Raw genomic sequence first — 121,896 nt, 5'->3', positions numbered from 1 at the left:
GCCTGGCGTTTCTATTTCTTTGTTTCAATTTCACTTGTATTGCTAAATAAATGTTTTCAGTATGTTCCTAAAGAAAATGAAAGGGAAATTGAAGTTTATGCAATTTTATCATTATTATTATAAGTAGTAGCAGTTAAAGAACACAGGTAGTGGTTCTGCTTTGACTGCATTACTGTTGCATATTTATTTGACTCAGTTTCTTCTCCCTATTCTGAAAAGCCAAGTAATGTTATTAAAGTTATCTTCCAACTCAAAGACTTTAACAGCCAGCAAAGGTGGATCACTCACCAACTGACGGCAGCATCTAGAGGAAACCAAGCAAGTGCTAAACATATTTACTAGGGGAATCAGCTAGGAATGGTATTCCAAAGACCTATCATTAATGAAAACCATATGAAACAAGAGACTGAAAACCTATTAGATCATTAATAAAAATCTAAAAAGCTGCAAACCTCAGAGCAGACACAGATGTCAAAGGAAACACCAGCCTGCCAAGGCATTAATCATCTTATTTAATGGCCAATACCTGGCTGTGTGGGCAGCCATGCCAAAAGCAGCAGCTGGGTAATGTGGGTATTACTTCTCATTACTGGTCATTGCTTCACATTGGCCAGGTGTGCAGCTATGCAAGCTTAGCAGGTCCTCAGCTTCACACACGCCCATGAGCCTCTAGTGCACCATGGCTTCAGATGGGAGAAAAATGGGGACAGCGTGTGAATGTGCTGGAAAACACAGAAATGTTATCAACTCACCTCTTGTCTATTGATAAACCTTGCAGCTCGGTGCCTCTTTGAACCTGTAAATAAAGCTGGAAGATCATCTCCACCTGAAAATGAGCTTCAGTGCAGCAGACAAAGAGGGTGGAGCTGCAGCTCAGGGACACACCATCACTCTGCACCACATCACCTGCAAATGCCTATAAATCAGAGCTGAGCTTCCATCTCAGCCACATCTCAACATCCCTCAGAAACAACTGGCACAGAGTTCAAGAACTGGCTATAGAAAGGAGAGCTGCTCTGGGTCGCCCCAAACCAGTGCAAAACCCATTGGGCAGTGACTCAACGTTCACCCAGCTTCAGATCAGGGAGGATGAGGAGGACAGCTTTATGAGAACAGTCTGTTCTGAACAACCGAGTCAACTCTGGGTGTTTCTAACAGTGAGGGGAAGGCTCATTCTCTCCCCATCCATGCTCAAGGTTTTCAGAACAGCTGTTACAAATAAAGCTGGCCTGTCTCCTCGCAGCCGTAGCTTTCTAAACTGTCAGCTGAGGGAGGCTGATAAAAATGGATTAAATACTGCAAAGGTCTTCTTGCTGCCCCTCAGAAGGTGTTTCTGCTGAGTCAGTCTAAAAGCTTCCTCTGAGCATTTCTGACTTGTTTGAAATCACTCATTTTTCTGTCTCATCTGGCGCTCTTGATTAAACACAAGCAAAGGCTGCAGATGTTCAGCGTCAAGGTTAGGGCATTCCCCTTAGCTGCAATGGGTGAATCCTTAAGTCTATTGCAAACACATTCAATCAGGAGCTTATAATTTCTGTGACACGCTATTAAAATAACTTAATTCCTTCTTATTTTCATCTCTATTCTATGTCCATTATTTTCACAATTCAGTAAAAAATTAGAAATGAAAACAATAGATGAAAGCCATCACAAGCCATCCATGATAAAGCAATTGCCTTTATTTGGTGTGGGGACAAATAGATTTTATGCTGTCCAGGTTCAGATTTGGAAAGATGCAGCTTCATTTTAGGAATATAGAGGTCAAGACAGATCCTGGAGTACATTAAAAAAAAGTGTGGCCAGCAGGTCAAGGGAGGTGATCCTTCCCCTTCTACTCTGCTCTGTTTAGACGAGATCTGGAGTACTGTGTCCAGTACTGAGCATCTCTGTTCCAAAAAGACAGGGAACTTCTAGAGAGAGTCCAGCAGAGGGCCACAAAGATGATTTAGGGCCTGGAGTGTCTCCCTTGTGAGGAAAAGCCAAGAGCCCTGGGACTGCTCAGCCTGGAGAAAACTTAGGGGGGATTTATCAACATTTGTAAATAGCTAAAGGGTGGGTGTCAACAGGATGGGGCCAGGCTCTTTTTGGTGGTGCCCAGAGACAAAGGGAAACAGGCAAAAACTGCAACACAGGAAATTCCATCAGAACATGAGAAAAAACTTCTTTGAGGGTGACAGAGTGCTGGAACGGGTTGCCTGGACAGGTTGTAGAGTCTCCTTCTCTGGAGCTATTCAAGACCTGCCAGGGCCTACTATAGGGAACCTACCTTAGCAGGGAGGTTGGACTCAGTGATCTCCAGAGGTCCCTTCCAACTCCCGTGATTCTGTGACATTCTTCTAAGAAATCAGTACCAGGACTCAGAATAGAAACACAGACATTTTGGAAGCCCACAAGATTAGTCAATACCGAACAATGTTCTTGAGATCAGCAGGGTGAGTCACAAACAAAGGATGGATTATCTCTGGGATCCATGTTTAAATGGGACCTTCCAATCCCAACAGTAGCGCTCCAAGTAGCACTATATGTACCCTCATGGCTCTTTGCTGTGTATTCAGTATTTCCCCTTCCCTCCTGAAGACTTATTCTCCCCATAACGCTTCTTAGCACATCATCTTATTGATAATCTGCCCATGTTTTGATTGGTAATTCCCAATGTTATAACTTCTTACCGTGCTTCTGAAAACTAAGCCTGTCCAAGTCTAACAGGAATTAGGCCCATAGCATGAAAATATTTAGTCTTCCTTGAAGGACCGATAATTCAATGGAAGGATCGCTGGTGAACCTTCCCCACTGAGAAGAGTCTGCATATTTTTCACTGTTCATGGGATTTTATTTAGCCGATATATCAAAATACATACACTTCCCCTAGTGCAACTTAAGGCCATCACCTCTCATCCTGTAACTGTTCCTGTTATCTTTTGCTGCACTGAGCTGAGTCTTACACTATAAGCGCCAGACTTCAGAGGTTGAATCTCACTCATGTGAGACCCACCAGTTGTGATGTGAGCACAAAGGAGGCAAAATATGCTCCTAAGGAGGTGGAGGATGAGAAGAAGATGATCAAGAAAAATAAGTTAAAAGATCCTAGAGGCAGATAACCAGGGGAAAACATCTCACATGCTGGAATGAAAGATCCAGTTTGTCCTCTGCTGACAATACCTTGCCCTTTCTCTTCCCTATTTTTCTCTTTTGTTTTCTTCTCCTCACCCCCCTTCTCTGTGGCTCCTTGTCATTTCCCAGCATGTTATCTCTGCCTTAGGAACACCGTATCCTCGAGGCAAAAACTTTATCTCCTTACGTAAGTGTAAAACACTGTGTGCTGCTTTGGCACTGGGCTGATGCGAGAATGCCAGAGCTGCAGAACACTTTTAAGATGCCGAAATTTGAGTCTGAAAATTCCTACCAAGACAGCATCTGTGAGAGTATCAGTAACAAAACACTGAGAGACGTGGCCAATGGCATAAAGTGGGGAACACAGGTAGAGCAGGGTGGGAGCCCCGCTCTGCTGCATGCTGAGGTATGAAGCCAAAGAGGAATCGCCTCCAGTGCTCAGGTGTGTTGATGCATCCCAGCAGCCAAACATCCGCATATCCTGGAGTGGTGGATAAGTCGAGGTCTTAATTAAAAGAAACTAGGTGGTTAATTATTTTTTCAGTTTGGGAATGTGTGTCTGCCAGTGATTCCCAGCCGCTGCCCCGTGGGTGGGCTGTGAGACTGCTTCTGCAGGGCAGCTCTGCTCTGCATACAGAGCTGTGGATCTTTCCAGTATAGGGCTGATCTCCTGACATCCCAGAGTCACTGAAACCAACACCAGACCAGGGTGCTTTTGATGGAGGGAGCAGCTCTGCTCTCCGCAGGGCTCCTTCCCAGCCTGTGGCCCCCAGTTCCAACAATCACCCCCACGCCTTCCCAAGGTCCAGTCACCAGCAAAGGTATAGGGCTGTGTCAACCTCTCCCAGTATCAGCGCTGGTGGCAGGGACCTTTATTTCATTGCTCTGCTCATTAACTTCACATACAGTGTTTGCAGTGGAACGATTGCAAGTCTGGACTTCTTCCATAGCTCATGTGAAGTATGTTGAGCAACACACGTTCAAATGTGAGCATGGTCTTAACACAGTCACACAAGCAAAGTTTGAATGTGATCTCATTAGTCATCATGCATACCAAGTGACATACTCAGTATTGTCACACACAAAATAAACCTCTACAAATGATGCTCCGGGCTTTAAACCTTTTCAACATAAGTTTTTTTCCCCAGTTAAGAGTCTTTGAGGAAACTGTTAATGCAGTATGCCAGAAGGCATCCAATTGAACTGGATGGACATTGGATTTTGGGGACTGCATCTCTTCAGAGGTTTTTTGGTTATTCTTCAAATAGGTCAGTCCAAAAGAAGAGCTTTTGCAAAGATGCAGTGCAGTCATCTTCTTTAGGTGACATATAAAAATACATGTTGCCTGATACATCCCAAAAGAAAGCTTCCCACTTTGCAGAAGTGTCTTCATGAACTGGAGGCACTTTTTACCTCTTGTAGGAGTGGCTTAACAGCACCAGAACTAAGGACTTCAGCTCCAGAGATGTGCAGGCAGATCTTTTCTCCTACCTTCTCAGATTCCGTGGTACTCTTCATTGCAGTGGAACACCGTGGCATAATTATTTTCATATAGCTGTCTTGGATGAGAATTGATTTCGTAACTACCCTGGAAGTTGATGTGGTTTGATGATTGACACCTCAAGCTGGAGCCTTGACCCCTTGTTGCAATGCTGTTTTAATTAATTAGAATAGCTAATCTCAGGAAGCTGATTTCTTCACCCCCTGTTGCAGCAGTGTTTTTATCCATTCACGCTGGGGAAGCTCTTGCGTTAGGTACCACTGGAGCCTTCTCTTCTCCAAGCTGAACAGCCCCAGCTCTCTCTGCCTGTCTTTGCAGGAGCAGTGATCCATCCCTGGGGTCATTTTTGTGGCTCTCCTCTGGACACGCTCCAACAGCTCCATGTCTCTCCTGTACTGAGGACGCCCCATCTGGACGCAGTACTCCAGGTGAGGCCACACCAACGCAGAGCAGAGGGGCAGGATCACCTCCCTCACCCTGCTGGCCATGCTTCTTTTGATGCAGCCCAGGATACCATTGGCTTTCTGGGCTGTGAGGGCACATTTCTGGCTCACACCCCATCCTCCAGTACCCCCAGGTTATTTTCAGCAGGGCTGTGCTCTATCATTTCGTGCTTGAGGTTGTACTGATTGGAGGGTTGCTGCAACCCAGATCTTAATCAGCAGTAGCAGGTTGCAGGGAAGTTCTTCAGAAAGTGGTTTTCTGCTTGTTGTTTTAAAATTTAGTTGTCTTCAATTATTTTCAATTCAGCACATGTTGATATTGCCTTTATCTTATGGTGTAACACAAGGTATAAAAAACATTTCAGTTTTTGCACTGGGAAAGACCACTAGGAAACAATTTAACCAAATTACTTCTTAAAGCTGCAAATGTTTCTCTGTTCACAGAGTCCCTGGCAGGAGGGGTAGTTTTGCTTTCTTTTATTTTCAGCCTCCGACCCATTTTTGTCCCAGTTTCCTGAAAGAGGCAGCCTACCATTTTCTGCATCCTTACTTATGTTCTGAAGCAAATTAGCTGATCTCCAGTGTGCGAGACGCACACCAGCTCCCCTTGGGTTTCCTGGGCTGGGTTTGCTCTGTGTTGGTGTCCGTCTGCTAAGGAAGCAGGGAGTGTGAGGTGGGACGCAGGGCTGTGCCTGGAGCTGAGGGTACACTCATGGTTTGTTAATTAAACCTGCACCCAGAGCAGAAGGCAGAGCTCTTCATTTGATAAGACACTTATTGTTCTGCTCTTCTGCAAGGCAGGCGTTTCAGGGCGCTGTCTTATGGCTTTGAACACACGGGTTATATTTTCCTGGTAATTTTAAATATTCATCTAATGTCTATTGCTGCACCTTCTTTGCTGCTTTACGTAGAATGGCAGAAGCAGTGTGAAAGAGATTAAACACTGGCACAAAAGCACAGTGGTTTCAGAGCAATCATCAGAAATATAACCTTAGGTTACATCAGATGGAACAAAAAAAACCCCACACAGGGTGTGTGTGGGGGAAATCCTGTTCCACTGGGTCGCAAACCAAACGGCCCTGAACTAAAAATAATCTTTCTATTGTTCCACACAATGTGAGTGCAAAATAATGCGCTAAGTCCGATATCACTAAAAGTCCTGATTTTGTTTCTCTGCATAGATTTGGATCTGCATAGATTTAATGTATTTGGGATCACGCTGGGGACGGGATCCAGTCCGTAAATTCAGCAGGTGTAAATGTGTTCTCCTTGCACAAAGCTCCAGTTTTCATAAAGAAAACATTACCCCGACAAAATTAATTTCTCCTTAATGAGTCCATTAGGTGAAGCAAAATAAATCATGAAAATTCCTTCTTTTTCCTTTCTTTTTATCCTTCTTTTTTTGTTGTTGTTGTTCTTTTCAGAATGGCTGAACAGTGTGATAAAGAGGCCTGACTAATTCAGTGTCCTGAGGGCTTCCAGGGGGAAGAATAGGGAAGGGTGAGGTGGGGCCCCTCAGCTCTACAGACTGTAAACAGAGCTGGATAAAGGCAGGATTTAACATGAAGCTCAGGCTAGAATAATACTTCTCCACTAAAAGGAAGCTGAACTCGGTAGAATTGCTGGTGATGAAAGGAAGGGAGTTGCTGTTGTTACCGAAGGACAGTGGAAAAGCAACAGATATTTCAGGTTTGGAAGAAGACCTTCACAGAGCTATTTGGTGATCAAGGGTCAGTGGTCAGATTTGGTATTTATCTTGCACTCAGCAGCCCATTAGGAAGGATGCAATGAGGTTCTGGAGTCCCAGGTGGGTATTTAGGGCTGAGGAGCAGTCAGCATGAAGACCCCTGGGATATACTGTCAGCAGCATATTTTTAACGTCTCAGTCATTGATGGAAAGGAAGAGGGATCTTTGCCTAGCAGATGAAATATCATTTAAGTAGGAAATGTTGTGCTAGTCTGGTAAAAGTATACAGCAGTCAGATTGGCAAAACGTTAAAAGAAAGTGCTATGTTTTTTTTCCAGCTCAGAGCCTGCTCTCATTTCTATGGGGAAAAAATTCAGGAATATGATCCTGCCTCAGTTGAGATACACCATCAGAGCAAGTATAGGTATAGAGTATAGGCTGTGTCTTCCCTAATTCTCTGTTGCACTCCAAATTTTCCCTCTGGACTTTTCCCAGCCCCAGGTTGTTCTGGCTCATGGCAGTCTGTGGGAGGGAGATGGTGCATTTCCTTCATGCTGACACCTCCTCATCTCTCTGTGTGCATCAAGATTGCAGAAGCATCTTGATGTAAAGAGACACTAATAGGAGGCAGGATGTCTCTTACAGTCTGTGTTTGTGTGAAAAATGGCATAAAATCCTCCTCTTTCCTGCCTTGTGAATTGGCACTGTCATTTTTGTTGCTGATGATGGGAGTCTTGCTAAAAGTAGCTTTACTTGGGAGCTCATTGGTAAAGTCTTTACAAAATGGTGACTATTTTGTTATGATAACTGCAAAATCAACCAGGTTTTGTTGAGTTTGGAAAGGAAGATTGTGCTTCCCTCAGTTGTCTCTTTACTCATCCTATAACAGTTTTCTTCAAGTCCTATGTCATGCAGTAGGTTTTTACATTGGCAAGTCCTACCAACCCCAACATTCCATATTGCACAAAGACACAATCTATTTGGATTATCACACAATTCGCAGGACAGATACATATGCTCAGAAGGTAAGAATAGTGTAAGCTTGAGATCTTCCATATTTAAATCAATTTTTAACAGCAAAATTCCCCTGGTTTTACATTTTTTGTTTCTTATCGTATATGAGAACCTGATTCCCTCCCTATTAGAGGCATGATGCATGCAAGCACCTCCAGATGCTTTGCCAGTGTGTGGGTGGGTGCCTATAGAGCACTTTGATGCACTGTTCAGATCAGAACTTCCTGAGACTTGTGAAAAATAGCTCTGAAATCTGCAACCTGCACCAGGGAGAGGAGTGCTGTACATTGAACTCCTGTTAATTACAGAGAATTAAAATAAACCTTCTCCTGTCTTGATTGCCTTTGTGAGACAGGCTTACGCTATTTGAAAACCAACTTTGATCCTAGACAAATCTTAGGATAAATCACAAATATATCTGCTTTGGAATAAATCTATGAGATTTGTACTAGATGTTATTTAGTTGTGTCTTCCAGTATATCATACATATTAAAATAATTTTATGTGCATATATGTTTACACAAACACACACACTCACATATATTCCATATATGTGAGTCTTCTATGTTCCAGTGAATTGGCAGCTTGCAGTGTTGGTCAACACCAGAGAGAAAAAGCTTTACAGTTTATGGAGCATCTTTCAAGAGAAACCTGTTGGAGATTGCTCTTTATTTGATATTTCTTTATTAAAATAATGTATCATACCTGTTGACAGAGAAGTCAAGGGAAGAATGAGGAACATGAGGCTGAGTAAAAGCTTGGCACACTCACACCGTGGTTCTTGCTACTGTATGAAAATGGCCTGAGGCATTACTTTGTCCTTCTAAATCCATGTAAACTGCAGATACTTTCATTAAAAGTAGCCTGTTGTATGAGTGGCTTTTATTTGTTAAACATAAGCAGGGTCTTAACTGTTGCTTTCAGATTTGCTAATTGGAAAGGGGATGAATATTTGTAAGTTTCCCTCCTCTACAGTCTTAGGAATGATAAATGCAAATCTTACAGAGACGGTGCCTGAATTACAAGATGGGCTTTCTGTCTTGGCAGATAAGTCTATTTTTGTAGACCAAGAGCTGTTACATTCATCACTTGCGAGTTTGGAATAAAATGTGCCCAGGAAGGCTCTTATACCCACTTACAGAGTCCAGCAGTCTTGTAGCTTAGATCTTTGGTAACAAGTGAAGCTGTAAAGAAATGTGACAGAGGCAAACAAGGGTCAGGCAGCTATAATTTCACCAAAAAATACACTGTACCTAATTCTCTCCTGTCTCTCTCCCCCCACTAGGGGTCATATTGTAAACGATCGCATTTAAGCCTTCCCAGGCTTAAAAGATTATAATGCGATTAGAGTAGTGTGGAGAGCAAGAGGAGCCCCGAGTGCTGACTGGAGTCCTCCCTGTGAGCTCCAGGAGCAATGAGAGCCTGCAAGGTCATGGGAGAGCAATGGGAACAGCAGAGGCTTTCTTCAAAGGGCTGTTTAGTTTTTCAGACAGATGAACCAGCTGAAATGTTTCACATGTTCTGGGATGTTTAGAGAAAGAATATGTTTGTGAGGGGATGGTGCTTTTTCTCTATAAACCATTTCTGGCAATCCCTTGTGGGTCTTGGTGTGCACTGATGAAGGCAGGGCATGGCTAAACAGCTATAAGAGGGGAAATAATAGTATTAACCCAATGAGATAAAATAACACGATGTTTTGTACTCACACCATGCTTTTCCTCTAGAGGTTTCAAATCCCAATGCATCTACACTTATATATGTTTCTACTAATTATGTTATTATAACTGCTGCATAAAAGCCGACCATACTTGGAAATGTCTTGATAATCTAATTATCTGTGTTAAAACTATCAGCGTAATAGCATGATAGAGAAACCTATGAAGTTAAACTTATTAGAGTAATTTAGAAGCTAAAATGTTTGGAACCGAGTCACACAGCTGAATAAATACAGATATTTGCACACTGTCTGCAATAAGTCAGTATCTTAAAGTACTCTCAGATGCTCCACTGAAATAGAAGATCAGGGCAAGTATACAGCAAATTTTGATCAAAAAATATACAGATGTTCTGGGACCACTTTCTCTATCACTTGTATTATAGAAAACAACAGTTAAATATCTACGTGATGATGTCTAAAGGCTTAAAGCACTGAGATCTTGATGTGCTCTCCAGCAGAGCTCATATGCTCACATTTATTCATGGAAGTTGGCCTGTTGGCACCAGTGGGACTGGCTGCCTGTGCAGAATTGAATGTACTTTAACCCTAAGCCCACACAGGTCTATGTGCTTTGCTGGTCTGGGATGAGGAAGCTCAGAGGACCAAGTTACAGCTGAAGCATCAGAAGTCCAGAAGGCTGCTTTGTGCAATGGGCTAAAAGTCATCTGTTCATGCTGGTCCTTCTTAGCAATTATATGTGCTAAATGTGCTCTTCCCACTTCCAGGAATAAGCCCTAATCCTGCTGAGTGCTGTTGCCGTCAGGGAATAAGCAGCAGCAGCAGCAGCATTAAGCTATGTGAAAGCAGGGTTTATGTCAACACTGGTTCCTTGCCCACCAGAGCCTCAGGAAAAGCCTCTGCTATTCTAAAAGCTGGAGTTGTAAAACGCTTTGGGAGTGCTCTGGAACAAAAGATGTCGGAAATAATTGCCATAATTTATAATACAGGTATGCCTAGCACCAATTTCTACAGCAGCTTTGAATTACCTACATGCAGGAGATTTGCTTTCTTTTCCTTGCTGTCCTCTTTCTCCCATTTACTGCTCCAGGTTCCAGCTGGTCCCTCAAGGCCTTAAGTCACTCTTGCAGCCAGGGAACCATGCCCAGGGCCTCTGTGCTGCTGCACTACCTCCTGCAGGTGGGATGTCAGGCCATTATGCTGAAGATCAGGAGACACTGATATCAGTTTTCTTACACATTTTTTGATGGCTTCTTATTTCCATCATGGTTTAGTTTTTATGGCAAAGCCATGTCAAAAAGTGAATCACTGGGTTGTGAAGCCTGGGTTGAAAAGGACCACAATGATCATCTGGTTTCAACCCCCCCACCATATGTAGGACTACAGTAGTGCAACCAATTAATAACTAGGTGGAAATTGAATGTTCAAACCTTTTAGATTCTCTCTCTAACTTTTTGGGAGTGAGGGGTTATGACTTAAAGTAGTTAATACTGTTTTTTTTGTTAATTCCCAAAAGCATCTGATTTTCATTAACATCTCACTAACTGATCATGCTTAATGACTGGGTTGACTGGTTTATAAGGCCACAAAATACCCCACCTTCAGTAGCAGTAGTGCAGGACTCTGATGATTCAGAAAGTGGTCTTATGTTGCCCTTACATTAGTCGCTTCCTTTGCTGGAGTCCTTTCTTTTGCAGAATATAGGGTTGGCGTGTGAAGGGCATTAGTACTATTTTTTACTCTCCTGCCTTCAGAAGGCCAAATTCCAACCTGATGTATGACAGCATCCTGATGTATGACAATTTTCTGTTGTTCATGATGGGCAAATCAGTCCAGATGAGTGAGGAATTAAGTCCAGAGAAATGCTGTGTTGGTATGACATGCAATTGGAAGGGCTGAGAAGGTGCAAATAGCAACTTGGCTGGATTCTGTCCCTAGGAGATCATTTCTCCTTTGCTTGATTGTTCTCCAGCAATAAAAGTAGCTGCAGGCTTGGGATGATGAGAACATGGAAAGGCTGTAAAAGGATTGGGAGCGTCAGCCTGAAACTGCATTTGCCAGCTGTCAATGTGACATCACATTTTGGGTTACTGTTGGTTTGCTTTTTTAAAACAAAGGAATGTGGGATATTGCAGAAGTAAAATCATGTCCTGTGACCTCTGGGACATTCCCAGAGCTGTCAGAGGAGTGAGGTGTGAGGGCTCTCTTTGTGCTTTTTCATTGTTTCCTTCTGATTTTTTTCTTCTGCTGTCTGAGATGCTTTGTTTAAAGTGCTCACACTGGTCATATACGGGTTTTTTCCCTCGAGGCGATGTTTCATTAGGCACTCTCCTCTTTAAAGCTTGCTCACATCTGCAGTCCAGCACACCAGTGTTTTGGGGAGTGACATCCGAACATTCCACTGAATGCTTTCCAAACTGCTGCCTCATCTTGGAATAAATAAAAGAAAATATTGCCCCCTCTAGCAAATTCCTTCTTGGTTACATTTACTCACAAGGAAGGTTTCCCGTATGTTCTGACGAGCAGCAAATGCAGAGAATTTCAGACCCAGGGAGAGCAAATGCTGGGGATGGAAGGAACTTGTTAGAAGTTGCTTAGACAGAATTTTTCTCTCCTGTACAGTGAAGGATTTTCAGCTTCACACTATGCATGGCCTAGAGAAAGAAGTACCCCCTTGGCTATATGTAAATCTTGGGGCTTGTTTCTGTGTTTCCCTTTGCCTCTCTGCCTCTCACTGCCCAGCTCTGGGTGCTCCTGTTGTGCTGTGAGACCTCTGCCCTGTGCACCCGGTGTGTGGGTGCAGTAGTCTTTTCTGTATACTCTAATGGTTATTTCCAAAAGATTCCTTCATATGCTCTTTGCCTGTATGAAACTCTCATTCATCTGAAGGTCTTGGCTGAGAAGTGAAGAATCAGATCCTAATTGGCTTTGAGATGCTAAATGCAAGCACAGATACACATAGATGGGCATCCATACACAAAACTTAGTTTGTGTGGAGCAAGCCAGAACAAGGAAATTCAATTTTAAAGCCAAACATTACAGTCTATATAATACTTGTCTTATTTGATCATCTATTTTCCAGCATATACTTTTAACTCCTTTTTTCATCCACTAGCTTTCTTTTATTGTGCTCTTTCTCTGAGTAATTCATTTGGCAATTACGGCCATAGCTGAATTACTGTCGGAGTGAGCAGAAGCTTTTTCATTGAAGTCAGTGGGAGCTGGAGCTGGCTTCACTTGATGTGGCTGGAACTGTAACTCCCTTCTTACATGCTCGACAGAGATTTGTTGGAGTTTACATCTCTGAATAGTATCAGCATGGGCTGTTTTAAATAGCTAATGTGTGTAGTGTCTTCATCCAGCTTTCTTTAATAAATCCACTGTGATAAGCAGCATAAATTAATGCGTGGCTTAAATTACATAACTTCTAGACTTCACAACATCACATGCAGATAAAAGCACGATTAGTTGGTTTTGATAATGTGTATGTAACAGTGTGATTATCTTTTAGTTTAGGCCTTATTTTCTGTTTTTGATGGTCTTTTATTATTATTTTTTTAAACATGCTTTTTCTGTATAGAAAACATGAAGAGAACACAGAGAGTAAATCATCCAAGGACAGTCCTTCAAGATGCTGCTGGAGTGCCAGCTTGACTTTCTTCCCAGCAGATGGTATATGGCAGGGACAGGGTAGTTCTGGTTGGGTTGCTTACTTTCTGTTCGAGAGGGTTGTACTAATATTGATGCTCTCCTAGGTCTGCTCTGTAAGCCACAAAAAATCAGGATCCTCTTTCCTCAGTGGCTTGTTTGCATGAGGCTGGCAGAGGTAAGGGTGAAGCTCAGGTTGGGTTTGGTTTTGGGTGGGTGCCCAGAACTGCTGTGAGCTCAGAGCAGCGGGCACCCTGTGTGACACCCTTGAGAACAGTGCACTTTCTTTATATTTTTACTTAGATGGTGACACAGAAGCAGTGAAGTGGGTCCAGTTTTGTTTGATGTACACGTGCTGCTGTGCAAAATGTAATTAGAGCTTCTGGGCAGCAAGACCAACTGCAATGGGGCTGTATGAGGGCTATCATAGATTCGTGTCCTCTCTCTTACAGTTGTACATAGCAGCTGCTGGTACATGAGCTCAGGAACAGGTCAAGCATAGAGCAATCACCCCACGTCCTGCTCCACACCCAGCAGAGAGTAGTTCAGGGACATACTGAGCCAGAGGCAACAATATAAGCCCTGTGTTTCAAACAAAAATCCAAAACACATGTTAGCAATCATCTCAGATTATTAAATTTTCAAAACAAATTCAAAACTAGGTTTGGATCTCATAACTGAAGCGTTACGTCTCTCCTCACTGTACGGTCCCACTGAGAAGCTGGAGCTGAGCAGCCTCCATCCAGGCAGCTCCCAGCCCAGTGGGGTAGCTGAACTGTGCTCCCACCTGGAGCCCAAATGGGGCACCTGGAAGCTCCAGTGGATGGTGGCAGTCAGGATTTCAGTCCTTTTATGATGAGCAACCTTCTTCTTAACTTCTAAAATCTCTTGGAGAGGCCAGAGTAGATTCTGAGTGCTGGAATGATTTGGCATGAGCAGTATGTGTATTAGGTAGCCTTTTCTCTTGACCTTTTGATCAGGGTTAAGTGCAGTATCTATTTATACCCCTGCTGTTGGGGTACCTTACACTGCTCTTGCAGGAATGGTGGCTGCCAAGCTGAGTAGACCCAGAATGATTGAATGCAGAAAATCATAACTGCTGTCTTCTTGTTTCTCTGCCCAACAGTAACTGAGGTTATGCAGCAGATGCACCAGTTGGTCCACCAGAAAGTTTTATAAATAACACTGCTTTAAAATAAAAATTAAACAAACAAACAGCCAAGCATTCCCTTCCCTGAGTGCAATGTTAAGCCTGTGAAGCTGCTGGGAAGCTCCAGGCCCCATGTAACTCCTGAGTTTGGGCTCAAGGGGGAGGTGACAGTGGCAGACCTTTCAGCAGCAGGTCCCTGCTTGGCGTTTGGCACACATCAGCTTCAGTGTGCCCTGGGTTTGGCGTGCAGAGCTGAGCTGAGCTTTCTTTTTCAGCAGAGCATTGCCACATCTCTCAGAGAGAAGGACATGCAGGAGCACACTCAGCAGCTTGCTCCTCCAAACATTTAAGCAGGACTGGAAGACATTCTGCCTCCTTTACAGCCTTCTTTCTCCTAAGAAGCAGGAGTTTTTTCCCTTTGAATCATCAGCCTTGATACCGATGCAGAGGGGAGTGTCGTGAACGTGTATTCCCTGAACTTAGATGAGGTAATGGTTGGCATCAAGGCCTGCACTGCCAGCAAAATGAGCTCTTTGACAGTCAGACAAGGCCTGTTCGTTCCTGCCAGCTTGTGAACTAAAAAAATGCCATTCATAACCTGAATATGAGCTGGGGTCATTTTATCAAAGCCAGATCAGTACATTTAATGAGTCTCTTTGTTCGGTGGCAGGGCCATGCAGGGTTGGGCTTTGCCCAGTTCCCCATCATGCTGGGAAGTGCTGGTGGGAGCGGTGGCCTCACTCTCAGGACACTCAGGCTTAGCAGTGGCTGTAGTTCCAAGCATGTGTGCCATGAGGGCTGCAATTCAAAGCAGGGAGGGAGGAGAAGAGGGAGGGGTAGGGATAGTTAACAGGTACACTGTGATGTGGGAGTGCATAAAAGACTGATAAATCAAGCTGGTTTCAAAACAACACGTTACTAGCTTGGTATTCATGCATGAAGCACATTGCTAATTCTTAATCACTGTCCCATTTGGAGTACTGTGCTCAGTCTGGACTCCCCACTGCCATGCAGGCAAGGACATTTGTGGGTCCAGAAAAGTCCATCAGCGTATATAGACACCTGATGGGGGAGTAAAGAAAATAGAGGCAGGCTCTACTTGTTGGTGCTCAGTGAGATGAGAAGTGGAAGTCACAGAGGGAAGGATAAGAAATAATTCCATGTAAAAGTAGAAAAAATATATATATATTTATGGTGAGAGTGGTCAGGAAGCAGAATAACTGCCCAGAGAGGCTGTGGAGCCTCCATCCTTGAAGGTGTTCAAAATCCATCTGGACGTAGATTCAAGCAACCTGCCTACCTGACCTGGCTATGAGTAGTAATGTGGGACCAGAGGATCACCACAGGCCTCTTCCATCCTCAGTGGCTCTCTAATTACCATTCTACATTCAGTCACTGTCTCCACATACTCAAACAATTAGTCCTTGCCAATCTTACCTTTAGTTGGCCAACTGGTTAACACTGCAGCCCATAGAGGTCAAGGTGCCCAGACTGGTGGGCTCTTCCAATAGGGAACGAGGCCCTGAAATGGCAGCTTATTTCTTCCTCTTTTTGCCCTGTCCATCACTGGAGTTTTTCATCCGTGCATGTGAAGGAGGGAACAAGGGGTGAAGCTCTTGTAGTTCTGGCATAGTTCACTTTATTTCCAGGCCTAGGAGTTGTTCTGGTTTTGCCAGACATCTTTTCATCTTGCTCTGCAGGGCTGTCCTGATTCCAGCAGACATTGCCAAGACATCCCACTTGCCTGCCTTGCCTCCTGCACTCATACCTTGCAGGCTTTAGTGCTTGCATGTATTTCCCAGTACCGCCTTGGTGCCACTCTACCACCAGCCTCCCTCTGCCCCTTTGGTGACATATTACTTATGTGTTTGTGCTTAGCTGTCTCTCAAAACACATACACACTATGGCTGGCAATGCTGTTATAAAATGTGTCACTTGCACAGTGCTGCTGGCAGGGCTGTTTTAGCATTCTGCTGTCTGATTCCCAGGCAAGTAAACACTTAAGAAGCACTGTGTGCTTCTGCTACCAAGAGCAGCAGGTTTGTGCTTTGGTGACAGCCTGCACAGCTGCTGGTCTGTCAGGGCAGTTTCTGAGAATCCATATCTGCCTTATAAATTCAGAACGTCCATCTCATTAGCATGGGTTAGCCTTTTTACCTATGACATCAACAAATCCTTCTTGTTTGTCAAAGCATGTTTTCCCTGGGACCTACAGAAAGATTCTGTCTCATGACTCCCTTCCTTCCTCCTGTCCTGGGGTTAAACTGAATTTGAATTCCTTGGTTTCATGGGAATAGTCCTTTGGATTAAAAGAAGTCTTCAGTCTGAGATTTACTTTGTACTTTTGAATCTTATGAATTATATCAGAGCAAGGTGCCAATGAGGTATATTAGTGAAAAGGCAGAGGTGCACAGCACAGGCCGCAGAGGGGGTGTCATCATCCCCCCTTCTGTTGCTGGGGCTGGAGATAGGGAGTACAGTCTGGTATTGCTTTCAACCACTGCTACTTGGTACTCCACAACTTGACCCCAAAGCTCATGCAACCTGGAAAGAAGAAGCTTTTTGGTGGTACTATCAAATAGCACAGCTTCATTTGCCTACAATGCCAGAATTTTGTTGGGAAGTTAATAAGATAATACTTGTTTCTGTCCCTTTTGAAGGAGGAAGGAAATACTGTCTATGTATAGGAGGTGGATTTTGAACTGAAAAGCTCAAGCGATGTTTATAATCATGTTTATAAATTTGGCAGCAAACTGGACAGAGCAACATTTTGGAAGCAGTTGTCTTCTATCATCCCCAGCATGCTTTTGGTTTTGGCTGTGCTTCAACAAGAAGTTTTTCCATCCAGCCTGGGACTGGTTTGTTTTGTTTTGTTTTAATATTTGTTTTTATTTTAAGAGACCTGATCAGCTAAGAGTTATTATTATGCCTTGTGTTCTCAAAGTCTTTCTCCCTGTAAGGGTAAGACTTAAGATTGTTAAGAAGTGACCCATTAGAAAACAATCAAATGGTCCTTTCAGCATCTTAAGCTGATTTATCTGCTTTTTTGCACCTAATTCCGTACAGGCAATAAATAAATAAATCGACTGCTCTGTTTTCCTTTCCTGTCTGAGGATCATTTGCCAGTGCTTTGTGGAGAGGCAGCTGAGGGCCTGAGGCCAAATTTGCAAAGCAGCAGATGCCCGCAGATACGGAAACCTAAAAGTTATTCAAGTTTTCTGCCCATCCCCCATGAAATAATCAGAATCAAAGCAAGATAGGTATTATCTATTTAGATAGCTGTGCTCAGAGACGCATGCTAGAGAGTTCTGGACGTCTGTGCCATGACCGTGCCTTTCTGGCTTACATCCAAGAAAAGAAAAATAGAAAAGGAAGCTGAAGTCAAGAATGCAGACATTACAGCTCTCTATAGGAAAGAAAACACCAACAAGAGTATTAACAAATGCTCAAATATTTCACTGATATTGTTCTTTCCATATATGTAATTGGCCCGAGGATGGTGCATTGCAGTGGGTGGAAGAGGAGGTGGGCTGAGAAGCAGTCCTTAATGTATAACTGAGCTATTAGAATGTATAACTGAGCCTGCAGTCTCTGCTAGTATTTCTGGATATACCTGAATCTTCTCCTTGAAACTAAAAGAAAATGTCTGACAAGCCGTGCCACTATCAGTTGGTAAATCTTGTGTTATTAATGCACAGGCTGAAAGGGTGTCTGTTGCTATGCGTGTTTTTCTGCCCTTCTTTAACTTTATGCCTGTCTTGAAGAGTACTATCACTTATTGTCAATTAGCAGTTGGTGTATTCTTCTTTAAAAATACCTTTTAAATTAATGCATACATGTACACCCAACCATGTGCATACATGTACAACCATGTATATACATGTACACCCAACCATCCTGTCAGAAGGCAGGGAAGGTGATACACTCCTTCCAGTGTTTGTAGCTCACATGAGCCTGGGAAGTAGCATGGACTTTTATGGAAGTCATGCATGTCTCAATAGATGATCCTTCAGTGATTGACCTGGACACTGTCTGGAAAGCTCCTACAGAACAGTGGGGAAACTGGGCAGGAGATGAGAAGCATGAGATGAGAAAGAGAAGGTGAGGCAGCAGTGTTGGTGACTGGGAAAGACCTGCTGCCTTCAGGGCCATCCTCAGCCCGGCTGCAATGTCCAGCCCAGCCCCAAAGCAAACTTCCCTCATACCTGCCTTAAGACGTCCCCACCCAACACAAGCCTTCATGACATCCCAGGTAGCTTGAACATAGTTGTTTAAGTGAGGTGATTTGCAGACAGTAACACCTTTGTAACTTGAGGAGTGAGAGGAAAGCACCAGGCTTCCTGTTTTACTGCTTGCTAGAAATCCAAGGAGACAGCACACTTTGGCTGCAGTGGGGTGAGTGTGCAGAGCTCTTTGCAAACAGCTGTCTTAAGCCAAGGTGCACCTCTTACCCAGAGAGGTGCTCTACTTGAATACATTCAGCACACGCTCCAAGATGTAATCAGCCTTCCTGAATAAAACCAACCAAACACGTAGCCAGTGAATCAGCTGTCCCAGGACTCCTCTTATAAAATCTCTGATGTTTTCAGGATTTGCCAAAGGGGAAAGAAATCATTAATCTCTATCCATCTGGATTCAAAAGCAAAACGCAGCATAAGAAGAAAATTGAAGTGAAGGAAGCAAGGGGTGGAGCTGGACTGATGCTTCTGAGTCTTTCGTATTCCCTGAGTAACATTTGGTTTTCCAAGAGGGAAACTGAAGGGGAGCATCTTCTTCATTAGGATGATGTGACCAGGGAAGATCTGTCTTCTCTCCTTCATCTAGATTTCTCTTCTCTTTCTCTTCTTTCTCCCTGCTCTGCCATAAAAGAAGGGTGAGCACAGTGACCTCTGGGCTTTTGCAACATGGTATTCCCTAACATCAATTTGATTTTGCATTGCTGACAGGAGCAGATGGCTTTAATCATGGAAGAAAAATGCTTTCTCAGGCAAATGTATTCCAAGTTTACTGTACAACTGGGCTGTGTTTTATCTCTGTTGAAAGGTCATCTAGAGGTATATTTAACAATCTGCAAAGGTAATTCCCAAAAGCCAGTGAAGATAAAATGAGGCCAATTTTATACCAGCAGAAAGCTTATTGAGAGAAAAATGGCTCAGAGTGCAGCAAAGGAAGGCTGTAGAAAATGTTAGCTCATTTGGGACAGGAAGTACAAAAGAACAGTGTTAAATGGATTTGGGACCATTTGGCTGTGATGTCCTTGCTGCTCAATGCAATGAAACGTGGAGGAGACTCCCCAAAGTGTCCTTAATTGGTTTTCATTCATTTATCACTGAATATGTTGCTCCGGACTCTCACGGCTATGTGGTATGATTTCTCTTCCCTATACACCCACTGTGGTCTCTCCTGATCCTTGAAACAATTTTGCTCCTTGAACTGATGCTCCCATTTCAAGGGAAAAACATTCAGGTAACTCACTGCCCACAGTCCTTCTAATGGTCATTAGGACAAGCCAAAGAGTCAACTGAGTGCTGCCAGGTCACTGTCTCTCTTGCACATCCAATGAGATGCTCTAGCTTTGTATGGAGCTTAATGAATAATCTTAGCAGTACTGTTCAGATTCCTTAGGACAGCATTGTTCCTGTTGGCACATTTATGATGAGCCAGAAGGAGTTTGATTTGCATGCATTCACCAAATGCAGGTATCTGCAGCTGTGCAAGCTCATCCTTCAGAGATGTACATCAAATACTGAAATAAATGGTGACAGGTATCAAGTTGCTCATCACTCTTATTCGTAAGTCTCACTATACAATTACAGCGCTCTCACCTTGCTATTCTTCTGCTCTCTAGGGAAAACAGAAAAGATGGTTGTGAAAGGCAGTTTCAATACTATAATCCCTTCTAAAAAATATACAGGGGTGGATGGATGACATGCCAGAGTAATCCAATCATCTCAAACCTAATTTGTTCTGCAGTTTCTTTAAATACCTTAATTCCCTGACATTTTCGCTTGTATTTTGCACTTGCATATGCTTTGTTTAACTTACATGCTTGGTGAAGCACATTGTTTCAATTAAGCCTCAGCAAGACTTGGAAACAAGAACAGAAGAAGGCCCAAGGGACTTGATATCTCCAAAGCATGGCAGTGATGCAGTCAGTGCTTCCTTCACAAAATCCTTAAGACATTCCTAATAATTCACCCAAGAACTGTGAATGATCAGTTTTGCACATCTCATGAATTTTGATTTCAGAGCAATGTGTAACCTAAAAAGTGTTCATAAATGCATTTTTGATGGAGTATGCTGAGCGTTCCTCCTTTAGCTGTATGCATTACTTCTTCCAGAGGCTCCACAATGCTGTTTTTCTGTGACAAACACCTTCTCCTGCTCCTGTTAGAGTTATTAAGCAACACTACATTCAATCTAGTGGGAGTCATTTTTGCAAAGTACTCTCAGATGTGAAAGGGAAGAAAATGTCTCAGAGCTCAATATAGACATTCACAGCTTTTCCAATGGCTTTGGACTATCCTTTTAAGTAGGCGGCCATGGTAAAACACATCTAAGAATCACAGAGTAGCCAGAAAGAAAAACAGACTTGAGCCTGTAGGCCCAAAGCATGCGGTGCTTGAACTGACAGTAGACTTAAGTCACTTTCTGAAATCATTTCTATCATTTGATGTTTGGAAGATTTGATCATTTTGTTATTGAAGTATTCTAAGAGAAACTTAATTCGTGAATGAAATTTTTTTAAATGTCATTTTAATATTTACTGAAGTGTGTACTTATAATTGTCAGAGTGTTTATAGCATGGGTGTCCAACCTTTTGGCTTGCAGCATCTAACACAGTTGATCCAAAAGCAATGCCACAGGACGGGCTGGGGACAGCTGAGCTGATGCCACTTAGCAGCTCACTGCCTAAAGTCTACCCACCTTAATGTTTGTGTGTTAGTGCAGGAGAAATACAGGCAATTTATGCATGAAGAAACCAAATGGCTTTTATGTTGAAGGAAAGTGTTTTCAAGCAAGAAAATGCACGGCTTCACCAGAGGAACAAGAATAGCAAGTTCAAGGACTGAGAAGATGCGTTAATGAGTGTGTAGATAATGAGAGAACTTCTAACTCCGAAGCCAATGGAAAACATTCATTGACCTAATTGGAGCCAGGATGTTGCCCAAGGTCTTCGTTTAGCATTGAGGATAACTTGTGTCATCAGGGGAAAAAAAAAATGCCAGAAACTTACAATATTGGTAGATTTCAGAATTCTGCTTTTTATTTTATTTTATTTTATTTTATTTTATTTTATTTTATTTTATTATTTTATTTTATTATTATTATTATTTTTTTTTTATTCTCTCTGAAACTACTGTAACTGTTACAGTATTTCAAGTATTTCTAATAAAAGAATCAAAACTTTTGCCCCAAGGCCAGTGCTCATGGGCAATTTTACTTCATTAGTTTGTATATGGATAAGAGCAAGTGCTCTTTTGCTAAAAGAATTTCATTTTCAAGCTTCTTAGGAGGTACGGTAAATGTTTCTTAAAACATACTTGACCCTATTAATGTTTAGGAATATGTCTGACTTTCTTCTCTTAATGGAATAAAAGAACAGCCAAGCCCTGTAATGCTGACGAGATGACTGTGATTCTGATGACAAGAAGCAGCAAATTATCTTGCCGTGTTTTTCACTGGCACCGTTCTTACTGACAGCAGAGGTATTGGCAGAGCTCTATTTTTCTTCTGGCTCCGTTGTTTCACAGATGGGAAAGCACTGCTGTAATAAAGGGCTTGGTAGTGTATATCAGAACATTATTCTGACCTCATTGCAGCCTTTCAGTACCTGAAGGGAACCTACACCCAGGAGGGGAGTAAACTCTTTGAAAGGGCTGACAATAGCAGGACAAGGGACTTGTCCTTGGATCAATGCCCCGTCCTTGGAGGTGTTCAAGGCCAGGTTGGACGGGGCCCTGGGCAACCTGATCTAGTGTATGTTTGGTGGCCCTGCCAGGCAGGGGTGTTGGAACTACATGATCCTTGAGGTCCCTTCCAACCTGGGTCATTCTGTGATTCTGTGATTATTTAATAGTATATTCTAACTTGGACAGTGGCACAGCAAAGAAAACAAAACTAGATATCATTGATCATAACCTTTCCTAAATACTTGCAAAGGTGTATTCTGGGTAAATTTGGTGGGAACAAACTGTTCTTGCAATCCGTCTGCTGTATCAGTATGATTGCTGCAAGCAATAGGATGTTGGGTTAGTGTGGCTGCAGCATTTCTGTGCTGCATCCTCCCGCAGTGCTGCTTCAGGGGCTCTCAGGGCTGGCCTAGAGTTTGAAGAAAGTGTGTTGAGAGTCTGGTTCCTCAGTGAGAGGGCCAAACTTTAAACAAAACAAAGCACAAAGCACTCTCAGCAGCTGCTGCTGACTTCCATTCTTTCACTTCCTCGTCCTCAAGGGCTGTGAAACCATCGCTCAATGTAACAAATGGCCTTTGCAGATGGCCAGTGCCTTTGAAAAGCAGACCTTAAGAGTCCCTTACAAAATTCCCTTTCCTTTCATCACTGCATGCTTAGGCTGCTGCTGGTTTTTATGATTTTAGACGTCTCTTGCCTTCTCTCCTGTAAGCATTGTCATCCTGCTCAAATCATCAGCCTGCTGTGGTGCTTCTGGCTCTGGGAGCATTAGACAGATGAGGTCGATACTCTCCTTTTTGTAGACTCTGTCTGATCTTAAGTCCTCAAACAAAAGATTCAGCATCTCCCTAACAAGGTCTAGCATTGACTGTACTGTAGTTGGATGTTTTTATATCCTCCAGATAACTTCTCTCCTAGAGATGGAAACACAGAGCAGCCTCTTTTGTCCTTCATTAACTTAGTGTAGCATAATTGCCAGTAGGACTACAATGGTGCCCAGGTTCACAGGCCAGAACCAGCTGGCTCCCTTTGCCTGCTCTATGAGTGATTTATCTGTTGCTTGAGTGGCACAAGCTGCACTAAGAGCCAGGTGCTCTCCCTGCACCTGCAGGTGGCCCAGCAACAAGCAATCCAGCTTCTGGTGCAGCCACAGCGTGGGAAGTGGGTGGTGTGTGGCAGGGAGAACATCTACAATTTGCTTAGGAGCATACAATTAACTGTTATGGGAGTAGCTGCAAAGGATGAATTATGCTGCTTTGAGTTTCAACTTTCCGTTAAACTCAGTCTGCTCTATTTTTGTAGTGATACTCTTTCTTGTGGGAAGCCTTTTGAAGATGGGAGGTTGGCTATATCCCTAATGATGAGTCCACAAGATGGTATCTAAAGCACGAAGCTGTGGTTGATGTGATGAACTTCTGACCTACAAAGTTGTGTTTACTCACAGTCAGGCTGCAGACACAGATTCTAAAGCTTTGCTTCACACTCAAACCATGGCGTAACACAGTCAGGGTTAAGTGGGACAACTGCTGTGCCATAATGGTCTGTAATTGATAAATGTAGTTATCTATAATTATCGAGGTTCCGCCCACCACCCAATCTGCATATCAGAAGCACAGCTGACACATCTGCATGAGCTGAGTATCAGGTAGACATGTTAATTCCTTGGCAGAAAACAATTTATTTGCTATGCTAATAACAAAAGCCTGCTGTATAATACCAAAATAACCCTTTGTGAGGAGAAAGGGCTTTTTAAGTTCCAGTTTACAAAGATCAGATATGGGAAGTCTTGTACTTCTGTGATAGCACTGACTTGGACTCAGGGTTCTTTTCAAGGTAGACAGAACTTTCCAGCTTGTGCCACCCCTGATGTTCTGCTCTGCAGATGTTCCTATCTGTGACGGAAGCGTCCCTCCCCTGCTGAAGGTCACTGCAGTGCCATCGGGCTCCAAAATAAACTCCCTGTGTCTCCTCAGGGAAATGTCACTGTAACAGTAACTGACCCTTGGATTGTCCCGTTAAAAAAAACTACCAGAAACTTCATAAATTTAGGTCAAACTTTGATTTCTGCACACGTGTGTTGTTGTCCTTTGGAAGTGGTTCTGAGCACTGGAAGCCACAGAGACATGAAGGGTTTCATCAGGCACTTCTGAGTGCATCAGCTGCTGCTTCTCTGCTCCTTCTGGAACTCTCCCAGAGTCCCAAACTGCAAAACAATTTAGAGAGGCAATGCTAAAAACCCAACAAACCACAAGGTAACGCTTCCTCCTGTGAGCAGACAGCATTCAGATTCACAGGCACCTCTTCCTCCTTCCAGCGCTCAGAGAGGGGCACGCCTGGGCTCAAAGGACATGCCCCATTTGCAGAAGGAGCCAGCGCTCATTTCTTGACATGTGAAACCACTGAGGTATCTGAACTTGCAAGTACCAGCCTAGATTGGGGAAAACGCTGTAGGTTATTTTCAGACATTTTTATTTCTCCTCAGCTGTATGAAGGCTGATTTAAATGAACTACAGCTCTTCTGGGTTAGCAAACTTTGAATCCTCAAATGAACATGGGAACTTTTTTCAGTTATTGATATTAAGAAAGCCTGAGAGTACAAGAAACCCAGAACCAGTCTTGTGTTAATAAAAGTTTTACATCACGCTGTCATATTTTAGCTGCTTTTCTAGCCCTGACTTTCTGAACCATCTGTTACAAGTTAAAAGGTTTGGAATGTATCTGTAGTAACAGATAATTCATATTGTTAACAGCAATCAACTAAAACGAAAACTAGAGATGACTGGGACATTACTTTAGAGATCCAAAAGTGATGTTGTTTAATTCAATGAAGTAAAATCCAGTAACCACAAAACCCTTTGCGATACATTCTTCTCTCTTTTCCGAGAAATCACTGAATGTTTGGATTTGTCTGTTTTCTTCTAGCAGAATCCATCTGAGAGAAGAAGGGCAGTAACATTTGGTAGTACTCATTTCAGGATATCCAGGGTTTCACTCTGTAAGTCACGAACAGGAAAGATTTTCTCCCACCTAATATATTTTAGGTGATTTTTTTCCCCCTCATGTTTACGCTTCGCTTTTGCTCCAATACCCTCTTATAATCTCTAAGGAAGCAAAAAGCCAATCCATGCTCTCAGCCCAGGTATATTCACATCCACAGGACAGGAGACTTCCTTGTTGCTCCTATCAAGTGCCTTTGTGGTATTGGGGACATCACTTCATCTCCCTGTTCCTCAGTTTCCCCAGCCCCAAACAGCACAGGGTTTTCATTATAAAGCGGTATGAACCATGCCCACAGAGGCTACCAGCCTGGGTAGTGAGGAACACCATGATCTTAACACTCCTTCCCTCTCAGCATAAATGGAGGGAAGGAGTTAAGTGATGTGCTTGTAAGGGAACTGGAATCCTTTTGCAGCTGCTTATCAGTAGCGGGTGAGTCTAGGGCCTTGTACTCTTACTGTTGTAAGACGTGGACGATTTGCTCCCACAGTGCCAAGGTCTTTTTGCTATTTGGGAAGAAAAGTTCCTTCTGTTTCTCCTGATATTTTGCTCTGGCTGTCATGACTGCAAGCTGAGCTGAGCCCTTCAGAATCGTTACTACATTTAGCCTCATAGATCTTCTCTGAACTAGAAAAAGAGAAGAGTTAAGGCTCAAAGAGAAGGAAGTGTCTTCCCTGAGGTCATCTGGGCTGCCTGTGGCATGGAGGAACTGGTATCTTTCACAGGGAGTGGAACTGAAGTTATTAACCTGTCCTCTCTTCTCCATTTCATAGGAAACAATGCAGTCATTCTCTGAATGCAATTGCTTTTCATTTTGTTTCGTTCGTGGTTGTCGTTTTTTGTTCTTTGTTTTATTGTGAGGGGAGGAGATAGTAGAGTGATTTTCTTTCCCCCACTCAATAGTTCCACATCAACCTATCCAGCTGTGGAAAGCTGCTTTGCGATGTTAAATGACATTCACATCATTCTTCTCAGTACCTTTGTTGTCTGCAGAGTATATCGAGCGGTGAAGCTCATGGGAAATGCATCAGTTCTCATTCCGAGTCTGGCTGACAAAGATATGAACAGTTAATTAAGATTGCTTTCATCTCATGAAAGTAGCCCTGAAGATCTGAGCCTGAAAGGAGAGACGCCAGCAAAACTAGCTGTGTTTCCAGCTGTGGAAGATCTCCATTCAAGAACTTGCCCTCACAAACCACAGCACTTTAATTTGGAAGTGAGATCTAGGTGCTTCCAAGCACCTAACACAAGAAAGAAGCTCTTCCGACCCACTCTAGTCCTTTGAATTCCTCTCCCACACATGAAGAGACCCACAGTTCCTCTGCTCCACATGAACAATGGAAGCAGCTCAGTTGTGAATGCTGCAGGAACAGTTGGCTTAGGCTTCCCAACATGCCATCTGTGAGAAAACAGATTTTTTAGATGACTGAATCCAACAAAATGCAGATTCTTTTGATATTTATTTACATACTTGCATGTATATTGATTAAAATCAGTCCGGTTTTGTTACATTAAATCGGTCTGTTGATAATTAAGCATCTGTGCACAGGGAACATTAGGAGCACTAAGGAAACAAACAATAGTTTATAACAGGATCATTAGAGCAGCTTTAGCAGCACTTACAACATGTTTATTCAAAAATGAAATATGCCCTAAGGAAGAAAAACACCAATTATGGAACATGGGAGATTTAAAATAAAAAAGGTCGGTTTTAAAGCCTTCAAGTAAATCATTTCAAACATCTCAGCAACAGTTCATGTTTAAAAATAGACTAAGTAGCTCAAACAATCAAACGTGTTAATTGTAGGATCTGGAATGTATCAACAGAACTAGTCACCCTTGTTACCTTCCCATTGTTCAGAGCGAACAACCAGTATTAATAGTGATAATAACATACGTCTTGGTGTATATACATGCAGCAAATATTTATGTTCTATGAGTGTCTCCAAACAGTTGTATACAGCCAAGAAGGAAATACTTGCAGCTGCAGCAAGGTTAAAATAAACGGTGCATGTATGTATGTGTATCAACAGAGCAGGTCTGCAAACCCATGGCTGTGCTCGGGTCGGGGGGAGGTTACGGTGCCCCTCTCTATGGGAACACAAGCACTTCTTATCTCACACACATACAAAGGCAGCACTTGGGATTTATATACATTACTTGTAATTAACACATGCATTTGGTAGCACCTGCAGTTTTCAATGGGACTAGCAGCGTTGTCACCACTCAGCAACTGGGACTCATAAAAAATTAAAGCACGTGTGAACTCAAGCTCACCTCTTCTGTTCACACTATGCATCTACTCACCATGTAATGCACGATTATTAGTAACTCAATTGTAGAAAGTTTGTAAACGTTTGTTCATTGTGTCGGGTGTAAAAAGTTTGTAAATGTTTGTTCATTGTGTCGGGTGTAAAAAGTTTGTAAATGTTTTTGGGGGACGTTGCTGGGTTTTCTCTAAAAGAACAGCCAAAGGGTTTAAGTGAATTGGTCTTGTGAGTTGGTTTTGTGACAATACTAGCTGAATTTCAGTGGAATCTGAGGGATTTGGGTGCTCTGAGGTCCACTGAAGTGACTTGACAGGCTGAAGGAGTTGGGTTTGTTCAGCCTAGAGAAGAGAAGGTTGTGGGGTGACCTCATTGCAGCCTTTCAATACCTGAAGGGAACTTACTCCCAGGAGGGGAGTAAACTCTTCGAAAGGGCTGATAATAGCAGGACACGGGGAAATGGTTTTAAGTTGAAAGAGGGAAGATTTAGGTTGGATGTTAGGGGGAAGTTCTTCACTAGGAGAGTGGTGAGGCCCTGGAACAGGCTGGTTGTGGATGCCCCGTCCTTGGAGGTGTTCAAGACCAGGTTGGACGGGGCCCTGGGCAACCTGATCTAGTAAAGGTGTATGTTTGGTGGCCCTGCCAGGCAGGGGGGTTGGAACTACATGATCCTTGAGGTCCCTTCCAACCCGGGTCATTCTGTGATTCTGTGACTTCGCTTTCCCTTATGACAAAGGACCGTCGGCACATAAGTTTTTCTTCGTCATGTTTTATGGCACAGCCCCACACAACGCTACACCCCCCGCCATTCCGGGCTCCCTCAGCGCTGAGGTGAAGCCGGGCGGCTCCTCCCCAACATGGCGGACACGGGCCGGCCCCCACCGCGCCTCGCCTCAGGTGATCCCCACCCCGCCGCCGCGCAGGTGAACGGCCGGGCGTCGCACTCAGGGCGCTCCCATTGGTCCGCAGAGCTGTCAATCCGCTGTTACCGCGGCAACGCGTAGGCCCACCCGCGGACACGGCCCTCCCCTCCCAAGCTGTCGACACGCGATTGGTCGGAGCTGCGGTGACGTCAGAGCGGGGGTTTGACGGCCCTCAGCCGAGGGGAAGCGCTGTGTGAGAGCGAGCGGCGGGGCCGGTGCGGGGCGGGCGGCGGAGCGGAGCTGCTGCCACCATGACGTTCAAACGGAGCCGCGATCGTTTCTACAGCACTCGCTGTTGTGGCTGCTGCCATGTGCGGACCGGCACCATCATTTTAGGGACCTGGTACATGGTGAGTAGCTGGAGCAGGGGGGCGGCAGAGGGGGGCGGTGGCGGAGGTTCCGGTTGTGCGTATCGCGCATGCGTGGGGCTCCAACCGGGGGGGACGTGGCTGTTAAAGGGGGGTTGTTACCATTGTGCTTTACGGAGCGCTTCTGCACTGCGAAGCTGAAGCGTTAAAGGTTGTTTTGAACTAAAAACCCTTTCTTCGAAAGGGCTGACAATAGCAGGACACGGGGAAATGGTTTTAAGTTGAAAGAGGGAAGATTTAGGTTGGATGTTAGGGGGAAGTTCTTTACTAGGAGAGTGGTTAGGCCCTGGAACAGGCTGCCCAGGGAGGTTGTGGATGCCCCGTCCTTGGAGGTGTTCAAGACCAGGTTGGACGGGGCCCTGGGCAACCTGATCTAGTAAATGTGTATGTTTGGTGGCCCTGCCAGGCAGGGGGGTTGGAACTACATGATCCTTGAGGTCCCTTCCAACCCGGGTCATTCTGTGATTCTGTGAAAATAGGGAAGAGAAAAGTACGTGAGATCAGCATTTCTGAGTTAAAGCGCGGAGCAAACAAGTTCCCTTTTAGTCAGTTTCTTTCTTCATCTTTCCTTCCTCTTACCCCCGTGGGCAGGAAAAATGTGAGGGTGATGTAAACAGGTTGCGTCACAGCTCTTCTGTTCTCCCGGAGCTGTAAGCAAACTGTGTGCTCCTTTACCTTCCTCCTGATGGTCAACATGGGAAACAGTGAGCTCTTATGCTGTGGCACGAGCAGAAACTGATTGTACAGCAGGAGGAATAGATGGGGATTGAATCACAGAATGACCCGGGTTGGAAGGGATCTCAAGGATCATGTAGTTCCAACCCCCCTGCCTAGCAGGGCCACCAAACATCCACATTTACTAGATCATGTTGCCCAGGAGACCCCATAGAGACCCCATAGAGACCCCATAGATCAGGTTGCCCAGGGCCCTGTCCAACCTGGTCTTGAACACCTCCAAGGACGGGGCATCCACAGCCTTCCTGGGCAGCCTGTTCCAGGGCCTAACCACTCTCCTAGTGAAGAAAGTTCAGTGAGTTCTCTTATGAGTATTAAGAGATGCCTGTTCCTTTGCCCCTCATGGATGCTTGTGGATGCGAGGCCTCTTCCTCTTCTCTATAGGTATAGATAGTGCTTAAAGACTTGGGAAAGCCTATGGCATGGTGACAGGCAAAGTGTGCTGTGTGACTGCAATGGTTTTGGCTATTAGAGGAAAAAGTAGAGTTGAATCCTGGATAGCTGGGTGTCACTGAGGGGCTTGATTGCTGTGTTTTGTTATAAACCTTCCAAGTCTTTTGTAAATGTTTCTTTTGGTTTCCTCTGAGATGCCAGCTGAGAAAAGGTGATAAGTCTGTCTGCCACCTGTTAGCTGCCTGAGCTGCAATAGGGTCTTAATGTGAGTTCTTAGGTGGCTTTTGATAAATGTTTCTAAATCACAGAATCACAGAATTGTAGGGGTTGGAAGGGACCTCTAGAGATCATCGAGTCCAACCCCCCTGCCAAAGCAGGCTCCCTACACCACGTCACACAGGTAGGCGTCCAGGCGGGTCTTAAATATCTCCAGAGAAGGAGACTCCACCACCTCCCTGGGCAGCCTGTTCCAGTGCTCCGTCACCCTCACTGTAAATCAATTGAATGATTTGCTTATAAGTTACGGTGGGACAGATGGGGGTAACGTAACGTTCTGTATCTTGGGAGGCAGGTAGCACTGTGTGTGTGTGGGGGGGGGGATGGGGGTTAAATGTGTAGCCCAGCCATAGGTTGGTGCTGATGAGGCCTTGGGCAGCCTGTATTTACTGGATATGCAGCTCTTGTGCTGTGAACTCCTGGAGGAATTTGATAGCAGCCATAAAATGGAGCCCTGTAGCAGCCTCCTCCAGATGTTTTGGTAAGATAAGAGTTTTGGCCTCTTAATACATATGCATTGTTCTTATGTAATGCTTTAGGCTTTTTTTTTGTCTTGTGCTTTATACAAATATTTAAAAATCTCATAGAAAATGAACTCCTCATTAAAACAGTCCTGTATTATTGTCCTTAAGGTGTACTTGTGTCAGTCTACGGAGAGCAGCATTATCTGCTGGCATGTCTGCTCTTGTTGCCATCTCACCCCCCCCCCTCCCCCGCTCTAAGCACGCTGCAGTCTGTGTGCTGCTGCTTCTGATAAGCAGATGAGCTGCTCTTGTGAAGAACTGAGTTCAGACCGTTTCTTAATGGACCATGAGCCAGCAGTGTACCCTTGTAGCCAAAAAAGCCAATGGCATCCTGGGGTGTATTAAAAAGAGCGTGTCCAGCAGGTTGAAGGAGGTGATCCTCCCCCTCTACTCTGCCCTGGTGAGGCCTCATTGGAATATTGTGTCCAGTTCTGGGCTTCCCAGTACAAAAGACAGGGATCGCTTGGAAAGAGTCCAGCGGAGGGCCACTAAGACAGTGAAGGGCCTGGAGCATCTCCCCTATGAGGAGAGACTTAGGGAACTGGGTCTGTTTAGCCTTGAGAAAAGAAGGCTGAGAGGGGACTTGATCCAGGTTTATAAATACCTGAGGTGTGGGAGCCATAGTGGTGAGTCTGGTCTCTTTTCAGTAGTGCGTGGGGATAGGACTAGGGGTAATGGGATGAAAGTACAGCATAGGAAGTTCCGCACGAATGTGTGGAAGAACTTCTTTACGGTGAGGGTGACGGAGCACTGGAACAGGCTGCCCAGGGAGGTGGTGGAGTCTCCTTCTCTGGAGATATTCAAGACCCACCTGGACGCCTACCTTCTCAGGCCTGGTGTAGCTTGATTAATTCTATAGCGTTCGCTGCTGTCCTGTGTAGGAAGGAAAGGAAACCCCCCTATTCCCAGCTTTATAATTACAAACATGTGGCTTTGAAGTGCTTTTTTTTTTTTTTTTTTTCTTCCTGTAAACTTTCTTATTAGGCACAGTGCTTTCCAGAGACCGGAAACATGAACACTGCATTGGCAAAGGCAGATCAGAGTTCAATAAACAGCCTGAAAGTAATAGCATTGTTTGGGAGGGAGCGGCTGCTTCGTTCTGGCAGCACATTTCAGCGGTGGAATCAAAATGATGGGAGCGCTGCTGCTCAACAGGAGCATCTCTGGAGGTGGTTCTTCACCGAGCACAACTTCCAAAAGCAAAGGATTATAATAGTGCTGGGAGCTCTGGAATACACTGTTCAGAATATACTTTTCTCAGTAGATGGTGGGGGGTGGGGGGGGAAGCGTGACTAAAACACACAGAAAACCCACAAAGAAAAGCACTGCCAAGAAACTACCTCATTTTGTTTCTTCAAGGATGTGTCAGAGCACTGGGAAAGTAAAAGAAAGCTGGGGAAGTTTAGTTGTGCAAGGCAGCTTCCCTTTATTCCCCAGCTCATGTAAGCACATTCCAAGTAAGAATTGTTTCTATGTCTTTTAAGCGCTCAAAGTGCTCGGGGAGAAACCTACGTTTCAATTTTAGGCCTCCAGAGATGCAAAGCAGCACATCATTAGCCGTTAGATACGTGCAGTGGAGATAAGAGCTCGGTAATTAAAAGGCCAATGCTCTTTACAGTTCAGTCCCTTGAGTTCTGCTCGTATGGGGAGCTGATGTTTAAGATCATGTGGTTCCAGCCCCCTGCTATAGGCAGGGACACCTCCCTCTACACCAGGCTGCTCACAGCCCCATCCAGCCTGGCCTTGAATGCTTCCAAGGAGGGGGCATCCACAGTGGGCAGCCTGTTCAGTGTCTCACCACCCTCACAGTAAAGAATTTCTTCCTGATACCTATTCTAAATCTTCCCCCTTCCAGTTTAAAGCCATTTCTTCTCATCCTGTTGCTACCTGCCTTGATCTGAGGGGTGCACCATCCATTGCCAGCTGGTTGCTGGGTTATTCCTTCATATTTTAAGATTACACAGAATCACACAGAATGACCCGGGTTGGAAGGGACCTCAAGGATCATGTAGTTCCAACCCCCCTGCCTGGCAGGGCCACCAAACATACACCTTTACTAGATCAGGTTGCCCAGGGCCCTGTCCCACCTGGTCTTGAACACCTCCAAGGACGGGGCATCCACAGCCTCCCTGGGCAGCCTGTTCCAGGGCCCAACCACTGGAACCATTATATACAGGTTTGTGTGGTTTTTTTTTTTGACTCCTCCATGCAGAATGTTTGTGAAAGTCGCATTTTATTTGTGGTTGGTAGGTTCTGTTAAAACTTGGAAGATGCCTTGCAATCCTTGTTGTTGTTTTGAATCGACTGTTGAGCTGAAACGAGCCTTGTGGTTTTGCTGTTATCAGGCTTGTGTGGAACAGGAATGGCTGCAGCTTAAACACAGGCGCTGCCTTGAAAGGATTCCTAATTTGGAGTTGTTTGTAACTTAATATAAATCCATATGTTGTACATGACACGTTGCTCAGTGCCATGATACGATTCACACAGTGGAGCTGTGGAAGCCCTGCCGTATTAATTGGCAGAAGGGTTTGGTTTGTACTCTGATCCAGGCTGGAGGGGGAGGATCAAACCAACACTATTCACATGGCAAATTAGGGGCATTCAAAGGCCAACCCATTTTCCTTGCGCTCCATTTCTGGCTGAGCTTTGATACTCTGAGCTGCGTTTCTTAACTGGTGATGTCACTGAGGATTATTTATACTGAATTAAGGCCGTGGGTAGAAAGGAAACTGAAACAGTGGCAGTTGTAGGACTGTATGAGTGCAACAGAAAGGCATTAAAGCTTATGATTTCAGAGGTGGAACTGGCAGCTAAAATTCTTCTGTACTCTTAAAGCAAGTGCTGCTCAGCCCTTATCTGCAGACAGATAAACCTATCGCAGCAGTTAAACCCAGCAGTGGAGTAATACTGTCTTTTAGTCGGAACTTAATCACTATTGAGTTAAAATGGTGACGGCGTATAAACAGTAAGCGAATGGGCCACGATTGAACAAGTCTCGTGGTGTTCATTATGAAGTAGAAAATAATATTTCGGCAACCAGATATCCAGACTGACATGGGCTTATAATGATGAGTACAGCCAAAGAAGTTGATATGAGTAGCTGGAATTCCTAATAAGCTCGTCTAATACACAATGCCATGTGAGTACAAGGATCCCGCTGCTGCTGGGGATGGCGCTGAATGCTGATTGGAAAATAGCTGCGCCTTGGAAATAATACTGTGAAGGTTTCTAGTAGGAGACCTTTTTCTTTGGCCTATCTCTTCATGTAGTAGTGACCGAAACTACGCTGTGTAAATCCTAAGCAGCCTATAAATGCTGTGAAGGCAATTTTCCAGTGCTTTAATCTACTTTTGGGTCTTACTGAAAGCATTTCTGGTATGCACCAAAACAGGGAAGCAGAAGCAGCCTTTCACAGTAAGGAGTAAGCACGAACCAAATGCTGGATGCTTAATGGATTTTGGAGTTCAGCCTCAATGCAAGATTTCTTCAGCCTTCACTATTTGTTTGCTTAGCCTGTGTGATAAGACTTGAGGAGGTTTTAATAAATGTTCTGGGTAGGAGAGGGCCAATTCTCCGTATAAATTGGTAGCATGGAGGGGTGGGGAGGGCAGGAAACAAGCTGCAGCTGAGGATGTGAGCTGTAGCATTAATGTTCCCCTTTGCACATCCATTTGTACCTCGTGTACCCTAGCACCATTTGGAAGAGTAGGATTCAGTACCTTCTTTGTGTATTAAATTACCTCTGCCTTTCAAGTTGTTTGAGGAAGCGAAAACTCTTCCAAATGTGCCTCCTTGTGTTCCTCAATGTACCCATTCCTTCTTGCCTCTTTTAACTATTTCCAGTTCAAAATATGCATTGATCATCTAGTATCTGTTTGTGTCATCTGAATGACTACAAGCCCTTCCATCTCCTTCATGTGCAAAGTTACTTAGTTTTGAGTTCATTAAAACTAGTAATTGTCCAGTGTATTTATGGGGAGGAGAGAGGGGGGGGAGGTAGGGCTTTAACTAAATTAGAATGTAGGTTGACAGTAAGTTGTTCTGTTTTCCCCTCCCTGCCCTTTTACAATAGGCAAAGCAAAGAGGTTGCATCTAACTGAAGTGAAAGACTTTACTGGTACTGTTAAAATGATCAGAGCTGTTCCAGTGTAAGTAACTTCCAGGTAACTGTGATCTTTTTCAGGTGGTGAACTTGCTGATGGGCATCTTGTTGACTGTAGAAGTGACTCATCCAAACGTAGTGCCAACTGTTAATATCCAGTATGAAGTCATTGGAAATTACTACGCTTCTGAGAGAATGGCTGGTAGGTGCATAACTCTTCCATGCAAAAAAAAAATGCAGTCATAGTGTGTTTGCCTTACAATGGTGTATCATGTAGGTATGCAGCCTTTAAATACTATTTCCTTGGATTTTTGAGTCTTTTAGGTTATTAGTAATTCAGATCTTACATCAGTGTAAAAAGTTTAATGGAATGTTACTTTTCATAGAATCATAGAATCACCAAGGTTGGAAAAGACCTAAAAGATCATCCAGTCCAACCGTTCACCTATTACTAATAGCTCCCACTAAACCATGTCCCTCAATACAACATACAGTACTTCATATTATGTATTCATATTTTCACAGATCACAGAATCACAGAATGACCCGGGTTGGAAGGGACCTCAAGGATCATGTAGTTCCAACCCCCCTGCCTGGCAGGGCCACCAAACATACACATTTACTAGATCATGTTGCCCAGGGCCCCGTCCAACCTGGTCTTGAACACCTCCAAGGACGGGGCATCCACAACCTCCCTGGGCAGCCTGTTCCAGGGCCTAACCACTCTCCTAGTAAAGAACTTCCCCCTAACATCCAACCTAAATCTTCCCTCTTTCAACTTAAAACCATTTCCCCGTGTCCTGCTATTGTCAGCCCTTTCGAAGAGTTTACTCCCCTCCTGGGAGTAAGTTCCCTTCAGGTATTGAAAGGCTGCAGTGAGGTCATATTTTACTTCATATTACTCCTCAGCATGTTGAACAGCAGGGTTTTTAAGGGTGTCTTGGCCTCAGTGCATGCGGAATGTCAGTGCTTTGCTTTCTCTATGAACGTTTGTTGTCCTTGTTGGGTCAGGAAAACAGAAATAGATTTTATTTTTAGGCAGCTCTTAGAGTTTGTGTTGGTCCTCTTGAACGTAAGCTCTTGCTCTGCAGTCTACAGGCTTGTAAGTCTACTGAGAGAAAAGCATAGTGCATTTCTAAGTAGGAGGATTAGAATATGAAGTACTATAGGGAAATCTTTGGTTACTCTTAACATTTGATGTGCAGAATACACAGAACAAAAAGCATAGTGAGCAAAATTAAACCTACTTTCTGGCTTGTTGTTACAGATAAACTGTATGATGATTACAAGCAGAATTAGTTTCAAGCTCATGTCTCCAGTGACAGAGTTTCTTAGCTCCAGTATGATGTGTAATCTTGTGTACGTGCTTATTTAAATTATTATATGTTTTAAGTGTGCAGAAATATGTTGTGTGGCACTTCTAATGTGTCAGATCGTCTGTTACACTGAAATTTAGCAAGGTCTGGCATGGAGTGGAGATGAGTAGTGCAGCACAAGTCTGGATTTGGAGAGTTCCAGTTTAGTCTTTAATTGTTCATGACCTGACTGCTCACCTGTAGCTGAAACTCGTGTTTATTAGTAGTTAAATGAGAGCAGGAACAAGGACCAAACAAGGTTTTGTGGCTACAAAGGGGCTTCATCCACTTGTGCAATCAAAATTATATTGTGTGGATTCTAGTCTAAGGATTTGTCACTATGTGTGCAACACTTGTTTATTATTCACAATTCCTGACAGAAACAATGCGTATCAAACACAGGAGGGCCCTTTCAGCGCCATCTGTGTATGTAGTTATTATTTTTTAATGAATTAGGTATGCAAATGTGGTGTAATCTTCAAATCAGCTGCAGATCATTTCTTTTCAAGCATGTGAACCACAAGAGTTTGGTTTCAGCTTTGATAAAAAAGGAACTTAAAACATCTATAGGCTCAAGCTGGTTTCTCTGTGTTTAAAAATACAAACCCTGCTTGCTGTAGGAATCTAATCTAACTCGTGGAAAGCAGATGCGCTTCTGTCATCACTAACCGCGTTGCTCAGGGGGAATCTTTATCATTCAGCTTCCATGGGTGTCCTGGATTCTGCTACCATTTGGCGTCTGTTCAGCTGCTTTTTCTCCTAAATAATAGGATACTTTCCACACAGCGATTTCCTGTTTTCCTTACTGGTACTCAGGCAGCAGTGCTGTTCCTGCTGCCAATGGCCAAATTATATAACCCAAGCAATTTCAAGTAGAAAGGTTGGTGTTGTGCTGACTAAACTTGAAGTCTTTCCAGTAGTAAAATCAATCACCCACATACTTTGGGCACTTACATATTGCAAATAAGCATTGTTACGCTGTGTTACAATTATACGATGTTAGGTTTCTAGTTGGTATGTCTGAGCTTTGCGCAGGCTTTTGATTAAGGCAGAGCCTTTTCTTTTCCAGTTGCCAGCTGGTTTCCTGAGCCAGACCTTTTCCCTTTAGTAGAGAACTGAGTTACTCAAATGTACAGCTTCCAGTTGGTGTAGATAAAACAATTGAGAGAGAAATCATGGTTACATATGGGTGTCGTGTACCAGTCAGTGTGGTAACATGAAGTAATGATTGACTCTAAATTGTTTTTTCTTTTAATGCAGAAAACGCCTGTGTTCTATTTGCTATCTCCCTCCTCATGTTCACAATCAGTGCGATGATGGTGTATGGTGCAATTGCTGTAAGTATACTTGTAGTCTACGTTTTAAAGTTGCTATTTGAATTTTTAACTGAGTATCTTATGGGTTGTTTTTCTCTTTTCCAGCACCGTGTAGGCTGGCTGATCCCATTTTTCTGTTACCAGCTCTTTGACTTTGTGGTCAGTTGTCTGGTTGCAATCAGTTCTCTAACCTATTTGCCAAGAATCAAGGATTACTTGGATCAGTTGGTAAGTGTTTGTCCAGTTCACGTTAGTATTTTTCATCTTAAGCTGAACTTTGGTTTGATAAGTGCTAGAAGAGCTAGAGAAGGCTCTGGGGAGGACCTGATAGCTACCTTCCATTATCTGAAGGGGGGCTGTAAGAAAGAAGGGGACAGACTTTATAGCGGGGTCTGTTGTGGTAGGACAAAGGGCAGTGATTTCAAACTAAAGGGAGATTGAGAAGTTGTTTTCTTCCAGTCAGGGTAGTGAAGCAGTGGCACAGGTTGCCTGGAGATGTAATGGATGCCCCATGCCTGGAGACACCCAAGGTCAGGCTGGACGGGGCTGTGAGCACTGATGGACCTGTAGGTGTCCCTGTTCATTGCAGGGCGGTTGTACTAGATGGCCTTGAGAGTTCCCTTCCAGCTTAGATATTCTATGATCTTGTTGCTGCTTGAGTAACTTAGACTGCAGCAGCCATAGGGAATGACAAAGTGGTTGTGAGCATGAGATCTTAGCAGAAGTGGAAAGACTAAAGGTGTAATTGCTCCCTAAATGGATTGCTAGGGGGAGAAGCATCTGTAAAGGGAGATGTTGGTTTAAGCTGCTTGTGCTTAATTTGCTCTGGGCACAAAGATTTTGCAAGCTGAATAATGTGGTTCTGTGGTAAATTTGCTGCTGCAGAATAAAAATGTCAGTCCTTATTTGGTTGGGGTGAGAGGGAAGAGCAAGAGTTGATACAGGGCAAGGCTGACGGCTGCAGAGTCTATGACGTCATAGGATGGGACCTGAGGTTCTGAGGGTTCTTTCTTAACATCCTGTTCTCATTTTGCAGCGAGACTTTGAGGAAACAGCAGCAGAGTGTTCATTCATGCTGCTTATGTTTAACTGTGAAAAGATGCAGTGGGTAGGAATTACCAGCCATTGATTTGGATCACAAGCTGTTCCTGGCTGGTGTTCAGATCTCTGCAAGCAGATGTTTAAAAAGTCTTATCAAAACAAGAGTGAGCATTGGAGAGAAGCCTTGTTAGTGTGGTCAGGGGAGAAGAGACTGAAATTTGTAGGAGCTCCTTGGTGTGTTTTGGCTCCTCTTCTGAAGTTTGGGGTTAACTCTTCTTGCTTTCTGCTTTGCACACATAACATAACTGGTTGGATTGTTAAGAGGTTATTAGTACTAAGTCAGTAAGGGCCTCTCAAGTGAAGGACCTGTACGAATGCTGTGCTGCAGTTGCTCAAAAGGAAGTTTTGTGGATATCTGTACTAGTAGAAGATAAGAGGAAATGACTTGGAGAAACGACATTGCTTCCTTTCAGGTAGGAGAGAGTAAATTTCTCATTGCTTGTGAGAGGGTACATTAGGCAAGACTCTGAACTTAGTGTGAAGTGTGGGTGTCTGATGTTTGTAAATGTGCTGTTTGTGCTCATCTCCATTTCTCTCTACCCTCCCTATTTTTTTTTTAACTAGCCGGATTTCCCTTACAAAGATGATCTTCTTTCATTGGATTCCAGCTGTCTTCTGTTTATCGTTCTGGTGTTCTTTGCTTTATTTATCATTTTAAAGGTAAGTTACAATTCTGAGCTCAAGGCCATTTCATGAGCTGCACTGTCCACGTACTATCAGTGTATACAGATATATTGTATTAACCTTGAGTGCAGTTACTGACCTGTTCAGTTACAACACGACTTCAATCATACATGATGTGTACTGTTGTCTCCCATTAATTTGTGTGCTGCCTGCAGTGGGGCCTATTGCACCTTTCCTTGGTGCCTCAGGCTGTGTGTTCATGCCCTCTTCTGCACATGTAGTTAGACAGATAATAACGTGAATTTGGGTAGGTGGGATTGTGCTGTTGGCCCATCTTCCTGCAAGCAAGTTTGGACTGAGATCCACAGAAGGGTAAGCCAGTTAGGGATCAGTTTGACTGGCAGTCCTGAGGCACACAGATGAGTTGGTCAGATTGTGAATTCCTTTGCTAAGATCTGTGGGGTTCATCCTGTCCTGAGTCATTGTGCCAGCAAGGCTGAACAGGACTAAACCTGTTTATAAGCAGCATCCCTCGTGTGTATCTATATGGTGATTGACATTGAGATATGCTAGTTTTGTCATATAAAAGATATTTAGCATCTAGTTTTTTAATCAACTAATCTATATGAGGTCTTTAAAAAGAGAAATCTCTTTCAGGCGTATCTAATCAACTGTGTATGGAACTGCTATAAATACATCAGCAACAGAAATTTGCCAGAGATAGCAGTGTACCCTGCTTTTGAAGCACCTCCACAGGTAAAGCCTCTTTTCTGTGTGACGGGAATCAGGTATTAACTTAAGAGTAGAAAAGCACTACATCCATGTTTGCGTGCCTTGTCCAGATTTCTGAACATGGGCTGGGAGGATTAACAGCTGCTTTCACTTGAATAAGGTAGATTGGCGTTGTGTCCTCACAGTGCGTAAACAGGAGGGTTTTACAGGGAGAAATCTGATGGGTTTTCTTGTAATTGAGGGGAACTTTTTGATTGCACTTACCAAAGCTTTCCCTGCTGCTTGCAAAACCAAGAGGCAGTGGGGTGGAACGAACGGCCCAGAGTCAGGTTCAGTGCAGCAGTAAACTGCTCATGCACTGTCTTTCACTTTGTCATTAGCTCATTGGAAGCATCACTAGGTTCTGCAACAGAGAAATAAATTGCAATGCGGTGTGTATAGATATTTTCACTGTGGGCTTTTTGTTCCCTCAGCCCTGTGCATTAATCTCTTCCAAATGTCTTCCCTTCAGTATGTTCTGCCAACTTATGAAATGGCAGTGAAGATGCCTGAGAAGGAGCCTCCACCTCCCTACATCCCTGCCTGAAGCGACCTGTACACCTGTACCAGCTCCTTGGGGGTTTTGTCTTTCAATCTTGCAAAACTGCTTAAGTAATAGAAGTATTCAGGACTTTAGGAGCAAACCGTTTTAAAACCGTTTGATAGAAAATTTACTAAGCAAAAACTCATCTGGGAGTGATTTTGTTTGCTTTCATTTTTGTTCTCCTTAATGCTTTTTAAACATTTTATTGCCTTAGGGCCTTGTACTGCAGCAACTTCTGCGCGTGACTAACCAGTGGCTTTTCTTAACACCAGCTGAGCCCATCTGTGATTCAGGTTAGCTACAAACACGAGTGTCTGCAGGACTGCGCCCTTAATTTATATTAATTTTTTTGGTAAAGTAGATGGTAAAGACAATCTGTGCTGCAGCGAGGTGTCAGTTTGCCTTTATTCAGTTCTTGGAGGGGGAGGGGTTTGAATGTGGTATATACGTGAGGTTTGGTTTTTTTTTACTTTGCACTTTTCTCATATGTTACCTTACTGTGGGGTTTTTTGTTTATCCGATGTCCTGAAATGTAGTATTTTCAGGAAGAAGGTGAGGTTGGCACAGGACTTTGTATTACAAATGTGCTGTCAATGCAAGGGAATAAATAGAAATGTAGATGATGGTTGCATGCTCCTAATCTTCTACGTATTTTCATCTTTGTGATAAATGATACTTAAATAAATCTTTTATGAAATGTTTACCAGTAGCCTGGATTGCTCTGCCTCTCTTTTTTTTCCTTAAATTCTGAAGTATTTTGGTGCCATGCAGGTAGGGTTCACTGAGCTCTGTCTGTTTGGGGCTGACTTAGAACGCTGTTGATCAGTGGTTGATCCACGCTCTTCATCAGAAGTCCTCTGTATGGGAAGCATGGATTCCCTTCAGTATATAAGCTTGTGTTGAACTACTCGGTTGCCTTCTGTTTGTCTGCTTGCTACTTATATAAGCTGAGTTAAGGGAATTGTACTTGAAGCTTCCAGACATTTGGGCAAATGTGATGCCTGATAAGGTCAGATGTTAAGAGCAGGACAGACACCCAGTGGGATTAAAGCAGTACTTGCACTGGAAGGTGTCCAAAGCTGTTGGGTGTGTGCCATACATTCAATACTGTTCTCCTTTTAAACAGAAGGAATGGCAATCTTCCTATTCTTCCTCCTTTGTGATAACAGATTAAATACATTGTTCTGATTTAATACCTCTGAAGAGAAAATGGCTTCCTACCATGGCAGACAAAAGGGATCTGTGATTAAAGTAGGGAAAAGGATTCTTACCGCTGGGGCTTGCAGGCTGGTGGTTATTCCCATCAGCTTCAATAAATACTGCTTCCTGTTGCTTCGCTGTTTAAAAATGCCCTTGGTCGTTCCCACATATCACCACTAGGCTGCTTAATTTCTACCTAAAATGCCATCCACGAGAGCAGCTTGCACTGCAGTAGTGCATGGATGGATGAATGCCCTGTGCTGCTCTTGTGCACCCTGCCTCTCCAGTTACCCTGTGCACATCCATGTCCTTAAGTGCACTCAGTTTTGAGCTCTTGAGAGCTGTGTGGGTTGAACTCCAGGAAGGGGGATTCTTTAGGAGCAAAGGCCATTAAAATAAGAGTGGCCTCCAAAATGAGGAGAGCTGAAAGAATTAGTCCCTGAAGTTTGAAGAGACCTTCAAGACCATCAGGTCCAACCATCAGCCTGACCTTAGTGCCACGTCCACATCTCTTAAATACCTCCAGGTGCGCAGACTCCATTCAGCAACCTGTTCCAATGTGTAACCACCCCATCCACAGGGAAACTGTAAAGGATGTGTGAAACCAAAGTGGTCTTTAATCACATGGATTCATGGAGGGGCTGAGATTTGCAGCTCTCTTAATGGTGGTGGTGTGGCTCCTGTGCTGCTGCCTGTAGGCTTTGCAGATGTCCCTATGGCCTCTTCCAATGTCAAATGGTAAGTGGATGAAGGGACTAATTAATGCCAAAGGCTGTTGCTGGTGAGGTGTTCAGCCAAAGCTTGTGCCGCCCGCCCCAAAACTGGCTACCGGACACTGCAGCCGTGGTTAGAACTGAAAACAAAGGCGGCTCTGTGTGCCTCGCAGATCGCCCGTGAGCCTTTCCTCGTACTCTTCGCAAACCCTGCCTTGGAGACGCTCGTTTGGGGCTGGAAGCGCAAAGTTAGCGGAGCTGTACGAATCATTTCAGCGAGAACGACGAGCTCAGCGCCCCATCCCGTCCGCTCCGAGCGCCGAGCCGTCTCACCCCGCAGCCCTTCCCTCCGCGGGGCGGGCGGGGGCAGCGGGCTTTAAAGGCGGCGCGGCGGCGGCGTTGGGCAGGCGGCACCATGCGGCGGGTACTCGGCACGCTGGGCTGCTGCCTGGCTCTGCTCCTCCTGCTGCTGCCCGACACGCGTGGCATCCCACGCCGCTTGCGCCGGCAGCCGCTGGGCAGGCACGGAGCGGCAGGTACCGTGTGCTGCTGCCCGCTGCGCCCTGCCCGGCTGCCGCTCCTGGGGGTGCTGCGTACCGCTCGCTGCGTGCTTTGCTCGCTGCCCTGGGTTCCTCTGGAGCTTGCTGCATGACTGCTGCTGTGAGCGACTGCTGGAGAGTTGGGTCCCGAGGACATCTCAGCTGCAGCTGTCTGAGGACAACGTGCATGTAGACACAAGTGTCAACTGCTTGGATCAGCTGAGCTCCAAGGGTCTCTTCCAACTTCACATGATGTGATTCCTTTTCCCTTTCCCTCCTTCCTCTCATTTCCCCCTTCCCTTACTCCTCTCCTTTTTCCCTTCCCTCCTTCCTCTTCCCTTTCCCTTCCCTCCTTCCTCTCCTTTCCCCCTTCCCTCCTTTCTCTCATTTTCCCCTTCCCTTCTTCCTCTCCTTTTTCTCTTCCCTTCTTCCTCTCCTTTTCCCCTTCCCTCCTTCCGCTCCTTTTCCCTTCCCTCCTTCCGCTCCTTTTCCCTTTCCCCCTAAAACCTGATCTCTACCCACTGACTTTTCAGAGCTTCTCTTCAGAGACATGTGCATGTACTAACGCACTGTTCTTTGTTTCTGCTATGGAAGCTTTAAAGCAGCAATAGCAATATTTATTACAGCATCATCCGCCTCTTGATTTCATCTTGTTGTGTACTTTGGCTTGGGAATTACACACAAGAAATAATTTCTGACCATTACTCAGCTGCATATCATTGCTACTCTTCTGTATATGCTGCAACTTGTCTATGCAGCTGCTTATATCAATAATAGATTGGCATTTTGTGGGCTTGAGTGTATTTTCTAATGCTTAGAAGCTTTCAGTTGTATTAAATGAATATTTAAGAATTTCACACATTGCTCGCTGTAACTTTAGGCCTCTGCCTTGGTAATGAAAGTGCTCATACTTATTTGGTTTAAATACACTGCCATTGCAGCTGTCACTGTGCTGGGAGCTCTGGTCTACCCAGCTGTGATAGATTGAAGGGCTGTCCTTCCCTCCTGACAGACACTGCCTGCAAGAACCGTCCCCTTGACCTTGTCTTCATCATCGACAGCTCCCGCAGCGTCCGACCCGAAGAGTTTGAGAAAGTGAAAATCTTTTTGTCCGAAATGATCGATACTCTGGATGTTGGTGAAAGAACCACCCGCGTGGCAGTCATGAATTACGCCAGCACTGTCAAGGTAGAGTTTCCCCTCCGGACCTACTTTGATAAAGCCTCCATGAAGGAGGCCGTGTCTCACATTCAGCCCCTGTCTGCTGGCACCATGACTGGCCTTGCCATCCAAGCTGCCGTGGATGAAGTCTTCACTGAGGAGATGGGCACCCGACCAGCCAACTTAAACATCCCCAAGGTGGTCATTGTTGTGACAGATGGACGGCCGCAAGACCAGGTTGAAGATGTGGCAGCAAACGCCCGCGCGGCTGGCATTGAGATCTATGCGGTGGGGGTAGGCCGTGCTGACATGCAGTCCCTGAGGATAATGGCCAGCGAGCCGCTGGATGAACACGTCTTTTATGTGGAGACCTACGGTGTGATTGAGAAGCTGACAGCCAAGTTCCGAGAGACGTTCTGTGGTAAGGTGGTCAGGCCAAGAGGGCAGTGTAATTTGGCTCCTTTTGGCTCCCGCTGTGGTTCTGCTCCCTAAGAAAGAAGTTTTTGAGGAGTGTTATGTATCGTATTTACATATTTCCTTTGCCATTGGCTGGGCAAAAGACCAACCCTTCTATTCAGTGGAGGCCAAGTAATGACCTTTCATTTTGAATAGCGACCTTACCATGTGAGGAACAGGGCTGATTTCATGGTTCCATGTTCCTCTCCCTCTTGATATTGACACAGAACTGCTTCAGCAGCACTTGGGGCTGGATGTATATATGGCTTGGGCTAGATACTAGTAATGATAGGTCAGGGTGGGCTGCTACTGTCATCGACCAAAGCCTGTGGTATATCTGGAGCATTTAGGATTACCTATAAACAGCCTTGTCACACACAGAAGACTTCTTGTTAAATAAAAAGGCATGCATGTAGCAGATTTTTCAAGTAAAATTCAAAGGAAATGCCTTGTAAAATAAGTTTCCAACAAGAAATGGGTAAGGTCAAGTGTAAGGAACACTGAGAGAATTAAGGTAGCAGCCATTGCTTTGGGGACTGGGCTGATAAGAATGCATTACTTCGTTACTTCAGAGCCCTATTAAAAATGCCCATTGTATCTTCTCAATACAATTAGAGTGAATAGACTTCTTTCTCTAGATATGACATAAATATGTGGGACCATCTGTAGGCAGGACACTTTGCCCAATAATTAATATAGGAAATGCTTGAGGTTTGGCTTGACATCGTGCTGTGTTGCTGTTGCGACCACATCCTCTCCCTGACAGCTAGAAGATACAAGTTCCCCCCTGGCTGGACAGGTACGAGTGCTGTGAAAATAGCATTAATTTTCCACCTATGTTCTAGCCAAAGTGGGGCTTTCCATAGCGCCAAAGAAAAATTGCTTGTTCTTAAAATTACCACTTATTGTGCTGAGGCACAGCAGTTGCACTTCTGCTAAGCTGGAGGATTTACCAAAGAGAGCTGACTCGTATATACTCTCAGTGTAACTCTGAGTTTCCTGCATGATGTTAGCTGGGGCTTATGGACGAGTATGGGGTAAAAGGAATAACTTTTCAAAAGGCTCTTATAAGCCAAGTGAATCTAAGATGGTCTTGTAAGACTGTGTGGGTGAACTGGGTCTTTTCCAACTACACGCTGTTTGTTGGACAGCCAGAAATTTGGACTCACCAGTGATGATTAGGAGGTTCTTTGCGTTGGCCAAGCCAAACAAGATTGTTTGTGGGGTGAACTGAAAACAAGAAAACTAATGTTCAGGGGTGAAACAGTTGGCCAGGATCAGGTCCTTGATGCATTGAGAGCATCATTCAGTGTGAGACCATCCCGAAGACGGAAAATCTTCTCCTTGAGTTGGTGTCAAGGTCAGTGGAAATTTGCCTTTCCTGCCACAAAAATCTGACCGTTTGAATCTGAGCTTCTCAGTTGTGTTTGAAAATATCACCCACAGATTTTGTTCATAAGTCACTGAGATGAATTCTCTTATTCCCAAGGTCATAACAGAATGAAAAGGCACTGGCTTACTTTGAGATGGTGTTTGCCAAGGGAGCGACACGGCACACTTTCAATCAGCCTTATTAGAAGACACCCAAATCTTCCACATTTTAGAAAATGGGAATGTTAACTCACATTAGATGATTCAAGCTCACTTATTTGCTATTTTCTTCCCCTTTTTTCTATCACCTTTTTCCTGCTCTTTCTCTTCTCCCCCTTTCCATCTAATCTACATACAGTCATTTACAGATCATCTAAGTTGAAGTGAATATCTAGCCTTCTACAGATGCCTGTAACTGCTGTGAAGGTGATGCAGTGCCGAGTCTTACTTCTAATGCAGCAAAGAGTACAAGACCTGAAACACAGGCATAAAATGTCAGTGAGTGTTTCTTTCCCTGAGATGAATGAAATGCTTATTCTGAAAATGCCCTCTGTAGCTGTGAATACGTGTGCACTTGGGACCCATGACTGTGAGCAGGTCTGCGTGAGTAACGGCGGATCCTACCTCTGCGATTGCTATGAAGGCTACACTCTGAATCCAGATAAAAGAACTTGCTCAGGTATCACTCCTTTGGTGAAAGTACCACTTTTGCCCTTTCTGAGATGATTCCAAATAGAAACCTATTTAAAAATGTTCCTTTTGCAGCTGTGGATGCGTGTGCACCTGGGAGGCATGAATGCGATCAGATCTGTGTGAGTAACAACGGATCCTATGTCTGTGAATGCTTTGAAGGCTACACCCTGAATCCAGATAAGAAGACTTGCTCAGGTAGGAATTAAAGGCTGTGTTAGTATATGAAACTCAAGAATATATGAGCATATTTTCTTCATTGCTTATGGTAGAAAAATTGTTTGTAGATATGAACTCTTGAAGCCCTTAGTTCTAATATCAATAGAATTGCACACTTGCAACAAAGAAGTATTTCATCACTTACCTACCACTGTACAGTCTTCATGGTACTTCCTAAACACTGACCCTGGGAGAGGAGGAACCTATACCAGACATAACAGCCAGCAGTGTGTCTCCACTGCAGAGTGAATGCCAATGGTTGGATATTAGTAAAAATGTCTCCAGAAGAAGGTTATGCATTGTCACAGGCTGCCCAGGGGTGTGCAGGTCACCATCCCTGAAGGTGTTCAAGAAGTGTGGAGATGTGGCAGTGAGGGCTGTGGTTATTGATTATGGTGTGTGGTCAGTTAAACGTGGTGATCTTGGCTGTCTATTCCAACCTTTATGATTCTGTATAGGAGTTAAAACCTGTCCATTTTCCCATAGCCCCTCCATCTCCCTGTCAAAAATCAGTTTTTTAATTTACCTTATTTTCAATCCTGATTAAGTTATGTTTGTAAATGTTGAAGTATTTACAGTGCTTGAGTGTCTGAGGGGGGAGGATTAATTGCTTTCTTCTCTAAAACATGGTCATGGCAGCCATGGACGTGTGTGCACCTGGAAGGCATGACTGTGCCCAAGTCTGTCGGAGGAACGGTGGATCCTACAGCTGTGACTGCTTTGAGGGATTCACTCTGAATCCAGATAAGAAGACTTGCTCAGGTAAGACTTGGCCAAGGAAAAGCTATGTTCAGCTAAAAATGTGTACTCTTCTAAGTCAGGTTAATGTACATTCTTTTTCTGATAGTAATTCAGGAGTTGCTGTACGACTCCTAAAAGCACTATACAACCGGAGAGAAATGGTATTTTCTAGTGCTGGTCTCTGGTGGAGAATAGGAGCATAGATCCTGTTTGTATGGAGGGACATACAGAAATACATAGTACATACAGATTAACATGTATTCTGTGTCATTTTCACTCCATTAGGGTTTAAACTTCACTCTTCATTTTCTTAAATGTTTCACTGATGATTTATTGATGCAAGATCCTTTTTTCCACTTCTGTCATAGTCCCTTTCCTTACTATACTTGCTGTGACAAATCCATGTTTACAATCCCAGGAAATTCCTAGGGAAATCTCTCCTATTAATTCATAGCTTTCACATCTTGAAGCAAACTCCTTATTATTTCTTCCTGCGTAGTTCAGGAACTGATTTTGTAAATACAGTTCCAAAGATTAACTCTCGACTGACATTATAGAGAGGCAATAAACATCCGTGAGGAAATACGAATGTAGAGAGGCATCCATTTTATGAGTCCAGTCCTGAATCTCCTTTCATAGCAGTGATTATCCCCGTGCAGACTCAAATTTCAGAGTATTTGTTCAACGTACTTGCTTTTCTCTTTCTTTTCCCTCTTCAGTCTCATTTTACTGCAAGCTGCTTGTGATTTCTCAACTATCTGAGTCTTTCTGATATAACAAAAATAGCATAGATCCAGGAGGGGCTCTTTCTGTGCTCCCGTGCTTTTTTTCTTGCTGTCTCTGCTTCTTTCTTTTTGTCTTCAGTTACTTTTGCCTTACAGAGCCTCCTTACCGCTGAGATATCCAAATATAGGAACTCCTCGACTTGCTCTTTTGGAGTTGACGTGTTAAATTTGGCAGAAGATGTCTTTCTCACACATCAAGTGCCCACTTTGTAACTGGCAGCGGTTGCCACGTCGTTCTGTTTTTGAGCAGCCTTGTATACTCTTCTGATTATGGTCTTTTCACTCCGTAAAACAGCGTCTTATCTAATTAGAGCTGAAATAATGCCAAATGCTCTCTTTAAATCCAGCTATTTGTTCCCCAAAATTCCTTTGGATCATTATTTTGTGACTGGGTTACCGCTAGATCAGTTCCTTTCATAATCTGTTACAACGAAAGAAAAGTGTTGCTGGAGTTACCAAAGCCATATTGACTTTGTGATGCTGACAGACAGACAAAGATGCACTCTGTGTGCCCTAGTGTGGCTAACAGCCTGTTGAGGTGTAACAAAAATGTCCTGGTTTGAATCCAAATGTGGATATGGTGGCAAAAGGGAATTACTAATGCCAAATACACAGTCTGAAGTAGGGGTATCTTTGAATGTTCTTCTCCAATGTCTTTCTTAGCTGTTGACATGTGTGCACCTGGAAGGCACGACTGCCAGCAGGTCTGTGTGAGAGACGATCTGTTTTATACATGCGACTGCTATGAAGGCTACGTCCTGAATCCAGACAAGAAGACTTGCTCAAGTAAGGCCAGATTGCTGTCTCCTGTCTCTCCATGCTCTCCCCACCTAATCACTGAAGTGCTCTAACAGCTCTATGTCACTCTGCCCTCTCCCCTTTCAGCATTTGGATATATAAAGTACTTCATGCCTAGCAGTGCTTGTAACCTGACATTTCATCCTTCTTTATCACTCTGTAGTCAGCAAACCCTGTTTGTAGAGCCTCTGCAGCATTTGATGTGGAATCATAAGTTGGGTTGGAAGGGTCCTCGAGTGGAACCTTGTCTGATCTACAGCTGCTCAAATAATTGGACATTGCGTGAAGTGGCTGAAGACCATAAGAGCAAAGTATAGAAGAGGTGGATATAGCCAAACACTATCTGTAAAAACAGTAGTTTTTTGTAGATCTGAACTTAAAATATAAGTACAATGTAAGAACACCACCCTAGTATGCTTTGTATGATCTGTTGGGCATCCTGTGAGCAGTAGAATTGCCCAGTATTTTGAATATCAAATGCTGGAAGACTCTGAATTTCCTCAGAGCTCTGCAGAGGATTTCAGGATACTCTTGGAGAGTTGCCATATGGAAAAGTAATTTGGTTAAAACAGACATAATCCAAAGAGGATCTGTTTTTGCCACTGGAGAATTTAAATGCAAACACACAGACTTCACTGGCAGTCAATGGGAAACCAACCATGCTGGTGTGATATTTTGAACTGGCCTTCCTCCAGCCAAATTCTGAACAGCTCTTCTTTATACACTGGCCATAAGGAGGGTCCAGAAAAGGGAACTGAACAAATACGTGTTCAGTGGAATCATGGAGACACCAGTTTCAACACTGGCTCTGAGACAAATGATTTTCTGCACTGCTGGAAATGAATCTGTTTACAGATTTCTTTTTCAGCGAAACACTGAAAGAACAAACTTCTGAAATTCAGTATTTTGGTCTTTTTCTGTAATTCAAGCAGCCATCAGTTTCCTTGCAAAATGGAAATTTCAGTGGTATGGTAAACAGAGACACTGTTCTATTGCTGAAATGCTCTCATAATTTGGAATGGGGGAGAGAATTGAAAAGAATAAGGTAGAACTTCTGTACTCAAAATTACTAGCTGCCTTTCTGCTCGGCTGCAAAGCTCCCTGCAAAACTTTGGCCATTTATGCATTCTAAGAAATTTCTATACCTATGTGTCATAGACAGTGGCATCGTGTTCCAGGTTTGACAGGTAGTAACCCAGGTTCTGAAGCAAAACCTAAAACATTAGTCATAGCCTATAGCCTAGCTGTGTTAATAGAATGTGGTGCTAGTGGCCTTCCTGTATGGATGGTCAAGGTGCTTCTTACAGGATGGAATCTGACTGCAGGTTCTTAGCCTGTAGCACTCGAGTGTCCTCATCTCACTTCCCAGTGTGCCCTAACTTTTGGGGTAGGGGATATTCTGGATGAGAGGGAAAACCGGTCTAATGACTACAGCTGATGGGAGGAGGCTGGTTGGTCCTTACACCCAGGGCAGGGCCTCTATTTATGCTTTACTCAGTTACGGTTTGATTTACAGAGCTCAAGAGGATCTGGGTAGGCAGGCCAGCTCCCAGTCAGAGCTGAGCTCTCTCTTGCTTGCCCTGCTCCTGGAGATGGGACATGTGTGCCTCCAGCTACAAGATTACCTCCATCTATGTCACCTCTCCCTCCCACCTGCCCTGGGCTTCAGTCTCACAGTCTGGCTTCAACTCCATGTGCCTTTTCCTGTCTTTTAAATATTTCCAACAGTTTTCTAAACACTGTTTTCTCTCTTAGGAGCCACAACGAGCAGTCTTGTAACAAATGAAGAGGCCTGTAAGTGTGAAGCCATAGCTGCACTGCAGGATTCAGTCACCTCACGCCTCGAAGCTCTGTCCACAAAACATATCCTTTTTCTTATGTGCTCAGCTCTTTACTGCTATTTTAAATGTAGCTGTTTTGGTGGAAGCCAGGAGGGGCTACCCACCTCATAAATGAAAGCACTGCTTGACCGTACAAGTGTTAGGGAGTGAAATCTTGGGTGCTGCAAATACTGTTTTCACATTTCCCTGAAGGGTTTTCCTAAAAAGGTACAGATAAAATGAGCACCCCCAGATCACCTGGACTATATGCATTATGTTGGACATCAAATCTTGCTCTGTTTGTAATTCTTCAAGGCGATGTTGACAGCACATGCTCGCATTACAGCACTCCCATTAGTAGCTTGTGTATGTCCCAACATTTCTGAGGGCCCTTCAGAGCCAGCAAGGCTGCAGTCTTGACCAGCTGTGGCTTCCAAGCTGGCAAATAAGCTCTTTATATATATATATATTGTGGCAGAGAGGAGAAAGGTATCTGGCTCCCAGATTAGACATTTCACAGACACATGGGAGGAAAAATGAAAGTGGTGAATTCTGTGGTGTGGTAGCAAACCTGAATGCTGGAATAAACATCCTCAGATGGAACGACAAGAGCTACTGACGGGAAGCTGGACAAGCTGTGATTCAGCAGAAGGCAGTCTTTAAAAGTGAGAGTGGTTGATGGCAGCGACAGTTTACCAAGGGTTGTGGTAGGTCTGCAGCACTGGAAACTTCTGAGACTGCATGCTTGTTTTTCTGTGAAAGGAGCTCTTGTTCAAATAGGAATGAACGCAGGGGAGGACTGGGCCTGTGGTTGTCATTCTGATAACTAGGGATTCAGAATCAACAAGGAGGGGGATAGTTTGGATTAATCAAAGCAGGATACTAATAAGTTTTCTGTATTAACGTTTATACACGTGCTCTTCACACCTGAATGTCACTTGCTCCAACTCCCTATAAGAAAATGGGGCTGTTAAAACAATTTGTTATTAATCTTAACAGCTCTCTAAAACATTTTGAAATCTCTAGTTCAAGCACCTACTAAGCTCAATTAAAAAGCAGTTTATCTGTGTGAAATGCTGTAATTGAGAAAGATTACAAATAAACCAAACCTGGTAGCTACTTATTATATCACCCTTAACACCTGACCACTAGATGAAGTGTCTCAGAAGCTGCAAGCCTATCAAGACACACAGCATGTTGTCTGAGCCAGCGTCCTACCCACCTTCAAGATGATCCTTCATAAGCAGTTCTTTTTATTGTGTTCAGCAAGCTTTATTTTGTTGCGCAGCTTACAGAAGAGCAGTTGGTTGTTATTACTGGCAAATGTCAACAAGGCTTCAGGAAGACAACAGTCTTGAAAGTACAGTGACCCTGAGGGTCTTCATGTACATTCATTTTGTAACCATAAAGCCACCTATTCCTGCTTTGGTCTGTACTGTAAGGAGTACAGCAGGTATTTCTGTTCTGCAGTAACTGCATTTTTATTGTCTTATTTAAAAGAAATACAGGAAAAAAAAGAATGGGTACAGTATTCACTCATATAAAGCTGTGAAATGGCGAGGCAGAGTGTAAGTGTGCCTATGGAATCTGTCCATTAAAAGGGAAAGCAATCTATGGTCTTGTAACTTATTTTGATAAAATAAAGTATGATCAAGCACACTGATGTTGGAAGTGTTTTTTTTAATGCAACTTAAAGTATGTGAATAGTCTAACAAAGACGAGGGAACAAAACCCCAAAGAGAAAAGAGGCATAAATGGCAGAAATCTGCATCATTAAACACTGCTCCTGAGTCACACAGTTGGGAAATGAACGGTTTGATTTTGAAACCACTGACTCCTTGCTAATGTCTGTAGAAGACTTAACAGTCATTTCAAGGTTCTGAACTTGGGTAAAATATCTGCTCCACTTTAAGGTTTTTATCTTGTCAGAGTTAAGCAAGCAATCCATCTCTGCTGCTGTCATTCCACAAGCTCTCCTGGGCCTACTGGTCTCAGTTGGTCCTGCACAACAAAAACTTGTTCCCTCAAAGAAAATCCACTTATTCTGCACACTTGCATGTGCAATCACGCAAATGGTTTTAAAGCGATATTTAATTACACAAAGTATTAAATTGGTAGTCGGTGTGCCAAGGATGTGCTGTAACAACACCCCTGCTCATGTCACACCCTGTGCTTAGTAGATATAAACTATTTCAAGGAAAGTCAGAGGACGGGAGTTCACAGAATCACAGAATCACACAGAATTATCAAGGTTGGAAAAGACCTAGAAGATCATCTAGTCCAACCATTACCAATACTTCCTGGCTAAATCATATTCCTCAACACAACATCCAAACGTTTCGTGAACACTCCCATGGTCGGTGACTCCACCACCTCCCTGGGCAGTGCATTCCAATGCCTGACTACCCTTTCCGAAAAGTAATACTTCCTAATGTCCAGAATATTCACTTAGTGTGTATGATTTTTGAGTGAATGCTGTCGGATAGAGGTTCACCTCATTCATGGCAATGGTAGGTAAAATGGAAGAGTGAAAAGCTGAAGATCTTTCAGTGGGATGAAAACATTGTGTGCTTCATTCTATTCTCTGTGCTCTGAAATTGTACAACAGAATGAAAAGCTGTATATATTAGTGAGCCTTCAGGGATGCCTGTCTAATAATAAGTTGGAATGAAATTCTAACTAGCACAGATGAACGGGGAACAAAACTTCAGCAAGAACTGAAAAAAAACTTAGGCAGGGGGATTGGAACTACATGATCCTTGAGGTCCCTTCCACCCTGGGTCATTCTGTGATTCTGTGAAAATGAGACTGCAAACTCAGGCAGGAGATACATGTCACTTGTACTGCACGCCCTCTGCAAGGGGGGCAGGGACAAGGGCCTGGGTCTCATCCCACTGCTGCTGAGGCACTGCGCATGGACTCAGCAACCCTTCTCTGTCTGAAGGGCTCCATTACAGAATCACAGAATCACAGAATGACCCGGGTTGGAATGGACCTCGAAGATCATGTAGTTCCAACCCCCCTGCCTGGCAGGGCCACCAAACATACACATTTACTAGATCAGGTTGCCCAGGGCCCCGTCCAACCTAGTCTTGAACACCTCCAAGGACGGGGCATCCACAACCTCCCTGGGCAGCCTGTTCCAGGGCCTAACCACTCTCCTAGTGAAGAACTTCCCCCTAACATCCAACCTAAATCTTCCCTCTTTTAACTTAAAACCATTTCCCCGTGTCCTAATATTGTCAGCCCTTTTGAAGAGTTTACTCCCCTCCTGGGAGTAAGTTCCCTTCAGGTATTGAAAGGCTGCAATGAGGTCACCCCACAACCTTCTCTTCTCCAAGCTGAACAAACCCAACTCCCTCAGCCTGTCCTCATAGGGGAGGTGCTCCAGCCCCCTGATCATCTTCGTGGCCCTCCTGTGGACCCTTTCCTAAATCTCTATGTCTTTTTTGTACTGAGGGCTCCACACCTGGACACAGTACAACAGATGGGGCCTCACAAGAGCAGAGCAGAGAGGGACAATCACCTCCCTATCCCTGCTGACCACCCCTCTCCTGATGGAGCCCAGGATCCCATTTGCTTTCCGGGCTGCCAGAGCGCACTGCTGGCTCATGTTGAGTCTTTCGTCCTTCAGGACCCCTAGGTATTTTTCTGCTGAGCTGCTCTCAAGGACAACTCCTCCCAGCCTGTACAGGTGCCTGGGGTTCTTCCAGCCCAAGTGCAAAACCTTGCACTTTGCCGTGTTGAACCTCATTAGGTTCACCCGAGCCCAGCTTTCACGCCTGTCTAGGTCCCTCTGAATGGCATCCCTTCCTTCCACCGTATCGACCGCACCACTCAGCTTGGTGTCATCAGCAAACTTGCTGAGGGTGCATTACACCTTTAACACACTGAGCCCAGCTCAGCTCCATCACCACGGCCGCCCCGGATATAGAAGGTAAGCGCCATGAAAAACCTTCCGGCGGCGGCTGCCAAGGCAACCAAGGAGGTTACCACAGGGCTGTGTCTGTGTGCCGCTGTTGGGAGCGGGCCGTGCCGTGCCTGCAGATCCCGGCATGTTCATCTATTTGTGCAAGAAGGTGCTGCCGGCGCACGGAGGGGGCAGGGGGCGGCTCATGGGGCAGGCGGAATTCCCTGCTTCCAGATAGCGGCGAGGCGGGGGGTCCTGAGGGGGTTCGGGTTCGGTTCGGTTCGGTTCGGCTCGGCTGTTCTCTCAGCTGCTGTGCATGAATTCTTTCCTATGTACTGAAACGGGTTGCCCAGCGAGTCTGTGAATGCCCCCTACTTGGAAGCACTCCAGGCCAGCCTGGATGGGGCTGTGAGCAACCAGATCTAGAAGGAGGTGTCCCTGTAGGTATTTTGAGGCGTTCTTAGAGTATTCTGACGTTAAATAAAAAGGTTCTTTGCTGCTGTGTACAAATAAAATACGTTTTGTTTTCAGATTGCGATCCCTGGTAACGTCCGGTTAAGATGTATTTCCTGGAACAAGGATGAAGGCTTCATAGCCTGCGGTGGAGAGGATGGATTACTGAAGGTTTTAAAACTAGAAACACAGACAGGTAATACACAGTTATAGGCAATTTGATATAGATGTGGCTCTGGACAGCCTGGTCTGGTGGTTGGTGACCCTGCACATAGCAGTGGGGTTGAAACTACATGATCATTGTGGTCCTTTTCAACTCAGGCCATTTTGTGATTTTAATAATTTGTTTTGAGATGAATTTCATTATTTCTTCCCTGTTTTTAAATGTTGGCAAATCCACCCTACACTTCTGCCTTTATAATTTCATTTATATAAATGCTCATTAAAACTGAAGTACCGTTACAGATGGTAATAACTTTACTTTTGTTAGGTTTATGTTATGGTTATTTTTGTTATTTTTAGATGAAGCAAAAATAAAGGGACTGGCAGCTCCTAGCAATCTTTCTATGAATCAGAATCTTGAAGGTCATAGCGGTAAGTCTTCCTGGGCATTTCATGTTTGTTTGTTTTTAATTATTGTAGAACAAATGAGGGCAATGCCAGTCTTTATTTGACAAATAGACTCTGTAGGAAAAGATATCAAAAAGGAATTAACTTAGCCCTCCCAGTAACAGTTTGGAGAAAGGGACAAGCTGAAGAATGCGACCCTTCCCCATTCATACAGTCGTGCTGCAAGAGAGAAGGGCAAGGGGAAGGGGGAACCCACACAGACTCAGACTGCAAGGAAGTAGGGTGGCTCCAGACCCCCCTCTGCTGCTCCAGGCACTTATGTACTCACATAGCTCACCCATTGGTTCAGACTGTGATCCTGGAGTTCCACTACAGTTATGATGAAAAATACAGGATTTGGAGAAATGTATAAAGTATTTTATCTCAATGCTTTAATTAAAAGTCCTAAATAAAGACATCAGTATTATAATCAGACATGTAACAGCTTGGCTATCTATTTTCTGTTAAGGTACCTGATGGAATACCTAGAGTTAATCTTTCACGATCTGTGAATGAATTAGTGGGTTGAGAATTATTGCTTCAATTTTGACTTTTTCTTAATTCCGTGGTCTCTGTTCATTATTCAGGGATAGGTGTTTTGATTTATTTTGAGGTGAAAATTGATCCTGAAATAGGTTACATTTATGTTCCATTCAGTATATCTTTGATTGTCAGTAAAGCTTAAGCCTGAAATAAAGAGAAATAGAAAGGATAAAGAGGAAACGGATAACCACTGGTGAAGAACTGAATTAGTGTGATGCTTGAAGTAATCAAGTTCACATCCAGTATTAGACTGATATGAACTGATATTAGAAACTGTTTGAAGATTATAGGATAAGGGGGAATGGTCTTAAACTGAGACAGGGGATGTTTAGGTTAGATATCAGTTTTTCACCCAGAGGGTGGTGACACACTGGAACAGGTTGCCCAAGGAGGCTGTGGATGCCCCATCCCTGCATGCATTCAAGGCCAGGCTGGATGTGGCTCTGGGCAGCCTGGTTTGGTGGTTGGCAACCCTGCACATAGCGGGGGGTTGAAACCAGATGATCATTGTGGTCCTTTTCAACCCAGCCGTTCTATGATTCTGTGATTCTGTGTGTCAAATTTGCAAGGAGGTTCCTCTGTGAGACCCGAAGGTCTGAAGTAGTGTGGAAAATGTGCTTTTTGGTAAGCAGGAGGGATGTTTGCTTTTAAACAGCACTACTGAGGATCAAACTACTTCTATGAAGAGGAAAAAGAAATGAGCACCAAAAAGCCTACTTAGGCCAGTAAAATTTTGTCAAGTTCCCAAATATGCCTGAGACAGAAAGCACTGATTTGGGTTTTCAATACTGAAACAATATTCTGGGTAGAATTTGGAGTAGATGCTGAGGTGGGTGAATGAAGGAGCAAAGGGAGGCACCTAGCAGAATTTTGGAAGAGGAAAGGAATTGTACAGAAGAACGTCTACAATGAAATCAGTGTCGGCAGTAGAAATTTCTGTGTACTCCAGGGAAATCAATTTATATGTCACGCTTTCCATTCACTTCTTTAAATGACATAATCACAAGAAGTCTATAATTTTCTAGGTTCCGTGCAGGTGGTGACGTGGAATGAACAGTACCACAAATTAACAACCAGTGATCAAAACGGGCTCATCATTGTGTGGATCATCTATAAAGGTACAATGCAGACAAGTCTGAGATTGGATAATAATCCATACAGTGGGGAATCTTTTCTAGCAATTTTATTAATTCTTTTTCAGACTTCTGAAAAAGCCAAAATAGTTTAAAACATTTTTCAAGTTAGTTTTCAAGTCTGATTTTTTCTAGTGCTGCTTATGAAAAGGTGTTTGTCCTGCAGAGTTGTCTAAGGAAAAGAAACCAACTTTTAGCCATTTGCTTGATAAAACTCTACAAAGGTCTTATTTTAAATGTCTTTTACTTTATTTCCTTGGAGAAAAACAGCATATTGTACAATAAAAAGAAGCACATGAGTAATCTCCTTTAGTTTAATGGCTGTTTACCAGGGTGGATAGTGATAGGACAAGGGAGAACAATTTTAAACGGAGACAGGAGAGGTTTAGGTTAGATATTAGGAGGAAGTTTTTCACTCAGAAGGTGGTGATGCACTGGAACAGGTTGCCCAAGGAGGCTGTGGATGCCCCATCCCTGCAGGCATTCAAGGCCAGGCTGGATGTGGCTCTGGGCAGCCTGGTCTGCTGGTTGGTGACCATGCACATAGCAGGGGGGGTTGAAACTAGATGATCACAGCACTATGATTTCACATAGTACTGTAGTCTTTCTGAAGTTTCACTAAAAAATTGGAATAACGTTCTCTTTAATTAATTTCCAAAACAATATTTGTACATCTCTTTATTGCATTTCAGAGTCATATTAACTTGTATCTCATCTGTGGTTAAAAGCAGGCACTTCAAATATGTTTGCCATTTCATTGAATCTCTACGTTGATTCATTGGTAATTTAATAAACTTCTTATGTTTCTGTATTATGTTGTATTTGTTTTTAGCATCTTCTTGAAATTATATTGCTAAGAAATGTCATTAGCATCTCATTGGTATCCTATTTGCATATCCTTTAATTGAGGGCAGTTTTATTCTTTAAATTTGGTGATTAGTCTTGAATTGACGAGAGGATTATTAAATCAGAAGTGTAACTCAATTTTTGATTCACTACTAATAGGTTCTTGGTTTGAAGAGATGATAAACAACAGAAACAAATCTGTTGTTCGAAGCATGAGCTGGAATGCTGATGGGCAGAAGATTTGTATTGTGTACGAAGATGGAGCTGTGATCGTTGGATCTGTGGATGGTAAAAGCTTTGCTAATTGTTGTCTTGTCAGATAGCTTTCATTTTCCAGAAGTATGTGCATAGTAACTCGTTCTCTATATAATTATGATTAATAGTTACTTTAAAAGTTGTTGCTTCAATTCTTTAGCAGCTTTAGTTTTCATATGGGATTGCATCCTTTCTTTAGTCCTGTGCTATGCTTATGAAGTACAATCAGTGCTCTCTTACAGGCAACCGCATCTGGGGTAAAGACTTGAAAGGTACACACCTGTGCCATGTGGCCTGGTCCTCTGATAGCAAAGTCTTGCTCTTTGGAATGGCAAATGGAGAAATCCACATTTATGACAGTAATGGAAACTTCATTGTAAGTTCACGCTTGTTGTCATAAAGGTATTAAATGTAATGCGCATAAACATTTATTTCCTCTTTAGGTTATTTTATACTCATTTAGTTGGAGGAGTTCAGTTAGGGACAAGGTTCTTTGTAACATTTTATACAAGATTCATACAGTTGCAATTTTGTAATGAAAATAATAACAAAAAGTTTTATTTTTTTGTAAAGTTCTATTGTGGTACTGAGTGGCTTTTGTGTGTATGTGTTTATTTTCTAGGATACTTTTCAAAGAGTAAAAATGCCAGATATGAAATACTTCTTTGTAATTAAAAGATGTGTTCTCATATGTCTGATTAAGCATTGAATAAAGAGTTCTCTCAAACTCTTAAATTTTTATGCCAGCTTTTTTCCTTGGCTCAGGAGAACAGTTCAGCGTACATGTATCTGGTCTCTTTCAAGCTCTCTGTGTAGATATAAATTGTTCCTCTACACAGCGAGTTATACATGACTTTCAGTACTAAACCATTCTTGCCTAGGTGAAAATGAAGCTGAGTTGTTTGGTGAACTTAACGGGAACTTTCCGCATTGCTGGAATACATTGGTACCATGGTACAGAAGGCTACGTTGAACCAGATTGTCCTTGTCTTGCTGTCTGTTATGAAAATGGAAGATGCCAGATAATGAGAGATGAGAATGACCACAGTAAGTACAGAATGTGGGATGCTAATTACTGAGCTCTTATTGACCTAAAATGTCTACTAATCTTTAGATTTTCAATATGTATTTCTCAAAACCTAGATCCTGTTTTGATTGACGCTGGTATGAATATAGTGTGCATTCAGTGGAACCATTGCGGAAGCGTGTTGGCACTGGCAGGCTCCCTAAAAGGAACATCTCCAGATAAAGATGTAAATGTTGTGCAGTTCTACACTCCATTTGGTGAGGTAAAATATTTAATACACTAATGCAACCTTCATTTGCTTTATTTTAGCATGTTTTTTTTTTTTCTGTGTGGATTTCTCAAGGCTTCACCCAACCTTAAACACCTCCAGAGATGGGGCATCCCCAGTTTGTCTGTGCAGCTGTGCCAGGGCCTCATACACTCTGAGTAAGGAATTTGCTCCTAGAGTTGGTAATCAATTTTGAACGCTTAGGCAGCAGGTAGGATGTTAACCTAGTATGTATGTATCAAACCTGGACTTATTTGTCTTTCTCCACTATGTAAGACCTAGGGGTCTCCAGACCTCTAGAAACAGGTGTTTGTATCTAGAGTTTAAAGTCAACAGTCAACCTGGGTTTTAGGTTGGTTTTGTGCTGGTTGTGATAGTCAAGTTGTGGGTTAACCTTTTGGAAGATGGTGTCTGCTGTGAATAGTGTGTATTGGATTTACAGCTGGCTACAGTAACTGATCAAACCCATGAACTAGGCACTAAATTATATAAGCTTATTGACAGTGGTTTCTTTAGATGTGAAGTCACACTTTCAGAAGGAAGGCTAGATGTAAGCACAAGTATCAGTGCTCTGCTCCCTAAAGAGGTGTATTTTATGTAAGCCAAGTATTACACTAAAGAGTAGAGGTGTCCTTTATTACATCCGTCTCTATACTTTGCAACCAAAAAGTTTCCTACAAACAAATGGTCTGTGGGACAATGGTGGTTGTTTTTGGAAATGTTAATTTTTATTTAATTCATTGTTCAATTCAAGGTGCTATAAAAAGATACTTATAAAAAGGGAAGTTTGTGAGCTCTTAAATTATAGATTCATGTCTAAGTACTTTTCTTAAACTTTTTGGAAGGGGAAGGATGTATAGAGACAAAGAAAACATCCATTGCCTCACTGCAGATCATGTACCAATGCAGCTGATTCAGTATACACCCTTGACATAGTTTAAATGAATACAAATATCTCCCTGACCTATCAGCTGTAGTTAAAGGTCAGCTGGCTGATATAATTTATACACTTACTGCCAGTAACAGTGAAACTTGAGTCATGTCAGTTATCAGTGCTGTTGAATAGTAATTGAAATAGTAAAGGTGGTTCAGATTACCATACGTAAGGAAAAATAGTTATACTGTCATTCTCTATTGTTCAATTTTTTCCAGGTTTTAAAATATAGTCTGTAAATTAAACATTTCCCTTTCTGAAGAGTACAAAAGAAAATAGAAAAAAAATGATGCATGGTTTATTATAATGCAAAACAAATTGTCAAACCTTGCTAGCATGTGTTTGCTAATTGGGGAATTATTATGGGGTACTGTAGAGAAGGTGTATCAGCTTGTATTTCATCAACCAGCAGCACTGTTGTTTATGTATTTTAGGGCAGTCTTCCTATGATGTTCAGTATTTTTTTCTTCTCTTGTTCTTAATCAAGCACTTGCGCACGCTGAAAGTTCCTGGCAAGCAGATATCAGCCTTGTCTTGGGAGGGAGGTGGACTAAAAATTGCACTGGCTGTTGATTCTTACATATATTTTGCAAACATTCGGCCAGATTACAAGGTAAGTGGTTGTGTGGCACTTAACTTGATTAGCAAATTTAGTTGAAAGCTGAAGAAGATGGTGCTTAAGTACAGGATAAAAGGATAGTTAGGTGATAAATGGATTTCTAAGCTCATTGGGGAGGATGCAGAATTTATTCCTAGAAAGTGAAAAATACAGTAGGTTTTTTATACTGACAGTTTTTCTTTTCATTGGGCAGGAAATAGTTTTTTCCATCCTGTAAAAACTGTAAGGGAGAGACCCAAATTATGGTATTACAGACTCTTTTAATGTGCTCATTTGTTTTTTTAACTATGAGATTAGTTTCTATGGTCACATTTACACAAACAGAAGCGATAGTAGAGCACTGGAACATCCCGTTGCGCGTTCACCAGTTGTGATCTCATTGCTGAGCTCTCTCTTGAATTGCTTTGTAACTTTCCAAAGGCAAAGCTTGGATACAGACCTAGGTATCTGAGATATATGAGATAAGGAGAGCATTCTATGATCAATACATTTTATTCCAACTGCTAAACAGTTTTCCAACACTAAAACTGTGAGGAGACCAGGGTTTGAAGAACAGAAATCTTGTGGTTGTGCCATTCACTCTTTCCTTTTGGAGTTGTTCCATGCTATTAGCTTGGTTGGGTCAGTGTTTATTGAGGCATAGTAGAAATACTTCCTCTGTACCAGGTCAGTGCTATTTTCATCCAGAAGTGGTTCTCTATATCTTGTTTGCTTATCAGCCTCACCTCCCTTTCAGAGGTGTTTTCACTTTCTGGTGTATTGGAAAGGCCTTATATTATCTTCTACAATATTGTTGAATGCAATTTAAAAAATCTTCATAATTTTTATGGTGTTTGAATGTTTCTCTTTTTGCCTTGTTATATATCAATGCTTATATATTATATTATTTTATACCCTCCTTGTTATATATCAGTGCTTCTAGGGTACTGGTTAGGCTGCGGTTGGACTTGATGATCTTCAAGGTCTTTTCCAACCTGGCTAATTCTATGATTATATGATTCTTCTGGGGGGATGAGATGGCTTTTCTCATGCTACTAATACAGAAGAAGGGTTAGAAGTTACTTCAGTGCTCTAATATAGTTGCTTATTTGGACTGCTCCAGGAAGTGCACTGTCTAAGGTGTTTATTATCTTCCATTGGGAAACAGATGTTGTGTTTCCAAATCACTTGTCAAGGAAAGCATTTTCATGGTAAAAGCCATCATCGCCGTAAGTATTTCTGCTCTCTTTGAACAAGGAAGAAACATGGAATAAAGTTTTTTTCTCATTTTGAGAATGATTCTCCAGTTCTGATCGGGTCAGTTTCTGGTGATGGGAAGGCAGCTTTTTCCATGTTAATAGGCTGGAATAGGCTCCCCAGGGAGGTGGTTGAATCGCCATCCCTGGTTGTGTTTAAGAGCTGTTTGGATGTGGTACTCAGGGATATGATTTAGTGTAGGGTTTTTAGAGTTAGGGTACTATGGTTAAGCTGCGGTTGGACTTGATGATCTTGAAGGTCTTTTCAAACCTGAGTAATTCTATGATTCTATAATTCTATGATTCTATGATTCTATGTTAACAGTATGCAAATAACATATTACCAGGTCTGTCTTCCCATTCTTTATAAACAAGTTCATCACATGACAGGTAAAGAACACTGAATAGTGATTGTATTATGTGCTGATACGAAGTAAACACATTCATGAAAGAATGTATACTGAGTTAGTCCCATCTGTTTCTCTTGGCAGTGGGGTTACTGCTCCAATACTTTGGTTTATGCGTACACCCGACCTGACCGTCCAGAGTACTGTGTTGTTTTCTGGGACACAAAAAACAACGAGAAGTATGTGAAATACGTCAAGAGTCTGATTTCCATCACAACCTATGGAGACTTCTGTGTGTTAGCAACCAAAGCAGATGAAGATCAGCCTCAGGTAAGGACTTCCTTGTAAATGTCATTTGAAACACTGTAGTGCATGTGTCAGCACTTTACAAATGAAATAACCTTTCAGTGCTTTATGTAAATAATCTGTCAGTGCTTTACAAATGAAATAATCATCCTGAATCTTTTTCAGTGCGTGCCATTAACTGTCATTTAATGGAAGGGCATTGAACAGGCTCCATGTTTAAATGGTTTATTGACATCTGGATAAGGAGCTAGGGGATATGGTTTAGTGGTTTTCTGTAGGTATGGTAAGGGAGTACGGTTGGACTAGATGATCATGTAGGTCCTTTCCAACCTTTTGATTATATTCTATGAATGCAATGGACCCCATGAAGCTAAGAAGCCAAGAACCAAAATGGTAGCTAAAATATTCAGAACCTACTAACTGCCTTTACTTAAAGCCACTAAGAACTTCATTAAGGCCACAAACTTCAGGATTACTGTTTCTTTGGACGTATTTTTCCAAAGATGAACAAAATGTAGGAGAAGACTCGAACATTAAGAGTTACCTAATCAGTTGGAAATGAAAAAATGAAATGTAAGAAAGGGACAGTTTTTGGATGATATAAATGCATTATTTATTTCAAACTTTAATTTTGGTGATAGATTATATGATAGACATACCCTTTGGTTAATATACGTTCAGTTAATATTACTGTCACACAGTTTTTCTTATTGGATTCATTTCTGAATTATCTTCTGTATCACTTGCATTGCTTACAAAGGAGGAGCACGAGATGGAGTCAGTTGGTGCAACGGTAATGATGTCTTGGTGCTGCTTTGTTGGAGTGTGCTGTGATGTGATCTGAAAATATGATATACGTGAACAGAGACATTTGGTGAAATTTAGTACAAAGTAATGAGATTTTCTGGGTTGCATTTTAAAAATGTGAGGTAAAGAGTGGTGGGATTTATCATAACTTTCTGGAGGATAAATAAGAGATTGGATTTATCACCTGAAAATTACATAATAGTATTTCTATTTCAATTCTTTCTGAATGGCTTTAGTCTAATTATTAATGCTATGTGGGAGGCAGCTTTTAGGAACCAGGTTAAACAAGCACATCCTTCTGATAGCAGTTCATTCATTAGAGATGCTTTCTGAAAAACACACCTATTCTGCAATAGATTTCAGTGGATGGAATTGTGATTTAAGGAACGCAGAATGTACAGCAGTAGTTGATGGGGCAAACAAGCTGAATTCTGGCAGGAACTGTTGTATTGTGAGAGGAAGTCAGTATCAGTAAGTCATGGAGAACTCAATTTTGATAACCACAGTGAGCTTTCTGCTCCATGAAGTGGGACAATGCAAAGTCCTTGGTCCTAACCCCACCACCCTGTGCTGCTCATGCTGTCTTGGATACTGTCACTCCAGCACTCCTCAGTAGTCTCTGGTAGACTGACTTAGAGTCTCAGAAACAAGTAAAAAGAGCATAAAAGAAATCAAATAGAGTGAGGGCTGAAGAAGAATTAATATAAATATAACAAGAACAAACATTATACAGTTAGAAAGGTTAAAAAGTCAGATACGGGCTTCTGCGGAGGCCACATAAAGGGGGAAACTGTACAGCTGCAGTGGTCTGCTAAATCAATTACATGAATTGGTTGGGAAGTGAAAGAACTAATGAGCAACTAACAGTTTTCCATTTCCTGGGGGGAGTCAGGGTGCCAGCTCTTGAGTGATTCAATGTCTAGCAAAGCTGTTCTTTGAATCTAAAGAGCCTGCAGTAGAAATTGCTATTTAATTTCCACATTTCTTATTCAGAACATTCTTATTTCCCTGTGTAATCATGATAAAGCTATTTAATCCTTGATTTACATCTGGAAAAGTACATGTGTTGGTGCTTGGAGGCAACCAATTAAATGTTGATGTCTCTTCTTCCTTTCTTTCTTTTTTTCTTTTTTAAATCTTCCTGAGTTTAACAGACCAGCCTGAGTTATCGCTGCTGATTAAAGCTTTCCAGAGTAGAATTTCAAGAAGGGCAAAACTTACAAAACCAGTCTGTTTTGTGGCATCTGTGTTAGAGCAGTGTGGAGGAATAGCCTCACTCCCAGTTCCCCCCTTGAAGGTTGCCCTGAGGAGGTTCCAGATCAAGTAGGTTTTGCTAAGAATAGAACAAGATCCCACACACCTGGGAGTTAGGGGCCTGCTGCCATTTATCACATTATCCTATGCTTGAACAACTAGAGAAGAGTTGCTGAGAAAATACGAGTGTGTCTGTCGTGCTGAGTGCAGTTTGTGCTCTCCAAAGCAGGGGGTGAGACTGGCTGTCTCACCAGCATCTTATCTGTGGACCCCACTGGTAATACATCCTACCTAATTCTGTCTGATAGATCTGTTTATCTGCTTTAAAACGGCTGATCACCTACTGTTTTGTGCTTGGCTTCATTTACAGTGTTAATTAGCAAATACCCCATTGCTATCATGGTTAAACATCTTTATATTTTCTGCAGCCATGATCTTCCTGTTTTCTGTTGCTGTTCAGTGTTAGATTGTGTGAAATGTGGGCTATGAGATATGCCTTCACTGAAACCCTTGTGCAGCTTTCTAACTTAGAGAAAAATGTATTAATAACACTTTTATTTCCCTACAGTATGTGCTGGTTCTCTGCAATTCCATTGGCACTCCCTTGGACCCAAAATACATCGATATTGGTAAGCACCTTGTGACACCTATTCAGCTTTTTGGTTGTAGTAATAGGAAGCCAGCTGTGAGTCAAATAACATATTGCAATATTCATGTCCTATATTGTAGATCACAGCTGAAGTGTAGACTGTCCTGCTCTGATAAGTGACTGACTTGTCCTATGGAATACGAAATATTGTGGTACTTTTTAGCCTCAATTTTTGTTCATCAATTCGATGCTCTGTTGCCACTTGTTACATGAGTGGTGGTAAGTTGAAATCTACACAAATTTTACAGTGGTCAGAGGGGAAAAAAAAAACAAAACAAAAGTGGCTGAGCACTGAAGTCAGATTATGTGGTTGTGTGTAGCAGTTGTTGACCCCTTCCTGCCTCTTCTACCTACCGTCAGCTGGCTGCATTGCTTACTGTTTACCACTTAATAGGTGGGACTGAGGTGGGGGAGAGAAGAAATTGGGGACTTATAGGCCACATTTAATCTCATTTCTACAGCTGGCATCTAAAATAAGCTCAGAGAATGATTCCCAGAAGAGGCCTATTTGCTCTGTGTTGGCTACAAAGAAGCCCAGGGCAACCAGCTCAAACGTGTTTGTCTCTGTCAGAGATGTCTACAATTAGATGAGATGGATCCCACTCAAACAATCAAAATGAGCTTCGTGTGTGCATCTCTAACTCTCCTTTTAAAGTGTTTTCATTTTCTAGTGTTCTGCTTGTAAGCTGAATTCATCAGTTGATGAATGTGGTGCATAGGCTCACAATCTTCATGGTGTGAAAATCTTAGGTTTTAGAGCCTTCATCTTCATAGGAGGGCGAATATTTGAGGTTGGGATTATTTGCATTCTTGAGTCCCGAAGAATTTTTGTAGTCTCAGTACTTCAAATGTAACAAGCAAGTCTTTCATTAGTGTATGGTGAACATAGCCAAAGATACAACTTCTTTTTTTAAATGTGACTCCCCTAAGGCTCCTTTAAAGTTACTTAACCAAACCTAGAGATTGCAGGTGAGAGTAAGAACCCAGCATCTGTAAATGAAACATTTTTGGATTACATTGTGCTGGTTTTATCATAGTTACTTTCCTTTGTTGTAACCTTTGAAGATACAGCTTTATAGAATAACTTGAAATATTTCCTTGCACAAACTGATCTTGTAATATATAGATATATATGAGTGGTCAGGCACTGGATGCCCAGGGAGGTGGTAGAGTCGCCGTCCCTGGCAGTGTTCAAGAGGCATCTGGATGAGGAGCTATGAAATGCAGTTTAGTGGCTTGTGGTAGCAATGGTAATGGGAAAACGGTTGGACTAGATGATCTTGTAGGTCCTTTCCAACCTTGTGATTCTATGATTCTGTGATTCTATGATCTTTGTATACAGTCAGGGTCTTTATATACAGTATATTATACTGTTTATCACAGTTGGTGCTTCATGGCAGGAAGAGGTACGGTTGTTCCAGTTTTACAGGGTGCTGAACTGGCTTGCCTTGCTGAGTACAGAGGGGACACCTTGTAAATCCTTGGAGGCTGTAATTTGCATCTCTGTAAGTGAGCACTTTTGACTACCATGAGTCTGAGCTACGTTTTTCTGAGTGACTTTGTCAATTATTACATACTGAACAGGCAGTAACTCTGTTTTTGCCAGTGTCTCTTGCTGGAGTAGCGAACACCCAGAGCCCTACAGAGCATAAACATTTGTTTCATGCATCTTTGGTATCCTCCTGGGCTGCAGCCTGGTAGGAAACTGATACCAAAGAGGAAAGATTTCTAATAAGGATGTTAAGTAGTTGGAAAGACAACAGATGGTATCTGCTAAGAAAATGTCACTCAGACTGGGTTATATCACCTTACCTGTGCATAGGAGCACTGACATTGTTATGTTACCATCTTTCACGCGTGTACTAATGCCCAGTGTAATGCACAGAACAGACTGATCAGCACATAGGTGGGCTAAAGGCAGAGAGCTGATGGAGCCAGGACTGTGTTGTGATAGGAAAGTTCAGTTGGAAGGGACCTTCCAGTTCCACTGCCTGACCACTTTGGGGCTGGCCAAAAGTTAAAGCGTGTTGTTGAGGGCATTGTCCAAGTGCCTCACTGATGGGTGTGGGACATCAGCCATCTGTCTTGCCTCCCTCCTTACTACCTTAATAGTGGTGGCTGAAACAACACTTGAATTGCTTTTATTTACAGCTGATTATTTAAAGTGAACTATAACTGAATTTTGGAATTCCTCAGTGTACTGGACTATAACCTGTTCTGTGTGCAGTTCAGCTGTTCCTGCACTTGCCTGATGATTTTCTTCTCTTCGTGAGCTAACACCTCCAGAGACATTTTAAGCAAACTGTGAAGTTAGGTGGATGTTATTCTTTGGACTAAATTAGTTACGGTTTCTTTGGATTTTGCAGATGTGACAGGTTTATGTGAAAACAGAATTTATTCATCCGTGTCTCTGTCAGATCACTTCCTTTCCATCAGATTTAAGTGGGATTACTTGTCTCTTGTGTTTCTGTATCCTATTTCAGGCACTAAAAAGTGTCTCAGCTTTTTCATGCAGCAAAGTAATACAGTCACGGATCAAGTGTCTTTTCTGCCTACTATTTTTGTCAGAAGATTAGACATGAAAGCAGGTGTTTTCTGTTTCCTGGGTACTAAAAAATAAAGCTACTTTCCTTCAGGGAGGAGGTATTATGATGGAACAGTGAAGAGTGAGGAAGAGAAAGAAGGGGCAAAGAAAACATAGAGGATTATTCTTTTATATATTGCCGTTGTTTTAATGGCATGGTATGTTTCATCCCTTTAAGTATTTGATTAGTGAAAATTAGGGCACCTGTCTAAATGCTTTTCATACGTATTTTCAAATTCTGAAAAAGCAGGACCTTAATACTGAAGTTAGCCATCCAGAATCAATGGGAGGGACTACAGAATTGAAGAAGTCTGCACCTAGCATGGAAAGCTGCTGTGTGGTAGAAATGCTGTGCAAAGGAGTATCCAATTACCTTTCCTGCTTCTGACTTAAAGTGCTTGCATTTCTCTATTTACAACTAAGAGTACAAATTCTTTAGAGGGGACTGATGGTTCCAAAGAGTAAGTGCTGTTAAAATGAAGTAATAGGAATAATAGGAAACTAAGTAGTTAGACTAACTGCCTAGAAAGGGATTCTAGATCTTCCTCAGCATGAGAGGGCTGAAATAAGCATCTTTCCCTTCCCACAAATGACATATGCCATTCCTTCCTTCCCTGCCTCAGTGTCAGCTCATTCTATCTATCTCCTCTCTGACTGCAGAACCCCCCTGGGGAATGTAGTTCTTCTCTTCTGGACAGGTACCTGGAACTGGAGCATTAACACTTGAACTCCCAGTGCACTAAATGATGTTATGATGTGGAATACCAGTAACCACAAATCATGAAGCCATAACAGTGGGGCATCCTTTTCTTTTGAAGCTATGCTGTTATGCAGCCAACATCTCACATACAGATGCATCTCTCCCAGATGTTTGTTTGTATCAGTCTGATCCTGATGACTCTCTGTGCTGTGTATGTTACTCGTCTCCTTGTGTTTTCACATTTGATTTTCACGTCCAATTACCCTGCTGTTGCAAAGAAGAGAAGGTTCATGCCCGTCATGTTAGCTTTTTGTTCCTGCTCTCCTCTTTATGTTAGCTCCAAAATTTGTGATTATTTAATCCAACTTAAACTAATCTTTTATTTATTTCATTTTGGGGTTAGTTTTCAGCCAGATCAATCAGCAAACTGATCCAATTTACTCTGTGGCTAAGCTTCTCCTAGAGCTGCTTAAAATTGGCAGGGAAGTACAAGGGTTTGTTGGGTGGGAAGCAGCTCAGTTTTGGTTGTTTCAATGGATACAGCTGCAGGTTAATAAGGGAAGTACAACAAATACACATAATTTATGAATTTATTGAATCTGAGACCGTATTCTTCAAGTGTGAGCACAAAACTAATTATTACATTATAAGTAAATGAAATATATTGATTTCATGAAATGTAAACAACTGCTGTATCTATGCTACTACTCACACATTAAGCATCGCCTCTAAGCCTTCTCATCCAGTACTGACATTTATACTAAAAAGTATTAAACAGCTGTTAGTAGCTCATCATAATCCTCTTAGTTTCAGAGAAATGAAGTCTGTTCAACCAGTCTTCACCAATCTGTCCATCATAGTACTATTCTACCTTACAGCAGGCCTATAGCACCCCCCAGAGTTCCATCCTGTGCTAATATAAGGCAGAAGTGAAGAGATTCATTGCAAAACAATTGGATTGTGTTCTTACACCGTGTTATCTGTGGCACCCTTCACTAACAGACAGGGCTGTAAAATGGAATTAGCTCAGCTTGTCTGCTGGCATACTGATTAAAGCATCGAGTTTGAAGACACTGAGGGATTTATTTGTAGATTTCTGATTTTTTTTTTCTATGTATTTTATCAAATTTTCAGAAATCAAAAAGATGTGAAAGAAAAAGCCATAATACAACCAAGACAGTGTAGTACAAAGAATAACGCAATGTTTGGAGTGTATATGTCCATAAACATCGGCAGCAGGAATGAGACGTTGCCTTTAGCTGTGCATTCTGAATGGTTTTATGGATAAAATAAAACAGAATCTCTGCTTTCTCTATGCAGTGATATCTGGATACCTTTCAGTATCTGAAGGGGACAGACTCTAGCAGGGTCTGTGGTGATTGAACAAGAGGAAATGGCTTCAAGCTTAAAGAGGGCAGATTTAGGTCGGATAAAGGGAAAAAATCTTTTACAGTTAGAGTGGTGAGGCACTGGAACAGGTTACCTGGTGTTATGGTGGATGCCCTGGCCATGGAGACATTCAGGGCAAGGCTGGATAGGGCCCTGGGCTACCTGATCTAGCTGTGGTGTCTCTGTTCATTGAATGGGAGTTGGACTTACATTAAGGAGAAGGAAAGCTGCTGGAATAATGGGGTGAAAATATTAATTATAAAAGCAACACCTTGAAAGAGTTGCTTCATTTGGTTTCACACATTTGGAAAACAAAAGTGACGAGTTAGTATCTAGTCCAGTGCTTGCTGCTCTAATTTTACAACCATTTGTATTTCGTAACAGGGCCACTGTTTGTCACAATGACCAAAACACATGTGATAGCAGCTTCGAAAGAAGCATTTTACATCTGGCAATACCGTGTCGCCAAAAGGCTCACAGCAATGGAGATCAATCAGGTAGCACGGACCAGAAAAGAAGGCAGGGAAAGGTTTGTCTCCAGGCTTTTTCATGTTCTTTCTTTTGCATTTTGATATGGGTGGATTTTCCCATACCTAAAATATAAACTCCTTGTTATTGTTTTCATACTCAAAATTGTGAAGTGTGGTTTTTCATGACAAATGCACAGTTCTCTTAGGCTGTTTTTTGATTAGTTTTCTGCTTACTGTCATTGTTGGTGACCTGTGAATGCCTCCTTTACAGAGCTGCATGTCTGATATATATGTGGCTTTTTGTCTTCTCTGTACCCTTAATTTCTCAGCAACTACATTCACTCTGATGACTTTAACCAACACTTCTTTGTCAGTGGCTGGTAGTGCATATTCTGTCCAGCTATTCTCTAAATACATTTGTGTCCTACTGTATCTTTGGCCTCTAATCCTGTATGGCCTGTTCTCTCAAACTAAACAAATCATAGTTATCACCATCCGCCCATCCAAATAATCCCTTCCTGTGTGCTCGTGTTATGTTAACATAGTTACATTAACTTCCTCTTTCTAATGCTACTTTTTAAGGCAGAAGAGTTTTGATGAAATTTTGAATGTAGTAATACGTAAGTTTTGTGGATGTGATAATGAAACTCTAAGTGTGGAAAAGAGCATGAGGAAAAGATAGGAGTATTTGAAAGGAGACAGCTGAGATGATTGGTCATTTGCAGGATCTTCTTGTTGCAGAATGAAAGACTGTAGATTATTGACACCAGCCTAGTGAAGGTGAAAGCAAGTACCATATCTGTATCAACTCAAAGCAGGGTTACTGGGAGGAGCACTACTGGAACACAAGAACAGGCTTAGCTTTTATACTTCTATTTCTGGTTACAGTGGCTCCATTTCCATAGACTGAAAGCACCTGTATCCTATAAAAATTGACCCTTCTTTCTTCAGAGGCACTTTTTCTCCCTCCTTCTCTACAGGATTTATCATATTGATGACACCCCTTCGGGATCTGGAGGTGGACACCTTGATTACAGTAAAGCTGTTGAAGTGAGCATTGCTTTTAACTTGTTTATTATGGTATCACTGGTAGCTTGAAAGAGTAGTAGCTGGCATTGCTGTATGCATTTGCTTAAGTTTTTATTAATGGAAATGGTCTTTTTATTTTCTTTTATTTCTACCTTTTGTACAAAAGTGTTAGTGTTGCTTCTGGTTAGTAAAATTGTATCATTATGTACAAGAGTTATTGTATCATTATGTACAAGAGTCATTAGTTATTGCATCATTATGTACAAGAAACGTACATCAAACTGTATAGAATTTAGGGAAAAGGTGTATTCTCTGTTCTGGAGAAATAATGGCCCCCAGAAGGAGCTCTTTCAATGAAGTATAAGCTTGTTGAAACTCAGTGCCTGCAATGGATCCTAGTATTTTTTGGCCTTTTTCACTTTATGAAAGCATGCATGTGAATACATGGATTGATGGCCTGAAATTAATTACAGGCCTCACAATTGATAGATGCCTTCTTGTGTTTTCTGTTAAACATCTGTTACTTTTATTTATTTTTTTCCTGGACAGTGGGGCAGGAGAAGAAAGGAAGCTCTTTTACCATGTTTCCCATACCAAAGGCTTCTAATATCATAAACCATCCATTTATTGTACAGTGATAAAGTTTGATAGCCCATTTTTGTTTAATCATGTGGCAGCATTCTTGGATATTTAAGCATAACTTTGGTGGTTTTTTTTCCTGTAGATGTTCATTCTCATTGTGGTATTAAAACAAGTGTTGATGTTGTTTGTATGCTTTCAGGGAACAAGAGATCCAATTTGTGCAATAACAGCATCCGATAAGATCCTACTTGTGGTAAGTCGGGGGATTAAAACAACTTCTAATTGCCACTTGCTCTTGTAGGCAGGACTCTTGTGCAGCGTTAAGTCATGAGCAGTCATATTTAAAATGTTTTCCCATTCTTCTACTCCAGTGATTTATTTATTTATTTTTAACATCTTTTGAGTGAATTAGACAAAAACACTGAGACACAGGAAAGAAAACAGATGGAGAAAGTGTGAAAATCATTAGTTGATACAGTAATGCTTGTTACAGTGGTCAAGTCTTTCTAACTCTTCCAGCCAAATCCGCTTTTCCATTTATAGTGTATACATACACGAAAAGAGTCAACGATGTGAAAGGCAAGGAGGATCTTTCTGACTTGGGTATGGGGAAAAAAAGAAAAGGAATGATGTCTGGGCTGCCTTTAAAACTATTGCCTACCTTCCAAAATAAGGCTTTAGCAGTAGGTAAAATAACCTGATTGTGCTGTTCCACGTGATTATATTTTAAGATCTTGTTAAAGATTTGCTTAAATTTGTAGCATTTTAAGAAGTTGTTTTCTTTAAATAGCAGAATTAAGAACTCCAGGGTGATGACGTTCCCTCTTCCCACATCGGTTCAGCCACTCATCCAAAAACAAGAAAACCTCGTTAAACTGTTTATTCATAGAAAATTTAAAACAAAAATGCTTTTCTCTAGGGAAGAGAATCCGGCACTATTCACAGATACAGTCTTCCTAATGTTGGCATAATTCAGAAGTACACCCTGAATTATCGGGCACATCAGCTGTCTTTGAACTGCAACTCCAGGTAAGTTATAGGTCTGCTTCTAACAAAGACGATTTTATACTAAACAACTACATTTGGTGAAAATATTAGTAATTGTGCACCAATTTTACTTCAATATAAATTGCTTGTTTTATTGGCTGTTGATGATTTCTTTATTTCTTACTGGTCAGACTGCTTTAAGAGGCTGAATTGGTAAAGCTTCCTTATGTACTACAGTCTTTAAGGTCTGTATTTAAGAAAATGCAGGAGGGAATATATCTGTTAGGAGATGAACCAAACACAAGCTTCCTGAAGCTACATGACCTAGCCAGATCTGCATTAGTTTTGTTTTGAGCCTAAGCTGTTACCTTTCTGTATGATTTTGTGTTAGTGGAAAATACTCAAATTCACAGCATTTTTGGAGTTCATTGGTTTGCTTTTGTTATTGAGGTTTAAGGTTGTCTGAAGGCATTCCAATATTGAAAAACATTGCAAAATGCTTTTAAAACAGCACTATAGTAAATGACTGACAGTAAATACAGGTACTGTCATTCACTGATAATGTATGTAACTGTACATTTTCAAATGTAACCCTTTAGAAATTGTATTTTCCCTGTATTATAAATAATGTTGAAGATTCGTTGGATTATGTGTACTATTATCTTATAATAATAGTAATAATTTCCTTAGTAGTAATATTAGAAATCGTGTTTTAGGGGTGAACACTCTGGATCATTGCACTGTAATTTTAATTTAAGAATCTGTCTCCTAGTAAAATAATGGAAAGCATATATAGGTTAAATTTATAATGTTAGGCTCTGTCAAGAAAACAGTTTAGTCAGGAGCTGGATCTGTATTTTATTAAACTTTTAATCTGAAGTGCTAAGCATCTTCAGAATGCTGGTTAAAAAACAGGCAAAGGTCAGCAGAGTCCAGGGCCAGATCTGGTAGGAGAAGATGAAGACATCTTTTCCATGTTTCTAGTCTCTGCTGTACAGATAAATGAAAATCACGGGCATCTTGCTGAAGCCAAGGAATTGCTTTAGAGGGAAATTTGGCCCGAGTGTGCCAGTTCAGGAGATGTATTTCAGATGTACAGCTTTGAGCAGTGCTATTTGGCTGTCCAGTTCTTTCGTTACTCATTTTTTTTTTCCCTCCCCTGTTCTGTAGCCGTGTTGCTATCATAGACCTTTCAGGTGTTTTGACTTTCTTTGACTTGGATGCACGGGTAACAAGCAGTACCGGACAGCAAGTGATTGGCGAGCAGCTCAAACTGGAACGCAAAGATGTCTGGGATATGAAATGGGCCAAAGATAATCCAGATTTGTTTGCAGTGATGGAGAAAACAAGAATGTATGTTTTCAGAAACTTGGATCCAGAGGTAAGTGTAAACAAATTACGCAGTTTACAAATTCATTCTAAGCTAATGGCTCTGTAAACAGTTATTTTCATGCTTGCAGTTTAGTTAAGTATTTTGATATCAATAAGCCTCATATAAATAATTAACTGGATGTCTCAATATCTCATCAACTCTGATGTGAGGATCTTGTTTAAGATGTAATAAGTGTGCAATAAACTATCAGACCTGCAAAGATTAAAAAATGCTAGCTATTTTTTTCTGCCACTCATACAAATTATGCTCCTGAAAATAATAACGTGCTTTAGAATCAGTAAACCCAATTCTCATAAAGGTATTTGTAGTGTGTGGTTTGGGCAAGTCTGGATGTTGCTCTTTTATCTTTTCCTCATAATCTGGTTATAAAAAGCATGATTTTAAATTATGTCTTTGCATATGAGATTGTCAGTAACACCATTGGTTTTAGTATTTATTTCCTGTTGGAAAAGCAGTCAAATCCTAGATGGGACAAGAGAGAAAAGTATTTTTACATACATTAATAGATTTGTTTAGAATGTCATTGGAATGCAGGTTAATTCCCTTTTAACTGCTTAACTTTAAGGAACCTATACAAACTTCAGGATATATTTGCAATTTTGAAGATTTAGAAATCAAATCTGTTCTTCTGGATGAAATACTAAAGGTAATTAATTTTATTGTGGCGTCTAACTGATCTGAACAGTAGATATCATAGATGGGTGAGAGTAAACGTGACAGAATAAAACTGTATTTCTTTATCCATTATGCCAGAATCCTGAACGTCCTAACAAAGATTACATCATCAATTTTGAGATTCGATCATTACGAGACAGTCGGGCACTGATTGAAGAAGTTGGGATTGAGGAATCTTCCCAATTCATAGAAGATAATCCACATCCCAGACTTTGGTAAAATAAAACAAAAATCTCACAATAAGCCAACTTTCTTTGTTGAAATGTTTTCTTTCTTTTGTAGTCTTCTTATTCAGGCAGATCTGGCTTTCCAAGTGAAAAAACCCTCAAAGTGAGAGCAGCCAACCAGCTTACAATTTAATGAGAATCATTATTAAAAAGAAAACAATAATGATAAGTAGTAACAGTACTCAGCTGCAGTCTGAAGGCCTGTTGTTCTAAATGGGAATGTCTTTACATTGTAGCTGAATCATCTACAAAGGCATTTTATAGTGCTGATGTAAGACCTGAAGAGAACCTTGCAGTCCTCCTTCAAGCCTGGCTCACTGCCTCTTGTGGAATTAGTATGTTTGCAGGCTGTGTGATATGTTTTTCTAGAAGGCAAGAAAGAGGTCGTTCCTTCTAAGCATGCATTACTAACCATGTACTATTTAGGGCAGGCTGTAAAGGAAGAAAGTGAGAATGAGGAGGGCGTATCAATCATAATTTGTTATATTCTTTTAAAATGAAATAATCTGAGGAAAATAACTTTGTTAAATAAGTTTAACTAGTTAAACTTAACTATTAAACTGAATTTAAATCCTGCACAGCAAACTTGTAAGAATAAACATGTGAAAACAGTTCTGGAAATCTAGTTAATATCCCATATCTCAGGGGTTAGAATAATAGAATCATTAAGGTTGGAAGAGACCTCTAAGTTCATGTAGTCCAACCACAAACCTATCACCACCACGTCCCTCAGTGCCACATCTCCATGGTTCTTGAATGCCTTCAGGGATGGTGACACCTTCCTGAGCAGTCTGTCCCAACACCTCACCACTGCTTTGGAGAAGAAATATTTTCTTATACCCAACCTGAACCTCTCCTGGCAAACCTTGAGGCCATTGTCTTTCATCCTAATGCTCTTACCTGGGAGAAGAGGCTGGCCCCCACCTCGCTCCAACCTCCTTTAAGGCAATTGTAGAGTGATAAGGTCTACCCTGAGCCGCCTCTTTTCCAGACTGAACAATCCCAGTTCCCTCAGCTATTCCTCATGAGACATTTAATTTATAGCTGCTTTTCTATGTTTTGTATTTGTTTTTCACACAGGCGTCTCCTGGCTGAAGCTGCCCTTCAGAAGTTAGATCTGCAGACTGCTGAACAAGCTTTTGTGCGCTGCAAGGATTATCAAGGTATTAAATTTGCAAAGCGTCTAGGCAACCTGCAGAGTGAGTCCATGAAACAAGCAGAAGTGGCAGCCTATTTCAGCAGATTTGAAGAAGCTGAAAGAATGTATCTGGATATGGACAGAAGGTAATTGCATGTTGTCATCTCAGCAGCAAATATAGAAAAAAATATCTTGGAAAACAAACATTCACCTTTATAAGGAATGGCTGGTTTAGCACTGAGGACTCTTCAGCAGTTGCTGGAAAGACAGAACAACATGAGACAGGAATAACTTTGGTATACTGATGTGTAAGCAATTCCTTATGTGAACCAGCACATTCCAAATGGTCTGAAAATTGTGAGCTGCTCTAAGGTAGTGCTGTTTTTTCTAGATGTTTTTAGAAAATATTTTGCAGGAGTTTCATCTGGGAATCCGAAAATACAAATAAAAGTCTTAAAACTAGTATTTAATTTATGTATTGTTGCTCTTAGCTAGTTGCCAAGCACACATTCTTTCGAATTACATATACAAACAATGAAGTTTCTAATTAACTTTAATCTTAGGAGAGACAGAAAGGACTGTGGGCCAGCAGAATTTTTGCTGAGGAATGAAAACAAGGACAAAACTAAATGACAGTTTTACTGAAAAATATAAATTATTGCTAAGTTTAGCACTGTATTCCACACTGTCCTTTTTCTGTAAGCAGCAGCAGTTGTGTGATACAGCCTGTAGGTGATGGTCAGACATGAAGAGGCACAAGTCACTTCTGAATACAAGAAATGTTTAAACTTTGATTAATGAAGTCATGAAAAAAAGGGAATGTTGGAGGAAAATGTCATTCTTCTTTTATGATGTAAGAAGGAGGAACGTCCCTCTTCCCCAGTATGAAATGGAGAAGGAGAAAAAGCAGAAGTTGGAGGAAGGTGCATGTTAGATCCTGGTAATGGAAAGGTTTTCATATAGTGAGCCCATGTTAGTATGTTGTTTTGGACAGGTGGAATGTCTCGTAAGTACTTCACTTGTGCAGAAGTGCTGATTTCCAGCAATGACGTATTCCTTGATGTGTGCCTGAGGAGATACTTGATTAATATAGGATTGTAGGAGGCAAAGGCAGACCTTATTTATTTATTTTACTGATTTCTCCAGCTACAAGAATAGGAATTCTGTATTGCCCCGTGTGTCTGCTCACCACTAGAAAATTCTTGATGAAGACCTCCCATAGATTAGGCTGTAATATATATTTCAAATGCAACATTTTTGATAGAAGTTTTTCCTTAACAGCCTGCACTGACTTGGCGTCCCATTCTTCAGCTCACTGGTAAATTTAGAGTGTTTTAAAATGGGGTTTATGCACGTCCCACTGTTTTCTATCCACATGAAGAATTACTGCATTTTCACACAAAAAAGTTTTAGTGTTACACGGTAGGAGAAATGTGCTAGACAGATGCAGAGTGGGTCACATAAATATGCATGAAGAATGAAGAGGAAAGATTACTCACTCCCAAGTCTTTCTCCTTTCAGAGTCATTTTGAACTGAGTCTCTGAAATGAGCCTTACTGCATGTCATCCTTCATCATTCACATTCCTTCCCCCCTTCCCTTCTGCTTTTCAACAGTGAAGATGAAAGGTATATGGAGCAAGAGGAGACCTGAAATGTGGCAATTGCGTTGCCAACTGCTAATTCATTGTACTTCATGCAGTAGTATGACTGATAGGAAAGTGTATTTGTATGATGTAATTTGTGAGCTCTCTTGAGCTCATTTATTTACTTGGAATATAGTTGAAGTTGCACGAGGTGTCACTGTGATACCTGTGGTATGGATTATGAATGTGAGAATATTTTTGGACCCTCAAGATTTTTTGTTAGCTATTTTATTGTCTTTTCCTGCTGTTTTCTGCTTATATCAGAGATCTTGCCATTGGATTGCGGATAAAACTGGGAGATTGGTTTCGTGTACTGCAGCTACTGAAAACTGGCTCAGGTGACTCAGATGATGCCCTTCTCGAACAAGCACACAATGCTATTGGAGATTATTTTGCAGACCGTCAGAAATGGTATGTTCTGCAGGGGAGAAGGAAAATGCAAAGGAAATGGTAAAGCTGATGACAGGACTTGCCTTATGAGAAGGGGCAGATATCAGGAAAGTCAGAGTGATACGTTGGATGATTTTATAATGATGAGATTTAACTCTGACCTCTATGATTCCATCACAGCTTTTACATTTGAGAGCTGTTGATCAACTGTCTGAAGAATGAAGGAAAAAAAAAGTATTGCCAGAAGTCTGGTCACTTCAAAGAGGGGATGGAGGAAGGGAGGGAAAACAAAAGAAATACCTGATTGTGTGATTTCTGAAAAGTGAAACGTCGTGCATTTTAGAAACAGAGAGAAATTGTAGTTACTAATAGGTAATAATAGGTAATAGTACTAAGGATCTTGAGCAAAGTCACCCATGTAGTTACTAAGGATCTTGAGCAAAGTCACCCACTTAAAAGGTCATTTTAAATTTACAGTCACAAAAGGCTTACCCAGTTTGAAGTTTGACTTGTGCCTGTATGTCTGATTATATCACATTTATGTTTTTGCCTTATTAGGTTAAATGCTGTACAGTACTATGTGCAAGGACGAAACCAGGAGCGTTTAGCTGAGTGTTACTACATGCTAGAGGACTACGAAGGACTAGAGAATCTGGTTAACTCACTTCCAGAGAATAATAAGTTACTCCCTGTAAGCAAGAAGTATTTCTTTTTTCACTGTCTTATGCTCAACTGTTTATTTATAGTATCCCATCTTGGGAAGAAGCAAAACAAGGAATGCAGTTTAAATGACCTACTTAAGCATAATGATTCTGCTTTGGTGTTGATCTGAAATATTACTGTTTTCATTCTCCATCATTCTTACTTTCCATTATTGGCCACTTCCACAGATAGATCTGATTGGTCATCTAAAATAGCTGTACTTCTCTAAGAATTCACTCCTTGTGGCTGGATACTTAAGCTTTCATTTTGTCATCAAAGCTACGCTATTTTTTTCCCCCTCAAATTCTTCCTGGTTTAGCTTCTCACATGGTAACTCTGGTAGGAATGCTGACGTGCAATGAAAATTGGAGATACTTTGCTGAAACAATGGAAGTCCCTCAACACAACATCTGTTCAAGGTACAACTGGATGTTGTGTTGAGGGACATGGTTTAGTGGGAGCTATTGGTAGTAGGTGAACGGTTGGACTGGATGATCTTTTAGGTCTTTTCCAACCTTGGTGATTCTATGATTCTAAGTTCATGGCCTACTGTGCAATGGCTAATTTAAAGCTATAGTATAATTGATTACTCCACAATGCTTGAAAAATGTAAAACACCTTAACTTAATGTTACTTGCAGTAGCTGTAATAAAGCAAGACATTGCATTTTCTATTTAATCTGTAATTGCAAAGCTTTGTGAAGTAGATGAAACATAGTAAGAACACAGTCCTTCTGGTATGATTTAATTAGAAAATTTCTTATCCAAAGTTTGGAATTAAACTAAACAAAACTAAACCTGTTGTGGTTTCCATGCAATGTAGAACATGGAAATTAATTGAATGTGGTGCTGTTGCTTTCTTTTCAGGATATAGCTCATATGTTTGTAAGAGTGGGGATGTGTGAACAAGCTGTTGCAGCCTTTCTGAAATGTAATCGACCAAAGGATGCAGTAGATACCTGTGTGCATCTTAACCAGGTGGGGCAACAGTTGTTGATGTGCTTTAGCAATACCACAATACCAGTTAACCATACTTGAATTGTATAGTACAGTCATTCCAAATAGTAATGAAGTATTGTGCATAGTTGTAAATTATTTATGAGAAAGTTTGTTCTCAGCATGTATTGAAAAATGTAGGTTCATCTTTATGTTTGCTTTCATTTCTAGTGGAATAAAGCTGTGGAGCTGGCTAAAAATCACAACATGAAAGAGATTGGATCCTTGTTAGCGAGATATGCAACTCATTTACTGGAAAAGAATAAAATCCTTGATGCAATAGAACTCTATCGTAAAGCCAATTATTTCTTCGAAGCTGCTAAGCTCATGTTCAAGGTATTGCAGATTTTATTTTTATATCAGGTATCAAAAGCTGGTCCAAAACCTCAGTTATTTTCATGCTGTTTATTTTCTTGGGGTTTTTCTGCTGTAAAGAATGTACAGGATTGTACCATTCGTCCAGGGAAGGGCAGTGAAACTGGTGAGGGGTCTGGAGAACAAGTCTTATGAGGAGCAGCTGAGGGAGCTGGGCTTGTTTAGCCTGGAGAAGAGGAGGCTCAGGGGAGACCTCACTGCACTTTACAACTTCCTGAAGGGAGGTTGTGATGAGGAGGGGCTTGTCCTCTTCTCCCAGGCAACAAACAGAACCTGAGGAAATGGCCACAAGTTGTACCAGTAGAGGTTTAGACTGGACATGAGAAGGAACTTTTTCTCAGAGAGTGGTCAGACACTGGAATGGCTGCCCAGGGAGGTGGTGGAGTCGCCATCTCTGGCAGTGTTCAAGAGGCGTCTGGATGAGGAGCCATGAGATATGGTTTAGTGGCTTGTGGTAGCAATGGTAATGGGAGGACGGTTGGACTAGATGATCTTGTAGGTCCTTTCCAACCTTGTGATGCTGTGATTCTATGGTTAAACAGGAACTACCAGGATGAATCCATTTCTAAAGTTTAAGATATCCAGGGTAATTCTTTAAGATAGAGATGCTCTCTTTAGCCAGTGATGAAGAGAATTTCGGAAAACAAACCATCTGATTTGAGACCATCTCTTCTGACTTAAATGAACTGCACCTCAGAAAAGGTCCTTGTCTGCTTGAAGGGGTAGAGCAAGCCAGCCTGGATGCAATGTCTACATTGTTTTCTACATTGTTTTAATGCTGGTTTAATCTCTTCATTTTCAAGAATAATAATGAAGTACCAGATAAATTTTGGTATCTCTTTCTTCAATTAAAAAATGCCTTTGTGCTTTCAAGATGCAGATTTTCCCTGTATTTGGTTTATCTGCAGAGATTGTGTGCGTGGCTTATAAAATCTATAAGAGTGATATGCAGTTTTTATAGTGAATACGTATTTTTGTCTATGTATGTTACTTTCAGAATGCATCTTTCTCATTGTAAGCAATGTATTTCTTAACCTAAACCACTGAAAAATATTTGTCTACTGTCAACAGACATAATGGTTACACTGATTTATTCTTTCTGAATATCTGGCTTCATGTAGTTGTTAGCTAAATAAGTAAAGAATGATGTGCATTCTTCACTTAGACATTCATTTATAGTTCTGTTTGCAGTCTAATTTATTACATTCAAATGCTAAATTGTTTTTGGCATAAATTTGGAGGTTTGTAGAATTGTGTAGCTGTCCAAGAGAATTGTTATTTTTCCCATTTATATATATATTTATATATATATATGTATGTATCTACAATAAATTGCTTCATGTTGGATTTTTCAGATTGCAGATGAAGAGGCAAAGAAAAGAACAAAGCCTTTGCGAGTTAAAAAGCTTTATGTATTATCAGCTTTACTTATGGAACAATGCCACGAGCAAATGCAAAATGCACAAAGAGGAAAAGTTAAAGGTTCAGAGGTAGTCTTTTCCTTTTTTAAGATCTGTGCATTTACTCTTATGTGCTCCCAGTCAGAGTATATAAAACTGCCCTAATGTGAGGTTATTTTTTAATAGCACACTTTCTAGAACAGAGATTTGATTTATTTCTTTAAGGCAAATCTACCACGAAAACAAACCATTTAATATACTGTTTGAAAACATTTAAATAACTTCTACTAATGGGTGTTTTTCTGCCTGAGGTTAATGTGTTCTTCTTGAGATTTTCACGGTAACAACAAAAACCACACTAAGAAATGCAGATTTTTCTTATCCTTTGAGAATCTGACTTTAGTGATGTTTAGGAATAACTATCAATCCTACAGTGAGATTTTGTGATTAGATGAGGTTGGCTATAATTCAGCAGGGGGACTATTCTTTTATAGGGGGAAGCAAATGGATGGTTGGTTTTTTTTTCCACTCTTCTACTTTCATCTTTGTATGCACAAATGAGTTTAAACAAAGTTTTAAGAGATCTGGTGTTGAAATGCAGTATTAATCCAATGTACTAGTCTGCAGATGTGCACAGAATATATTTACACACATCTGCACCATATGTTCTCCTTATGCACTGTATAAAATGCCTAACAGCGTTCATTTCAGGTCCATGTATTTATACTTTCCTCAGTTAACACAAACAGTTGGTATAATCACCAAATACATAGTAGTTCTTTTCATGTATCACCATTTCCCGCTGTATCTGTTTTCTGTATAAAAATGACTTGCGATACTGCTTTGTTTTCAGACTGCTTCAGCTCTGGCGGGTTTGCTGGAAGAAGATGTCCTTTCTTCAACCAGTCGCTTTGCAGACAATGCTTGGCGAGGAGCAGAAGCTTACCATTTTTTCATACTTGCACAAAGACAGCTCTATAAAGGTTCTGTAGATGCAGCACTTAAAACAGGTAGGATTTCATTTCTAAGCATGTAAAGAAACTGCTCTAATTTTGCTAGCACAGGGCATACTTTTGTTTATACTTGAATATGTATTTCTACTGTTGCTAGATCCATGGGATTTAAAACAGAGCCACGTAACAAACTGCAGCTGAATCTGGTTGCAGTCAAAATACTTGGGAAGTATCTTTTTGGATACAACAGAAATGTAACTTCCCAAGTATTACCTGGTTAAATTGGACAATCTCTTTATACATCCTGTTGACTGTTTTCTTTGTGTCCAAGTTCGTTCTTTAAGTTCATGTTGGACATCCTTGTAGACAGCTTCTTAAGGCGTCTGTGGGAGTCAGAGAAATAAACAGTGCCCTCTACTTTCTCCAAATCGTGAAGGTCCATTTCAAATACTTCTGGCATGTGGCTTATTTATTGATTGATTGATTGATTTCACTGTGTTTGAGGGGGGGAAAGTGCATCAACCTCAACAAGATTCTTTCAGTTGCCATTCAAATCCGCTTGGTTTTCCTTCATTGCTGTTTATTTTTTGAAATATGTTGAATCATGAATACAGACTATATAATGATATCACTGAAAAGACTTGGGTTTATGTTTCCCAATGGAATTATTTGCAGGACTAACAGTGATCTAAATACTAATCCGTAGTGACTGTTACATAAAGAAGCTTGCATTTCTCAGGAGGTGTGTAATGATGTCCTTGGATCTTCTTTTTCTCCTTTCTTAGCTCTTCATTTGAGAGATTATGAAGACATCATTCCTGCAGTTGAAATCTATTCTCTTTTGGCTGTCTGTGCATGTGCAAACAGAGCGTTTGATACTTGTTCAAAAGCTTTTGTTAAACTAGAATCCTTGGAAACTCTTAGCCAGGAGCAAAGGCAGCAGTATGAAGATCTTGCTTTAGAGATATTCACAAGACATTGTCCGAAGAACACCAAAAAAACTGATCTGGATGATGTTCTCGAGAGGTGGGTGAAACATGTATGATACTATACAAATATTAATCTGGTTTTTGGGGTTTTGGTTTGGTTTGGGCAGGTGTTAGCCAGTTCATAGAAAATGTGATAAAAATTGCTTTATTTGAGAGAATCATTGAATCACAGAATGGCTTGGGTTGAAAGGAACCTCAAGGATCATCAACCTCCAACCCCCCTCCCCCGCCACAGGCAGGTCTGCCAACCTCCACATCTAATACCAGACCAGGCTGCCCAGGGCCCCATCCAACCTGGCCTTGAATGCCTCCAAGAATCCATCCATAGCCTCTCTGGGCAGCCTGTTCTATTGTAAATTGGGAAAGGAAAATATGCAGAGAGAACTGAGATTGTTGGTGTTCCAGGAACTGGTCAGAAGGATATAAGCATCTTCATTTGAAATATACATGGACGGAGCACAAAAGTTTTAGTACCTTTACTATAAGGTATCACGTGCCATTAAGGTAATCACATTACTGTGTTTGCATCACCATTGTGGTGTGATGCAGATGTGAACAAGTGAATGTTTAACCTGTATAACGTCTGCAGTACATTGTGAATTACCTACATCTGTACATTGTGAGATGAGTACTGCAAGTTAAAGAATCGGGATGAGGAAGGCATAAGAGGAAGTTCTTTGGAGCAACAGTTGGATGCAATAGCTTCTAATAAGGAAGAAGCACCTATCTGAATAGAGAAGTAGAACTTAAAGTATCTGTAAGCATGCAGATATATACAAGTAGGGTTGTTTTGTTTTCAAGTTATTTATTTTAGTGTTTTAAAACCATGCTTTTCTTTATCTTTTATGACTTATGAAACAGCGGAGATGGGAAGCTTCCAGTCTGTGTTGCCACAGGAGACCCTATCCTGGAGTATCGGTTCTGGATGTGCAGCGTGTGTAAGCACTGTATGAAAGCCAAAGAAAGAAGCAATTACAACTTCTGTCCCCTGTGCCACTGCTCAGCATAGTGGAGGATAAAGGACTGTGTGTCCTCCATCTGTTGCAGCTCAGAAATAGACCTTCTAAAATGATTATTTTTGTACGTATGGCGTTTCAAAACTACACTGCCAGTTCTGCGCTGTCACAGACAGTGCCACTGTTACAGTAATGCTTCAAGATAACCTGTTTTCCTCTGTATTAAAGGCTTAAGGTAACAGCGTTCTTTTCCAGTTGTGAACTGAGCCTCATTTCGAATGGAGGCTTTAATACATTTGAGTGAGCCCGCACTAAGCCGTCCATCGTATTGCACAAAGAACAAACTCGGCTTTGCGTGCAGAATGACTTTATTACATATTTTATTACATATTTTATTACATATTTAGCGATTCTGACACGCCAGGCTTTTCTCCATTCCTCACAAGAGGAGGCGGCTCCCCTGAGGGGCCGTGCCCGCCCCGGAAGTCCCCACACAGCCCGCCATGCTGCCCAAGATGGCGGCTGACGGCCCGGCTGAGCTGCTGGCGGCGGCGCAGGCGCAGTTCACAGCGCGGCAGTTCGGGGCGGCGGAGGAGCTGTACAGCCGCTTCATCGCGGGGGGCGCGGGGTACGGCGGACGGGGGCGGGGGGATGCGGGGCACCAGCCGCCCTCACGGCTCTGAAGGCCGCTCTGTCTCCGTGTAGAACCGGCCGCGATCTCGCCACCGCCCTCAATAACCGCGGGCAGATCAAATACCTCCGGGTGGAGTTCGACGCAGCTATGGAGGATTACACGGCCGCCATCCAGAGCCAGCCCGCCTTCGAGGTGCCCTACTACAACCGGGGCTTGGTGCTCTACCGGCTGGGTACGGCCTCCCACACGCACCGCCTACATGAGTGACCCGGGGCAGCCTGACCACAATCGGGCGGGGCGACCCGACCGCGACCCCTCAGCCCTGCTCCGAGCCGGGGGGATGGAGTGCTCCACCTGCGGGAGCCTGCGGGCTGTGGAGTCCACGGAGATGATCAGGGGCTGGAGCACCTCCCCTATGAGGACAGGCTGAGGGAGTTGGGCTTGTTCAGCCTGGAGAAGAGAAGGTTGCGGGGTGACCTCATTGCAGCCTTTCAATACCTGAAGGGAACTTACTCCCAGGAGGGGGGAAAACTCTTGGAAAGGGCTGACAATAGCAGGACACGGGGAAATGGTTTTAAGTTAAAAGAGGGAAGATTTAGGTTGGATGTTAGGGGGAAGTCCTTCACTAGGAGAGTGGTTAGGCCCTGGAACAGGCTGCCCAGGGAGGTTGTGGATGCCCCGTCCTTGGAGGTGTTCAAGACCAGGTTGGACGGGGCCCTGGGCAACCTGATCTAGTAAATGTGTATGTTTGGTGGCCCTGCCAGGCAGGGGGGTTGGAACTACATGATCCTTGAGGTCCCTTCCAACCCGGGTCATTCTGTGATTCTATTATCTGTGATTCTCTGAGCTGGGGAAACAGTGGGGAGATGCGGGGTCTGCAACCCCAGTGTGATGGGGCTGTGGCTGGGAATGGGGATTGTGCAGAATGGAGGAGGCTCAGGGGAGATGATACTGCCCTCTGCAGCTCCCTGAAAGGAGGTTGTAGCGAGGTGGGAGTCGGGCTCTTCTCTGAGGTAACAGTAATGGGATGAGAGGGAATGGTCACAGGTTGCAGCAGGAGAGGTTCAGGTCTGATGTTAGGAAACATTTATTCTAAGGAAGTGGTGAGGATGCATTGGCACAGGCTGCCACACAGGGGGTGGTGAACTCACCATCCCTGGAGGTGTTCAGGGGCAGAGGAGATGGCAATGAGGTTCATGGTTAGTGGGCATGGTGGGGATGGGTGGTTGGTTGGACAAGGCGATCTTAGAGGTCTTTTCCAACCTTAACGATTCTATGATTAGAAGCCCTTCTTCTATTTTATATAGGTGCAGTTAACAGATGTTTTTTTCCTTTTTGGACAGGTTGCTTTGATGAGGCCATGAAGGATTTCAGGAAAGTTTTAGAGTTGAACCCACAGTTTGAAGATGCTGCATTAAGTCTAAAGCAGGCGATTCTTGACAAAGAAGCAAAACAAAAGCGAGGTTATTGAAAACTCAGCTAATGGTGGGAATGTGTTTTACTGAACACTTCAGTGATCTTTGTCACTGATGGATGAAACAAGATCATTTATTTATGTTCACTGTGCTCTACTGGAGAAACGTCCTCCTTGGGTAAATAAGTTAAAAATGTATTATAATTTGAAAATAAACTATTTTTAGATATTGGGTTTGTTTGTTTGTTTTGGAAAAGTGTAATTTTAGATCTCTGTGAGTCACGTCATTTTGTTCAGGAGCACTTGATATAAAGCTATTGGAAGGCCAGCAGCACCTATCAAATTATGTTGCCCAAGGAGGCTGTGGATGCCCCATCCCTGCAGGCATTCAAGGCCAGGCTGGATGTGGCTCTGGGCAGCCTGGTCTGCTGGTTGGTGACCCTGCACACAGCAGGGGGTTGGAACCAGATGATCTTTGAGGTCCTTTTCAACCCAGCCATTCTATGATCTAAAACATCTAAATTATTAAGACTGACATTTGTGAGAAGTACAGTGATAATAATGATTGTCTCAGTGCTCATCTACATGACGGTTGTTTGACTTAAGCTAAAGGCTGCAGAGTGTTTGTGTATTAAGAAAAACTGCAGACCTTTATAGGAGAGACCAAATGCACCTTTCACGAGGAGTTCAGTCCTTTATAGGTTCATTCTCTTCTAGAGCTACTTTTACATTACCTATACAGATAGCAACAGAACATACCTACTTTTTTAATCCCAAGAGAATAATCCTAATGTTGATTCTCCTTCCTGTGGTGACGTGGATGATCCTGAAGCCTGTGCAGTTAGTGGTGGAAACATTATGGGAGCAGATGCCGGTCTCTGAACTTCTTTGCCTTCTTTCTGCGGTTCCCTAGCAGTCATACCAAGATTGCTTTCAGCTTTGGGACGAGTGACTAACAGCTGCAGTGGACAAATTAAGTAAATACGATGCGTGATGGCGTAATTTAACCATTTACAGCAGTGCTGGCCCCTATGGGAAAGGCAGAGGTTCGAAAAGGCAAATACAACATTCAGAACTTGAAACAACTGATAGAAGGACGCGTTTTGTGTGTTAGTGCATTAGTGTAGGTGTGAGGTAGAGGCTGGATCTGTAGCTTTCACATGTGCTGGAAGGGCTGGCTGCTTCACTAAAGCACAGCATTGGAAGGATGCATTCAAAAAATGCTTTTTAGGTGAAAACAAAGTGATGAGCCTCCTACTGTGAGCACCAAGAATGGGGACTGTGTTGCCTCAGCAAACACACGTTGGGCCAGCTGGGCTGTGCAGTGCTAGAGCCGGACAGCAGAGCGCAGTGCATGTACAGCAGACAGGAACACATCTGCCAGGCTGCTGCTGGAGAGAAGCATCCACATCTATGCACTGATCAGGCTGCATGAGCTGCACAGACCCACTGAATATATACTACACTTGTGTGTGTTGTCAGTCTGAATTGGCTTCAATGCAGTTGCCACGTCTTTGCTGCTGTTGGACACAGAGTCATGCTGCAGTCCCACCTTCAGGTAGCGTAGGCTGAGATTAAGTTAGGGGTGATTACACATCTGATCCATCCCCGATCTCTGGAAAATAACCCTTCGCATTTTATTATTCTCTTACAAAATGTTTTCTGTGCACAAAGACAATAAATAATCAAGCAAGTTGCCCATTATGCTGATGTTAGAGCTTCTCTTCTCCCTCATTTTGTAGGGATAGGGGAGACAAAAGCAGGGAACTAACAAGTTTCAATGCAGTATTACAATAAAAAACAACTGGTATGACATTGTGTTGCATGTGGAGGAAGCCCTAAGTAGCAGATTGCCTGACTCTTTGGAGCCAATGGTAGAACACCAGCCGGTTGCTGTTGCAAGCTAGCAAAGAGATGTTCTGTGCTTACATTAGTTTGTATGTATTTTTATTTGACTTTTCAGATTTTCACTTTACATTCACATGGAGGAATTGGCAGTCACTTCAAGAAGCAGCCATAATCAGGGTTGGAATACATTTAGTTATCTGCAAATCCATATTTCAACAGCTGGAAGAATAATTTTCGTGATCTGCAAGTCCATATTTCGACAGCTGGAAGAAGCAAGAAGTGTTATTTTGAAGCTTGGGGTTATTTTCTGGTACGTTTTCTTTTTGTAGTCACTTCAGAGAGACAACAGGTTACACCATTTGCTAATCCTGTTGGCAGACCTTAGTGCTTTCCAGTGTTGTAGAGCTGACCTGAGTCCCACAGTCTGAACTTTTCACTTCAAGCAAGATAGTTTTGTAATCACTGAGAGGTAGCTTCAGTGTCTGGATGCTCGTTTAGAGTAGCCAGCGCAGCAGAGCCTTTGGGTGCTGTTGGAGACACACAGCAAAGTGATGAGTGAAGCTGGAGCATTCGGTGAATAGCTCTGGTCCTCCAAAGACAGATGAAGCTATGTGGTGTGCTCTGACATTCTGGGGGGATTTGGATGCAGTGATGTTTTGTTACACTTTGTATCTAATATTTTGAATCCATTTTCTTTCAGTTGAATCCCAATGACTGCTGAAGACAGTCTGGTTGAAAACATGCTGAAATAGCATCTACCAGGTTTCTAAAACTGCCTTCTACAGCCTGACTCCAGCATACCCTGCTTTACTGCTGGCACCTTCTCTAGAACTGTACCACTTGTGTTTTGCTTAGCAGGTAGCTCTCCTTCCCTTTCTAATGGGTTCAAGCTTAGGCCAGGAGACCACATACTGCCTGTTCCCAAGTTCTAGTTCTAAATGCTTTTGAAAAAGTAGCAGAGCCAAGATGGAGACAGTGTCCCAGAAACTTAAGGTCTCATGGTATGTAAGATGTGTGACTGAAAACATGGTGACTTAAGTGGGTACACAGGGCCAAGAGTTCTTACCAAATTCAATTTACGTGCTTCATCTTAGGTCTGGTTCCACAATCCAAACTGGTCCAGCAAGTACATAACCCTGGAGATGGGCTGAATTGTGACCTGGAAAGGCTGAGAATTAAACATATTTGTGTATCTTTTCAAGAACATATAAATGCCGTACTTCAGTGCTAATGTATTAAACTATGAGCTGAAGGTAATGTTACAGAATCCACATTCAAGACATTTCAGATGCCAAAATCAAGAGCCCTAAATCCCTTGAAATCATCAGGCCAGGAGTGCTTTGCAATGGATCTTTTTCTCCTGAGCACTTACTGTTCCTCTCTGTGCTTGGGCTGCACTGTCCTCTGCAGGGAACGCCAGGCAGTGTGTTGGCAGCAGAGCAGACTGCCACTGAACAGTGCACGTACACCTGAGAAGAAGAAGAAGAACCATTTGGTCCATATGAGATCCCTCCTGCAGAGCACTGTTCTGCTTTTTGTTCGCCTTTTCCAGAAGTTACAGCTGAGTAGACTAAGGTTTGTCTCAGCACTTGCATATGACACCTTCTAGCTGAACCTGCTTTGAATTTCAAATTTGGTGTCAAAGAAGCCCTCAGGCAGTTTGGTAACTGAGAGGCTGGGACGAGAGAAGTGAAAACCTCATGAGCCCCGGTGAGGCTGAGTATCAAAGCTAGACAGAAACTCAATCTTGCGCTAGATGCAGCTGCCCGTTTAGGAAGCAGCACATGCCAGAATTGCATCATGTTCATTTCTAGCAAGTTCACAAGTTGAACAGCTCAAAAAAAGGCCAAGTCAAAAAATCATGTGCTTAAGCTGCCTAGACATCGGTGCTGCCACGACTTGTTGAGCTAGAATTGACTCAACTGGGTACCCGAGGAACAATGCGCTCCCAGGTGACTGTCCTGGGTTTTCTTTGCTCTTCTTACAGTGTTGAAGGAAAATATTTTCTCCAAAACGTAAGGCCAGACACATGTGCCTCTGCTTCCCTGCCTACTGGGCTGGCTTCTGAGGAGGTGCCTGACTGGCTGGGCAGGTGAGAGACAACAGGGCTCAAATTCTAGTTGCCTGTTATGGTGTGAAAGTTGAGTTTTCTGTTCTAGACATTTTCAGTTGAAGTGCTGTGAATACGTCCCTATAAAAACTTAAGAATGCCACATAAAGATCATATTTACATACCAAACTCCTTTGTTTATTCCAGACAGTCCAATTTCAAGGCACTGGAATCATGTTGCAGAGGGGATTTGAGAACTAAATGAAACCTACACACCAGTCAGGCTACTTGGGCTGGATACTGGATAGTTCTTAAGGTCTGAGGTGTTTAAATTGGCTAGGTTTTTCATTGATCTTAAGAAGTACTACAGATTAGGTCCATGAGTGGTGGATGATTTACTTAATCTTACCTGTTCCAGTCGATGTGTCAGGGTCCTCACTGCCAGCCTTTTGAAATGAGAAGGGTGTCTCACTCTAGAGCTAGCAGCTACTGAGCAGAACTCTGCAACATACTCACTGCCATTAATCTCACACCTATTTGAGAGAACAGATCAACAGATCTAGAAGAAACCATAGTTCCTCAGATGAACGCATTGGTCATTCAGTTACTACTTGCCCATCCACAGTGATGTTCCACCTTGGGGTGCTGTTGAAATCTAGAGACCCCGTCACCCAACAGTTATCCAGGTATAACTCAGCGTCAGGGCTCTCATCTTTCAGCTCCACCTCAAGAAACACAGGTTCTGTGAGTCGCTTGAGTATTGCCACATTGGGCTCATAGAAATCCATGAAAGATTCACCTTGAGAAAACATAAGGAGATGTTGTTGTTGGGTAGAATTTTATTTAGATCAAAGCATATTTGGAATTTTTCTGTTTTTGTTTTTTTGAAGGAGACTTACTTTTGGACACTCTTGAAACTACATTCAGGGCTTGTCTTATCCTTCTGTGTACTGCAGAAAAGGAAATGTTGCTGATGTTCTTTAGTAGAAAGCAGATTAGGAGTGAAAAAGTCACAGTAGTTCCAAATTTTAGGAAGATCATAGAATCACAGAATGGCTTGTGTTGGAAGATACCCCAAGGGATCATCCATTCTGACCCCCCTGCCACAGGCAGGGCCACCAAAACTGCAGATCTGGAACTATACCAGGCTGCCCAGGGCCAGACCATCCAACCTGGTCTTGAACCAGGTTGATGGGGCATCCACAGCCTCTCTGGGCAGCCTATTCCAACACCTCACCCCTCTCTCTGTGAAGAACTTCCACCTGACATCTAATCTAAACCTTCACTCCTTGAGCTTAAAACTATTCGCCCTTGTCCTATCACTACCTACCCGAGTAAAAAGTTAATTAAAAGAAAAAAGATAATTTCCTACCTGCAGAATTTGACCTTGGCACTACTGTACCAGAGCCGGAGGGATGTGATGCGGAAGGCTTGCTAATGAAGGCGCCTAGCATCACCGTCTCTTTTGCTCGATAGTAGCACAAGACTGTCAATCTATAACAGGAAAAAGGGTAATTGATGTGTTCTCCTTCCACCGCCAAATGTGCTGTCAGTGAGCAGCTGCTGCTCCTACCTGTAGTCTGGGTCTCTTGTGATTGTCGGCTGGCTCTGTCCTGGAAGAGTCTCTTTCTCATAAGAGATTTCATTTTCGTAAACAATGTGATCACCTTCAAACTGTGCATATAGGAAGCTCGTTAAAAACTGAATCATTTCAGGTTCTGAGGCAAGGAAACAAAAGAGAAAATGCAGAAGAGACAGAGGCAGAAGATGTATTTGTTCTGGCCACGGACTTACCCTTACTGAAGTGCCACAGGTGGTGACATGGAACTTGAAGAAGGCATGCCCTTTGTTATAGTCTTTAGGCTTGCATGAGCTATCCCTTAGTTGGGTTCTACTCATATCAATGCCAGGAACTGTCTTCATTTGAGCAGATATAATTACAGTACCATCTGGGTAGCACACTGAGAAAATCAGGGTTGGTTATAAACTCAAGGGGAGAAGTACAGACCTCTTTGTTGATTGGTCATTTTTTCAACTTACATATAAATTCTGGGGAATTAAAATTGCAGCTAACGGAGAATGTCTGTAAGGTCTCCATGGTTCTCACTTTCCTTAGGGCAACATCAAACCTTGCTTTAATTTTCTGGAGGGACACTTCCTGTGAAGGAGGGGATGGAAGAGATCTCCTGTTAAAGCACTTGATCAGTATGTCCAAAATTCTGCTCTTTAGCTTGTGCCATTTGAATACCAAAAAGTCATGAGAGTTATGCCAGTGTGACGACTCAGGCCTGACACAGCGTGGAGGCAGGAGTTTTCTGCTATGAATTAATTTGTCACTGTCAAAGAGAGATAAATTTTGGCTGATTATTGTAGAATGCTCCAGATACTTACTACCACATCAATTTTAACATGTCTGAAAGACATTCCTTTAAAGGGAGCATCAAAGCTGTGTTGAAATACATTTTCTAGCTTTGTGCAGATGGGACACTTTGTCTCTTCTTACTATTAACCCCGAGTGATCTGCTTTGAGCACTTGGTGCGTATCTTTGAGCGACAGCACTGCAGATCATATAAAACATGGCATTACCAGAAGAGTCTATTGATAACTCTTGTCCTCCTTGTTCTGGCTTAGAGTCATTCCCTCTACAGGTTTTCCTGTACCTGTTACACTGTGACACTGCAGGCTGTGGCACTGTGACTGTACCCGTGTGGGCAAACAGTCCTATATGCTTTAAAGAAGGCTGTTAGGCAGTTCACGTACCTCATAGATGACTCCCACAGCAAATAGAGGTATTTGCAGGATCAGATGGGTAGCATTGGTAGTTGCGAGGTACCCATTTGTGAGTGCAGTGTGCCTGTTCAGAAGCTTGGTACCAAGATACAGGTTCCAGTACTGGTGCAGGCCAAAAACAGGAATGACAAGATAGAGGTTTTCTTCATCGCAGTAACCAATTGCTTCTGGTATTTCTGTGGGAGGAGGTGGGATAAAGAGTTAGTAGTGAATGAGGGTTTGCCTCAGGCACTGATCTCCATCTCTCAGTTTTGCACTGGCACTGCAGCAGTGTACACGTGTACTGGCATCACTTATGGTCTGTTGGCTGTGCTACGGATGTACAGCTCACAGTCAGCAGGATCTGGAATCCTCATATTTTAGCCTGGCCCACCAGCTTGCTGCCAAGATTGCTCCCTGATTCAGTAACACAAGATGGACTATGTATGTACATTCATTTTTTTGGTCCGCCTTCTTTAGGTTGAGCTCAGAGCTACATCAAAGATGGAACAGGTCAGCGAAGAGACTCTGTCACCTTTGGGACATCCAAGATCTAGTAAGTTTGAAAAAATACCAACTGGACCTCCTGGCTGTTTCAATAAGCTGCTAAATACAGATCTTAGCAGATGATTTTCTCTTTATAGAAATGCTGTCTTTGGAGTTCACAGCAATTTATTTGAGTCATTTGCATTTGTCCTGGATGCAGAGGCAGAATCACATTCGAGGACAAACTGAAACTCATAGCAATGTCTGAAAGTTTTGCCAGTAGATGTATGTTCAAGTTATGAGGCATCTTGTTCACTGAGTTTGTAAGCCAACTGCTTTTACACACTGGTTTTTATAGCTCTCAATGTCTCGAGAGCAGATTGTCTTGCCAGTATGCAGAAGAGCTGCCATCAGAAAAGCAGCAAGTTGGCCTCGTTACCAATAATGAGCTATTGAAGGGTGGGGTTTTCCCAAAAGCTCTCATCCTCAGCCTAGCTCCACTGTGAGTTCAATGAAAATCTGATCCGTGCTGTTGATGCAAAACCATTTAATATTGTGGCAAAACTTACCGATATCAGCAATCGCACATTCCACCTCTGCAGAATGATAATAGGGTATCATCTCTGGGCCCACGCTTATAGTGTAGTTAACAAGGAGGGTGTATTTTGTTTCATTTCTATTCACATACTGAAAGAGAGAGAAGTATAAGGCTGTGGTAGCAATGGCTTCCAGCACAGACAGGGATGCATATCCTGAGCAGCACTGAATAATCATTCTAGCACTCTCCTCTCCCTAACAAACAGCTTTTCTCCAAAACTGTTGGCCTAAAACTATTCAGAAATCTGGACTGGATTCAACAGCTCTGTTGGCCAAACATAAATACGGAGAATGTAGTGCTGCTCAGAAAATGGAAGCAGAAGCCTGCTAATGAAAGAGCTCAAAGAGGGAGGTAGAGGTCCAAATCTGTACATTTACCATGGTATGAACGCAGGAGAATGATTAATTGGTAAGGTAGAAGATACAAGGAGATCTATGAGAAATTTCTCAATATTCTCATTTATTTCAGTAAAAGTGCCCCCGAAACTAAACCTGCTGTTCAACCTGAAAGAAGTACTTAGCTTTGCTGAAATGCTTTGGCTTCCTTTGCTCCTTAATGCAATTTAACTGTGGTTTGACTGCAGCCTGAAATTATTTCCCGTGTGTTCACAATGTTGTTCCTTGTAACAGAAAATAGCATTGCAGCTCTGCGTGATTTGGTCAAAAAGGTGGCAGAGGTGCAGCTCAGCGTCCTCCCACTAAAATGAGAGGCTGAATTCCGTCTGCAAGTTTATGCTTTTTACAAACATTTAGATTGCAAATGGCCTGAAGCTGAACAAAATTACAGTTAGAATAACCTGAGTCAGCCTGTACCTATCCGTGTGGTGCTTGCCCCGTGCCAACAGGCAAATGGCTCTGCATAAACAGCAGGTTCGGGAGTTGCTAGATGCCGGTAATGGCTGGTTTGCAGGATTGCAGTAATTGATTTATTTTTGCAAGGCTCTCCTGTTTCAAGGGACAGCATTTAACAGAGATTTGACAAACCTCTTCCTGCTCAGCACTGTGCTTGGAAATTAGCTGTGCTGACAGACACTAAAGGAAGTCATATTTCATACTATCTAGCTACACTTGATGCTGCGTTTCTCCCAGAGGTCGAGGGAGAGCAACTTGCAACATGCAAACCTCTAATCTTAATTCAGATGAGTTCAGGATCACTGACACCTTTACGATAAAGGAATGGTTGTTGATTAATAAGAGACAGACATTTGTTCAGCAAAAGGACTGCCCTACCTCCTCCCAGCAGCAGAGATCTACTGTATCTTACCTCCTTTAGAACGTATGGATCATCAAAAGAGACTTCCAAGATAAATTCTTTTGTTCCATTAGAAAAAGGAGTTTCATAAATGTTATACCCATGGCGCTGTGCTTCTCTGAGGGTAAATGGCACGTTTCCTATTGTTATTGCCACCAGAGAGACATCAGGAAGAAAGTGTCCAAATGCAACATTAAATATCTTTTCCTCTGGCAGAGTATCTGTAGGGAGAGAACATCAAATTATTGCTGATGTGGATCAAGTAACTAAGACAGTTGGGGTGGCCTCCCATTCATGTTCCAGGAAACTTAGCCAACAGCCATCTCTTTAATGGCTCTGATTAATGACTGTTTGTATTCTAGTCAGATCTGAAATACTCTGAGTACATGAGAATTGCTTCAAGCTGCAGGAGATTAACAACAAATACATACATATATACAACCTCATAGAAAGCGGGTTTGGTAACTTTCTAGAGGTGCACTATGACATGCAATGACTTTCCAGCCATGGAATCTAGAATCTAGTTCAGCTGCATAAAATAGGGGGAATAATAATGTATGCTAAGGGGCTCTTTTTAAATGTATTTTCTTTTAAGTATCAGTTATCCAAATATCTCAGAAAGATGTCTAGTGCCTTAGTGCATTGGAAAATATCACTTTAAAAAAACCACCATTTCTGCACCACTGTTTTACATGACGATTTCAGTATTTTTCAGATAACAAATGCAAGCTGGTTTGGGGAGAAAATGCTATTCATGGACACTGGCTTCAGACAGCTCTCCCCCTCAGGGTGATAACTGCATAATGCAACATCTTTACTCTAGATCTTTATTCTTGGGAAAAATATCTGGTGGTTAGAGTGACAGAAATGTTCTTATCAGCAACCTAAAACTGTCGCTTCATCTCATAAATACAGGAGATAAATGGTACACTTACTTGTGCTAAAGGTTCGTTTTGTTTTTTAATACCCCAGATCTTGAGTTTGGCTAGCAAATTGGACGTGGGAGTTGAGAACATTCTGGTGAACGTCAACATGTGGCAAAGGTCAAATGGAGCAACATACATTGCAGCAGAAGGATGAGACCAGGAAAGTCAATGAGAAGAATGACTTACTGTTGATAACAGTTGGTATTTGTGGCATGAATGGTGTAGTGATGGATTTGATGACAGTATACTTAGTGGTTTGCCAGTCTGCATCTGTCCACGTGTGCTCCAAGAACAAGTCAATGCTGTAAATGATTCCGTATACACCACCACATACAGAACTCTAGGAGGTAAAATCTGTGATTAGGCCTTAATACTCAAAGGCCCAGTGAAAGAATGATGGAATAAGGTTTAAGTTCTTGCACTAGAAAGAGAAAATAGTATTGTAGGGAAGTTTGGGATGGATTTTGCTCTGTTGGGATCTTGTTTGTTTCTTTGCCTGCCCCATTTGTCAGGTCCATGTTTGGCTCACAGCTGCTGAAATTCTTAGTAAGGCGGTATAGGGGATTGGACATCCTCAGTAAATTTAGTAAATAAGTTTAGTATTTGCATGTATTTTCCTTTTTAGTTGTCATTGGGCAATCAGTTGCATCTCTCATTCTGTCCCATTTTGCTTGGAAAGTTTATCAGCATTTCCAGCACCTCTTCAGACTAAGTGTGTCTGGTGCTACTGTGCCCATGGTGATGTAAGTATCCATTGATACACCAAGAAGTTAACTGCTGAGGAGGATAAGTCCAAGTCACATCACTGTCACATTCATAACTTAACTAGCAAAGAGTCTTGTGAGAATACTGCCAGCTCCGTTTTTACTTTTAACATTTATTTGGTCTCTGCTGCTGTGCCTGTAACCATAGATTGACATAGATTATACTATGATGTCCAAAACAAGTGGCTGGGCCTGACCTGTGTTCTGGCAGTAAACCCTGTTCCATGTTAACTCATGCTGGCTGCATGGATGTTGTCTGGGAAGCTGCTCATTGACTGGGCCAGAAGTATTCCAGGACCAGATCTTAATGTAATACTGTAGATGATTGAACTGCAGTACCCAGGAGCCCCTTCTAATTTATTAGCATAGACATTATCAGGAAAATACAGTCTCTTGCATCTACCGTGCTTTCTAATCAGAGCTACTTCTGAGAAAGTGCTTTTGAGACACAGATAGGGAGTATCTAGGTCTTCTGGTATTTCTTCTATCTGAGAATTTTAAACAGCAGTCACTTTTTTGGAACGTGGCTTGGAAATGTTTTCTGTGGTGCATCATCCATCTAAAATGTATTAGTCTGTGACAGGTTCATACTAACCTTTAGTTTTCCTCCTTCTGCTCCAATAGGGATAGTTATTTCAATGTGTGTCTTGTTGTGCTCCAGTAAGTAGTTGTTCCTGTCTGGGTTCACTATATGTTGGCCGTCGACACCCATTAAAATGGTTTTAGACAAAAAGGTGGATTCTTGAAGCACTAACGTGGGGATAACACTTGGCACAGTCCATGTGAGCGTAGTATCAGTGAAGCTGGTACCATCTGTTGAGTTAGATAGACAGTCCTAGAAGGCCGGGCAGTTGGAGTTACTAGTGAGCCTTCCCTCTGCAGTGGTTGTTTTCCCTGACTCTTTTCCACTAGAGCACCTCTACAGCTTTCACTAATGAAACGTCTTGTAGGATATTACCAACTGATAGCCTTTCTGCCATCAGAACCCTGGCACTTATAGTAGACTTCAATTACCAGTCTTAAATGAGCAATTAGTTTATTAATTACGGACAGTCATGCTCCCCCTTGTCTGTTCTGTTGTCTTTTTTGTCCCAAAGTTTTACTTTACTGGCACAGGAATGGGACACAGAGCCACTTGCTTGGATTTTTGGCTTCAAGGCTGTGACAATTTATGATACCCTTCTTCCTCACTGATTGATCAGATTGTTTGTTCAGACTGAGCTGAGAGACAGAAGGTACAGCTGCCCCTATTCTGCAAAATGACAGACTGGCTCTGCATCTCTACGGAAGAGGACTAGGTGAGTCCCAAAGACAGAGAGCTTCATCCATGGACGGAGTTACGTGACAGTGAAGAGCAAAAGGTGCTGAGGTTAGAACAGGGAATGCTCCCTGGACCTTCTGCAGTAATTTTATTTGTCTCCAGCTCTAATGTGGGAGTCTGAGAAACTAGATTAAGGGCCAAAACTACACCAGGAACACAAGTAATGTGTCACAGCAGGGAACAAACATGTTTGTCCAGGACTGAGGCCATGGACTCTTAGCTCATGCTGCTCAGAGGGCAGCTTGCAAACCTCTTCTCTTCTCTTACAGAGTAGGTTACAGACAAACAGGCTGTGCTTCTTACTAGCTACCTAGGTAGTAATTTTTGGTGAGCAACCTTACCAAGAGGGCAGGAGACTGTCATGTCAATCAGCAAAAGCAACCACCGCTGCCTATACATGGAAGTGGAAGTGATCATGTTCATATCTGTACCGCCGACCTGTTGGGATGCATGAAAAAAGACAAACGGATGTGCTAGGGAGGCGGTGGAAGAGCATGGTTTTGTTTCCAAGTGAGAGCAGCAACTCACCACGCTGATTTCAGATTCATTGCTGTGGTAGGGAGCACGGAGGTACACTCGGGAAAGCGTATTATTGAAGCTGTAGCCCAGCCTTGCGGCATCGCTTACCAGTATTCTCTTTCTCCCTGATGGAGAAACAAACATCAGTTGCCATACCTGGTATGCAACATTCTTAGTCTGCAAGAGAGAGAGATGAGCTGCATCAGATCAAAGACTACCAGCATCTAATAAATAGCTGTGATGTCATAGTATCTATTTTATTACTAGGACGCAACTGGCCCACCCAGGCAAGAAACATGCTTGATATATATAAAACTATGGAGTTCTATTGGTGGCCTTAATCACATCCCATTGGAAAAACTGCCTGCACAGTTATTAAAATAATTGCCTTTGTGTCTGTCAGTTATTGGAGCAATCCAGTGGTCACGTTACAGATGAACTTTTATCAAAAGTGGCCACTCTGTGTCAAAGATAAAATGAGAGAAATGTCTGTAGAGGTCTACAACGGTTTCCTTCTCAAATGGTATCCATGTGTGGGGGGAGGGGCAACCGAAAGGAAAATGGGCATATAAAGAAAGTGAAAGGTTAGAAAAATAGAACAAGCATATAGATTTGCCCCCTAATACTTTCCAGCCTCAAATTATTTTCAGCTCAGAGTCTCTTGGGCTTTCTGTAGCTTCTTTGTATATCTTATTGGATTTCTCCATGTGAACATTTCCAGGCTATCCTTAACACCAAGCAAGATTTAAGGAGCCACATCTTTGGCAAGCTGTTTGACAGATTCACTACCTATTGCATGAAGAACTGCCTACCTTTGTCTGTTTTGTACTCATTTCCACTAACATAAGAAGCATATGGCTCTGCTCTCCCTCCTAAATATCTTTTTGCAATCTAGAGCTCTAAGAAAACTTGAGAGCATTTTTGAGTACTTGGTGATGTCTTTGTTGTATCCCTTTTTTTGACAGAGATGGGAGCTGTGCCCCGAGCATTACTCATGAGGTTACCAAGAAGAAAAAGGCTAGAAGCTGTTAGAAAAGACTCCTTCATACCTCTGGCAGTGCTGACATCCATGCTACGGTGTAGTCATTTGAAACCGCAGGGACATCGGTCTTCACTGACACCTGGAAACACAGAGGCGACCATTTGGAAACAAACAAATCTTCAGCATTATTGCAGGCATGGCAGGCAGGGAGAGGGCTTTCAGATTTCCATTATCTGTATGGATTTATCAAGTTGCCTTCTCTGCAGGTGATTAAAGTGCATCCTAAAGGATTCTTTTCTCTTTTCAGTTCTGTTACCTTAAACTGGAGGTCAAAACCATTGCATTTTAGTTATGCGTGCATGGAAGGAGTAGTATCTTTGTGTATAACCAGGTAAATCAAAGGTTCCTGTGTCATAATTGGCAAGCCATAGACTAAACCATACTGTAGAGACTTCCAGAAGCATCTAGTTCTCCTTGCTGAAGATACAGGGAAACAGGCAACTTGCTTTAACAGAGCTGGTTCTGCCTTACCGTGCAGGCTGGGCACCCAGAAATGCTGGTAGAAGGTTGAACAGCCAAATCTAGAAATAGGCAGACTCTAGCTCACAAGGGGTGTCCTCTGAGTTGTGTGATGCATTGGATTCCAGGTTTTAATATTTCATATAAAAGGCTAACATTCTTGTTTGTGCTGCAGCACTCTATAACATTAAATTATTGTCATGAAGAGGTCAGACTGCCTCACTGCGGATTTTCGTATAGGGTCAAGCTTGCAGCATCTGTATACTTAACTGAATTTCACTGCATGCAAATGCCTGTGGTGGGTAAATGTTTTATTGATAAGCATCCACAGTTGCACCCTATGCTGAATAGCGGTGTGCATCCTGTGCATGAAGTAAAACCAACGTGTGATGGGAGTTTGTGGAGGTTGCTGTGCTTGGCAGAGAGCTTGGATGTGGCTTAGCCTGTAGTGGGAGAACTTTTACCTCCATGTAGTTTTCTTCACACACAATTTCTCTTGAGGCCCAGGAAGAGTAGGAGCAGTACATAGGGTAGGTGTAGGTCACAGCTGCCCTCATGCTTGCAAATGAGGAGACCTTAATGTTCACAGTCAGTGAAAACAGCTCATCTGCCTGGGAAGGAAAATGGAGATCCAGCAGACTGAGTGGAACGACATGCTTGTACACTGCCAGGAGCAGCTGCACAGGGCCATGCACCCCAGTGTCTTCATTCCAAGGGGACTGGAGAAGACCTGAGTGCTTGGAGGAGCACTGAAGATGTGTTTACAAGGATGAATACGAACCTACTGTGAATGTTCCTCCAAAATGTGTCCCTGTCTTAAGCGGTTTACATGCAGGGTCTTTCTGATCCAGAGACCTTTTCTCAGTAATTACAGCCTGTGTCTTGGGTCTAATCTCTGTTGTATCCCTGCCCCAGTATTAAAGTACAGCTAATCAGGGGAAGATGCCTTCATTGACTATATCATGACAGTCTGTTTGCCTCCTTACAGAGCCAAAGTGCCAGAGGTTTTAGTTTGACTTAAGGAGCTCAGATCTGTTTTACAAATGCTGTTTTGTGTTACTCTTGACTAGCTCCATTACAAGGTCTTCTTGATCCTTCAGTCTTACAGGAGCTGAATGTGAAGCCATAGACTATGCTTCTATCTGACATGGAAATACATTTATCTACAGAAAAACAAACAAAGGCAAAACCCTTCTGAAAAAAAAATCGGTCTGAAAATCTTGGTCACTGTGCAGCACAGTGTACACCCCTCGTTCATGTTAATGTGAGATTTCCCCATACATTTGTACCTTATTTTCTCCCTGGGGCTTTCAGGACAAGCCAGAAAATACATGGGCAAGATAAGAAGGTTTTTTTCTGGTATGTTCTGTTTCTAGGTTCATTTAGTTTTGACTAACATTTAGAAATTAGAAATCCAGGCTAAAACTTCATACATATTTTAGGAAGGAGTGAATCACCTTCCGGAGATGCCTGATTCTCTCCATTGACTATTGTGGAAGCATAAACAACTAGTTTAGACGAGACGTTATCTTTCAGATGGCTAAAGTTACACCAGGCAAATTTGGGTCTAATAGATGTGAGTGATCTATGTCCCTAGGCATGTGTTAACAGGCACATTACCACACAAATTAAGCCAGGAAATAATCTGCCAGAATCGCACTGCAAATGTTGCTTTTTCAAGCAGATGCCTACTTCTTTCCAGAGAGGCTTTCAAGAAAGTCTCTGGCAAATCAGCAGTAACAAGGATGTGCTTGGGGGCTGGCAGCTCATCACCAGCATTAGGCTAAGTGTCATTTCATGGGGAGAGGAAATCCCACGTCAGTCACACTGAACGAACATCATACTGAAGAGACACTGCGTATTAATTTCTACACACCATTGACACTAGTTCAAGTTCAGTACTTCTTGGGTTCTCCAAACATGTTGTTGGAATGCCATGCAATATCCCAGTCTTGCCTTGCTGGAGAAGATGTACTGTCTTGAAGTGGTTTTAGGCCCATCTGTAGGTCTTACCTCGTTGGCCACATGACAGCCAAGCACTGACGCGCGGAAGACAGGGTTGCCCCACACATCTTCTGACAGGACATAGCCACAGCGAGATGCTAGTTTGTCATCCAGCAGGACGGGGCCAGCATAAGGATCTACAGAAAAGGGCATTGGGAAATGACACGTGGGTCGGAAAACTGAAGGCAGCGGGTTGAGCAGAACTGAGGCCTCCTCACATTGCTCTCCTCAGAAAAGAGGTCCAGCTGAGCTGGGTGTGCTCCAACGTGTTGTTAAGAAGCTGGCAAAGCTCTGCTGGTGTGTGTTAGAGTGCATGTGATAGTCTGGCATGTCTCAAGCTCACCCAGATCACATACACACACTTTAATGCCCACTGCGCTGTGTCCAGAAGCTTGTGCCACAGCCCTCTTGAAGCACTATTACAGAGTTCCTCCGAGATATCACATATGTTTCTCCTTCCCTGATTTTGCTCTCAAAAATAAAGAGCTATGGGCCATCCATTTCTAAAAATCCTCAAGATGCATTTTGGACAGGCAGTTCTATGAGTGGGTCAGGTTTGCTCATCTTGGCAGGATGCTGTGTGCTGTTAAGCCTATGGGAGAGCCAAGTAACAGGCACATTGGGAGCTGGCTGTGCTCAGCTCTTGATGCTGGTAGAATTAACGACATCATATTCTGTTAATTATCTGCTTTTCTGATTAAGGAGCTATTTTGGTCTTGGGTTAGACACAAGAATCTGTACAAATAGATAGGGTTTAATTAGCTGCCATTGTAATTTCAAGATTTATCTGTCATCTTTATATGTCGAACAGTACTAATAACTGCTGTTTCAGTAGATGTATTCTTGCGGCCAGGATAGACTAAGCAGATAAGTGAGAGGAATTTTGGAAGAGGAGAAAATAGCTTTCATGAGACCAACTGATAGAGCTGGAAGAAACAAACAACCTTTTTGTGCCTGAAGGCTTGTCTGTTTTTTCCAGCAATATCAGTTGCTCTCATAAAAGCTATCACTTCTCTCCACACCCTTGCTGTACTTGACTTTTTCAGTTCTGCCTCCAAATCAATCAAAAAAAAAAAAAAAAAAAAAGCTCAAAACCCAGGAAAAAGTGGACTGATCTCAACAGAAAGAAATCTGTTTTGGGGTCAAATTGCATACTTTGTTCAATTCAATGCTAACATTTTCTGTTTTTCATCTTGGTTAAGTAGATTTTTGTTTTCCTCAGCAAAATGGAGACCATTTGTTCGATCTGATACAGGACAGTTTGCTAATATTGTGATGCTGAATTAAAAAAAAAAAAAGAAAAGAAAAAAATAATCCTTCATTTGCTGAAGTACTTGCTCAGCTCTCACTGAGAGTGTTTTCTGAGTGTTTTCTGGGTATTACCCAGCCAGTACTGCCACAGTAATTTATGGTGTCTAGGATGTATTCAAGTTGCAATCTCTAGTTTTCCTAGTGAAAAGTCTCAGCATAGAAAAACATGACAGCCAAATGGCAGCCCTTTGTCACTGGACCAATCTTCCTTCTTTCCTTTGGCAAGGTACATGTAAGGGGCAAAGGGACTGTGGCTGTAGATACAAGCTTTGCTCATCAGTAGGGTTGCTGGCCAGACTGAAATGTGAGAGGCTGGGTATAGGTAGGATCTTTTGGGGTAAATGAGCAGCTAATTGCGACATAGATGACAGCAGCATCTAGATGACATGCACAGTGATCATGTAGGTGATTCCCCACCCATCACAGTGCTCAGGGCAGCCCCTTGTGACTCACCATTGATTTCCAGCTGGAAGAATTTCCCCTGGAGCAAGAGTTTATTCAGTTTCATCCAGAAAATTCTGGAGTGGCAACTGCTCTGTACCAAACCTGGTGAGGGCACACGGAGAGGAGATAAGCCAGTGGGACAGAAGGACAAGAGACATGGCTTACTACAAGTGAAGTAACCATCCTCGCTTTTCCCACTGTCCTTTCACCAACCTGGGGGAGCAATCTGCCTCTCTTGTCCCACACAGAACAGCAAGAAAAGCATCCAGACCCTGCGTAAACATATGTGCAAACAACCGGGTGAGCGATGAAAAAAACCAAGATCTAGATAGAAAGTGAAAGAAGCAGCAACAAAAGCCTCAGTACCTGCATAGCAAGTAACTCACAGCTTCCATCAGCCTGCAGAGACCTGCACATGGGCAGCGAAGTCCTCCTGACTGAAGGAAACTAGCCCAGCTGTGGAGCTCAGTCACACTCAGGGAGAAAGGTAAATCTGACCTTTTACAATGGAGATTGCGCTGTCTCCTTCAGACCCTCACTGCTGCAATGCCCTTCGATGTTATCTGAACTGTTGGCAGTGGGAGGCAGTGTGCTTAGCCCCTGGGAGGGCAGAGCACCCTCATGCCAGCCGTTCCTAAGGTCAGGGGCTTCTGCTGAGCCCAGCTTTAATGAGAGCAGCAGGGGGTGCTCACAGCTTTCCCTCCAGCCCTGGGAAGCAACCTTGTTCCCGGTAAAGCCAGTGGAGTAGCTTTGGCTTCAGGTCTCAAGTGCACATGAAACATGTCTCTGGAGATATTTTAATTGGGTCTATACAGGAAATACATTTTTGTTTCTGTGAAATGTCCCAGTGACCCAGCCATGCCAGAGATAACAGCAGTTCTTTGGCAGCCACACTCTTCACTTTTGTGGATTCAGTTAGCTTGCCCTTTGATTTGTTTGATTATCGGAGAGTGTTTTGTTGCAAACATCTTGTGCTCTGCTATCACTGGATCAGTCAGACCATGTACAGGTCTGTAAACGGCCAAACTTATTGCCTGGGAAGAGAAAGTCCATGCTCCCGGTGGGAGCTGTGGAGGATGGGAGCATGCCAGGGGAGCAGGAAGGCTGAGCCAGGAATACAGCTTGTGTGGCATGGATGTGGTAAGGGGAGGTGGGGAGTACAGGACGTTCAGAGTTCAATTACCTTTTTGTCTTTATTTTGATGTTACTCAACAAATCTTAATTTACTCGTTGATGTGCAAGCAGAGCTGTGCTAAGGAAATGGGTTTGTTTTTATGCTATGCTTCATGCTGCTTTGAGGTCGATAAAAGCCAGCGAGGACATCCACTCTCAGGCCAGTGCCATTTCCCCATAGCTTGGAGGACCCCAGCAGTAATGGCAGGACACATACATCCACCCTGCGAGATACATACACTCACTTTATACAGTAGAAAGTAGTATAGGAGTGCTCTGGAGCAGAGCCCTGCGGCTTCAACAGTCCCATAATTAATGCCTGTTGGCTGTAAGACCCTTCCCTGTTCAGCAGGACCTGAAGTCCGACTTCTGCAGCGAATTGTGGTGAGCTCGCATCGAATGCGCCGCATGATCCCGGCCTGCGGTAACTCCGTGTCCTCGGACTTGGAGTGACTCTTCATTGAATCCAGCTGCGGCTGAATTGGGCTGGAAGTGGCGGTACTCAGATACCACAGTGATGAGTGTGGTGTAACAAGGAGATTTTGATTTTTGAGTGAAAACTTCAGTATATTTGGATAGGAAACCGTTCCAATTCTGATAAGCCACTTCCAAGAGCCATGTAGCATCTCTCCGAGATACTGGGAGTCAAGGTCTGAGGGAGCCATGTTTGAACTAGCATGCTTGTGATATATTAATGAACAGCCAGCCACGAGGGTAGGTACACAACTGCAATTAGCTGCCTTCTTTGCACAAGTGGTGGGGAGATTAATTTCTGCATCTTTGGACAACTCAGAGCACCATGATTACTTTGCTTCTGGCAATACTTGTGGTTCTAAATATGGCAGGCATGACTTTGGATGTGACATAGTAATTGTGGTCAGTGTGTGATAGCCAGCTGTTGGCCTCGTTGTCAACCAAGCAAAGCAAAGCAAGTCCAGGTCAAATGGTTTTGGCTTCCAAGGATCACTTAACTGCTGCGGAAAGCATTGTTAGCATTGGGAGGCTGCTTGTGGTCCCTAAAGTCTCTCTGGTACTCATTATAAAGGTAGGGAGGATAAGCTTATGCATTCCAGGTTATTATATTTTGTCTACTCAGTTTTCCTTGCCGTTCTGGCTGAATAAGAGCACCCATCCTCATGTTCTTTTAGGATAATAAACAGCTGCTGTGTTTCGACACTGGGATGATGGCGTTCTGTGGTGGATAAGATGATTCATGTCTTGGGTTCTTTCGAGTGAAAGGTACTGTTTGAATGTAATGTTTTGGTTTCTCTCTTGTTTGTTTGGTTTCTTTTTTTTTCCCCTGTATGGGTCTGGAACATGGATTTGCATTATATAATGTGATTGAAAGTTTAAAAATGGCCACTTGGAGCAGCATACATATAGCACCTCACCCTGCAGAGCTTGCTGTTGGTGGCTGAAAAAGGCTCTGACCCATTGAGTTATAGGGTTTTTCTGTTGTTCTGTGGCACTGGAATCCCTGAGGGATTTTTCATTTTTCTATCACAAGTCTTTTAATTAATCTTCATTTCCAACTTGTTGGGATTGAAGAAATATTTCCCCTCCACCCCCTGCTAGATCCCATATGATGCTTTTAGGTAAGCTTAGTAGTCTGATACTTGAGAGTAGAATGGAATTAAATGGCATTTATTGCTGGACAAAAAGAAACTGTTGAATGGTAAACGGGGGATGAAAGGGGTGAAGTCTGGTTTTCACAGAGCTGTATGTGTTGGAAGGGACCTCTGGAGATCGAGTCCAGCCTCCCGCTAAAGCAGGTTCCCTAAAACCTGTGTTTTTGCAACTTAATGTACCAAAATCAGAATCTTTTTTATATTGAGATGGGAGAACCCAAGATAAGAAATCTTTCTCTTGTCCTCTTGAAGCTGCAAGACTGGTAAATCTGAAGTAAAGATAGAATTATTACTACTTCAGTGTTTCTGAACGTAGAAATAGCTGCCCTCTTGGTAACCCAAGATGTGATAACAAAATAGAGAGACATGGGGAAAATCTTTTGGTGCAGATCTTTCTGAATGGGAAGATTTATGCCTTGTGGTAAGCTAAGAATTAGATATCTAGACTGGAAATTCAGTGGACGAGGAATGGGAACGGTGCTCAGCTTTATATCTGGGACAAGTTTTCTGTGAGACACGGGGAGGTGCAAGCAACCTTCAGCTGCAGGACAGCATTTTTCTCTGGGGAGTCTCAATCACCTGAGCAGGGTTGTGTGCCTGAGCTCTGCCCTGCATGCTCTTTGCATACACCAAGAACAGTTGAAGAGCTTTTAAAGAGAAACAGCATATAAGCGCAGTTATGATATAACTTGATGTAGGACCTCAAGGTAACCTCGTTGATGCAACTAAAGTATTCTGCCTGTATTTGTGTGCACACAGTGTTTATGAGGGCTGAGGCCTTACTCTGGTGTGCATACCCTGTAAGGAACAATTACAGAATGAGATGAAGGAGGTAATTTCTTCCTTTCCCCATGAGCTGGTAGTTGGCTTATACCCTGGCCTATGAGGGTTCTCCATTTGCTATTATGAAACTATTATTCATGTTATTGTCTGTATAATGTGTGTTTAGAAAGTGCCCGCGTGCTTAGGCCATTTTTATCTTCAAAATATACCACGTTCAAATTCTTATGAGCTCCAGAAAGCAACACTTGCTGTCATTGCATGCCACCACGTTGTGGAAAGTGGTGGAAAAAACGCATATAAGCAGACCTGTCTAACGATGGGCTTTTAATTTAATCTTATTTTTTAACGTGCTGTTGGTGTTAATTTCTATGTGCCTGTAATGTTTGTGTTCACTGTAACCGAACAATAGAACTTTGTTTTTGTTCTTTGTGTAAATTAAAAACATCTGTTCTCTTTATACGAAAAGTTGTTTTTTAAAAGAAGCTGGTCTGATCTAACTAAATACCAATGCTGTGTCCACAATGAGTTACTATTAATATTTGGGAAAGGCAACCATCCAAAGCAAGTGTAATGTCAAATCACTGGCGGGAGTGCATATTTATTGCTAGAAGTGACAGATAAAAATGCAGAGGTTACAAAAACAAAATTCTTGCGGATGACTAATGATGCATATATATGCCCCCAATGCCCCATCACCACATTTACAATTGGCGGGGTGTTCTCCATGGCCTCTGCTCCCCAGGATTAATCGACGAGAGGCAAGTAGCTGGCACCTTCCCTGGGGGAATGGCTCTGCTCCACCTTCCCTCCAGCAGACCCTGAATGGAGTGACCTTCAGAGCCTGCTGGAATCCGGTCCATCTATTTAAGTTGTCTGACTTTCCCCCACCTCTCTCTGGTATTTGATTGCATGGGACTATTTTCCAGTGAGAGCATGTTACTTTTTGTGCAGGTGGAGGAGGTGGAGCACGCCATGCATCTTCTTACAGTGCCTGCCATCGTGGGTGTCTTTGGAGCTGGCTGTAAAGTCTCAATATGAAAGAGCCTGTCATCCCAAGGAACACTTGGCGGTCTGCACCCTGCAGTGGTACACTGGAATAGCTAGAGATTATCTCAGGGAAATACATACATTGCTTGAGGTAGAACTGGGGTCTTAGAGGTGCAAAGCTCTGTCTGCCTAAGCAGATAGTCTGTGCTGTTGCTGAGTACTGTGTAGACTATGAAATTATCCTCACAGATGGACATCTTGGGAAGGAAATACATATAATTAACTTTTCTTGAGATCTTTGGGACAACTCTATTTAGCACAATTTTTGCTTAAATCTCATTTATCTCAATAAGATGTCACTGTATGAGCAAACACTGCCCAGAACCTGGGCCTGCAGAGTCTGAATCTGCTTCTCCCCTTCTGCTACCTCTGGTACTCTCTTTCAGGAGCATGCAACCTCACACCAGTAAGAACCAAGAAGAAAAAGTGGATATTTCATTGATATTATTCATCTCCATGCCTTTCCACTGTGTATTTCTTCCTACTGCAGTGTCCCCTGTCCCTTGCCTTCCTACCCACACCTGCCCCTGCTGCAGCTCACGGGGCTGGGGAAGCCATGTCCTATAGAGGCCAGCTATCATCAGCCTGTAGGTCGTATTTCCCCTCTGTGTCAGTCACCACTGGCTACCTCCAAGATCCAGCTGAGTTCAGAACTTGCTGAGTCACATTTTTACCACAAAACACTCGTGTGCTTCCTGAGAGTCGCACTGTTTTAGGCACGGCTTGGCCAGAGAGGAGCAGACAGCTCTCACCCTGAAGCTCATCCAGGAATGCTGGCAAGGAGTTGCTTTTTATTTCCTATCTCGAGTTACCGCAACACGGTTAAGACTACAAAAGCCTGAAATCCCTGGCAAGCTGAACATGTACATCTGTCTAAGATGACAGCCAGCATGGACAACTGTGGGCTTCGGCCCATGACCAGGATGAAGCACTTTGCTCCTTGCTGAGCAGCTGTCATTAACAGTGATCTGTGAGGTTTCTTCCTGATTTTGCCTTGTGATTTGCATGGCTGTTTTCCTTTCTTGCAGGATCTTCACACTTGTCTCTTTGGCTGTGAAGGGAATCCACCACCACGAGCCACATGTTTATTGTTCTCATCACTGAAATGCAAGAAAGACATCGAGGCACTGGAGCTTGTCCTGAGAAGGGCAACAAAGATGTGCAGGGTCTGGAACACAAGTCTGATGGGGAGCCGCTGAGAGAACCAGGAGTGTTCAGTCTAGAGAAGGAGAGGCTTGGAGAAGACCTTATTGCTCTCCTCAATTCTCTGAAAGGAGGTTGGTGAGGTGCGGTGGGGGTCAGCCTCTTCTCACAGATGACAGCAATGGGACTTGAAGGAATGGCCTCAGGTTTTACAAGGAGAGGTTCACTGGAGCAATTGGGTCTTCCTCCGTGTTTCATGGGGAACCTGTCAGACTCATCCCTTTGTGCCTGGCTTGCAAGAAGCTGCCCAAGGTGCAGTGTCACCCCCCTGTCCCACTGGAGGGAAACTTGCAGATCTTTGCTTTTCATCTGAGCTTTCCTGCACTTTTGCTGTAGGTGCTTTTTTTGCCTGTTCCCATTAGGTGTCTCCCTTTTCCTCCTTTTGAACCAGCTCATTCTGTGCATGTTCTGATGGATGATCACCCTTTACAGCCCAGATCCAACCTGAGGCACCCAGTGCAGTGCTGGGGTCAGAGACCCCCTGCCGGGATATCCCCCTGTGTTACAACTGTATGACAAAAACAAATGGCAGAGACAGCAACCTATGCACAAAGGAACGCGCCCCTTCCCCAGATCCTAATGTGATGTGATGGCAATGATATTCCTGAACCTATTCATGTGGGAAGAAAGCCCTTTTCAAGCACTTGTGCCAATGGGATAAAGAATTCTGCCTGAGCCAGTATCAAGTCCTGTTAATGCTGCTTTGCTGGGAGTCTTTTTGACTGTCCCTTCTGCAGCTGATTTCAGAATCTATCTCTGCTTTTATTCGTTGGATCCTTGTGTAGCCCCTGTTCCATTTCACAGAGCTGTCTATAATTAGTCAGGTGCTGTGCATCTCTTGACACTGGGCGTACATTCCCACTAATCCAGTATAATGCAGGTTGGGAAGGCAATAGCAAGCACCGTCCATGCTCTATCATTCAGTGGCATGTGCCTAGAACAGAAAACCCCTTGCTCCTGGATTTTGTATGTCACTAAACCCTTTAAAGCTGATTACGTTATTTTATTCTTATTCACATTCAATGCTGAAGCCACCACTGCCACTCTTGCAGTGTATACACCTAGGTCATCTTATTATTTTGTAGAGATGGGGATGTAAGCTTGAGACTAAGACAGTATTCTACGACTTGGGTCCTGGAGCAGGACTTTCTTTTTGTTTATTTTTTGGTTCTGGGCATGGGCTCCTGTAGCTGGCAGTGGTGTTAGTTCAGCTGTCCCACAAGCAGGGGGTTGTGCCAGATGCAGCTGCATCTATAATCTTTGGACTAGGCTGACATGTAAAGATCGTGTTGCATCTGGTCTCTGCGGCTTGGGTAACTTACCAAAGGTTGCACAGCTGAGGCTGGGAAGCAATCCAGCTCTCCTGCCTCTGATCTCTGAGATCCAACTTTTACAACTGCTTCCTCTACCACATAGTGGCATTGATGAGGTAAGTCATTAATGTCAAGAGAGGTAACATAGATGTAGCCAGGTTGGCAAAATGTGGAATACAGGGTGGTTGGAAAACTGGACCGATGTGCTCAAAAGGGAATGCTAATGAGTGGAAATGGTCAGTGCTGAGTGGCATTCTTTGGCTCTCGGTGCTGGAGTAGATCAATATCTTCATCACTGTGCTGGGTAATGGGATGGCAAACATCTCGGTGATGTGTAGATGATAACAAACTGAGAGGGGCAGTGAGTGCTCTGAAGCTGTTATGAAGAGAGACATGACAAGCTGAAGGATCGTAAAATGACTTGGAAGGGACCTTGAACATCATGTACTTCCAACCACCTCCTGTGGGCAGGGTTGCCCTGTCCAACCTCAGCTTGAACACCCCCAAGTTGCATCTGCAACTTCTTTGGGCAAAGAAATGTGCCTACAGGAACATCAGGAAGCTCAAATAACCCACATGTTCATCCAGGGACACTGAGCTGCAGCACATGGTGTATATAGCATGAGGTTAAGAAAGCTGGGTTTGCTCAACTTAGACAACAGGGGTTAAAAGGAGAGTTGACTGTTGTGTCCAGCTGCCCAAAAAAGGGTTGCACAGGAACAAGAACCAGACTTTCCTCAGGTGTTTGTAGCAAGCAGACAGGAGGCAATAGTTACAACATGCAGCAAGGGAAATGATGACTGAATATAAGGGAAAAAAATCATAACCAGTGGTTAACCACCAGCATAATTGCCCTGCCCAGAAAGGCTGTACATTTTCTATCTCTGAAGATTTTCAAAGCACGATTGAACAAAAGCCCTGGGCAACCTGGTTCAACTTTGAGGCTCTGAGCCTGAGTTCTGACCAAATGACTTCCAGAGGTGCCATTCAACCCCATTAGTTCCTTGACTCTACAATAGATGGATACCCTCAATATAATAATTCCTGCTGTATTTTCCCAGTGAACTGATCTGAATCCTTCATCATTATTGTTTCCACAGGCACACCTTTTGTAACCACCACATGTATCACAAAAGAGAGAAAAAAGCCAACACTGAAAGGAAAAATTGAAGCAAAGTAGTATGAGAAAGCTACACAGAACCTCCAGTGTTTCAAAGCTGCTGGTCCCTGCTAATGTTGGCATGAGAGGAAGCATGAAGTGGATTGAGTGCAAGGGCAAACAATCTGAGGCATTCTGCTAGCAGAGTCTCCTGTCATCCTCCCGCTTTTCAATATGATGGCGATCCAAGATGCACAGTCTTGGATGTAGCTCCAAGCACTGAATCACTTTAACTCCCCTCCCTCCCCTGCAATGATCACACATAGAAAACAGACATGTCTGAGAGAGACTTGAGCCAGTTTCTAAAAGGAAAGTCACATTTCAACACAATCTTCCATGGAAAGGGATTGTTTGGTTTTGTCGCTTAACAAACACCCCAATGGCCTGATGAGAAACACTTGTCAAGCCGAGTTTCCTTCCTCAGACTTGGGGTTAGGAAACTGTACGTGCTGTGAAAGCATGTTTGTAGCCTTGAAATGGGATTAGTCACTCGATACCCTTCCTCCTTCATAGTCCCCACTCACATTCAACACCAAAAGAGTGACATACCTTGTCCCTGTTGTACCTTCACAAGGTAATTTTAACGTGGTGCAAAACTTCCTATATTCGAATATTAAGGCTGCAAAGTGAAATTCTCTCAGTGATACGATATTAACTCTCTTACTAGTGTAAATCTGAAGTTGTGACAAGCTACTGCCTAATTGGTGTTATCTTCCGCATACATGGGTAATGTACCCTGCTTGATATCGACCTGGTCACACAGCAAATGGGTCTTTGGTTGAACACTCTCTGTGTACATCTGTGTTGGTACTTAATACCATGCCAGTGCACAGGACCAGGTCACTTGTACAATTCTACACTGGACAGATTTGGCTCTTTACATTTCACAGACACTGTCTGTTAGTACAGTCAGTCAGGAGATCTGAAGTGAGAGGTTAGTGGTTGGGTACAACAAAAGAAAGCTAAAATGTACTGGTCTAGATACATTTCTGTGTAAATATATATCTGTTCTTTGCCCCTAGCTTTACTCATACCTGGACCATAGTCTTCATCCTTGACAGGACAAGAGGGAATTGAACCAGGGGAGGTTCAGATTGGATATTAGGAAAAACTTCTCAGAAAGAGTGGTGATGCATGGGCATAGGCTGCCCAGGGAGGTGGGGGAGTTGTCATCCATTGAAGTGTTTCAGAATGGATAGAGATGGCACTGAGTGATGTGGTCTTGAGTAGTCACAGGCATGGGCTGATGATTGGACTAGATGATCTTAGTGGTCTTTCCAACCTTAATGATTCTATACTTCTATGATCCTCAACTTTGATCATGCTTTCTCTGACTTGGACTTTCTTACCAACCTGCATTTGCTCTGCCTGCTTCCATCCCAGGGTGCATCTTTGTCTTTACATTCTGTATCAGTCCTGCTTTTCTTTAGCTCCATGGCTTTACCTCATCTTGTCTCTAGGATGTACAGTGTAGTTTATATCACCTCTTTGACTTGCAAACTCTCCCTATATTCCTCTGCCACAGTTAATTCCTGTACTGTCTGACTCCATTTTGCCTTAATTTTCATCACCAATTTCAGTCTGGCTGAATCAGTAGGCAGACCTGTGTTTCTTCAGCAGAGCTGTTTTCCTCAGGCTGTGAGTAAGAGAAACACTTCAGTATGTCCTTAAATATATCCCCCTAGGCATAATTAAGCACATTCCCTTGTTGCCCTGAGCAAGGAGGATGCCTGTTGTGGAGGGAGGCAGGATTGCCGAGTGAGTTGATTTGGACTTCTGAGCAATGTGGAATAGTTCAGAGAGTCTCGGCAGGACTGATGCTAAATCACAGATGAAAACAGCAATCTGTCAGCAGCGTGTTTCCTGTTTTTGTTGTGGCCCAGATGATTTTGCTGCTGAAAGGCCAAAAGTGACACATACGAAGAAAAGACAAATAGCAATAATTACAGGTTGGGGGAACTATTTATTATGCTATAATTATAAAGTGCCAGAAATTAAAAGATAGAGTGATCTTAGGGATAATCTACCCTAGAAATTGGTGATATGGCATAATCTGGGGAAAGCAGATTTGGAACCAGCTAAACTAAACAGCCGTGCCTTAGGCTGGAATTAGCACTTTGCCCTCACTTGCACTTAGTATCATATTTAGTCCAAGATCTGCATCAAAACTGTTTCAGCTGTGTTGGCCAGATTTTGAGACCTCAGTAATCATTGTTTCCTTGCACCTCTGGTGTTGGGCTGTTGTTAAGTTTGTTTTTCTTTGCTCTTGCACAATTTGACCTTTTACCTCCCACAACCAGCCTTAAAATCATTTTTAAAGCAATATTTCTCAGGTTTTAGAGACGTTTGAGAAGATTTTCCTAACTAGAGTGAGCCTGCTTGAAGCTTCTTTGGGTCATAGTCCACCGTGCCTGGGGAGCAGCTTCAGGCACTGAAAGATAGCAGCTCTGCTGTAGCGTGAGCTCTTTCAAGTGGTAATTGCCCTTCTTACCTAGAGGAATTGAACTGCTGCAGTCTGCCGCCATGCGCCTTTTAAAACCCTTGATATTCACAATCTGATGTTTTGCTCCAGTGTCCTCATTGCACATGTGCCAAACAATCCCAGTTTAACTGTTGTCTCCAGGAGGAGCGCTCACGCGCTTCAAATTACAGAATCATCACAGAATTGCCTGAGATGGAAGGGACCCTTACATGTTGTCTGGAGCAATACCCCTGCAAGTGAACAAAGACGCCTACAGCTCCATCAGTGCTCAGAGCCACATCCAGCCTGACCTTGACTCTCCAGACATGGGGCATTTGGGCAACTTGTTCCAGTACCTCACCATCCTTATTGTAAAAAACTTCTTCCTTATATCCAACCTAAATCTCCCCTCTTCTAGTTTGAAGCCATTTCCTCTTATCACAACAGACCCTGCTAGATGTGTTCTTACGTGCATTGCTTTGACCAGTCTTTACCTTGGGTTACCACCAAGAAAACGGATGGAAATCTATTCAGGGAGTATAAAAAAATAATGAAGCACATGTCTACCAGTCTTTAATTACATAAACAGTCTTATAATAAGCATCCTTAGCAAAATCTATGACTCAGCTGTGCCACTTTTCCTGTGGCACATCTATGCCTGGATCCATCCTGCCTATCTGAATCTCTGAAGCCAGGGCAGAAGGGGATAGCATCAGGTCTTAAAGACAAAGAGCAGTCTACGTGGTTATCAACAAAACCCTTGCACCCCAAACTTCCATTGACTCGAGCCGGTTGTTCAGGGTCCCAGTCCTGCTGTAGCTCCTGAACCAGAGCCATGGGCTCAAGTGGGGCCGCGGGTGACTGCAGCCGTCTGTCCTCTGTGCCCAGAGCTGTGAGATCAGAGTCTGAGCATCCACATTCTCCACGCAGATGATTTTGCACTACACGTACAAACCAGATTATTGTCAGCGAAGAATCATGTATCACGCAGCAAGTTAAAAAGGCAAAACGCTTGCCCTTCAGGAATTTCTAGCTATGGAAAATAACAGACAGCATGTATCCACAACAAAATACGATGAGAAAATACCTCAAGAGTTAAATCTGATGCATATGAAATGCTGCATGAACTATAGCTCAAGATATTCACTACGTTCGTTGAAATCTCTCTCACGCAGCGTTTTAAGACATTAACATTTCTCAAGTAATCTTTCCCCAGCTATTCTGCATTAATAGCTATTTACATAATAAGTTATTGTAAAAGATATATGCATAACATATTTCTTTGAAGATATGCTCTGGGTAACTTGGAATAAATCCTACCTCATTTAATACAGATTTTCTGAGACGTGTAGAAAAATGAGAGTCCCGAAAAACCTGGAAAGAACTCAAATCTGATGAAAAACAAAAATATTTTAGATGATTAAATTTTCCGAGCAGCTTTAATAAATACACCGATATTTAAAACAGAGCAAAACAGCGCGGTGAGGTATGTCAGCATTTCTGAGGGCTTCGAGTCGCTCTGCAGAACCTGAATAGTGCAGCCTTACAGCCAGCTGTTAGACCTCCTTGTTCTTCTAAAATGGCCGTGGAGTAATTGAGTAGGTAAAGCAGCGTTAGCAGGTGCTGCGTAAAGGTGTTAGAACACATGGATTCTTTTGGCTGTAAGTAAAATAAAGCAGAGATCAATACAGCCAGTAAGTCGTTTAAAAATGAAGCTAAAGCTTACACTTCGTTTAACCAAATTAGTGGGTTTTTAAATTTTATTTTTAATAGTAGGGTAGTAAAAAGCTGGAAAGAATCACATTTACCCCTTAAGACTGAGGTTCCTTCATGACTGTTTTGCCTTTGGAGTCCACTCCTCACTTAAGCTATTTAAAAATGCCCATTTTTTCAGCCCTGATTTTTCAGGCATTTCAGCAATCGAGCATATTGTCTGTGTATCAAATTCAGTTCTTTGACTGCGTGTTTTTAGCATGCAGAACTCGAGGTTGTAAAAATATTTCATTATCTGTTTCACAGCACTCTTTTGAGAGCGTCACTCCTGCCCTCTTAATTGAAAAAGAGTTAAAATGGGGAAATTAAAGCAGAAAAGAAAGTGAAATGTGCCTGTTCAGCCACAGCACAGCCAGCCTGTTAGAGCAGATCTGAACACTCATCTCACTGTTCATTTACATCAGATTGCTTTGACTTTTGTCCGAGTCCTTACTGAAGCTGTTGGAATTCGTCTGTAAGAGTAGACTGAAGGAGCAGTTTATACCACTATCTCAACAGGTGGCTCAATCAGGGTAATTCATTGAAAACATCTATTTAAAACTCATCTCAGAGGCAGAACATTCAATGCTTTCCTTCTTCAAACAAATAAGGATCATTTATTTGTTAAGGAAATGGGAAATTGGAACTTTTTCTTTTTGCATTAAATTTTCTAGAAAACAGATGTACTTTTCATCTTAGTAGCTTTCTTTGCATTGATGTGATAATGCACGATGCTTTCCAAGCCACAAACGAGACTTTTTAAGGCATCTGTAAACATTACTTTTATATTGTAAAGTTCAGGTTTTTAATAAATAAATGTTTACCAAGTTGCAGCAAGGGAAGCAGTATCCAGGGTAATAGAGATTTAGCAGGGCTTTAAATCATAGGCTCCAATTCTGCAAATCACTTTAAAATGTAGTTCAGTAGATGAACAATTCCTTTAAACTAAACATATAATGAACTCCGTCACCGCAATGAAATTTGGGCGTCTAAATAAGGAATCTTTCCAGTGATTAATAAACACAGCACTCATTTTCTGAGACCTGCTTTCCCACGTGCTTCAAATTTAGGTCCTGGACAGGAGTGCAGGTTGTCTGAACTTCACGGGTAGATTTTTCCTGATGATTTCACTGCTCAGGAAGCTCCATTTGCAGTTCTCAGTCAGGTGGATCTTCTCATCACCTTGTAACACGAAGAAGGGCTTCTCAGTCTCTGAGAGCATGGCATGATCCCTAAACTTTCTGCACATGGGTCGCCTGCAGGGATGCAGCTTTGGCCAGATGTTGAAGGTTGCTCGCCACCAAAGTATGAGGGGCTGGCAGGGAGGTGCAGGAAGGATTTTCCTAAAAGAAAAGCAGAAGGCTGCTGAAAGGGGTATTATGTATTGATGCGAAAGGAAAACCTTGACTGGAAAATTCTGACTGACTTAGAGAACAGTTTTTTTTCATAGGAAATGCTCAAACATTTTGCGGACAGGAATCCTATGAAGGAGTTGTTACATTGTCCTTTCAATAACAGTGACGTGGCCGGGGTGGGTTGATGGTTGGTCTATCTGATCTTAGTGGTCTTTCCAACCTTCATGATTCTATGAACAGCAAATCTAAGGTACAGAAGACTTCACTTTCTTTCTTTTCCTCCCAGCCAGTGGTGAAAAGGGTCCTCATTTCTGGTGTTTGCATTGCTTCTTCTTTTCATGTAAAGCTAGAAACGTTTTTACATCTTTTAATAAATAGATACTTGCAATGTTTTAAAATATATTAGAGAGGAAAATGGGAGCAGAATATGTGAGTCTGAGTGTGTCATTTCAGTGAGAACATCTTAATCTTTTTGGTTCACATGTGAAACTAGTGGAAATGTTAATTAAAAGATAAAAAGTGAGGGCAAAAGGAAAATAATGAAGATTTTAATGCTTAAGAGAGTGGACATTTTCAGGAATGCATGGGCAACTGGATGGGTGGAGGAAGAGGAGGCTGTGTGGGGCAAGAGACTCTCCTTGTGCCCACTTGGTTCTAACAGGTTTGCAGGTTTGCTGTGTTTGCAGGTCATTATTCTGGAAGCTTGGCCTGTTTTTGGTGGAAGTTTTAAGCAGATAAGGGCTGCTTAGAACTTTTCATTTTAATAGGCCACTATTCAGCAGAGAATGGAAATGCTGAGTTTTCCAAACAGTGAGACACAATGACAGATACTACACAGCAGCACTGGAGAAGAAATGCACGCATTTCAGGCTGATAAGCATCGGGGTACAAACTGAGTATGAAGATAATTTATATTTGTTTTTCTTTGTCTGTTATGAACTTTGATGATTTTCATCCTCATTTAATAGCACAATAAATCATTTTTATGAACATCATGCTCTTTAATTGCTTCCTTGTTAAAATGTGAGCTAATTGTCCCCAGTCTTGAAGTAAAACTTTAGGGAAAATAAAATACAATTCTAAATAACCCGAGTTTATTAAATTCAACAAAGCTGCAGCAAAGTGCAACTGTTGGAACAGCCTGTTGATGTGTTGCCCTCTGGAAATGATAACAACAAAAAGCACCAGTGGGTGTTAGTCAGTGTTGTTGGGTAGAGGGCTATGTCTGAAGAAGTACTACTGCTAAGTCTTCATCTCTGGCCACTGCTGCATCTTCTGACTGTATCACTGACTAATGCTGAAGGCACACTTACCTAGGCAGGCCGGACTACCCACACTGAACATGGTAGTGCTACCCTTTCTCAAATGGAGCACTTTCTGGAGAGAAAGAGCTCTGCTGCTCAAAACTCGTATGCCTGCTCCTTGGGAATAACACCAAGGAATACCTTATAAATGAAGTATGCTTCCCATTAGGGATTACGGCATCATTTGATCAAAGTCCACTGGAAATAGCTTTTGGCAGCATAGACGCTCTCTGTAACTCTTTGCTCGCTTGAGACTGATTGGCAAAGTTGGGAAAAGCAAAGCTGGTCTGAGGGTGAAAGGAGAGAAGACCACGGCAGAGGTTTTATTGTTGTTTTTGTTGTCTTTCTCATTTTAAGGAATGGCCGTATGAAATTGGTTTTTCAGATGCAAAGCAAACATTGGCAGTGGGTTTATTCTTCTGCAGAGCTTATCGTGCCCTACATGCTGGCTCAACTTGTAAAAAGTAATGCAATGCAGGCATCGTTTAAAATTAAACAACTTTTTGGCAACTCTGGTGAAATATATTGTCATCGACTGTAGACTTGAGCTCTCTCTGCTTTGAGTTTAATGAAATCTGGGCAATCAAAATGTCTACCTGGCAGCTCACAAGAGATGCTTCATGTTCATTATTTTCTAGTTAAGCTATTTATCTGCCCCTATGTGCAAGGCTACAAATTTGTATACATTTTTATGTAGTCTATTTCCATTGTAAATTACCCATAAATTAGATACAGACTTTTAGGCACCTCGGAACATTATTTTTTTCGATCTCTATTTGGTAGTAGGGGTAGATATTGTTCTGTACATTGGTTCCTGCCTTGAGGAGATTGGGGCATTTTGTTGGGAGAGAAATACATCACTCTGCTGCCTCTTCTTCCCATTTTGTGAGATATAAATCATAACATTTAAAAAGATAAAATACTGATGCACAGCCATTATTTATGGTTTTTGTATGAAGACTGTAGAGTGTCTGACAAATGTAAATTGATCCTGACAAAGTCTCAGTGACTTATTATGCAGCTAAATGCGTCTTCCATAGAGATGGCAAAACATAACTAATATGATTTATAAAAACCTCCCTGCCCCAAATTGCCCCCTCCCAAGTGCGTTGTATGCATACTACTATTTAAATAAGTTTGTCTGTTTTCATGATTTAAGTAAATCTACAAGACCAA

General features: G+C 42.6%; 5 protein-coding genes, 2 long non-coding RNA genes and 1 pseudogene across 20 annotated transcripts; 7 read left to right on the top strand and 1 right to left on the bottom strand.

Annotated features, from left to right (window-relative positions):
- Positions 1 to 11,048: 11,048 nt before the first annotated feature.
- LOC146761579 (uncharacterized) lies at positions 11,049 to 21,161 on the top strand (annotated as a pseudogene).
- Positions 21,162 to 28,477: 7,316 nt separating this feature from the next.
- On the top strand, positions 28,478 to 41,144 carry LAPTM4A (lysosomal protein transmembrane 4 alpha). Of its 2 annotated transcripts, none has more exons than XM_085542238.1 (7): positions 28,478 to 28,676; positions 34,806 to 34,926; positions 37,340 to 37,416; positions 37,501 to 37,623; positions 39,061 to 39,156; positions 39,778 to 39,876; positions 40,364 to 41,144. In XM_085542238.1, exons 1-7 carry the CDS (start codon positions 28,578 to 28,580, stop codon positions 40,436 to 40,438), a joined length of 690 nt encoding a protein of 229 aa, XP_085398364.1. In that variant the 5' UTR covers positions 28,478 to 28,577; the 3' UTR covers positions 40,439 to 41,144. The 2 variants fall into 2 exon arrangements, with proteins under 2 accessions (XP_085398364.1, XP_085398365.1); XM_085542239.1 differs by having other exon boundaries at positions 28,642 to 30,579.
- On the top strand, positions 40,727 to 52,587 carry MATN3 (matrilin 3). Of its 4 annotated transcripts, none has more exons than XM_085542237.1 (8): positions 40,727 to 42,861; positions 43,871 to 44,469; positions 46,432 to 46,554; positions 46,641 to 46,763; positions 47,424 to 47,546; positions 48,974 to 49,096; positions 50,864 to 50,971; positions 52,078 to 52,587. In XM_085542237.1, the coding sequence occupies exons 1-8, from the start codon at positions 42,764 to 42,766 to the stop codon at positions 52,131 to 52,133; spliced, it is 1,353 nt and encodes a 450-aa protein (XP_085398363.1). In that variant the 5' UTR covers positions 40,727 to 42,763; the 3' UTR covers positions 52,134 to 52,587. The 4 variants fall into 4 exon arrangements, with proteins under 4 accessions (XP_085398363.1, XP_015715058.2, XP_085398362.1 ...); XM_015859572.2 differs by having other exon boundaries at positions 40,727 to 42,884; positions 43,900 to 44,469; XM_085542235.1 differs by lacking the exon at positions 40,727 to 42,861 and having other exon boundaries at positions 43,936 to 44,075; positions 44,182 to 44,469.
- Positions 52,588 to 54,886: 2,299 nt separating this feature from the next.
- Positions 54,887 to 85,942, top strand: WDR35 (WD repeat domain 35). 4 transcript variants are annotated; one of them, XM_085542231.1, is made up of 28 exons: positions 54,887 to 55,007; positions 55,370 to 55,487; positions 55,814 to 55,885; positions 57,469 to 57,561; positions 58,582 to 58,710; positions 58,920 to 59,053; positions 59,559 to 59,724; positions 59,821 to 59,966; positions 61,394 to 61,519; positions 63,252 to 63,437; positions 64,174 to 64,206; positions 66,043 to 66,103; positions 71,181 to 71,325; positions 72,247 to 72,316; positions 73,077 to 73,130; positions 73,797 to 73,906; positions 75,035 to 75,245; positions 75,823 to 75,903; positions 76,011 to 76,147; positions 77,240 to 77,443; positions 79,206 to 79,352; positions 79,890 to 80,022; positions 80,900 to 81,010; positions 81,200 to 81,364; positions 82,759 to 82,893; positions 83,657 to 83,813; positions 84,542 to 84,782; positions 85,607 to 85,942. In XM_085542231.1, the coding sequence occupies exons 1-28, from the start codon at positions 54,984 to 54,986 to the stop codon at positions 85,752 to 85,754; spliced, it is 3,537 nt and encodes a 1,178-aa protein (XP_085398357.1). In that variant the 5' UTR covers positions 54,887 to 54,983; the 3' UTR covers positions 85,755 to 85,942. The 4 variants fall into 4 exon arrangements, 2 of the variants coding, with proteins under 2 accessions (XP_085398357.1, XP_085398358.1); XR_014944271.1 differs by lacking the exon at positions 76,011 to 76,147; XM_085542232.1 differs by lacking the exon at positions 64,174 to 64,206.
- A 251-nt stretch (positions 85,943 to 86,193) lies between these two features.
- Positions 86,194 to 87,980, top strand: TTC32 (tetratricopeptide repeat domain 32). Its single transcript, XM_015859588.3, has 3 exons — positions 86,194 to 86,329; positions 86,407 to 86,567; positions 87,679 to 87,980. Exons 1-3 carry the CDS (start codon positions 86,205 to 86,207, stop codon positions 87,804 to 87,806), a joined length of 414 nt encoding a protein of 137 aa, XP_015715074.2. The 5' UTR covers positions 86,194 to 86,204; the 3' UTR covers positions 87,807 to 87,980.
- Positions 87,981 to 89,679: 1,699 nt separating this feature from the next.
- On the bottom strand, positions 89,680 to 106,087 carry LOC107312296 (zona pellucida sperm-binding protein 2-like). 6 transcript variants are annotated; one of them, XR_014944273.1, is made up of 23 exons: positions 105,909 to 106,087; positions 105,756 to 105,814; positions 105,552 to 105,644; positions 103,797 to 103,924; positions 102,248 to 102,394; positions 101,332 to 101,403; positions 100,292 to 100,459; positions 100,105 to 100,201; positions 99,038 to 99,255; positions 97,865 to 98,018; positions 96,765 to 96,973; positions 95,473 to 95,590; positions 94,409 to 94,614; positions 93,688 to 93,805; positions 93,442 to 93,608; positions 93,221 to 93,321; positions 93,020 to 93,141; positions 92,547 to 92,625; positions 92,263 to 92,446; positions 92,057 to 92,180; positions 90,970 to 91,066; positions 90,664 to 90,765; positions 89,680 to 90,124 (listed from the first exon to the last, which is right to left on the bottom strand). XR_014944273.1 is itself a non-coding variant. In XM_015859592.3 (23 exons), exons 1-22 carry the CDS (start codon positions 105,935 to 105,937, stop codon positions 90,683 to 90,685), a joined length of 2,745 nt encoding a protein of 914 aa, XP_015715078.2. In that variant the 5' UTR covers positions 105,938 to 106,087; the 3' UTR covers positions 89,680 to 90,226; positions 90,664 to 90,682. The 6 variants fall into 6 exon arrangements, 5 of the variants coding, with proteins under 5 accessions (XP_015715078.2, XP_015715076.2, XP_015715079.2 ...); XM_015859592.3 differs by having other exon boundaries at positions 89,680 to 90,226; positions 92,547 to 92,597; XM_015859590.3 differs by having other exon boundaries at positions 92,547 to 92,597.
- Positions 91,564 to 101,380, top strand: LOC146761578 (uncharacterized). Its single transcript, XR_014944275.1, has 3 exons — positions 91,564 to 91,689; positions 94,898 to 94,973; positions 101,248 to 101,380. It is a non-coding gene; the product is annotated as an uncharacterized LOC146761578 (long non-coding RNA).
- A 461-nt stretch (positions 106,088 to 106,548) lies between the features above and the next one.
- LOC107312248 (uncharacterized) lies at positions 106,549 to 111,450 on the top strand. 2 transcript variants are annotated; one of them, XR_014944274.1, is made up of 3 exons: positions 106,549 to 106,682; positions 107,864 to 107,954; positions 111,202 to 111,341. It is a non-coding gene; the product is annotated as an uncharacterized LOC107312248 (long non-coding RNA). The 2 variants fall into 2 exon arrangements; XR_004306639.2 differs by lacking the exon at positions 106,549 to 106,682 and adding an exon at positions 107,642 to 107,760 and having other exon boundaries at positions 111,202 to 111,450.
- Positions 111,451 to 121,896: the final 10,446 nt, after the last annotated feature.

The sequence above is a fragment of the Coturnix japonica genome, chromosome 3, assembly GCF_054131305.1.
Source record: "Coturnix japonica strain WE chromosome 3, WE-NBRP24, whole genome shotgun sequence".
Taxonomy (NCBI): domain Eukaryota; kingdom Metazoa; phylum Chordata; class Aves; order Galliformes; family Phasianidae; genus Coturnix; species Coturnix japonica.
The sequence above is the reverse complement of the archived record's forward strand: the minus strand, read 5'-3'. Positions and strand labels throughout refer to the sequence as shown.

What these genes read in the sequence shown, in the direction of transcription:
- LAPTM4A (XM_085542238.1), top strand. Translation starts at nt 28,578, where the DNA reads ATGACGTTCAAACGGAGCCGCGATCGTTTCTACAGCACTCGCTGTTGT. An exon ending in CGCTTCTGAGAGAATGGCTG is followed by an intron (nt 34,927 to 37,339) that starts GTAGGTGCATAA and finishes CTTTTAATGCAG; the next exon opens with AAAACGCCTGTGTTCTATTT. An exon ending in AGGATTACTTGGATCAGTTG is followed by an intron (nt 37,624 to 39,060) that starts GTAAGTGTTTGT and finishes TTTTTTAACTAG; the next exon opens with CCGGATTTCCCTTACAAAGA.
- MATN3 (XM_085542237.1), top strand. Translation starts at nt 42,764, where the DNA reads ATGCGGCGGGTACTCGGCACGCTGGGCTGCTGCCTGGCTCTGCTCCTC. An exon ending in AGATAAGAAGACTTGCTCAG is followed by an intron (nt 47,547 to 48,973) that starts GTAAGACTTGGC and finishes TGTCTTTCTTAG; the next exon opens with CTGTTGACATGTGTGCACCT. An exon ending in CGAAGCTCTGTCCACAAAAC is followed by an intron (nt 50,972 to 52,077) that starts ATATCCTTTTTC and finishes ACACCTGACCAC; the next exon opens with TAGATGAAGTGTCTCAGAAG.
- WDR35 (XM_085542231.1), top strand. Translation starts at nt 54,984, where the DNA reads ATGTTCATCTATTTGTGCAAGAAG. An exon ending in AAAACTAGAAACACAGACAG is followed by an intron (nt 55,488 to 55,813) that starts GTAATACACAGT and finishes TGTTATTTTTAG; the next exon opens with ATGAAGCAAAAATAAAGGGA. An exon ending in TTTGCAGACCGTCAGAAATG is followed by an intron (nt 79,353 to 79,889) that starts GTATGTTCTGCA and finishes TTGCCTTATTAG; the next exon opens with GTTAAATGCTGTACAGTACT.
- TTC32 (XM_015859588.3), top strand. Translation starts at nt 86,205, where the DNA reads ATGCTGCCCAAGATGGCGGCTGACGGCCCGGCTGAGCTGCTGGCGGCG. An exon ending in TTCATCGCGGGGGGCGCGGG is followed by an intron (nt 86,330 to 86,406) that starts GTACGGCGGACG and finishes GTCTCCGTGTAG; the next exon opens with AACCGGCCGCGATCTCGCCA. An exon ending in CTTGGTGCTCTACCGGCTGG is followed by an intron (nt 86,568 to 87,678) that starts GTACGGCCTCCC and finishes CTTTTTGGACAG; the next exon opens with GTTGCTTTGATGAGGCCATG.
- LOC107312296 (XM_015859592.3), bottom strand. Translation starts at nt 105,937, where the DNA reads ATGGAAGCTGTGAGTTACTTGCTATGCAG. An exon ending in GTGAAGAAAACTACATGGAG is followed by an intron (nt 101,404 to 102,247) that starts GTAAAAGTTCTC and finishes CTGTGTTTCCAG; the next exon opens with GTGTCAGTGAAGACCGATGT. An exon ending in GACAGTCTCCTGCCCTCTTG is followed by an intron (nt 99,256 to 100,104) that starts GTAAGGTTGCTC and finishes CTAACTCAACAG; the next exon opens with ATGGTACCAGCTTCACTGAT.